Source organism: Biomphalaria glabrata, chromosome 12 (assembly GCF_947242115.1).
Source record: "Biomphalaria glabrata chromosome 12, xgBioGlab47.1, whole genome shotgun sequence".
In the NCBI taxonomy this organism is placed as follows: domain Eukaryota; kingdom Metazoa; phylum Mollusca; class Gastropoda; family Planorbidae; genus Biomphalaria; species Biomphalaria glabrata.
In genome coordinates this window covers 19,966,121-20,083,399 of record NC_074722.1, presented here as the reverse complement: position 1 = coordinate 20,083,399, position 117,279 = coordinate 19,966,121, and the positions used below count along the sequence as shown (strand labels likewise).

General features: G+C 34.4%; 5 protein-coding genes across 10 annotated transcripts; 2 read left to right on the top strand and 3 right to left on the bottom strand.

The window, feature by feature from the left end:
- Positions 1-2,302: 2,302 nt before the first annotated feature.
- On the bottom strand, positions 2,303-15,458 carry LOC106057791 (ribosomal RNA small subunit methyltransferase NEP1-like). The gene is made up of 6 exons (XM_056005607.1): positions 15,262-15,458; positions 8,332-8,484; positions 7,581-7,671; positions 7,365-7,423; positions 5,450-5,599; positions 2,303-2,436 (listed from the first exon to the last, which is right to left on the bottom strand). Exons 1-6 carry the CDS (start codon positions 15,412-15,414, stop codon positions 2,323-2,325), a joined length of 720 nt encoding a protein of 239 aa, XP_055861582.1. The 5' UTR covers positions 15,415-15,458; the 3' UTR covers positions 2,303-2,322.
- A 331-nt stretch (positions 15,459-15,789) lies between these two features.
- LOC106074157 (uncharacterized) lies at positions 15,790-52,223 on the top strand. 4 transcript variants are annotated; one of them, XM_056005604.1, is made up of 30 exons: positions 15,790-15,918; positions 17,277-17,354; positions 18,977-19,182; positions 23,416-23,462; positions 23,590-23,768; positions 27,100-27,216; positions 27,849-27,924; positions 28,159-28,307; positions 29,405-29,505; positions 30,456-30,595; positions 30,967-31,165; positions 31,591-31,683; positions 32,859-32,982; positions 35,709-35,785; positions 35,960-36,164; positions 36,985-37,074; positions 37,222-37,294; positions 38,039-38,112; positions 38,674-38,798; positions 39,456-39,571; positions 39,785-39,897; positions 42,541-42,688; positions 43,243-43,412; positions 45,298-45,383; positions 45,989-46,055; positions 46,159-46,329; positions 47,672-47,854; positions 48,015-48,200; positions 48,655-48,957; positions 50,662-52,223. In XM_056005604.1, exons 2-29 carry the CDS (start codon positions 17,322-17,324, stop codon positions 48,925-48,927), a joined length of 3,621 nt encoding a protein of 1,206 aa, XP_055861579.1. In that variant the 5' UTR covers positions 15,790-15,918; positions 17,277-17,321; the 3' UTR covers positions 48,928-48,957; positions 50,662-52,223. The 4 variants fall into 4 exon arrangements, with proteins under 4 accessions (XP_055861579.1, XP_013090342.2, XP_055861580.1 ...); XM_013234888.2 differs by having other exon boundaries at positions 48,655-52,223; XM_013234886.2 differs by having other exon boundaries at positions 15,812-15,896; positions 48,655-52,223.
- Positions 52,224-52,888: 665 nt separating this feature from the next.
- On the bottom strand, positions 52,889-64,624 carry LOC106074156 (mitochondrial ubiquitin ligase activator of nfkb 1-like). Its single transcript, XM_013234885.2, has 4 exons — positions 64,418-64,624; positions 59,574-59,773; positions 58,702-58,885; positions 52,889-54,012 (listed from the first exon to the last, which is right to left on the bottom strand). Exons 1-4 carry the CDS (start codon positions 64,535-64,537, stop codon positions 53,452-53,454), a joined length of 1,065 nt encoding a protein of 354 aa, XP_013090339.2. The 5' UTR covers positions 64,538-64,624; the 3' UTR covers positions 52,889-53,451.
- A 7,964-nt stretch (positions 64,625-72,588) lies between these two features.
- Positions 72,589-102,358, top strand: LOC106074752 (uncharacterized). Of its 2 annotated transcripts, XM_013235586.2 has the most exons (7): positions 72,589-72,750; positions 87,643-87,754; positions 90,686-90,904; positions 91,128-91,275; positions 97,240-97,388; positions 97,978-98,157; positions 99,378-102,358. In XM_013235586.2, exons 3-7 carry the CDS (start codon positions 90,706-90,708, stop codon positions 99,557-99,559), a joined length of 858 nt encoding a protein of 285 aa, XP_013091040.1. In that variant the 5' UTR covers positions 72,589-72,750; positions 87,643-87,754; positions 90,686-90,705; the 3' UTR covers positions 99,560-102,358. The 2 variants fall into 2 exon arrangements, with proteins under 2 accessions (XP_013091040.1, XP_013091042.1); XM_013235588.2 differs by lacking the exon at positions 87,643-87,754.
- Positions 102,359-102,431: 73 nt separating this feature from the next.
- On the bottom strand, positions 102,432-115,743 carry LOC106074753 (elongin-B-like). 2 transcript variants are annotated; one of them, XM_056005279.1, is made up of 5 exons: positions 115,588-115,743; positions 109,275-109,418; positions 105,079-105,181; positions 103,366-103,497; positions 102,432-103,013 (listed from the first exon to the last, which is right to left on the bottom strand). In XM_056005279.1, the coding sequence occupies exons 1-4, from the start codon at positions 115,588-115,590 to the stop codon at positions 103,382-103,384; spliced, it is 366 nt and encodes a 121-aa protein (XP_055861254.1). In that variant the 5' UTR covers positions 115,591-115,743; the 3' UTR covers positions 102,432-103,013; positions 103,366-103,381. The 2 variants fall into 2 exon arrangements, with proteins under 2 accessions (XP_055861254.1, XP_055861253.1); XM_056005278.1 differs by lacking the exon at positions 102,432-103,013 and having other exon boundaries at positions 103,040-103,497.
- Positions 115,744-117,279: the final 1,536 nt, after the last annotated feature.

Below are 117,279 nucleotides of genomic sequence, written 5' to 3'. Positions count from 1 at the left end.
ATGGGCTGCCTGAATCATTTATGTAAAACCAATGACCAATGCAGAGTTTAAGGTACCGGTAGACCTTAATTATCTTTTCTTTTAAGGAACGTCTGTTTTTATCTAGATAAACGCAAAATACTCATTCATTGAGCAAGACATCTCCTGAACTGCTGTGCAGACCCGCCTGAAATTTCGTACACAGGTTTCTTTTATCTCTAAAAGCGAAAAACCGCAAGCTTTCTATTAAAGCTTAGTAAGCCCTATTTTATTTTCGTTATTTCCCCAAAAGGCCGCAGTCTAAATATAAAAAAATAAAAATGCCGTTTTTTTTTTATTATGGACCCCTCAACTCAAAAAAACATTAAGAAACTGGAACAGACACAAAATAGAGCAGTGAGATTCATAACAAACGAATATTCAAATGTGACTAGAGTAACACTTTTAGTAAAATTCACTAAATTTAGAAAGCCTTCAGATAGAAGACTCAAAAGTAAAGTAGAAATTATACATAAAACACTAATCTTCAATTACAAAATCTAATAAAATACTCAGAAAGACACAAAGATAAAGGCACATTCCTCGTTCCATATGCTAGGACAAATTTGTACAAATGCTCCTTCTTCCCTAGTGCTATTAGAGCATGGAATGGGTTGCCTGAGCCAGGAAAACCAGTGACTTAGCAGAATTTAGGTCACTGGTTAATATACATGAATAAATGCACGACACGTAGGACGTAATAATCTTTTTTGAAGTAACGTCTGTAGGCCTATTATATAAGATAAGATACAAAGCATTTTTAAAATATCACAAATCCCATATAGCAATTTTTTTTTCTTTTTCCCTAAGTCTACTTATTTTTAATATACATCGTGTCGTTTCCGCTTTCTTTGAAACGCGGTCTAAATAAAAAAAAAACTAATCAAAATAGCATTAATAAGATAGATCTGGAGTCTTTTTTATTTGAGAAAGTAATGGTACTTTGAAACACTGTCAAAAATATATAAAAAAAAAAAAAAAAACAATGATAAAAAACAATTAAATCCTAATAGCATTTAAAGATAACTTTTGATCTCTTGTCATTTCGCTACATTCAAATACACGATTACATTAAATAAAACCAAATTAATATGTTCGTAGAGATGAGAACAAAATACCAAAGTAGATGTAGAAAGGGAATGTAGCATTCAATTGGAGCCTTTGGATTTAAAAGTTGAAAAAAAAAAAAAGAAAAGAAGAGGATGTTCAATATAAATAATATCAAGCCTGGAACAGGCGTAGCCGGTGTGTACTGCTAGTTGATAAGGCATTCGTGACCTTTGGCAGTGCTAGTTAGAGCAATGGATCATCCGGGAGAAGAGGGCAGTAGTCACAGGGGCGTCTCCTTGAGCCTATTTTGATTATATGTGAGAAGATTATAGAGAGATTTTAACTGTCTATTTTATAATGCAAATGAGTTCGTGAAGTCTGGCTGGTATATTTTGAATGTATTCTATTTGCTATTTCTTCATATGATCTTGAGTATATGGACTTGTACAGTCAAACATTACATATAGACATAAGTTTGCAATCTTAAAAAGTTTTCTTTGATTGACTTAGAAATAATTCAGCTCTGCAAGGGTCTGTATTTGCAGCTGCGCAGATTAGGAACAATAGTTTTTGTGTCAATTTGTTTATGTGATGGTAAAAATTAACATCATGAAGAAGAGGGTGATTTTTTTATGCTTAAAAATTTTATAGCTTTCTTACCAATGTTTGTCTCAATGAGGTACGCAGTTGTTTGCCTATGATCTTGTTAGCAGCTTTTGTTTTTTTATGCTGTCTCATCAAAAAAAATTTAAAATAATGTGCAGCCTTCAAGAGAGTTACAAAGTACTTTGATGCTCTGTTGACTTTTAACAGTTTTACCAGATCACTATGCATAATCTTTTAATTTTTCATTGTAGACTAGTTACTATTTACTAATGTGTATTACTATTTTAAAATATGATTCATTGATTTAAAGAATTATTTGAAATAGCACTCAGTATAGGCTTAAACCACATGTTTTAATAGTCTGAAGAAATCCTGCAGTTTTTTTCTCTTCTTAATTAAAATTTTATTAGTAAATATTTTTAAGACATTTTTAACTTTGCTGACAGAGATCTAGTCATTCTATACAATGCCTAAGCAAAGTAGGACTCAGTTCATACTTGGTCTGACAATGCTAGGCATTCTATAGAATTCACAATTTCCTGGACTTACTGTAACATTAAAATCCAAATTACTCTCACAGGATATCTAAAAACAAAACAACATTTAAAAAAGTCTAAACTCAAAATAATTAAAAACTACTAAGAGATTTTATTTCACCCCCCAGACTTCTTCAAAGGCAGTACAAACTTTGGAACATGTAATAGCAGCCGACAAAGGATAGTTGCTGATGGAGAAAGTTTTCTCAGTGTAATCTGGAGTCACCTACAAACAAAACAAAATAGTTGATCATGTATTCAAGCAAAAAGTGATTGATGTGTCATTTGAAATAGCAGGTGTGACTTGACTCATCAAGATTTATTGCATTTCATATCATTACACAAATAAAAATATGATATGTGATGTTAACACTGATTTTTGAAAAGAACATTGTATTTGATTCATGAAGACTATTGGAGCACTATTAATGGCTCGAAGATATTTGATATTGTGTAATGTAAACAGATTTTTTTTTAAAAAGAAGATTGTAACTTATACATATGTTAAAGCAACTTGAGCTCACAGTAAGACATATGAGCCAAATGAATATCATGATTACGACCTTGATGATTTATTAGTAATTTGCTTATGACTTTGATGATTTATAAGTAATATGATTATTATGATGATTTATGAGGAATATATTTTTTTGACTTTCATGATTTAGTTGCATTGTCAAAACATTGTCATTATTTTCGTACACAAGCCATTGAGACAACTTTAATATTTATTATTGATATATTTCACTTGCATTGATTTATTTGAAAGGACATTGTCAATATTTTTCAATCGACTATGTAACCTGATGTGATAAACTAAGTACATTAGTATACGCGCATTTTTCATGGCTGCTCATTCTATTGTAAAATTGATTAATATTGGAAGCATGCTATTGATAAATTGAAAATTTACTTTGAAAATTGTGTGTAAAAAAAAAAAGCTTTTGTAAATAATGTTGACAACTATGAGTACTGTCTACACAGACAAATATTTTTTTTTCAAATATTGTAAAGTCAAATGAGACCATATATTAGTCCCATCAAATTTTTTGATGGCATGATAAGACATGTGCAAGAGATTGTAGAACACATTGTACATTTGTATAGATTATTTTTTATCTCAAAAGATTTGACTATACACATAATGGTATTAATACTTAAATTTTGAAAGATATTTGCAAAATCTTTTTTGAGGGAAAGGACGTAATGTCAAAGTCTCAGTTGACATTGCCTGATTTAATGTTCACGTCATGTTAAGAGGTTAAAAGACACGTGGAATTCCTGATGTAGAAAACAGGAAGTAGATAGAATAAAGTTGACTTTGAGTTCAGTCAAGTCAGTCAAGTAGTATATTTTGGTCTGGCACGGATGGCAAAGACTTAAAAAAGTCGAGTAGTAATTTCAGTTATGTAGTAACTTTTGGGCAGTTGATGCAAGTGGTCTTTTGGAGACATGTATTTCTAGTAGTTATTCTGTATTATTCCGCACAGTGTTACCCGCTGAGATGCGGACGTGATTTGTAATCTACTCTGGAGAGTTTAACGTATTGGATATATTTGATTCCGCTGTTATGCAGATAGGATCATTCTTGACTTGTGTAACTAACAAGGAGTGCAGTATTATTATTGTTGTCAAATAAACTTTATATTTGTCTGCTGAAACGGACTTAAGTCAATTTGTGGTATCTGTTTGTCACGTGTCAAGAGTACTCCAGGAAGCACGAACCCAGCATTCTACGCATTTGCGACACAGTAGTAGTGAACAGTCCCTCTATAGTCACAATATATCAATGCCACGTCTCTAAACGTTGCATTTACAGTGAGGTGTCAGAATTTTTTCCAAACAGAGCTGTTGCTATGGTGATTTTATTTCAGGCAAGTTGAAAAATAAAAAAGACAGGATGGCTTTTAACTTTATACAATGCCATGTGAATAGAATAAAATACATTTGTATGACCCTGCACTGGAACAGACCAATATAAATACTCCTTCCACAATTTAGACATTCAAACTTCTTTTACTATTAAGGAACAGAATTAGAGGAACACCCCACTTTCTGTAAATTAGCCCCTCACCAAACACACAATTTTTAGACCATCAGGTTAAATTTAAATTATCTTTGCTTTTCTTAATCTAATGAAACATTTCAAGTGAAACACCCCTTTCCACATTTGTTCAGTTCATCAGTTCTTGACCTAGATTCTCATCAAGGAGACTTTTAAAATAAACTTCTCCATTTACCCTTCACATTCACACGCATACATTTGTTGTTTGTAAATTCTCCCACTCTAAAAAAAAAACATACATATTCTTCCCTGCCTTAGCTAACTCTTCTTTGGTTTGTTAGTTCTAGATATGGACTCTAGATCAAGTCCTGTCTATAGCAGACCCTTATAATTATTCCAACTTCAATGCCCTATCACATGTACCCCATAATGATAAAACTCCTTTTAGCCTCTTAAATTCCCCACCCCCTCTTGTAAACACACAAATTTCTTTGTCCCCTCAGTTTTCTTTATCTATTATGAATTATTTGGTTCCTCTGTACTAGATCTAGATGATTATAAAAAAAAATGTTATAATACTGTTGCTTTGCCTTTTAAAATGAAATATGCACATACAGATTTGCCAATGCATTTACACTGCTATGTGATAGTGATAAACTGTGCTTTGGGAAAAAACTTTAGGCTTATAAAAAATTTTATTTTGATGTTTGTTGCCTAACTAGGAATAGGAAGTGAAACAATAATATGCCATTAAAAACTTCTAGTATAAACAAATATAAGCGTAACACCAAAAGGGGGAAAGTCTGACCTCATTAAATGTGAGGTTATTATTAGAAGGGCGCATCAGAAATAATTCATTTGGTCAGAAAAATGGAGTTTAGTGGCTTCAAATGTATTGAAACAATCTTATAAGAGTCTACTATATATTTACTTGATATAGATCTATGGCTTCCTTCTGTCATGAGAAGCATGCAGTATATAGGTATGTGAGCAGCATCTACTTAAATACATTCTCCTAAGTTACTTTCATAACTTCAATTTGGGAAATGAGTGTAAATTGCAACTGACACACATTTTATACTTGCAGCAACATAGCCCATTCTAAAGCTTATTGATGACACAGTGGGCATTAAAACAATAAAATATTTCAGGGTAGTTAAAGAAAAAAAATTTTTTAGAAAAAGAAATGACTATAAGGGTCTTAAATGTATCACAAAACTCTGTCTCCACTTACACTTCCATGAGCCATAGCACCAATAACAAAAACAGCAGGACCATCTTTAGGGACATAGTCTCGAACATCTATCACTTCTTCTGCACTATATGACATGGCATACTTGGGACAACCAGTGGGAAGGTGATCACTAACTGGATTTTTAATCACCTGAGGAAATATAAAAAATGAATTAATGAAACTAATAACATTGATGAAATGAAGTCCAAGTGTTTTAGATTCACTCAACATGCTCAAGCAAGCTACTTGAGTTACACAGTCAGAGCTAATAGATGCTAACATTATGGTGTGCGAGGTAAGGAGGACTTCAAGTTGCAATTAAAGACAGGACACTGACCCTAATGCCCCTAACGAGAATACATCAAAACTTTATGCTGCTTATTGAATGCAGTCCCAGTTTGATATACATGGTCAAAGTCCACATAACTGTAAGGCATCATATCAGACTAAAGAAGTACTTACAATTATGTTTCAAACATGACTTTTTAATCTCAATATTTAGATAAAAGTTTTTTTTTTAATCTTTGCTGTATGTTTATGTTATAGCACTTGACGAGCGCTCAACCATGACAAGCTGTGACTGTCCACAGTAGTGACTGGTGAAGTTTCAATTAACATCTAAAGAGAACATTACTTAGACATGTCACATCAGATGTAGTCATGTGATCAACCAGAATGGTCGAGTGATGTTCCACCGGTTTCTGGAAGGCCCATTGGGACGGTTCGCTACAGCAGGTTTGGTTCAGCGTGGCTCAGCAGTGTGGTTCAGCATGGTGCATTAAGATGGTCCAGTGTGGAGTTGAGTCAAGACACTCAAGAGTACGAGACGACATCTTAATTTTGATCTAGACGATCAAGTGCGAAACAACGAGCCCAGTGTGAGAAGTCAGTCTGGAACAGTTGAACCCAGTGCAGTCCAAATCAAGGCAGAGAGGTCAGTAGAGTTTGATACAGCGGTAGAGTTAATACAGGGACATGGTTGTAATGATGAATCATTTGTACAATCAGTGTTACGTATTGTCTGTGATTTACTGGACATTAAACTGTTGTTATTTTGGAGCCCAGAGTTGTCAAGTTCTTTAAGTTAGCAGTGTCATGTGCAGCAGTTTGTAGAGTCCGGACAGTGAGAATCATTATAATACTAAATGTTGAGCATAGCACATCTCATATAATATCCAATTACTGATATAAAGCAGTTAAAAATTAACTTGGGCTTTTTTTTTTTTTTTTTTTGCAAGTCAAGAAATTACTATTGCTTCTAAGTAAGTTCTGAAAATATACATGTTGATAAGATATAAAATGAGACAAAGACAAATAGAGTCATAAATGAGATTTTAGTGATGAGTCATTTCAATACAATTAATTGTATTGTATTGTTTTGAATCATTGTATTCTGTGATTATTGTGCTTTTTTATTAATGAAATGTAATGAAACAACAAATATTAGTTTGGCTTTATTTGACAAAATTAAACTACAGTAAACAGTAAATGAAACCAGCACGTCTCACATAACACTGATGAAGTACTATAAACACACACACACTGGACATGAAGCACACACACTGGACATGACCTTCTGACACGCTGGACGCACACAGAAAATAAACAACTCAGTTACACTACACATACTGTGTTTCAAATAACTAAAATTCAAGTTATTGTATTGCAGTGAATTATATAATTATGAACCTACATTCACATAAGTGCTAATAGATAAAATACTACATCACAATGTATAATCAAAACAACAAAAACCAAGAAGTTGAGGGTCCAGTTGTCCAATTAATCAAAATATTAATTCATGTTCTGGTTCATGTCAAACTCTATTCCTATTAAGTAGATCTACATTGACAAAAGGATGTAAAATTGTTTGAAAATATTTATAAAGATGAAACAAACAAAAAATGTATATTACCTTTAACAGTTTCTGTGGGCCATCACTTGCTCGGATACTAAGTTTATCCAGCAACTGAACTATATTATTTTAAAAAAAAGGATATTTGACGTTTTAGACCCAAATGACATTAACAAACTGTGTAAGCCCTAGTATTTTAAAAAAATATAAATGAGACTAAGTGTAATATAGGAATTCTCTTAACTATCACAAAAAAATATCTTCTAAGAAACATACCCATTAAGCCACAAAACCTATCAAAAGTTCTTGGTATCCTGGTTTGAGGGTTGATTTCTATCAAGACATTTCTTTCTGTTTTAACATAAACCTGGAACACAATGTTTCACACAAACATGTACAGTCACAAAAAGATAACATAATTAGAGTCAATTGAATTAGAATATCAGGGCATATATCTAGACTTGCATGCCCACATCTTGTGATTTAAAACTGGCTTACATAAGAGTTAGGGTTAGGACAGTTACTTTTCTTTAAATTGATTGCTTACCCAGTCAACATAAAAAAATGAACCATTTTAGGATAATGAGACCTCTCATTGGCTTGTTAAAGTTCATTATGACTCACAGTTACTAGCTTGGATGGTTGGTGACTAAATTACTAAACATTTTGTTATCATTTTTATTATTTCTAGACAGAAACTAACAAAGTTTAAACCTTATTATTAGGCTAACAAAGTTTATTCAACTTCTGTTACTATTTCTATTTTGCTGTCTTCTTCCTTTACTATTCAAAGCTGTTGCAAAAGTAAAACTAAAATGCCCCTTCCCCCTTTTCAAAATATAAACTATAATTATCAATAACAATTGATTTGTTTTACATTGTAACAAATTTCATTTGTAAAACCAAAATTAATCCAAACAAAATAGTAAAATAATCACAGAAATAAAGCTTTTACAGTACTACTTATTGTAAGCTTTTTTTTGTTCAACAGACTTAATAGTTATAGAGCATAAAAAATGACTCATACTTGTAACAAGTTAGCTCTGTTTAAAGGTGAATCCATAAGCATCAAGAGACACTGGTGAGTAATATCTGGTCGACATGTTGATATATCTTTTTTGATTCGTTTCCCAATATTCTTGTGTCGGTCACAACACAGAAGTTCAAATTTCTGCCCCACCTAAAAGAAGAGCAACACTCATAGAAAACATTTAAGGCTGGAAAAAGAAAGCCAATGACTCCCCTTTCCTTTTTTCCATAAAAAGTGCAGTGCAAAGTTAAAAAAAAAAAAGAAGTATGATTAAAATATTATATATATGTTATTTTAGGAATCATTCAAATCAGATGGAAAGTAAATTCGTTTGATGCTAACATGTCTCAATTATTTTAGCCAGTATTTTTGGTCTCATTTGGAGTTTTTGATCTCCCATTGATTGCCTCTCCAGATGACGGATTGGGGAATGCAATCCCGATATGGTGGGTACCAGGGAAATAAAAAAATACTCAGGATGAACCAAAATCAAACCTGCTGCCTTACAGAAAGTGGAGGGATCCACAAAGGGTAAGACATCTTACCTGAAAGTAAAGGCAGCTATCCAAAGAGCTGAAGGGCAGGCCCCCAGACGGTTGTGCACATGGCTAACAACCCAGTCATTAAAAATTTTTTTTTACGAAAATTAAAACACATGAAAAACTGGAAAGATCATGGAAAATGACTTAAGCCTGGACTTAATGATGTAGAGACAGATCTACAACAGCTAAACATTTAGATAGAGATGAAAAGCACAGGATAGATGTGACTGGAAAGATGTCTTGAAGCAAGCCAGGGTCCTACATGGGCTGTAGTGCCACTGGTAGGAATGGAATATTTTTGGTAAATGTTAAATAGTTTATATGACACTAAAATAATTACATCTAAACAGCCTGCCAAACCTTTGTCCACTGTAAGTAAAAAAAAAAAGCTTCATATTTGAAATATTAAAATACATAAAAATTGTATGGAATGTTCTTTAGAAACTTTTGGACAGAATTTAACAAAACATATTCATTTTCATAAAAATTACTTACTTTGGGCATTTCACATAAATATTATATATTATTATTCTTTCAGTGAAATGACTTTTGGAAAATATATTGATATATATAGTAGTAAAGTATTAGACTTTTAGTAGTATTGTAGTATAATAGTATCTAAAAATCTATAGTCTATAGATCTAATCTAAAATCTAGATTTGTAGATTTCTAAACTAAGATATATATAGAATATATATAGAATAGAATCTATCTGTCTGTCTAGAGAGATGATAGAACTCTATATAACTAGTCCAAGGAGTAAGGTAAGATTATGGTTCAGTGTTTTATGTATAAGTATAATTGGTACTTTACTTTTAAGTCTCCTATCCTATTTATATAGTAGATTCTTATATAAGGCACACCTCATCAAATTCTCCTTCAAGAAACATGTAGCTTTTTTTGTTTATAATTCATTTGTTTTTATGTTTGGAGCTAAAAACGTAGTTTCGGGACAGCGCATGTCCAATTTTAGATACGTTCCGGTATATTTGTTCTGCTTTTCCAAAGCAGATGGCAGTTTTTTAGATTCTCTGTAACCATGTAAGTAAAGCTACTGTTTTAACCTCCCCTGGCAATTCACACCCATATAAGTACGTAGAAGTCATCCTTATTCTCCTTTAACTAAAGAAGATTTTGATAGTTCATTTTCTTTTCTATGTCGAACCTTTCTAAAATAATGCGCTGTCAAAATCAAACTTTCAAATTTGGGCCTATACTATACACTATACTAGACTATAGGCTTTAGGTATCCGAAAAGCATATAAGCTACTCTCTATATATTATAATAATCTTATAAAATACTATTTTTTATAGTCATTATAATTATCTATATATAATATAATTCTCTTCTTCCCTAAACAGGTCAAACAAGAAGTAAAGGAAAGATCACTCTCTTATTTCTGCAGATAGTCACCCCACGAAAGAAAACAGGAGGGAGGGGGGAAACGTTTTCACATCTCACTACGGATGGCTGCGCGCTGGACTGTCAAACCCTTCCCGTTTCCATCCCATGCGGGAGATTTGGACTAGGAAGTAAACTATCGTCAACTCTGAAGGAACATCTAAAACATTTTACAAACACTAAATAGCAGGGCCGGACTTAAGCATTGTGGGGCCCTAGATTTTTTTTATAAATATGTTATGAATTTTGGTAATTCTGCAGGAGTTCAAGGGGCAGCCATCTTTGTTATTGTTTAGACTGTAATCTTGTATCTTGGGTTTTCTCTCCGATTTGAGTTTTTGTTTGTTTTTATTTTTGAAGCTAAATAATATGCTAGATCTAGCTATACTGGTATCATCTAGTCCTAATTATTATCTTATTAATAAGACTCACAATCTAACTGCTAGAACTAGACTAATTACTATAGTATATTAATATGACAAGGTTCTTAAAGGCAATAAAGGTCACTTATAATTTTTGGTAATAAACTGTGCTGATATTTATTGTAGGCCTAGTTAAATTTAGATTCTCTATATCAGAATAATTCAGAATAGATATAGACAATATTTACCAATTAAAAAAAAGACAGAATAATAAGAAACATTTTATTGTATTGGCACCAAGTCAAAATTAAAAGAAAAAATAGCATTGCTTTGAAAACACATAAGTAATGACTGTTAATTCATGTTTTTTTTTAAGACACTATCTTGGGATTTCTTTGGAACATAAACAATAACAAAATAGTACAAAGATGGCTGCCCCTTGAACTCCTGCAGAATTACCGAATTTTTTTAGTGAAACATGTAACAAACACACATAAGAACACATACATAACTAGGTACTTTGATAACAATTTCAAAATGATCTCAATTTAGTTAGATAGAGCTTGAGAAATGCTTTCCAATGATACCAATTTTATATTGCTGAGTTAATTGTGAGGGAAGTTATTAAATTTTTAGTGGCCAAAAATTAGCCTTCTTTAGCCTTTGTAAATAAAAAAAAAATCTGTGGCCGAAACAACTGACAGTTGAACTTAAATTAACTATATTATAAAAAGTCTTAAAGATATGGGGTTGAAACTTCACACTCTTTTACATTAACCAGTATTCTGTTAAAATAAATTAAAAAAATAAGACCAAGCAATAAAATCTTTGAAAAAAAGTTAATTAATATATAAAAAAGCCTTCGACAAAAAATAAAAATATATATATGTGATTTTGTCATCATATGAGCCCAAAAATCACAAATAAAACAAATCAGAGATCTGTATTGTGTTTTATTTTGTTTAATTATAATTCTACTGTATTTAAATAGCTATTTATATGCATCAGATAGATAATTCTTATAAATTATAAATGAAAATAGCACTGCGCAGAAAAATATTTCCTAAAATTTAATGACTATAAGTTTCATAAACTTCATAAAAAAACAATTTTAACCTTTTTTTAGAGCACTGGCAATTAATCATTTTAAAATGCCTTAATTTAAATGCTTTAAAAATTAGATTGTAAATGAAAAATGTCTTGCTTCGGACAATAAAATAAAAAAAGAAGACCTTGCGATTTTTTTAGAAGTTATTAAAAGATTTTTTACTTGAATTTTTGTGCAATAATAGCTCATCATTTTAAAAATGAAATGTACTCATTTATAAACTATTAATTTTTATGTATATTAATAGAAAAAAAAAACACACAGAAAAAAAAAAAATTATTAGTTCGCTGAGCTAAAAATATGAAAAAAAAAAATTGTAATATTTAATATTATTTTTTAAAGTAATTAAACTTTTACTTTAAAATTTGCAGATTACAAAGTCATTATAATAAAGACACATTCCCTCTAGCATCTAGCATTCAAACACTCAAGTTAATCTAAATGAAAAATTCCTATGTGTGCTTCTAAAAATAGCTCGTGATAGACAGAAATTGACCATTTCCAGTAAATCACAGTGTTGGTTGTTACTAAAAATAGATTTTAACCATCAACTTTGAAAATTAATATCTAAAGAGTGCGCCTTTGAAAATTAATATCTAAAGAGTGCGCCAAGCTACAAAGTTCAAACTTAGCACACATATATATATTAACATGCTAAATTCAATAGAATTAGTGAGATTGTTGTAACCATAAACACTTAAATATTTTATTTTAAAAAGAAAATTTTACCCTTCTTTGTCTTTGTTAATTTTAATATCAAATATCTTTAAAGTGCGCCAAGAGAATTTAATGAAATTTGAAATATACACATTTCATAATATGATAAATTATTGTAGCAAACAGCATTGTTGTAACTTTTATAGGAAAAAAGTTGTAAAAATGTCAACTTTAACATAAACTTTTGTTAAGAAAAATTTAACAGATTGGCTTCAAAAGCAAATAAAAATGATCTCTGATATCTTATGTTTACAAAAGTAATCACAATTAGTCCTCAAATCAAATACAATATGTGCTAAAACTTTGATGGAAATGACCACCCCTAAAAAAGGGTAAAATGTGCTGACACACTTTTCAGCCATTTTTTGGGAGAAAAAAAAAAATGGATCTAGGTCAGTTTATCGAAGTACCTAACATAACTTAAATATATACATTTTGTAATATATTATTTTAATAAACAACTAAATTATTCTTATAAGTGTTTGTTTATTTCCCCATATTTACTGTGACTGTGTCAAGTTATTTCCATTTGATGACTAGCGTCATATGACGATATATTTTCTTATTCAGAAAAGGTAAAACTTGTTGGCCACCCCCTATTTACATGTTTAAGTGGGAAAGGAGAGTTTGGGTTATACAATTTATCTGTTTCTAGTGTCTATTTAGAAGCATTATATCTGGGTTTTAAGTGGCTAATGAGGCTAATGCATCAAGGGGCTTAAAAATCGTCTTAGCTCCAGACCCTATCTCGTTCTTCCCCTTGGGAGGAAAAAAGCTAAGTTTTACAGTAGTCTACTTTGACCCCAGATAAAATTACTTTCTCTCAATATAAAAGGGAGCTGTACATGTCGGAAGTGTGACAAAATAGTCAATATTTATGCGGAAGTTGGGTAGTAAACATTCAAATTTATATAAAGAAGATTTAATAATAATACAGCGATGTAGCCGAAATGCAAGACAAAACCAGGGTGGCCGACAACCATCCTTTATGTATTTCTGTATATTTTAAGGACTTTTTCGTATATTTTGCAATTTCGGGAGATTTCCAGGAGCTCCTGGTAAATCGACAGGAGTGCGCGGGAAATCTGTTTTAAGTTATAAAATGGTTTAATTTAATAATTTATACACCTTGAATTAGCGCGGGTTCCATGAAAGTGCGGATCCTTTGGTCACATAGGTTGCAGAGGCCTAAGACCGGCCCTGCTAAATAGCGGCGTGCCGTATGCTATGCGCAGGTCGACTAGTTATTATAATTATACATTATAATTATACTGACTATTAGTAGTATTAGATCTAGATCTATAGTAGCTTCTTATATTTTGGACACCCCATCAAATTCTCCTTCAATGAACGGGTCGCTTTTTTTGTTTGTAATTCATTTGTTTTTATGTTTGGAGCAAAAATCAACGTTTCGGGACTACGCATGTCCAATTTTAGATAAGTTCCGGTAATTTTGTTTCGTTTTTCCAAAGCAGATGGCAGTTTTTTAGATTCTCGGTAACCATGTATGTAAAGCTGTTGTTTTAACCTCCCCCGGCAATTCATACCCATATAAGGGATGAAGGTTATATTATGAGCCTGTTTGATCGTAGGCTGATGGGCATATCAAAATAAGCTTCCAAACATCTTTAGAAAGACATTCCAATCACATTTATACCGTTAGCTGTTAAATAAAATTTAATAAAGGGGTGTACAACGAATAATAATGAATTCAGCTCATTCTCCTTCATTGGACACAGCAAAATCGTAATAAGAAATATTATTGGGATTAATAAATCTATGATTTTTTCAATGAATAAGCTTGACCTAGATCGAGATGTCTATAATATATAATTTATGAATGAAAGAAAAAGTGCGGGCTGCTAATTTGAAGACAGAGACCATGCCCACTGCAGGTGATCACTCCAGATGAGCTGGCAGTGAGGAGAAGTATACACTCAGCTTGTAGTGTCACAGACTATCCAACAGGCAGTGGAGGGAAGGGGGAGAGAGTCATGAAAAGAATTATAAGCATCTATGGGAGGGAGGGGGGTGTTAATGTGTCACAAAACGAACATCCAACTTATGAAAACAAGAAGAGGGTCCTTGGATGGCAATTAAAAGAAAGACAGAGGAAATACATGTAGCCAATGTAGCCTAGTTGAAAATATCTTATTTATTAAATTATAATAATTAAGTTATCGATATATAATCTATATAGATTTATTTCTTTCTGTTTCTACACATAGATTACATAGGTATATAAATAATAAACTATAAACGATATTATATATATATATTCTATATAGATCTATATTCTATAATATTATAGAGTTAGAGAGAGAGAGACAGAGAGAGTATATGAGGAAATAGACTATAAACTATAAATACATATTGCAAAAGTGAATCTACTTCTTTTAATACAATCTAAAAAAAATTAAGTAACACAGAAAAAATTTTTTTAGCAATAACATAGTGGTGTACAATGACGGTGCTCACTGTCTAATTGAGGAGAAAGCCCCAAAACTGCGTTCAATATAGGAGCATGAAGTGACCTACTTTATTTTAAAATAAAATCTTGACTATGAGTGGTAATACAAAGGAATAGAGCTATTTTTATAGTCCTTTAGTTGCAGAATAAGAATCTGCTTTCAGTTTTTTTGTAAGTTAAACCGTCACCAAATAAAAAAATAAAATAAAAATTTGACCTAGTTCCCGTAAGTCGGTGTTCAGTATAAGAATCTACTATAGTATAGTATTAGTAAGTAATACTATATAAGTTATAATAATAATTAATAATATATCCAACTAACTCACCTTAACAGTTTCTAATGATGCCTTTTCTAGTATCACAATAAGTCTTTTTTCGTCTGAATTTTTTAAAACACTCTTAATAATTTTAGGCTTTTTAATTTGCTCGTCTAGGTCATCGTCATCGTTTTGTCTACCTACATCGACATGCTTTTCCATTTTTTTTATGTTTTGATTCAGTAAATAATGTGGTAAACATTTTTAAGATTTAAAAGTATTTATCTACTTCTAAAAAAAAAGAGTTTACAAAAATTTATTTGTACCCCAGACCTATATACATTATATAGTTTTTGCTTTTACAGAGAACATATAAAACATGTTTATATTTAATGTTGTTTAGATACATTACAGAATATTATAAACAATTAAACAAGTATTTTTTCTCTTTTTTAATTGAATGAGTGTTGACTCTTTCTTCCCTAATGCTATAATATTAGAGCACGGAATGAGTAGCCTGAGCCAGCCTGGACCCCTCCCCCAGACATAAAATTATTAGGAAGATAAAAGTCGAATGCATATCTGTATATTTAGTTCTCTTATCTTTTGTTTACCCTTGATACGGACGCTTTGCATGGAACACATTTTTAGATCTAGACTAGAATTGACTACAAGAAATCTAACTAAGGCTTGGATCTCAAAATGTAAACAAATCTAAGTTAATGGGTAATTAATTTTAAAATATTTATATAATCGTATTTTTGTATTAGAAATAGATGTAATTCTAGATGATCTCTATTCTCTAGATATCAGCCAATAAATCATTATGATTATCAGCCTATTATCAGGCAATCAGCAGATATCTGAAATATCTCATTATCTGCTGATCATATCATAATATTAATAATCATATCTACTTAAAATCTACTATAAATCTAGATCTATTCTAGATCTAGAGATTCTAACCGTACCTCTTTTTATGACTTAATTTTCCCAACAATTATGTTCGTTTACTGTTGGCCAAAAAAAAAGATGATCTTTACATCACCATCCCTACATAAATCATAAGATAAAATATTTATATAATCGTATTTTTGTATTAGAAATAGATGTAATTCTAGATGATCTCTATTCTCTAGATATCAGCCATTATGATTATCAGCCTATTATCAGGCAATCAGCAGATATCTGAAATATCTCATTATCTGCTGATCATATCATAATATTAATAATCATATCTACTTAAAATCTACTATAAATCTAGATCTATTCTAGATCTAGAGATTCTAACCGTACCTCTTTTTATGACTTAATTTTCCCAACAATTATGTTCGTTTACTGTTGGCCAAAAAAAAAGATGATCTTTACATCACCATCCCTATATAAATCATAAGATCTGAAAGGCGAACTTTACTATCCTGAGGTTTAGTATTTGCTCTGTTGTGCTGCTACTTTGTCTAAAACCTGCAATTGTCTTCTGATATAATTCTGATATTATATGTTTTCTATCTGATTTAGCTGGTTTAATATAATTTTTAACATGAATTTGCTGGGATGGCTTATGAGGCTGATCTTGTGGTAGTTTTGACAGAGCTGTAAATTGTCTTTCTTTAGAAGAGTGATGATGACTTGTGCCATTCTCCTGATTGCCTGATTAGAGTATTCATCAATATTGGATACTGCAGGGACTTTTAGTAACTTGGAATCTCTTGAGATTTCAAAGTTGTACAAATCTGAACAGTACTTAGTCCATCTTCTCATCACCCTTTTTTTCCCCTTTTTTTCCCCTCAGTCAGACAGCTATTATTTTTGCCTTGCATTGTGGTATCTTTTCCATGCTTTGTTAGTATATGTTAAGTCTTCCAAGTTTAAAATTAATTGTTTTTTTTTTATATAATTTATAGATGAAGATTGAGCAATTATTGTAGTATTAATAGACATAAATATTGGTTATTGTCAAAGTGTAACTAGATTTAACAATGAAATTCATTTATATTGAAATTTTTAGATATAAACAAATACTTGTCTTACAAACTTTTCTTTTATCCCACTCATGTTGTAAATAGATTTGTATCTTTCCAAAGGTTGAAAAATATCAGCAATATAAACAAATTAATCCATCAATCTGTATGATGTCTAATGAAGCTGAAGTTGAAAATCAGGTAATGATGAATGGGTGGTGAATTAACAAATTCACTTCATAAAACATGAATATGATTAAATTAGCTTATAAAATGCTTATGAAAAAAAAAACTTCCACACAGTATATATAATAGGTACTTGAAAGGATTTCTAAAGTTCTAAATAACCTGTTGTTTTTTTTTTCACAAAGTTTTGAGGAATACACTTTTTAGTCAGTTCCATTTAGCACCAATTACTCTGTTCTACTTCACTCATTTGAAGCTTCACTTATTTTGCTTCATTTAATCCTCCTTATTCTCATTATGATTTTAATATTTGCACACAACCAATTTTCCTTTTTTTTTTTTGGGGGGGGGGGGGGGGTCATAAAGTTAGCTCTGTGGGTATTAAAAAAAAACAACTTTTGCATGGTGCAACTTTCATATGCTCAGTGTGGACTGGTCTGATATCTTTTGTGGACATGTGGTGGAGGGAGTATTAGGGAGAAGTTTCTGTGTTGCCTTTAGTTGCTCATTAAACACAATTCATTCAAGTTCGAATTTAAACTTGAGCCCCCTTTTTAGATAGCCAAGCAGTTTCTGCCACTCAGCTACACCGACAGATCAAGGAGAGATAGTATAGACAGCATAGTTGAGTACTTATTTACTCTTAAAGGTTGAAGAGTCAATACAAAGAGATGTTTAAGGTACTTGAAAAGATACAAATTAAATTAGCATCAAGGTATTTTTTTATTTACCTAGTTATTGTACCAGGGTGTGTGTCAAGTGGATATTTCCTGACTTTAAGATCTCTTGAAAAAAGTCTTGCAATGTAGTATAAATAAAGTATTGACATGAATTGTACTTAGAATGTTTATTATGTATGTGTGAATCTTTTACAATGTTGGCTACATCATATATATATATATAGAGAGAGAGATATATAGATATATAATTAGACTAAATATCTTATTTGCTTAATAACAAATTTCAAAATGACAAAAACATTATTTTAAAATAATGTATGCCTATCTTTGGCAATGAAAATATATAGATATAAATATCAAGTAATAGAGTTAAATTACTTTTGTGCTTTTTTCTAATGAAGCAAACATGCATTAAATATGCAAGTGACAACTGGGTTTGCATGGTCATGTGAAATAATTCATTCATCCCTAATTATCAGAAAACATTGGTAAATGATAAACATATTCAGAGAAATTGAAAGCTTTTAGAGTTATCACTTCTAGTAGGCCTATCTGCTTTAAACAAGTGAAGTGAGGGCTCAGGTCTAACATTGATATATAATTTTTGGAATTATAGCTGCTTAACAGTGGGACATTGCTAGTTTATTAGCTTAACCTCATTAGTTCTTTAGATTTATGTATTTGAGTTTCTCTCTGTTCATTATTTTGTTATCTTTATAAAGCTTCTCTAGCATCGTTAAGAAGTCTCATCATACACTAAGTGTCCTAACATTTGCATACAAATATTTACTAATGTTTTGCCTTTTAAAATCAGCTTGTCCATTACTAAATGATACCTTATAGAATGCTTTTTGCTAAATTTAAAAAAATAAATTTCAGTATAATTTGTTATCTAATATGCATAAAAAATGTTGGTTACATATTATGATTAATAAGTTCATTGACTCTAATCCAAAGCCTCCATTAGCTGTTGCCAGAGAAGAACAAGAAGCACTTCCTGGTCCACTAGGAGCTGTTTATGCAAATGGAATTAGAAATTATTTATATAAAACTGGAATTGAGAAGCAGTTTCACACTATTCTGCATACCCTATTTAGCAGAGATGAGCTACCCTATAACCCGTTTCCTGGAATAGCTACTCGACTTAGGCCCTATATGGAAAAGTAAGTATTATAAATGTATGCACAAATAGAAGGAAGCTAAAAATTGTAAGAAGAACTGTTTCAATCAATACATGCCATTTTTTAAATTTAAAACCAATTTTAAGGTTTTTATACTACAGTTATATATATGCGTCTGTCATGCTTTTCATAAAATGTCCGGGCGGGACTGCCAATGTCCTGCTTTCGTAAAAAATTTAATCAATGTCAATCTTTTATTTTAAAATCTTTCTAAATTTAAATAATATTTAAAGTTAATACTTTTTGTTGTTTTATTCTTGATGCTTATTTCATGTTTTCTGCCAAGCAAACATGAGTTAGAAGCATGAGTAGTGATTTTACTATCCTGCCTTCTTCATAGAAACTAACATCAGTACTTTCCTGTTGATTCTTGGTTATTTGGAAATAGTGAAAATCTTTTGAGAGATAAGATAAAGATGATTAGAAGAATCATGATCATCATATTTATTTACTGTCATCGTTCACTTTATCTTCATTTGTCAATTGTTCTTTCTTTCTTCAGTCTTGATTTTGTCCCACTGAATTTTGGTTGCATCATTTTTAACTTTGAGATAACTTTCTATTTAGTCCAATCAAAACTGACTTTACCCATTCTCCTCTTGAGTGAATTGGTAATAACCTAATTAAGTTTTGTTTTAATTTAAGTGGTATAGGACCATCTTCAGTATATTTTTATATATTTCAATCCAAATTTTTACATATGAATGTATTGAATGTATTTAGTTTATTGCTCTTGCTTTTAGCTGTCAACAATTCCTATTTCATTACTGACTTAGGACCTCCCGCGCCGTTCGGCGCATTGGGCGGCAAGCTGTCTCCATAATGATCTGTCACTGGCAATGTCTGAAGCCTCCTCCCACCTGGTGTCCACTGTTCTGAGGTCCTCCATGAAGGTGTGTCGCCGGGTAATATGAGGACGTCCCTGTTTGCGTTTTCCTCGTTTTGGCTTCCATGTTATCGCAACTCTTGGTGTGCGTAATTCATTTTGACGTAGAACATGTCCCGCAAACCTCATGCGACGCTCAGTCACAACCTCACTAAGTGTTCGATTCCCAGTTCAGCATAGGATTTCCTTGTTTGAGATCCGGTCTGTGTAACTGACTCCCAAAATCTGTCTCAGCCATCTCTGTTGAGCCACATTTAGACTTTTCTCAATTTTGACAGATGACTTCCACGTCTCACATGCATATGTAGCAGTTGGAATGACGATTGTGTTGAGAATGTGTATTTTTGTCTCGAGTCCAATGGCTTGGCTAGTCCAAATAGGCTGTAGCCTTTGGAAAATGCTCCCTGCCTTTCCTATTCGGCACGCTACATCATGGTAAGCATCTCCATCATTTGTTATGATGCTGCCAAGGTACGTGAACTTGTCCAGCTCTTCAAGCTTTGACTCGCCAAGGGACACCCTTTGCCTTATATCCCACTCGCATAATTTTAGTCTTATCCACGTTTATGCGGAGGCAAATTTTGGGTGCCTCTCTGTCTAGGCTCTCCGTCATTTCTTAAATGCATTTATTTGTAGCCCCGAGTAGTGCGACATCATCAGCAAAGTCCAAGTCCGTCAATCGGAGTTGTTCATGCCATGGAATACCAAAGGCAGTCTGGTTCATTGCTCTCCTCATTATGTAGTCGATGGCTAGGAGGAAAAGGAAGGGAGATAAGATGCACCCCTGTCTCACACCTGTCTCGATTGTAAAAAACTCTGTTGTTCCCTCTTCTGTTTTAATGCAGCAACTAGACTGACTGTAAAGGTGTCGTAGGATCTGGACGAATTTTTCTGGGATACCGTATTCTCTAACTATTTTCCATAGTGATTCTCGGTGGACACGAAACTGATCGTTAGCTGTTGTTGGTACTCAAGACTTTGTTCTATGATATTTCGTAAAACGAAAATCTGCTCTGTACATGATCTGCCTCTTCGGAAACCTGCTTGTTCTTCTCTGAGCCTTTCCTCTACAGATTGTTGAAGCCGTCTCAACAAAACAGTGCTGAAAACTTTGCCTGGGACAGAGAGGAGAGTAATGCCCCTCCAGTTGTTGCAGTCTGCCAAGTTGCCCTTTTTTGGAAGCTTTACAATCACTCCCTTTTGCCAGTCCTCTGGGACTTTTGAAGTTCGCCAACAGAGATTTAAGAGATCAGTCATTCTGTTAACAATGCACTGTCCCCCATATTTTAGCATTTCTGCTGATATCATGTCTAGTCCTGGTGCTTTGTTATTCTTTAGCACTGCAATGGTCATGGTAACCTCCTCAGCAGTTATTGGGTCTGTCTTGACCTTGAGATCATTGTCTGGAGAGGGGTCCTTGAATATGTAAGTTAGGACTGGCGACAGTTGGTTAAGGGTCTCTTTAAAGTGCTCTACCCATCTTGCATTCTGTTCTTCTTTCGTTAACAAAGTTTTGCCTTGCTTGTCTTTTATTGGTGCCCCATGTCCACTCTTTGCTCCAGTGAGATCTCGGACAATACGATGGAGGGTTTTTGTGTCATTTCTGCTTGCAGCTGCTTGTGCCTCTTGTCCCTTCTGCTCAATCCAGTCCCGTTTATCTTGCCGACAGCTTCTCTTTACGTTCAGATATGCTTCCCTATAGGCTTCTTCCGCTAGGCTGCGATCCTGTGTTTCATTTTTCTGATCTCGTCTACGTTTGGCCTCTTTCCTCTCATCTATCAATTTCCATATCTGTCTTGTATCCACCGTTCCTTGTATGAACCTCGCCTCCTTCCGATAACTTCTTCCGCGCACCCAATAGTGGTATCTTTGAAGTTGGCCCACTCTTCTTCAAGGGTCAATATAAGAGCTGCAATAATATAACTATATAATATAACTGCAAGAGCCTCAAAGCGGTTCGTTAGTTTCAATTGGAACTGTGCTGCAGTATTGCCGTCTTTAAGCTTCTCTACATTAAATGGGCGGGGTCGTGTGGCTCGTTTTTTGGTTGGCGTTTCAATCGCAGCTTACATTTGCCACTGATAAGGTAGTGGTCTGAGCCGATATCAGCTCCTCTGCGGGTCCGCACGTCTAACAGAGATGACCTCCATCGTTTGGAGATGCAAATGTAATCTATCTCGTTGAAGGTTTCTCCATTTGGTGATCGCCATGTTTTTTTGTGTATTTGTTTGTGCTTAAAATATGTGTTTCCAATTGAAAGGCTGTTGGATGCCCAGAGGGAAATCAAGCGCTCGCCATTATCACTGATGTTTTCTGCAGAGCCATATGGTCCCATTACATATTCAAAGCCAGTTCGGTTGGGATTGATTTTTACGTTAAAGTCTCCCATCAGTAGAATTAGGTCGTGAGTAGGTGTTTCATCAAGAGTGGTTTGTAGTTGATTATAGAAATTATCTTTGATGGTATCTTCTGCATCCTCTGTAGAGGCATAAGCTTGGATGGTAGTGACTTTGATTTGCTTTGTTTGGAGTCGAGCTGTAATGATGCGGTCACTGACCGGCTTCCAAGCAATTAGCGCTGAAGATGCTATTTTAGACATGATGATTCCTACACCACCAATGTGTTCCGTATCATGTCCTGAATATATTATTGTCTTGCCATCATCGATTATTTGTCCACTTGATGTCCACCGCATCTTGCAGATACCAAGGATGTCCAGCCGGTAAGAGTCAAACTCTCTTAAAAGTTGGGCCAGTTTACCGCATTGATTCAGGGTTCTTACATTCCACGTGCCTATAAGAGTCAGTTTCCTTGCGTTGAAAGGCTTGCCATGTATCGGGTATTGGACTTCCAGTTGGCTTTGATCCAACACCGTCATCAGGGTTTGGCCGCCCTCGCCGCATGTATAGTTTTCATTATGTGTCGAGTTTGCCGTTTCTGTAGCAATAGTGGTTTTACACGGTGGGGTCGCTAGCCCCACGCCAAACCCTCCTCCTTTCTCACCCGGGCTTGGGACCGGCATATGGCGGAGTTTCATACGTACACATAAATACTTGTTTTTAAACTATCTAATTCAAATTTCTTGGATAAAAAGATTATAGGACAAGGGGATTAAATGATGGGGAATAAAATGGCAGGGGATTAAATGACCAGGGAATGAAGTGATTAGACACACTTTTCACAAACACTTTATGCTGACACTTCTCATTAGAGATACTAAAGAAAAAGAATGACATTGAGTCTAGCTAGTTTAATTGTAAAAAAATGTAAGAAAAAAATATTTCTAAAGTTTTAATTTAACTATTTACATTAACTATTAACATTTACAGATTTCTCAATGATAAAGAAAAAGATGATAAAATAGAATTTACCTTGAGTAAGTCCTTAGAAATAATGTATTATACTTCTAAAGAATTATTTCTAGTTAAGTATATTTTAAATTTGTTTCATTCTCCCCAAATGGATTTTAATTGTAAATACTACTGAATGGTTCCTCTCTATAGCTGTTCCCCTCAAAGAAACTAGACTTTTAGACTTGTTCACTACTCAAGAAGGTGGACCTATCTGGGGTCTTAGAAGTATTCTCAGAGTGGTGGATACCTCAGTCATTAACAGATATAGATGGTTATCTGACAACATAACACCTTCATATAATGATCTCTACCAAAAGGAAGAATATTCAGTAAGTAGAATATTATTGAATTTTTGTCTTTAAATTTAAACCCATTTTTAATTTCTTAACTGCATTAAAGGTGGACTAAGAATCAATTAGGCCTTACAGTTGATATTTTTTTGGACATAAACCTGCTTGACTTTTGTCCTAAATTATGCCATATCTCTTCCTTCTGTGGATTTGATATAGTTTTGACTAATAAAAATGTATAATGTTTTTACATGTTTTGGATGTTTCTTCAGAACTGAAGTTAATATACTTCCTAGTCCAAACCTCCCACAGAATGATGATGAATGACTGTGGGCAGTGTATTAACCCAGGACCATTGAGACAACCAAACGAGTGCAGTGCACATACCACATCATGGGCGTAGCCAGGGGGGGATGGGGTGTCAGAGTTTAGTGACTGATCTTTTGCTTTAATTTTGTTTATTTTAGGTGAAATTTTAATACTAAACCATCACTTGCCCTAGCACAGCCAAGGGGGTTTTGAGTTTAAAACCCCCTACCAAGGGGTTTTGAGTTGGAAACCCCCTACCAGGGGGTTTTGAGTTTGAACCCCCCTACCATGGGGTTTGAGTTTGAACCCCCCTACTAAGGGGTTTTAAGTTTGAAACCCCATACCAGGGTGTTTTGAGTTTAAAATCCCCTACCAGGGGTTTTGAGTTTAAAACCACCTACCAGGGGGTTTTGAGTTTGAAACCCACTACCAATGGGTTTTGAGTTTAAAACCCCCTACCAGGGGGTTTTGCATTTAAATCCCCCTCTTCTATAAAACAAAAAAAAATGCAAACGACAATCCCCAAATTCCAAGAGCACATCTAAGGAAGATTTTTTTATTTTAAACCCCTCTCCAAAATTTATGATAAACCCCTCTTCAATATAAAAAAGCAAATTACACACTCAAAATGCTATGAGCATAGCCAAAGGGTTTTTAGTTTAAACCCCCGCCAGCGGGATTTGAAGCTAAAAAATAAATCTTCAAAATAAAAATAAATAAATTTCGCAATCAAAATGCTTTGGGCGTAGCCAAGCCTATTGGGTGTTTTGAGTTTAAATTTCCCTTCAGAGGGGTTGGATGCTAAAAAATACCTTCAATAAAAAAAAAAATTGCAAATTACACACTAAAATTCTTTGAGCGTAGCCAAGCCAATGGGGGGTTTTGAGTTTCAACCCCTCTCCTCCAGATGGCTTTTTAAAAAGTTTAAAACCCCTCAAGATAGTTTTGAGTTTAAAATCCCACTACAGAGAGTTTTAAGGTTTTATTTCTAAAGCAAACTACATTCACCGAAATTCTATGACCGTAAGTAAATGTGGTTTTGAATAAAAAAAAACAACAACTCCAGATATATTTTAGTTTAAAACCCCCCAACAGATGATTTTGACGATAAAACTTCCCTTTTCGATATAACATCTAAAGCAAAATAGTCAACTAATTCCAAGATCATAGTATAGAGAAATTACACATGTCTACCAGTGGCTGGGCTCCATTACTAAAGGGCAATGAAATTGAAAAGCACTAAATGTGTCTCTACAAAGATGGCTAAGACGGATTTTAGGAGTCAGTTATAGAGATTGGGCCTATACCGAAGTGGGAGTCAACCCATTAGTAAGGTTTTGACAGAGCGTCGCATGAGGTTTGCAGGACATGTTCTCTGACAAAATGAATTACGCATAATAATAGTTGCGATGACATCTTAGTAGGCTACAACTTGGCGCCACACTTTTATGGAGGTCCTCAGAGCAGGTGGGAAGAAGCTTCAGACATTGCCAGTGACAGATTTTTGTGGAAACAGCTTGCCAGCAAATGCGCTGAACGGCGCGGGAGGGTCTAAGTCAGTAAGAATAGCACATTAGGTTTTTGAAATAAAACATTTTGATAGCAAAATAATGCACTGTAGATACCTCAGAATATGCATTTAGTTGGTTTTCAATACCAGAAATAGTGCTTGGCGGCGGGGCTTCACCCCGTGCTGGGGGAGCTCCCCTATCTATTAGGCTAAGTTTTGTAGTTTAGTGACATTTTGTCTCAAAGAAAGTGGAAATGATGTAAGGCAAATTACAAATAATTTAACTTAGGGAAAAGAAAAAAATATTCTTTAAAAAAAATACAGGAAGTCTTGATTTTTGTGTTATTTCTATTTACCATTTATACATACAATGTGGTCTTTTGGGGAAGAAACAAAACAAAAATCAAAATGTGTTTTTTCATGAATTGTGGCATTCAGGTTCTGAATCTGTCCAAACCATGTCTTAGTGAGCACATAAGAGATATAAGGAATATGTTTGCTAGTGTAAGAGATCTCTTGATAGATGGATACATACATAAGTGTTTTTGTATGCTTATAAAATAGATTAAATTATCAATCTCAACCTAAACCTATATATATATATATATTAAAGAAATATATATAATATGTATCTATACAAACTGAATACAATAATTATAAAATAACTAAAATATTTAATCTTATGAATCAGACTATATACTTTTTTTTAAATTTTTATAATTGACCTATCAATGTATTTGCTATAGCTTTTTTTATTCTACAAATTTTGTTCTCCATTTTAGTTTACTTGGTTCATTCAAAAAAATTAATAACTATTTTTCATATTGTTCAGTGTAGAGGAGATTAGGAATTTGGAAACATTTCTTTGGCACATACGTCTCTGAATGCTGAGCTCCTTGTTCAAACTGAGATTAAGATAAGATAATTTAATTGGACCAAACAAATGGAAATTCAATTTGACTACAGTTGTCTACCTCAGCATAACTACTATAACAATAACAATATAGATGCACAAATTAACAACATTCACACAAACATACATACACATACATACACACAACCAGCACTTAATGAATTATTTTTTTGAGTAATTCTCAGTGAGGAAACACCATCACTGAAAGTGGAATAAATGTTTTAAAATCTTTCTTTTCTAGCCCTAATAAAGAGGAGCTGAACACTTCCTCCAGATTTGATATAACTATTGTGTAATGGGTGCAGATTAAGGATTCCTAGCAGGAATATGTACAGAAGAGCAAATATTCAAGCTATTAATATTTGCATTAAACATCAGAAGTGAAGTTCCCTTTTCACACTTTGAGATCCATGGAGCATATTTCTATGGTCAAGAGTTAATAAGAGAGTCATGTGGACAGCACAATGATAAACTCCCTTTTACCTACAGTTAATTAGAATCCTCCAGAAAGCCTGAATGTTTAAAATCTTACCAGGATTTGAACTTGAGACCCTTCAGTCAAAAGTCAAGTGATTTACCACTTGGCTGCCAAGCCCCTTAAAAAAACAACAATTTAACTCTAACATTTATCTCCACAGAATCAAGTAATGATAGCTCTAGTAGGGGCTGCCATCTTTCATGGCTCATTCTATAGACAGGTTCACATTGCTCAGTACAGGTTGGAGTTTTTCATAACAGGAAAACTTATGTCTGAGGTATTAGATGAAATCAATAGAATTTTGTTATTTATTTTTAATACCATTGAAGATTATTGTAAAAGTTATTCCAAAATGCTAATGATTGTATTGCAATTTTTGGTTTCACTTTAAATTGTTACTGATTAAGAAAACAAATAAATAGTAAATAACCTGTTATAAATACTCTATTACTATATACTAAAGACTAAAATACACACAAAAAAGACATAATAAAATCGAACATTTTTCTAGTAAGATAATTGGCAACAAAAAGTCCCCACTTACTTGATAAAAACATTCTTACGAAAGCTAAAAAGATTTCAAACATTAAAAAACAGCCTCTTGGTCATGATTTTGATATTTTACTATCACAGATAAGATATAAGACACAGATCACAAAAAAAACAGAGAAACTCTTTTGTTTGCTTAGCAATAAAATCATTCAATAGAATCCTATTTTCTGATGTAAACTTCAGATGTTATGTTTACATGAAAAATAAATTTTGTCTGCTTATAATGTTTTATGTGTGATTTACAATGGTTAAGTCAAATCTTCTGAAGGATATTAAAGATTATTTCATTATTATTATAATTATTTTATTAAAATAGTTATTATATTTAAAATCTTAATAATTAATTTGTTCTATTAGGCTATTTCCATCTTTGTGAACAGTGTTATCATGGATATTGACAATCTTATTGAAAGTAAACATCATATTCTTATAGGTTAGTAAGGTTTTGTACTAGTAGATAAGTAAGGTGTTTCAATAATTGTGCACTATTTTTTTAATCATCTTATAGCTCCAGACAAAGGCAACTTAGTTCATTGTTAAGTTCAGTAAAACATTTGAATTAGTACATATTATTCTAAAACAGCAAATACAAACATTTTATCCACATTAAACAGCATAAACAGCTGATATTTCAGTGTTATTAAAAATACTTTTCTTTATTAACCAGGTCTAAATATACCAGTGCAAACTAACACAGAAACAGAGAAACTCTGGCTCCTGGAATTTTGGGACCCAGAATTTATTTTAGCTCACAAAGGAGAGTTGTTACAGAAAATCTGTGATGCAGTGCTAGGAAATAAATACATTATAGCTGAGGTAAATCAATAGCTATTTTTTCAGGCTACAAAATTGTTCTTTTCTACTATATATATAACTCGAAGTCCTGATGACTGACTGATAATTAAAATTCTCTCCTTTGCTGTGGACGATAAAATATGAACATTTAATCTGTTTTTACATAACTTGTGCCTAAAACCCTGGAACAACTAAGCCTTTTTCAAGATTGAAACTGCAATGGTTAAATTTACCAAAAAGAAGATTTTTGGCTCATAATTTTGACCCAATATGTTTTTTAAAGCGGACATTTAAATTTCTTAAGTACAAAATTTTACTTCTTTCCATTTTAAGCACTTATTAACATTTTTTGGGCTGTAACTTTCTTACATTTCAGTTTTGTATTGATGTTTATTTCTACACAGATCTCTAGATCTAGATTAGGATTAGAATTACAAATCCATATAATTGTCAGAGTAACTATCTGTATGTTTATCAAATGTGTTTTTACAAAGATCTGTATGAAAGTGTGTGTGTGTGGAGAAAATCAATACAGTTTGAAATGTAAAGACTGTAGCTAATTATAATGTGTTGCACAACTTTGGAATGGTTAACAACATGTAGGTCTCTAATTAAATCAAAAATTATAAATAAAAAAAAATGTTTGCATTAAATTTAAGTGGAGATCATAGTTTTACAAAGAACATGGAACATCTGTAGAATTTGAGGGCTAGTAAATTGTGTTGGAGGTGGGGAAGCATTTTAATGCAGGCAATTTTATTGATTGGTTTAAGAGTTTTCTGGTAGGTAAAAGATATCATTGTGCAAAATTTCAGCTTAATCGGAGATTGGGTGTGGGAGAAATAACGTGCACAAACTTTTTACCATGCTGACAGACAAATAGAGTGAGTTGGTATAATCTTTGCAAAAACAAACACTTTTCAGAGTACTCAAACATAACAAACTCTGTTCAGAATACATAAAGGCAGCCAGCTTTGTTTACAGGATACACAAGCACCAAAAAAACTAGACTACAAAGCAGAAATCACATACATTTTGTTTAAAATATATATATTGTAATAATTGTTTCTTTTGATTATTATTTATAAATAATACACTTTTTATTGACACTGTTTCAGTGTGTGTTTAGAATGGATCCAGTCAAACCAGTGTACATTCAAGGTCAGAAACAATACACATTAACATTTATGAAGATATCTGAGGATCAAAAAGAAGAAGGGTTAGTATCTTTGGCTAATTAAGATAAGAAATAAGCTACTACCTTAATGGAGTCAGAGATACTGTAAACATACTACCTCTATGAATGAGATTTCTTTTTTCCTTAAAAAAAAACTAGACTTAGTACATTCCCTTTTTTTTGAGAACACAATACAAAATTAGTGAAGGGTGGGGGCATTGAATTGGGGCCTTTGAAAAATTTAACCCTTTAGGCCAAAAACTGATGGTCTAAAGAAATGTGTTTGGCATGCATAGTGTTTGCTTTATTATTGAAGGATAAAAAAAGGAAAAACTGCTATATCTAGAATTCATGGTCTGAAAAGTATGTAGTGAAGGGTCAATGCATTGGAGAATGTTAAAAAAAAAAGTTAAAGGATGTCGAAAAAGGGTCAGAAAGTGTGAAAGTGGGGGTGGGGGATGTTCTGGACAAAAAGCAGCATAGAGTCTATGAAATATTTTAATCATGAATTAAGAAGCAGAAGAAAAGTCAGTGATTGTATTTATTTCTAACTTTTTTGTTGGAGGGGGAAGGAAAGTAAAAGTGATACTAGAAAAAGGCTAAAAGTATGTGTGTTGAGAGTGTTATAGAGTGGGTCATTCCAATTTCAACTCAAAAGTCTATATTGGAGAGCATTATGATGTGCAGGGTAGAAAAAAAGAAGGCTACAGAGAGAGAGAGAGTGGAGAGAGAGGCAAGGAAAGGGAGATCAGGCTGTTCTAATTCAATGTAACAGATATTAGAATTCATGTGCTGAAAAGTATGTTATGGGGATTAATAATAATAATAATTGTAGAATAATAAAGCCTAATATTTATTTATTTTGGACATAAACAATTTATCATATTATGTCATATAAGCAAATATATTTTTAACCATATATGAATTTGTAGCTATGCTTTATGAGACATATACATTATTTTAATAATGAATGGTAATTTTTATTAACCCAGGTTATCCAACTTTGCTGAATTCCCCATGGCTTCTCTTCATGAAGGTGTCTTTCTCAATCAGACTCATGCTGAAAGTTATATGTCAATCTTCAGCTCTCAACTAAATATGATAGATTATGCTAATGTCAGGAGAGCCTCTGGTAATGTGAAATTTTATCTTTGTTTTGTTTTACAACCATGTGAGAAATGTAGAAAAAATATTTGCACTTTCTAATTAGCTGCTTGTAAACTCAACTATGACTTAGTCTTGAAAGTGGTTAACAGTAGGAAAACTATATATTTATCAACCTTTAAACTTTTATTAGTGTCAAGTTGCATTACAAATTAAACATTTTCTGGAATCAATACAGTGAAATGTTGCCTAAAAATATTATTCATAAACAATGAATATTAAACTAGCTTTAAACATTGTCTACATCATTAATGATTAATAAATAATGAAAATTGTTATTGAACCTTGATTTGATAAACATTCAAATATAAACATTAATTATTTCTTGTGCTACAACAGCTAAGCCCTCACAAGGTCCAGCAGGAATAACTAACAGAAAAATGTCAGCCATGATAGAAGATGACTTTCACTACATTCATCGCCATGTTCATCAGCGGTTACAACATGAAAAACCCAGGAAAGCTCTTATTGATGGCTTTAGATTAGGAGATGATCCAGGATCAGGAGCATTTGCCTGGCAGATAACAAGTCCAATTAAGTACAGAAAGTTTTTTTCAAATTATCTAGTTCCCTTTAAAAATATCCAGACTGCAGTAAATTTGGATAGATAAAAAGTAGTTAGCTCAACCATTTAGAGCATAACATTTCAATCAGTAACAAACTTACAAGAACATGATAGTTTGAATAAGTATAATTAGGATCATGAATCTACTTTGCATTATAACTTATAGTGTTCCTCCCTCACTACTTTCTTTCACTTTGACCACACTGACCCATAAACTTTAAAAATTATGTTAAATATATGTTGTCTTCTGATTTTTACAATGTTTCTGAGCTGCTGGCCATTTGGAAGCAAGATCATTGTAATTCATCAGATATATATTTCTTAGTTCTCAAAAGCAAACTTATATTGTCTAAAAACATTTTTAAAAAATAAAATTTATTATTAATATGTACTTCCAGATCCAATTTACAGAAGCGTATTGTAACCTTTGACCCATGGGCTCAACTGTTTGACATTGCCTATCATCTTATACTTTTGATCTTAATGGAAAGGTGATTTTTTTTCTCATATGTGCGAATACAAATAATATAGTTTTCTTGACTTATTTCAGAAAGTTATTACAAAATCATATGATTGAAACTGAATGTTAAAACTTTTTTAAAAATTACATGGAAAAAGACTTATAGTAAAAATAGTAGAATAGATGGTTTTTCTATTTGTAATTGTACTAAAACATTTAGAAAGCAAAATAATTTGAACCTAGTAACTTTCCATTTCTTTAGTTTTCTGCTTTTACTGCTGAAGTTTTGTGGATATTAGCAGATGATCTGTTGATAATTTTAGCCCTTAAGACATTCATCTTGTTTTCACTCCATCAATTTTCTTGTATCATTGTTTTTTTTTGTTTTGTTACTACACAGCCAAACCAGTTTCTTTGTTGTTTGGTAATACATTTTATAATTACCAACCATTCTTCTGATTGGTTGCATATGTGACCTTGTTGATTTTGTTCTTCTTTTGGACAAGTCATGTGATTATTTTATTTGTATGCAATAGGTGAAGGGAGAGGGCTGATTAGTGAATTCTCTGACCACATTTCACAAATATAGCATTTTTAAATTGCTTTTTTTCTGAGATCAATTGAGTATGGCTATCTGTTTGCTCACTGCATATGCTTCCTTTGCTTTGTTTTTGTCAGTTTAGTCTTCTTTTTTATATAATAACTTCTAATAGATTCTCATTTTCATCTCTGCTTTTATTGTTCCTCCATTTGTAGCCTTTTTTGTGCATTTACTGAGTCTTTTTATTTCACACATGTTAGGTTCCCATGGAATGTTGTCAAAGATACACTATGTGTACACTATGTGTCATCTGTTTTCATGGTATATTAGGTCTTTGCTTTCAGTCTTTATTTATTGATTTGTATTCTCTTCTTGTGAGCACTCCATACTTTTGTTAATTTTCTTTTGAAATTAAAAAAAAATCTAAATCCAGTAAGAGTAATATAAAAAGAAAGGAAAAATAGTATTATAATTTCATTTTATAAAATAATAAACCATTTTAGTTTTTTTAGAATCAGTAGATTTTTAAAATAATTTTAGAGTTTTATAAAATGTTTATTCATTCTTATAATCTACTATTTAATGGATTACTCTAGATTAATAAATTCCCAATGTATTTACAAAGTTTAAATAAAATTGTTTATATTCTAATCTTGATTTCCTAGAAAAACTACTGATACAGCTCTTCTAATAGAATTATACAAGCTTTGCAATGGAACAGCAGGGAGACTTCATATGTTAGGAGAGAAAAATAAAGCTGTCAGGGCTCTCATAAGAGGATTTATACAGGTCAGTTGTCATAACTTTTGGTGTTGCATTTGTGTCAATGTTTTTGTAGTTATTTTAAATTTTCAGAAGATTATAAACTTATTTAAATATATTTTAATAATGGTTTTAAAAAGTTTAATATACTCACAAATTAATACTATTTTTCATTCATTTTTGTTTTCATTTCTTATCATCTTTTAAACTAATTACTAAAGCTTAGATAAAAGTTAACAAAATTGAACTGAGATAACAGTAGGTGCATTTAGTCATGTGCTGCATTGGGAAGTCATCAGCATTGCTGCTGTAGCTCATTGGTTCTATGTTTTGCTTGTCTGGCTGTGTGTAAGCATTAGTGCCTAGGCTTTGTGTTGTATACTGGGACAGAACCAACATTTACAAATTGTAGGTCTTGGTTATAAATAATAGCAATGTCTTTGATTCCGAAGATTAAGGATGTGTGCAGTGATTCACCTGACTATGCAGACCCAGTTGTGACCTGCATATTTTCCCGCATCTCTTGCAGACTAAGCCTTGTACACTGTTGTTCTATTTAAGTTTTCTTTCCATCTTCTGTGCCTGTCTTCAATAATAGCTTTTCTTTGAGTCTTAAATGTTTGTCTCACAGCCTTTGTGAGAGCTCTCCAGCTGTCTCTTTCAGAGGCCATCAGTTGTCAGCTACTTTCTTTTATGCCACTGATTTGATCTTTATAATGCTTATGGGGGGCACCTCTGTTATGCCAACCTCCTTTAAGCTTGCCAAAGAAGATCACCTTTTGCCCTTATTGGCATAGAAGAAAAGTAGCTGGCAACAGATGACATCTGAAAAAGGACAAAGAAAAGCCCTTGCCAAAGACAGGCACATAAGAGGAAAAGAGAACGTAAATAGACCCCCCAGTGGACAACAGCTTTGTCTGCATTAGATGTTTTAAAATATGAAGGTTGCAACTTAGTTTGCATAGTCATGTAAAACAATGTACTCATCCTTAATTTTTGGAATTGAAGACATGGCCTTTCATAGTTTTGTGAAGATATTTTGTAAAAGAAAAGAAAATAAAAACATCAGGAATTTTAAAAACTTTTTTTACTTTATTTTTTTTGAATTCTGAGACAAGACAAAAAAAATAAAGTTTACTCTCACTGTTAATTATCAATTTAAACTTATCCTTCCATGACCATGAACTTGTTTTTAGATGCAGCTTGAAGGTAATTATGATCAGGTCAAAGTCACTTCTATTGTCAGTGTATGGAAATCTTTTTTGTCTTGTATCTTCTCCTGTTTGATATAAAATGTCACCAGTCATTGATATAATTTCACTCTTCATTGGAACTTGCTAAACTGGTACAAGTTGAAGGAGAAACCATCAATCACTTTGCCAGAGAAGGCTAGAGTAGAACTTTCATAAAACTAAATTACTATTAGTCTTCTAAGCAATCCTGACCAAGTCTTGGCCAACATAACAAAAACTTCACCATGAACAAAACTCTGCCATGTCTTTATTGTTATCCATTTTAGAAAGGATAGTGGTAGATGCTTTGAAAGACTACAAAGATACTGCAAGAAACAGTGGCAGTTTAATTACAAGCTAGCATTTTGTGGAAAACAAAGATGGTTGAGAAGGTTATGGAGAAGAACCAGCACTCATTAATTCAAAGACTATTTGGAATGACAAAAAAAAATATACAAAGATTATGAAACTGCTAATTAGTCTAATGACAAATGTTTTTATGCCTGTGAGTCTAGACTGCAAAAAGTTTATTGGATGGAAAATAACATTGAGATATTTAGCATTTTGACAGAAAATTAACATGAAGACATTATTGATAATGAAAATGTTAATTTGGTTTCTTATGAACCTCTTGAGTGTTTAACAAAGTTTAAAAGTTAGTCATATATTCATGTCACAATATCTCTAGAACTGGGTAAAAGCATGCAGAAAAAGGATGAAAAATCTATTTTACTTTGGGACAATTAAAGATGAATATTAATTTGCATTATTGGGAGCATGGTGGCTGAAGGGTATTATAAAGTGTTTGGCTTCCAAACTGAGGGATCTTGTTTTTATTGTTCTATATATTATGCAAATGCTGTGAATAATCTGACTTTTGTTCCTGAACTAATGCAATTTGGTAAATCATTTATGTAAATTAAAAATAGTAGTTGACCTAAGACTGTTCCTTGAGGTACACCTGAGTTTACTGTTATAGGCGCTGAGCCTTTGATTATTACAGTTTGTTCTCTCCCTATCAGAAAATCCTTAATCCACTGATGCAATGGACCATCAATACCCAAATATTTTAATTTTTTAAGCAAACTATGGTGGTGAACCTTGTCAAAAGCCTTGGAAAAATCTAATAAGATAGCATCTATTTGCTCACCTTTATATTATAAACCCTATAGATCACATGATCTGAAAGGGATAATTTTTAAACTGTGCATTAAAGAAGCTTTATTATTTCTAGTTCATAAATATAATGCATAAAAATGTCTATAAACATTGCACAGAGCAAAATTGAATAAATATCAAATACAAATATGCTTATTTTACTACTTCCTATTTTAAGTACACAATATCTTTTGTCAATTTAAATGTAAGCCTACCTTATTGTGTGTGTAATCAATGAAACTATCAATGTGGATCTACATAATGTGTAAACATTTCCAAAATCTTTCAGAATGTCAAAAAAAGAGTGTTGAGTGATTTTATTTTATAAAATATTAGTATACTTTTCATATTGTCTTCTTCTAGAGATTGGATGGTCATAAAGTCAGACAATTTTTACAAGAATATAAAAATGAAATTGATGAACTGCTTGCTATGAGCTTGTAAGTAAATGCTTATATTTATGTTTAGACATATTTAGATTATCATGCTAGAAAATGTATGGTGCAAAATGTTATTTAGTCAATACAAAATGTTATCAAAGATTTTCCTTACATAAAATCTATATTAAGAGTTAGATAATACAAATAAGATTATCATTTTTCTACTATCTCCAGACATGAGCGTAGCTCTGACCTTAGAGCTGTAGGTAAAACTTTGTCTTCCCAGGTGAATGAGTTGATGAATGTCAGTGACAAAGAACTGAGCTCAGAACCTCATCTTACCTTGACTATGCTGACCTTGCGTGACCAGCAGAGCTTTATTTTAACAAGTCTGATGCGTCTCTCTGAAGATGCTTTACACTGGTGTCCTCTTATAAAGGTAATTCTTATCTATCAAAATTGGTATATTTTGTGGATTATATATATTGCTAAGTTTATAATCTAATTAGTTTAGTATTTGTGTCTATGGCTGTCTGGTTATCCATATGCTTGCTGGACTGTTGTTTAGCAGTCTTATGGTCCCGGGTTCATACACATCCTGCTGCTAATCCCCATTGTCCTGCTGGAGGTTTGGACTTGGAAGTAGATTATCTTTGTCTTTGAAGGAACATCTGAAACATACAAACATTTCAACATAGTTAGAAACATAGACAAGACTTTATAAAGTTTATTGGTATTCATCATCCTTAGTATATTGGAAACTATGGAGTTCTTATACTGTTGGCACTGACCATTAAACTATATTGTTATAACTTAGCCAAATAACCTCCACAAAAGGATTATAAAATAACTTCATCATAATCATCAATAAGAAATTAAATCTAGAGCCAAACTAATAACAGCAAAAGTGTCCTTGTTTTCATTCTCTAACCCTAACCCTGTTCCTCCATTGTGACCCATGGTGTACAATATCGCGCCAAATGACAGTGTGCAATTCAGGGTCATAACAATATTCTTCCAAAATTGTCTTACAAACAAATGTCTTTTTAACAAATTTTTATTGGTCAACTAAATAACTAGCAAGAATAGTCTATAGGCTTACTGTATAATTCGTGGTTTAAAAATTAAACTATTAGTTGTTTAAAATTACAGGCCAAAATATTTATAGGTCTGTATGTTAAATAAAATATTTATAATATTTTTGGATACAATCATTTCACAAGTGTGATCAATTTCAATTGTTAATTTGTTTTATTTAGGCTCAAATTGAAGAGTTGCATACAAAATTTCCAGAAGCCATTTTTAAACCACGTTCTCACACAAGAAATCCCCAAGTTGCTGGTCAAAGAGTATATTGTTACAAATTTTTTATTTTTATTTTTTATTTTTTTATTTCAATATTTATATTGAAGAATCAAGTATCTAAAAAAATCAAGCTTTATTGTTATTAATCTAATTCACAAAATGAACTTTCTTCATTTTTCATTTGATGCTAGGACAGCATAGCCAAAGAAACTATAATGAAACATGGTTTTGAAGATGAGAACATAATGAAACATGAATATTCTAGTAAGTAAATCTGAGAAAAGATTTCCAAACTTATTGTGAAGAAAAATAAATTATTAACTCTTTTTCATTGTTATGATGCTTTCATCGTTTATTAGAAATGATAAGCTCCCATCGCATTGATGCTTCAATTGTCAATGTTTAAAGTTTCATTGTTTTTTTTTTATTTCTTCCCTGAATGCTTTTGATTGCTTACAACATTATCTTGAATAGATTCCAGATTTCTTTTTCTTTTAAATTTTTTTTTTTTACTTAATATGATATGGTTAAAGGTGGTACCTTAATTAAGCAAAGAGATAGAATAGTAAGCCTCAAATGTTCATTTTACATGCTTTTATAAGAATAATTTATTTTATTTTAAACAAATAATTTAATGTTGTATTCACAAAGTTGATTCTAGATCTAAAGATTCTTCACAGTCACTTTTCCTTTTGTCCCATTTTGTAATCAAAATTATAAAAAACTTTAACTATTATAAAAATTAAATAGCATTGCATTTGCCTATGATCTTTACCAATTGTAACCTTTTCTGATAACAAACAAAAAGTTATTAAAGTTTAATCATAACATGGGCTAAGTAAATAACTCAATAAGAACATGGAAAATAATCCTGGAGTAAAAAGTTATAGGGACAGATGTTCTTAGTTTCACTCATAATAAAATGAACTATGGCTAGTAATAATAGAAATATAGTATCAACAGAAAAGATTTGATTTAAAAACTCATTTATTTTGTCATGATGAACAGCCATTGTTGTATCAAAATGTATGGAAAAAGACACAGCTCCTAAAATAATGTCAAAGGAATCTGTTTTAATGAAGGTATTTTTAATATGATATTTTAAAGATATTTTTAACTTTAATGTATTTTGTAAATTACATGACACTAAATATATGACACAGTGAATTTATATGGAACATAACAGGAAACCAAATAGATTAATCAAGAGTCACAAGTGTTTAAAAGCCAATAGGATATTAAGAATCTGGTTGTAATGTTTGTGCTAACTGGATTATACATTAATTAGCATTCTACACAATTGGTGTATTAAAATCATTCAAAAGAGAAGAATAGATTACAGACATCTGGTGCAATAGTTATTTAAAGCAAAAACTACTCTTGATCTTGTGCCTTTTCATTACATTACATTTTAAAAATATGTACCTTTAGTTGAGTACATTTAGTTGAGTACATTGAGTCGAGTATATTTGAGCTCATTAGGTTGTGTACATTTGAATACATTGAGTTGAGTACATTTACATAAATGAAAAAGACATACTTTTATAGGTGTGAATTTTTTTGTTTAATGTTTAATAATTACTTGAAAAGCAGTTACTACTAATCAATGATTGACTTGTAAACAAAATCATATTTCTGCTTAGTATATTGTGGACACTCATTTGGATGAAATGTGGGAGAAATATTTAGAAGAAATATTTGAAGAGAACAAACCTCCTGCAAATCCTTATCCCAGTTTTATTACATTTTGTAGAGCTTGTGCTATGAGGTAAGTTATATGAACAATTGTTGTTTAAATAAGAACTCTAAAGATAAAATAGATGGCTGAGGAGAAAACAAAGTCTTTACAATATTAAGTTTCTTGAAATGTTTTTTTAAATTTTTAATTTCATTTTGTTGTTTGTTTGTTCAAAAAATATTTGTCTGTTGTCACAATTGACTGGTTAAAGATGTTATCATTTGACCAGCACAATGTACAGTTTCCTTTTTGTAAATGTCAACAATTTATTATGTTTTTTAACATTATAAACTAGCCTTTAGTTGAGATTCAAATAGAAACATTTAAGTGCTGTAACATTACTCCATTTCCTCCTCCTAATAAGTTATAATACACAATAGTCTCCCCTTAATTCATTGCATCCTTTTCAAAGGAAACATTTTATAACTTTTTGACCTGCATATGTTAAAAACTGTGGCCATGTTACAAACTGTGGCCATGCTACAAACTGCATGTTACAAACTGTGGCCATGTTACAAACTGTGGCCATATTATAAACTGATGTGAATTTAATAAGGGTTAGGAATAAAATGTCATTTACATGAATGATAGTATAACCTGATACTGTCTATCTGTCTGGATTTCATTAGTTTTTTTTAGTTTTATTTAGTATAGTGTTATAATTTGAATATACATTCATGTGACCAGGATGGACTTATGTTTTGAGCAAGAATCAGTTTTGCTTGACCGCCTATTAACAAAGACTGCACAATTAATTGACCAAGAAAATTTTATTTATCAACTTCCTGGTTGTGATGGATGTGGTAAGTCTTTTTGGTTTCCTATACTTTCTTTTCTCTCTTCCTTCTCTTGCTCTCTCTCTCTCTCTTGTTTTCCCTCTAATTTCTCTATTTTGTTTTCCTTTATAGGATCTCTCTATGATTTTCTTTTATTTTTAATGTTTTTCTTTTTATTCCTGATAGTTTAGCTAATTTTATTTTGTAAATTTTTAACTACCAAGGGTATGTTTTAATCAGGACCAGCTACTGCCATAGCTTTATTAGATCCAGGTGGTTATCTCCCTGTAATTCAATGCATCCAAGAAAATCTGATAAACAAGTCTTATTTACAGCGCAAAGGACCTTATAAGGTAAATTTGAGAACCCAAATAAATAAGGATGATTTAAATATAATGCTTTTTACTTTGATTTTTACTGCCTAACTCTGCAGTCTGAGCATACCTGGCTACAGATAGGGAAAATATTTCTCTTCTAAGTAACTTAATTAGTTATCTTTGTTAAGATATTTAAATCTTGGGATGTGGATTTTACTGTTTTCTACTGTAAATACATACACAATAGCCATAAACAAGACCTTTCTTTGTTCCTTTATTTTTGTGGACTTAGCAGCTACTGTTTATTTTTGTATAGTAAATGTTCAATGCTGATTGTAAGGCTTCTGTTATTAAATTACATAACAACATGATTTCATTGATCATGTGCACAAATATGGCTTTGAAACTCTGATTTCCTTCAAGCTTGAATAAGATGATCTAAATCAATAGGGTTTGCACTTATTCTGAGTTACTTCTGTGATTGTTCATCCATTGGCTATTTCTTAGTGTTTTCAAGCCAGAAACTCCAATACTCACAGCTTAATACTGTTAAATCTTTTTAAAAATTCACAGAATGTTTCTGTGCAAATATAAAAACTTTGTAATAATTCTACATCGAGGTTGGAAAATAGAAAATAGAAGCTGTCATTAATATGGCATTGAAAATTCTATGTGAATTCGTTTTTAAATTACAACTAAATTTTTATAAATGAGTTTTAAAAGGTAAAACATTTGTCTATGCATAGGCTATACATTTGGTATAGTAGTTAAAGTTTATGTATAAATCTCTATATTGTTCAAAGTTTATTTTTCTACATAAGTTTTTAACAGTTTAATACTTTTTTTTTCATATCAGTCTAAATTTCTTTCTATCAAGAAAAGTCTTGTACATATCTAAAGATGCATTCATTATAGCTAGAATTTATAACATGTTTTTACATTTGACTTATTAAAATAAAATGGGGACCGATCATTTCTTCCCCGGTCACTTCATCCCCGGTCATTTCATCTCCAATTAAATATTTTTTACTTAGTTATTGGGTAATTGTGCTGTAAGGGCTTTGCTTTTGTATATAAAATGCTTATTTAGATGCTTTTTGATATGTTATTATAGTGTATAACCCCTACTCTCTTCATACTTGTTGAGAAATGAAATTATATATGTAAATAAGTAGATATATTGTAATACGGAGTTTGTATTTAGTTATATTGTTTCTGTTGTATTGTTTCTGTTATATTGTTTCTGTTGTATGGATGTCAATATTATCTTGCGCCTATTGCTTGATGTAATGATCAAAGGCCAAGGTGTGGTGAAAGTTGGGAAAAATCTTTTAAGAGATAGACGTATGATTTGAATAATTATGATCATGCTGCTCTGCGCTCATAATTTATCATCAAAGGCCAAAGTGTGGTGGAAGTAGTGGAAAATATTGTAAGAGATGAGAACGATTAGACTACTTCTGATCTTGCTGCTGATAACTTATCTCATGACGGCCATCTTTCACTTTATTTGTCAATCGTCCTTTCTTAAAGACTACAGCACCGCTAAGATCATCCGATGGTTCTACACTATTTACCAGCAAGGCGGACATACTAAATCGCTGGACAAAACACTACAGTATGCTGTTTGGTGATAAAAGGCACATATGGGAGGAATCGCTGGCAAATGTCCCTCAGAAAACTATAAGAGAGGAGCTCGACGACCGACCGACATCTGAAGAAATTGAAACTGCAATATCTAAGCTCAAAAAACACAAGGCACCTGGCTCTGATGGACTTCCCGCTGAAATATTTAAAATGGGTGGTGTCGCCCTTACCAAGAGGCTAACAGACTTGTTCGCTCTATGCTGGGAGAAGTGCGTGGTCCCACCTGAACTTCCGAATTCCGTAATCATATCCCTATACAAAAAGGGTGACAAGTCAAACTAGAACCCTTCTATATGGCTATGAGACATGGACACTATATAAAAAACAACTAAGACTTCTTGAGCGCTTTCACCATGCGCTCCATCATGGACATACGGTGGCAGGACCGTGAACACCGGTATGGACAGTGTAGAGGGACTCCTTATGGTCCGTTAGCTACGCTGGGCAGGGCACGTATCCCGTATGGGAGACGAACGTATGCCAAAGGCAGTCTTTTTTGGTGAGCTAAAAGGTGGTCGACGTAACAGAGGCGCCCCACAGAAACGCTTCAAAGACCAGCTTAGGCGTCAACTTTCCTTAGCTGACATAGAAGAGAGCACCTGGCTGAGAGACAGCTGGAGGTCACTCACGAAGGACACAGGATACACATTTGAGACCAAAAGAAAATCTGCTGCCGAAGACAAACGCAGACGATGAAAAGAAATTTAAATCGACCACCTGCAGACAATGGTTATACTTGCCCTGGATGTGGCAAAATATGCAGGTCACAGCTGGGGCAGCGCAGCCACGGGAAATATTGTATTCCTCATTAATCTTCGGACTCGAAGACAAGCCTTATTAGGTAGACAAGCCAAAATGTATTTAATGTGGCTAAAGATGCTATATCAAGACCAAAAATTCTTCTTGTTATAAGTGTATAAATATAAATGTTTTCAATTAAATTGTTCATCCTTTAAGTATAAGTATTTTGTTGTTTGTATATATTGTTTATTTAAATTAGTATTTCTTTACATACAAACATTTATTGTTTAGATTGGTATCTGCCTGGGACTGACAGGGCCTTCAGCTCTCTATGGCAAAATGTCCCCCTACTTGACACAGCTTGACCTAGATGAGCACTATTATATTCAGGGTCCTAGTGGCTGTGAGACAGATGCAGCACAGCTCTTTGCTGTTATGGGTAAAATGTCACATTTTATTTCAATCCTATTTTAACTTTTGTTCCTATTTCTATCCTTTGTTCTCAAATTCTATCAAAGTGGTATAATTTTCAATACAAAAGTATGCTGTGGTGTCATTACTTACAATTGGTGTTAAGAATGTTTAAAAGTATGTTTGAATTATTTGCTTTTCATTAATTAAAAAAAAACTAATGTACACAAGAAACATCATTGAACTAAAAGATCATTTCATGTAGCTTACAATTTTTCTTTACCATATTATAAACCTTAAAAAAAAGATAAAAGTAGCAAATGTTTATAATTATTTTATTTTCACTTATCAATTACATTTTTAAAATTTCAAAGTATGAAAATAGTTACTTTTCACATCACCCTTACAGGCTTCAAAATTGATTTAAAATAAATAAAAGTATTTTTATTCTCAGCTAATCATATAATTAAATATATTTCAAATTTAATTTTTTTTAGAATAATATCCTAAACTTATAGCCTACATGTAATGGAGATTTAATTTAAAAAATGTTTACTTATCAGACATATTTTTATTTAATAGTTCAAAAACATATTTGGGAAATTGTTACTGACAACAAAGTTCCTATCCTTGGTGTTTTTCTTGGCAAAGACAGAACTCGCTGGTCTTGGGAACAAGTTATAAATAAAAAAATGGGTTTTTTCAATGAGGTTGAGATGGTAGTGTTGAGGAAGGAGCCTGTCTATCTTAAGGTTAGTTGATTCAAAGCTCTGGAAAAATTTGATGTTATTATAAGTAGATTTCTCAATATCATTATTGAGTGTTCAAAAATATAAGCACTTTTAAATGTTATAAAATAAAAATGTAATGAAAAAAAATCATATAAAGATTTATTCATTGAGATCAGTATAAATGTATGATTATATCAATAGAAATGTATCATTAGATCAATAGAGATGTATCATTAGATCAATAGAAATGTAATATTAGATCAATAGAAATGTATGATTAGATCAATAGAAATGTATGATTAGATCAATAGAAATGTATGATTAGATCAATAGAAATGTATAATTAGATCAATAGAAAAGTATAATTAGATCAATAGAAATGTATGATTAGATCAATAGAAATGTATAATTAGATCAATAGAAATATATGATTAGATCAATAGAAATGTATGAGTCTACTGATAGCCTACCACTTTGTGACTCCAACATGTATTTTATGTGTTAGAGCAGAGGTTCTCAAACTTTTTTGACCCGAGGACCCCTTTATATAGTCAAAACTGCCACTGACCCCAAAGTGAAAAAGCTACTTAAATGCATAGTATATATGTAACAAATTAAAAAAAAAACAACAATTTGTTGAAGGAGTTTTATTAAGATGAAACTTTTTGTTTAAACTGTCAAATGAATGTGAGGTGTATGAGATTTTATGAGTGTATTTATGCCAGTCTCACTGAACACACATTGTGAGTTGGTTTCTTTTATTTGTGATGAGTTTTATTACAGCAATTAATCCACATTGTACCAAATAAGAAGATGGGAAAGCAGTCAACAACTTCTTTACAATGGCCCATAATGCAAGATAAAACTTTGGGTATGTTTTTGAAACCAGAAGTTGTGGTCTCTATGTTTACACATTGGTTTTAGTTTCTCATTTGTGGATATTTCAAGAAGCTACTCCTGCATTTGTATACATTCATCTGTAATTGGTCTATTGCAACTGGGATCTCTTGGACAGCCACATATCAGAAAGAGGAGCACTAGAGCTAGCATCTACCATATTAATAGACTGAACAGCCTGATTGTCTTCATGAATGATGCCTGGACCGTTCTTGTAAATCTCAACAACAGCAAGGTAACATTTCTCCAACAGATCACAGGCCACATTGAATTAGAAAGCAATGAAAAAGCAGACATATTGGCATAATATGGGAAAACAACTAAACAATCTGAATTCCCTCTCTACCCAGAAGAAATGAGTTGAAGAAATGGATCAGGTCTCACACAAGATAAAAGATGCCTATTAAAAGCTGCCCTCACATGACCAACATTAAATATTTTGTCTCAGAACACAACACATGTTCCGGAAGATAAAAATATAGATTAATGAGATTTGTACTTGTGGAGCTTCACCAAAGAATAATGACCATGTCCTTCAAAGCTGCATACAACACATCCCCCCCCAATAGAACAAAAATAATAATCTATGATTGGGATCTGAGTTTGTTCACGCTCAAAAGGGCTCAATACCCAGTCAGTTTAGGGGAAGTTGATTATTATTCAGATTATCTGATGGGATAAGCTGTCTTTTAGTGAAGAGGTTATTTTAATTTTCTACAATTTTCAACTTTCTGCCAACCCCCATCAGTCACCTCACAAACTAATGGGGTTCTGTGGACCCCAGTTTGAGAACCACTGTGTTAGAGAATACAATCAAAAACGAAGTTAATATGTGGGCAACATCCATATTGAACACAATATTTTTTTCTGCTTTTAGATATAGTTTATTTTTACAGCATTCTTTTTCATTTTAGATGAAGAAACTATTTTTTTAGTGTCTTAATTTTAAAGTCTAAAATAAAATTAATAATATAATTATAGTTTAAAGCTTTATATTATTTTTTTATAGTGTTATTTTATGATGGATGGTTGGAGATATGTACCTGTCGTAAAACAGTTTCTTTTACATTACATGCAAGGAGAGGGAGACCTTGAGTAAGTTATGAAAGAAAATAAAATTTATTGGATACTCTTTTGTTTTATTAAATGTATCAAAATTTTAATGTAATACTTATTTCATCATCATCAACCTTCTTTGCATTCCTAATGGAACATAGGGCCTCATTAAAAACAAGCCACTGTCCACGGTCTCTTGCTAGTTTTTTTAATGGCTTCTCATCTCTTTCCTGTCCTCTCAGCTTCATCTAGTAACTATCTTGATTCGCCATAATCTTTTTGGTCTTCCTCTAGGTCTTGTGCCCTGGGGGTTCCTCTCAAAGGCCTGTCTAGAACTGTTGTTGGTATCTTTTCTAAGGGTGTGATCAATCCATCTCCACTTTCTCTATAAGGTCTGCACCTTTATATTTTTCTGTCCACCCATCTGGTATAGTTTGGCGTTTTATATTTTGTCGTAATACTTATTTAGTAAATAATAATTGTAACTTTTTTAAAGTGTACAAATAAAATATAAAATGCACTAACACTAATAGTTTTTGTTGCAATTCAAATTCTACTCTGTTTCCAATGTTTAAAAGTTACTTTGATATGATGTTCAAATAACATTAAATTAGAAGCAAGTAATTAAGTTTGTTACTTTTCAGAAATCAACTGTTTTATCAGGATGACCCCATTCAATTTTATACAACTGTCTTCTCTACTCCAGAAAGAGTAAGTAACTCCAACAAAATTATTTTTCCTATATATTTTATTTTATCAATATATTTAAGACACTGTTTTGATGTGTATGTTTGTATAAGATGCTTCATTCCAGGCTGCCTTTCATTATCAAAATGGTGGGCCAATCAGGGGAGGAAATCCATTAAGCTCATCTAACATGAAATCAGTGATAATGTTTTTGGATGAAAAATTGATGAAACTTCGGGATATGTCGGATTTTATGGAAGTTCATAGACTTTTGCTATACAGATCTCTTATATCTGATGTAAGTTTTTAAAAATTGTATTGTCTGGTTTCATGCACATAGGCCTCTGATTTGTGGGAACTTTCCACAGGACTCAAAAAAAAAAACATTTTTTAGAAAAAAAAAATGCAAAACATGGATCCAATCTGAAACATGGCAGAACTTCATGGCTCTAGTTGGATCCAATCTGAAACATGGCAGAACTTCATGGCTCTAGTTGGATCCAATCTGAAACATGGCAGAACTTCATGGCTCTAGTTGGATCCAATCTGAAACATGGCAGAACTTCATGGCTCTAGTTGGATCCAATCTGAAACATGGCAGAACTTCATGGCTCTAGTTGGATCCAATCTGAAACATGGCAGAACTTCATGGCTCTAGTTGGATCCAATCTGAAACATGGCAGAACTTCATGGCTCTAGTTGGATCCAATCTGAAACATGGCAGAACTTCATGGCTCTATGTCTACTAGACTAGCTCTAGTTGGATCCAATCTGAAACATGGCAGAACTTCATGGCTCTAGTTGGATCCAATCTGAAACATGGCAGAACTTCATGGCTCTATGTCTACTAGACTAGCTCTAGTTGGATCCAATCTGAAACATGGCAGAACTTCATGGCTCTAGTTGGATCCAATCTGAAACATGGCAGAACTTCATGGCTCTATGTCTACTAGACTAGCTCTAGTTGGATCCAATCTGAAACATGGCAGAACTTCATGGCTCTATGTCTACTAGACTAGCTCTAGTTGGATCCAATCTGAAACATGGCAGAACTTCATGGCTCTATGTCTACTAGACTAGCTCTAGTTGGATCCAATCTGAAACATGGCAGAACTTCATGGCTCTATGTCTACTAGACTAGCTCTAGTTGGATCCAATCTGAAACATGGCAGAACTTCATGGCTCTATGTCTACTAGACTAGCTCTATAAGTCTTTACTATGATTAAAGGTTTATTCATGAATCTACTTGTTAGAAGACCATTGTTTCTTCCTTTTGGTAAAATGTTATTTCTAGTTTGGTGGTCATGAATCATCCATGAAGTAGGCCTATATTTATGCTATCAGCGCTATATGAATTTGGCTTGTTTGTTAATTTAGATATAGATACAGAAAGTTTTATAATTCATTGCATATTTTTCAGTCTTAATCTTTTTGTTTGTTCTATTTCATTTGAGGCCACCTCTATTCACGTTATCTAGGGCTTCCAATTACCTAAATGCTTTAGTATCTTTTTTTTTTACACATTCATATTTTTATAATAACTTCATGACATTTTGTCCTGCCCATATTAATCATTCTTTTTCTTTCTTTGTTTTGTTCTTTTATAAATATATTTATTTATAAGGTTGTTTTTTTTTAGAATACTGACCACATAGCAGAAGCTTGGCACATGTTTCACAGCATAGCTGGTCAAGCAGACTATGCTGCCACTTTGGCACAATCCTTAGCAGAATTGGTGGAATTTGAAATGGAATTTTCAAAGTTTCTTTTAGTGGAGAGGTCAGATGCTGAAGGATCTCATCAAGATAGTAAAACTGAAGATGTAAGTGACATTCTTAAATATAGAATCTCTCATTTTATTCTTTGTTCTCTTATTTCTTAAAGTAGCATTTTAAATGCCTATGCATTATTTCTTTAAAGTCATTTATTTTAGTAACAAAATTCTATTATTTATAAATATTTTTGATCTTCTCTACAAAAAGGGTCCATTAAATTTTGGAGCTTTAAATGCCATGTTGAGAGCTCTCATAGAAAAAGCTGATATTGTTGCTGGCTGGAAGGTCTCAATGGCAGCTTCGAGTATGCCAGAATTCATCAAATCTAAGATCAACAGTGTTACAGAGACAGACTCTAGAACAGGGAACATTTATCCAATCATCAATGAAACTGTGAGTTTAAAAAAATCAACTTTTAGAAAATTTTTAGTAACCTAATAGTGAAATGGAAAAAAACTAAACAAAATACAACAGTATCTTAGGATTCTTTGGTTAAAAACGTTTGAGGTATTACCTACCACAGGGACATTTTCATAGTTGTAGTGTATCCAGTGTTTAGAAGGTTTAGATAAAAATGATAAATATGTATTATCAACTTGAAATTACTATAATGTTTATGTGTAATACTGTTATGATAGTCAATCTAGCTATCTGTAAATTGTGCCGATGTGCTTAAACTCAAAACTACAACTCTAAGTTAAATTTAAAATATTGAAATGATCTATGATAAAATTTGCTTTGATAAAACAAAGAAAAAAGGAAAACTGAGCTTGAAAAAAATGATTTCACTGTGTTAAAGTCATTAGTGGGCTATGTTTTCTGGTTATGATCAATATCTCCTCAACAGACAGTAGAAGTGATGGAAGAACTTCAGAATATGCTTCTCAGCATTAAAACAAGCTCCAGCTGTGATGTTCACAACATGAGTGACAATGCTTTAATTACATTTCTAGAGATTGAGAAAAATGAGCATCAACGCCCTGTAAGTGTTGAATCACAACTTCTCAATGACCATCAGTTGTTTCTACACAGGCCACGAGCAGGGCAGAATATTTTAGAGGATGATCTTTTGTATCGACCTAGGCCACAGCAAATGTTTAAACCCAAAGTAGAATTTTAGCACATTTTTCTGAAATAAAAATGAACTATTGTAAGTATATATACATAAGTTTATAAACATCAACACATACAGTTTGAGCCATGGATAATTAACTTAAGATTTTATTTGTTAACAAATATTTTTCTGCTATAATTTCAACAATTATTAATTAAATCAATTTAACACATTTTTTAAAATACCTTTACTAAGTGAGGTAGAATGGCTTAAAGTTTGAATCTATGAATTTGAAATTCTTTTATCTCATCTTAGACAAATAAATTACATTGGACTGCAATTACTGATTATATCATTAAAATTAGGCCGCAAAGATTACGATTGCTTAAAAAATATCCTCATTTAATGTTAGCAAAAAGGCCTAGTCATGTTTATCACGCTCACATCTGCAGTATTTTAAGTTTTAATATCACTGCCTGGTGTCGCAATCTGAACATTAATAAAAAAAATATTTATTTAAAAAAAACAAAGCTTATATGAAGTGAAGTTGTATCAATAAGTTTGGAGCAGTCATGTAATTACATTTGTAATAGATCTAGACCAACAACAATAAATCTGTATGATTAATAATATTTTTACCAATTGTTTTTGTTTAGCGCTATTTCATGCTTTTAGCTTTGCCAATACGCTGTGATCCTATCACTTATCTGGACCAGTTGGGAAAAAGAAAGGGATTGGAGATCTGGGTGGATTTTACCATAATTGGTTTTTAAAAGCATTAACAAAAAAAAAAAAGGGTGAACGACCTGAATTCAGTCATGGCTCATGCCTCCTCTGGCCGATGTGTTCACCACTCTGCTAGTGAGCTACTTATGACTAGAGAAGATTGTAGAGTTAGATATTGTTTCAATTTATGTAGAGTTATAGATTGTTTCAATTTAGAGCGGAAACCTATAAATCCTAAATGTTGCTAGCAAAAAGCAAACCCCATTTGAGCAACTGTTTGAGAAAAACATTCATAAGAAAGCTAAGATTTTAGAAATAAAAAATTCCCTTTGGGTCAAGATTTTGTGATTTTACCATCACAAAAGATACAAGACACTGATAGCATAGACAAACAGACACAAAAACTCTTTTGTTCCCCTGCATGCAATCAAATCATTAAATACAATTCAACTATCTGATATAAACTTTCACATGTAAATTTTGAGTGAGTCTGGTGTGAATGTAAATTTTGGTTTTCTATAGTTATAATGTTTTGTTTGATGTAATGCACAAATCCTCATGGATCATAAATATTATTACCGTATTATATGTTATCTAGGTGAGGTAGAATGGCTTGAGGCTTGAATCTATGTCTAGGAAACTCTTTTATCTCATCTATTTAATTATTATTCAAAGACTTATAATACTTATTAGTGTTATATATATATATATATTTTAATTTTATGTTTGAATCTAACATAGGTAAGTTATTTTGAACAAGATATAAACATTAATTAGAAATTAGAAAACCATGAGATGTAAAATAGATCATAAATATATATAAGAGAAATATGGCAAATGTTAACAAGTTTAAATCTAAAAGTTATATATATATAATTATATATAATTGAAATTTGTCCAAACAAATGGAAATTCCATTTGACTGTATTATCCACCTCAGCATTACTACTATACCAATATATGAACAACATTCACACACACAGACACACACAACCAGTGATGAAGGATGACCTTCCAACACTCTGACTGAAAGTGGGATAAAGTTTTTAAATCTTTTTGTTTTTTCCCTAAAAGAAAGGAGATGACCACTTCGTCCAGATCTGATGTAACAGTGGTTTAATGGTACAGATTATCTTTAAGAATTATGTGTTTTCGAAAGGCATCTTTAGTGAACAAAGTCTTCAAGAGATGGTAGCTGTGTTTGAATGATATACGATTCTTTTTTAATTAGTTTATTTACTGTGTTTGAGTTATATACAATGCTTTTTAATTACTTTATTTAGTCTATATGTCTTTGTGCCAGTGAAGTATTACCATGCTAGCAGGTGAATGTTACTGTACAGAAAAGTTTAATTATTGTTTTGTTGATTACAATTTTTTTTTTAGCTTTCTGAGATAGAAGAGTCATTGATGAATTTTTGTGTAAAGATTTTGACAGTGTTCACTCCAGCTTGATGTTGATGGTTGCACCTAGGTATTTCTATTCTTACACTTGCTCTATGGTTTGGTTGTTGATCTGAATTTCTTCATGATGGCCTTTATGTTTCCTAAAATCTACAATCATTTCTTTAGTTTTCTAAACATTTAAAATTAGAAAGTTGTTTATACACTATTGGTAAAGAGTTAATTGTAGAATGGTACAAATTGTCGTCACCTGCAATAAGGCTGATGATGACTGTGTCATCAACAAATTTGTGGATGTGGATATCAACTGATGTCTCCAGTCATTGGTGTAAATGGTATTCAGTACTGCTGAAAGAATGCACCCCTGCAGTGCTCACATCTCTAGTGCCTGACACATGCCTGTTCACTTTTGCATATTGTAGGCATTTAATCAGAAAGTTTAGAACCCAAGTTTGCATGTATTTGCTAACATTCACGTCAATGGCAAATGTTTACAAGTTTAAAACTGAAAGTGCAAAAGCTTTTTTTTTTTTTTTTTTTTTTTCAATTTCAACCAAATCCTCTGTTAAAAAAAAAGTAATTAAAGAGCTTGACTGCTGCAATAAGAGTTTGAAATATGATTCCTCCAGACCATTTTACAGTGGAGTTAAATAAAATTTTATTTCCAGTGGATTAATTATTTGTTTCATAACAATAATAATCTTGATTACTCTTGAGGAAGTTTTTCTTTCAATTAAACAATATTACACATAATACATTCTCTTAGAGCTAATTCATTATACAAGAGCATACAAATTATAAGTTCAATCCAATTTTACTTAAAAAAAATTACATGCAAAATTTGTGTACATATAAGCATAAGATTATATTTAATTATTTAATTCTTAAGTGAGGGAAAGAATTTTTGTGTCTTGTTTTCAGTAATCAGTGTCTTGTAATGTTAACATCGTGATCCAGAGGATGCTATAATATATGTGATCCAGAGGATGTTATTATGTAATCCAGAGGGTGTTATTATGTTTTAAACTTTATAACTTTTTAAATTATGTAATTAGCAATGTGAAAGACATTTTTTTGAATGTTGGTTCATAACTAGCAACAAGTTGTAATCAAGATTGATATTTTGATTTCAATATGTTGCTTGCTTTGCAAAGTGACACAATTTTTTCATTGTAACTTTCAGTTCAAATACAAATTGGATGAAACAGTTATTAATAAAATATTAGACATTTTGTTGCTCTCTAAAATCTTTGATTTTCATCTCTTTGTTGATAATTCAATAATCTGAAGTAGAGACTTAAAAAGCCTGACACCTAAGTCCCTATTAACATAACTTCTAATGGGTACCTGGCATTCTCTTGGGAAGTAGAGATGGTTGCTGGCAACAATTCTCAATCAAATTATTGGCTACTGAAATTGAAAGAGGGGGGGGGGGGGAGAGAGAAAGACCCTATGTAACTTTATTTAACACTTTTTGTTATATTTTGATGTGACACAGTCATTTTCTAAAAAAACATATTTAGTTTTTTCTAAGTTTCTTTATGCTATGGTACAATCACTTTTGGGAGGGGGTATCAGGTACGTTTTTGTGTTGGCAATTTTTTCAAAATGTTGCTTGAGTCTGAATGAATTCAAAATTAAGGTCTTAAGCCTCCATAAAGGAAGGCTGACATGCTAACTACTGACCTATTCAAGTACTTATGAAAAGCATTATCGATATAAAACAAAATTAATTAATTAATACTGGTGTATAACTAACTGGTTCATTATTAATCGATTCATTGTCATCAACAATGAATAATTATGCAAAATTTCAACTTGATCTGAGAATAGGAAGTAGTGAAAATAACTAAGAGATTCCACCCAAACAGATCGACTGAGTTAATTTAAAGCTTTGTAAAAAAAAAAATTTTTAATTCTCAAGATCAAGAAATAGCTAACAAATGTATAAGATACAACTATAGGGAATAAAGAGAAAGTTAAGCTTATTAAATACATTTCATAATTAATATTCTTCTCTATTTTCAAATATAAAATAAAAGGTTAAGAGTTTGACTAACTGAAAAAAAAAAAAAAAGAAAAAAGGTTAATATGTAAACAGACAGAATCTCAAAATATTATTTAAACGTCGAATTGAAATTTTTAATGATATGGCACTTGTGTAAATAAATGAATCATACATGCATTCATCAAATATGATTTGTATCCTGACAAAATTACTAAAAACATTTTACCATATTTAAAAAAAACATCTAAGTATTTTGAAACAGTATTTTGAAAAGTTAAATATTTCTAGTACTTCAACATCAAATCCATAATTTTAATGATACGCATTTCAATAACATTTCATTAAAAATGATGGCATACTACATTCTATATTCATTTCAATAGTCACATTTCAGAAATTCAGTGCCCATACAGACACAAATTCTTCAATATAAACTATACTACAAGACACTATTAAGGCCTATACACAGCTACAAATCTTTCAATATCAGCTCTACATACAGGGCACTTTTTAGGGTATGGCAGAAGTTCTGCACAAGTAGCACACATAGCTATATGTCCACAATTCAAAGTAATCACTTGACGTGGATTGGACAAACAAACAACACATGTCTCATCTGCTCTGGAATCTTCATTATGGCTGCCTTGAGTACTTTGGGATGACTGCAACACTCTTTGGATCTCTTCAAATTCCTGTCGCCTTTTTTTTTCTTCAAGAATTTTTTTCACATGGCGCCATATTAAATAACCTAACATACTTCCACCTATAACAAAACAAAGAACTGATAACATTTTAAATGTAGAAGACTGAGACTCTAATGTGCGCACCAGTTCAGGTTTTCTCATTTTTGTCAAAATAAATGTTCTGTTAGGATCATCTGCGGCTGCCATTTTGAGTGCTCCACGTTCAAGAAAAACTTTGCCCACTCCTATAACTGAAGTACCTGTCAGTAACATAGATTCTGTTTCTTGAATACCTTTAGTTACTTCACCAAAAAGTCTGTCTAAACTATTCTGAAAAATACAAATTCTTTATTTACTTGACAAGAAAAAAAAATTTTGAATCAAAATGTAAATTGAATTATCAATCTACTTAAGTATAGTAACAAACAAACCAAAACAACCAACATGAAAACAAAAACTTGCAATCACTTTGAGAAACTAAAAAACAAAACACTAAACACATTATTATTGCTACAGAGTACATTTTGGTGATGCTGGTTTAGCACCTGTCATTTTGGCACTGACTATTTTGTCTGCATACTTGAATAAACACATTTACATTATGATAATTTATCGGGTGCAACCACAATATGGCTCACCTGGAGTTACAACAAAAACATGTGACAATATTTAAATCATACATACATACAAAACAAAAACATTTATCTGTCTTTAAAAAACAAATTGCATATAATATTCATGTTAAGTATATTGAGTCAACATTCAATACCAAAACATCCTGTTTTGTTATACAGAAAATACACTAAATGAAATTAATAAGTAATGATTTTTATTTATACAAAAAAAAAAAGGTTTAAAGGAGCAAAGAACAAATTGAATATTAGCTATCAATGATTACAAAAAAAGGCAAGGTGAAGCTCACATATCCCATGAGACATTCATGACTGAAGACCAACTGAAGGCTATTCCTAGAGAAAATTTTAGCAGGCACAAAAAGGAATTTGAATCAACCAGAAAAAGATATATACTAGCTACAAACCCACTCTTCAGAGTAGGGTGCCACTCTATAGGTTCAGATGCCAAAACCAGTAGAGATAAAATTCTAAATCTAAAGTAAAACAAGCAAAATAAAAAAAAAACTTTTCTAAAAAACAAAGCTTGTATATAGTGTATCAATTAGTTTGGATCAGTCATGTAATTAAAATTGTCATAGATCTAGACCAACAAAGATAAATCTGTGTGATTAGAAATATTTTTTTACCAATAGTTTTTGTTGCTATTTAACGCTATTTAAAGCTTTTAGCTTTCTCAATACAGTAAGGGTAAGGGGGACAAAGAATGGAGTATCTGGATGATTGCTTTTTAAATGTATTAAAAAAAAAAAAGGGAACGACCTGAATTCAAACTTGTGGGCTAAAGCCTTCTCAGGCTTCTCAAGCCAAAGCGCTAACCAGTCTACTAGCGAAGAGTCTATGAACATGGAAAATTGTATAGTTATCTATTGTTTCTATCTCATGTTTGTGTTCACTGAGCCTGAGGCAGCAGCTTAATATAAAGGGAACTAATTCAACTTATACCACCACTTCAGTCAAGTACTATTTCTTTTCCTTGTTTGAGATACCAAACAAAGTAATCTATTAAAATTAGTTAATTAACTAATTGTTTTTTTTTATTGATTATAAAGTTGTCAGATAAAAGAAATAATTGTGAACAATTTCAGCTTGATCCGAGATTGGGTGTCGGAGAAATAATATGTGCAAACTTTTGGCCAGACAGACAGAGTGATATGAGCTTTGTTAAAATCCAAAAATTTGTCACCCTGATTATAAGGAGGTGGGGGGAATACGGTTTGTTAAGATGGGGGTAATTCTATATAATTGGTCTCTAGATAAAAGTCTAGATCTATGACTGAAAATAATAAAAAGAATTCATGTGTTAAGAGTGGACTTAACTGTTCTGTCAAACAAGCAAAACTTAAATGTTTGAACCATCCATCAGGGATTCTATAATTCACAGGCAAAATTGTGTAGTGCGAGGGTGAGAAGGCATTAAAATGCTGGCCATCTAAAGATGCAATGGATGAACTAAAGAAGGGTGAGCAGTATTTAAAATTGTGCATTGAGGGATGCAAAAAAAAAAATTGGGGCACCCAAAAGTTTAAGGTTTGAAATGCATGCTTTTTATTGGAGAATGCAAAAAAAAAATGATGAGATGTCACTGTAATGCTGGTTGTTCCACTGAATAATAATAAACAAATATTCAGGACAAATAAACAAGAAATGCATTATTGATTTGTGCTTTTGGAATTTAAGGGCCAAAGAAGTGTGTGGTGTGTGTGTAGGGCCAGCCATTCCATTGGGGGAGGGACATTTCATAAAAAACAATGTGAGTAGTGCATGTTGTTATAGTGCTAGCAGACGGCTACAACTGATTAGTTCAAATAATTGTTTGTATATTGTCTATATTAGGGGGTTGAAGGCTGTTTGATTGCATGATTAAAGAGAACCAGAAAATTGTGTTGGGGATGGAGGAAAGTTGTAATGGAGACCATGTGAAAAATTGTTCCAAGCAAAATAAACATAAATACTATTTCAGCCAGTCAAATATATTTATAGGTGAGTTTGTTATTGTTTTATTTATTTATTTTTTTAAAGAAATTTTTTTCCAATAATATGAAAGAACTGATAATTTGGGCTTTATTCCCACCCACAATTTTGGTACAGATTGAGTTAGCTGAATAGCAGCAGTTTATCAATAAGTAAGATTGCATCAATACGTACAAGTCAATGTTTAGTAAATGACATTTTCAATGTCATTCTATGCTTTGTTTTCAACAAACAAATAATCTTGAACACAATTGAAATGTTTTCACAACACATCATCAGAGGAAAGGTAACGCAGAATAATAGAAAGATAAATAAAAATGATTTATAACATCAAAACTAAAAAGTGAGTAATGTGTTGTTTTGTTAGTTTGTATGTTTTATTTTTGTTTCCCAGCTGTGAACAAAATAAAGAAAATAAAGGATGTTTTTCTAACATACTATTATAACTTTGCTATGCGCACCGCCATCCAAGATAGTGCAGAAAGAAGGTGCGCACTATCAGTGACCAGACAAGTCGGATGTTGACATAAGAGACCAACGATTTTTCCGCCCAAGTAGAGAGCCAATATGGAGATGCTGTGCTCAAGGCAGATGCCCTTTGTGTTTGTCATGTCTCTATGTAAATAAACGTCTATGTCCTCGTTGAGTTGCCTCACTTAAGTTATTACAATTGGTCTCAGAAGTGGGATTTTAGGCAACTCAACGAGAGGAGGTAGGATTTACAATGGCAGCTTTGAAACAATTAGACCAACTCTCGGTTAGAGAGCTTAGGAAGGAACTTCGTAACCGATATGAGATAATTGGTGGTACTTACAGCTCATCTCCGGCAAGCCTTAATTGATGAAGACAAAGATCCGGAGACCTACCTATTTGAAACTGAACCGGAGATTTATGAGCTTATTGGCAAGATAAATGAAGGTATTGATGCAATGTGTGAACAAATTAACAGTATGGGGAAAAAGGTAGATAAAATGGTGTCTCGAGTAGACTCGTTGGTAAAGGAGCAGTTGCCTGTAGACTCGTTGGTAAAGAAGTTGCCTGGTCAAGACTGTGGCTGCACAAAAAGTGGTGACGGAGACGCTGGGAATTGGAGCGCCGTCTGTGTCTGTGTTGTGGGCAAGTCTTGTGGTTGTGACTTTCAAGACGAGAAACGTGACAACGATTGCTCTGATGATCTCAACGAGATGTACCGAATCGAACGGAAAGAGACAAATGAAGAAACTGAAGACTGTTACGTGCCTGAAACGTTTGTTCCTGTTGTACCTGTTACCAGTACCTTAACTGAAGTCTGTTATGTGCCTGAAGCGTTTTTTCCTATTGTACCTGTTACCAGTACCTCAATGAGCCGGACGGAGCAAGACAACGTTGGGTCTGCGTTCAAACCTGTTGCTATGGACCTTAAAGACCTCTGCCTATCTGTCGGTGCTCACGAGGGAAATTCGAAGCTTGACAACTGCATCCAGAAGTTTAGCATGAACTGTACGTGCGGCGCATCACACATAGAATTTAGATGCCAAGAAAACCACCAACAGGGCATATGTACTTCTACCATCATCATCGACATTGGCATAGATGAATGTCAATCAAACCACACTAAATCTGAGCTGTCAAGAGGAAGACATCTTCCACTTGAACCTGAAGAGACCTATCTTCTGGACGTAAGACTGTTGTCTGAGGATGAATGCGGTGCATTGGACTTTGCTTGCAACGTGGCTGCAAGCGAACCTGCAGCTCCCTTGAGAGGCGTCTGTCGGGAAGGTCTGCTGAGACAGCGTGTCCGATCAACGGCTGTGCTGAAGAAAACAGTGCTCGACCCTATCTCTTTGTGTGGCAAACGGCCACGTCATTATCGCACCAACAGCCTGGTCAACTGGAGAAAGAGAAAGTGGCACTGGAGGAAAACAATGCGGATGGCCTCGTGGGGAACACGCTCCCTGCCGCCTGTGGCTCCCACTGATCGACCTCCACCTGAACTGTCAAACCTCAGCTGCAGTGTTTCTTTTCGGGACGAAAAGTGCTAAGACGGAGGCAATGTTATAACTTTGCCATGCGCACCGCCATCCAAGATAGTGCAGAAAGAAGGTGCGCACTATCAGTGACCAGACAAGTCGGATGTTGACATAAGAGACCAACGATTTTTCCGCCCAAGTAGAGAGCCAATATGGAGATGCTGTGCTCAAGGCAGATGCCCTTTGTGTTTGTCATGTCTCTATGTAAATAAACGTCTATGTCCTCGTTGAGTTGCCTCACTTAAGTTATTACAATACTTAGGCTTAAACAGATTTTGTTTTTGTATGCTTAGTTAAATAATTTTTTGCTGACAGTTTGATGTAAATATAAAAACTTGGCATCCTTCTCATTTTTTCTTCATCAAAACTAAAATGTAAATGAGAGTATAAAACTTGTCACTTGCCTGCATAAATGTGTTTTTGTTTGGCTCAAAATGATCGTATGTTGTTTCTAGTTCATTATAAATACTTGGTGACTGGAGAGGATCTAAAACCTCTACTTGAAATTTAGGCTCCTTTGATCTTACATTAGCAATAGCAAATGGAACTATCTCAGTTGAATCTTTGATGGCTTTTTTCATGTCACTCCTAGAATAGAAATTTTTTTTTCTTATTTTTAAATAGCACAAATCTATCTCTAGAAGAACAAAAGTTTAAAACAATATCGTAATGACTCAATAGTAAGATGCATAGAAGTAGGGTATAATTAGGTATTTCCTTAGTGACGCGACAGTACATTAAAAAGAATGTAAATAGGTTAGAGAAAATAAAGGAGGACTGCTTTTAGTAATTTTGATGACATGGACTGTGTTTTTAGTGTTCTAAAAGGCCTGTTTAACTTATTTTATACTATTTGTTCTGTTGGAGAGTTGTATTTAAGAACTCGCAAATATCATTTCAAGTAAACAGTTTGTTCAACAACATCTTCAAACAGATGCAGCTTTGACAACAAGTAACTCATCATCTACACTTCGCTTCTAAACAACACCTTAACTCAACTAGATCAACAATCAAACACTATTTAGTTCAAACAGATAAGTATGAAATGGCTGATGATAGTTTTGGTCCGCCAGGGTATTTGATTTCTATGGAGGGTATCCCCCTCTCTGCCACCTGGAGAGGTGCTCAATAGGAGAACCACAATTTTAAGAAAAAATGCTACAGAGAAATGTTGAGTATAGATACCAGGAAAAGAAGACAAACATCAGCTCAAAGTTATCCTTTTTTAACTAAAACAAGTTATTGGTTTAAAATAATCTAGAAATAACATATTTACCAAAAGCCATTGACTCTTTTAGACTGGTGTTCAATTATCTCAGTATGTAAAATGACACCATCATTTTTGCTATAACGACCTTGCAGGACACGACCCAAGTCTTTAACCACACCTTCCACAACCGCATATTGTAAATTGTGATCCTTCTGTTGGTTTAAGTGATCATATAGTTCAGCATCTGGATTCCATATTGTAGTTTGCTGTAAGACAAAATTTATAACTTGAATGTCTAAAAAGAAAAGTTTTCATATTATGACAAACTTTCAAATTTGTAAAAAGCATACAGGTCACAAGTTTTTCATTTACACTTTCTAACATTTCTCTAATTTTTTTGTTAGCTCTCTCAGTAATTCACAAAGTTTATATCAACCAGGGGGGCACCTGATAGAGCATTTTTAATATTCGTCAGGAGCCGGAAAATAAACTAAGATATTTAGCAGTAGTAAGATATCCATGCATACATATCAAGTAAATAGCTATACACTGAACATTTCAAAAAACTTAAAAACATTCTTATGTTATATTTTTATTTTACTTTTTTTTCACCTTATTGTTTTAAACTCTTATTATTACTCATTGATGAATTAAAGTTGATCAGCATTTATTAACAGATACAAAAAACTAATCAGTGTAATTTGTTTGTCGATGTCCAATATAATATATACATGTAAATTGTACTAATTTTTAAGCTCTTAAAGGGTTGTATATTGGGTAGATGTATGTGTCCATGTATTTCAGACATTCAACTTGTCATCAGGATCATGTTTTATAGGCCACAAAGTGCTTCCTGTCCTGGAGTCTAGGACCTGATACATAGTGGCTAAGTATAAATTGTAAGTAATTACTGTAATAACGAGGAGTTACTTGATACTCCCAAATTATTAAGAATATCGTTATGAAATCAAGATACTCAGTGCAGTAGTATGATTCAAAGTTAACATGTTATGAAAAGTAATTTAACAGTAAATAAATATGGTATCCATGTAGAGGTGTGGCTTGTAGTCCAGCCCCATAGTTGAGTAAACAAGTTTTTTATGCATTTAAAAAGTAATCACAGTAACATTTACAAATACCCCCTTATTCCCCCCCCCCCCTTCCCAACTGGTCAAGTAATGATAAGATCATAGCGCATTGAGAGAGCTAAAACAATGAAATTGTGCTACACAAAAACAATTGGTAAAAATATTTCTAATCGCGCAGATTTATTGTTGGTCTTAATCAGTGGTCTTCAACGCCCTCGGGGGGGGGGGGGGGGGGGGGGCAATTTTGTAAAATTGGGAGTGATGGGAGGCAAAGGGGTGGTAGGGGAGCAATGAGCACAATGGTGGGTTGTAGGTGTGGACGCTAGGGGTAAAAGGGAGACTAGAGATGAAAGAAGAAGCTAGAGGTGCACTGAAACAAATCAATTAAAAAATTTATCCAAAATTAACGCTGGCTAACTGATATATATACAAATTATAGTAAGTTTGCTTCTAATTTAAGAACAGAAACAACTTAGTTCGGGAATCCCCTTTTACTATGTTTAAATTCTTACTATGTTACTGAAATCGGATGGTATATCTGTTGTCTTTAGTTCTTGTGCGCATAAAAGTTTATCACTTGATAAACAAACTAGGTAGTATGCTTTTTAGATTATAGTTTATATATGTGAATGTAAATGTTAATTTTTAAAAAAAGCTAAAGCATTATTATTATTATTATGAATAATTTAACCTTTTTTTAACAACGAAAACATTGAAAAAGTTGGTCTTGAAGAAAACTCGCCAGTGGGGAAACATCAATCTGTTGTACAATTTTATTGAATTGCCACCAGATAAAAAGTATTCCAATGTTCTACTTTGAATGGCAACATTTTCCAATGAGGTTATGAAACCAAGTCAGCTTCATGAAGATATGTCCAAAAAGTAATTTAAGAATATTTATGAACAATCAAAAAACTTTCTACCATTCAAACAATATATATATCAAAATATATTTTAGTGGCATCTTAGAAAATTCTTTATTAAATTTGTTTTTTTTTTACCAAAAAATAAAAATCAGTAACAAAACAAAAAAAAAACAACTTTAAAAGCCTTATGATGTTGTAAATTACAGGTAACATCTTATTAAATTTTGAGCCCACAATTTCATTCCTATTTGAAAAATTGTAAATTTGTATGTGTAATCATTGCAAGTTATTTGACATAATTTTTGTATAATAGTTATTATTAAATTAACGATCTGTTATTGACAGCATGAAAATTTATGTATAAATGACATTTTATTCAAATATGCCTTATCACACTCCTTTTTAGTATTTTTCTTAGAGGAGGGCTCTGGCGGATTTTTTTAAAGGAAAAATACTTTAGTTGTTCTCCGTGTTTCAGAACCATACAGTAGGACTGCCTTGACATTAGAGTTTAAGATTCTTATTTTAGTCTTGTTAGAGATGTGGGGAGATCTACATGTTAGGCTGGTTATTGCTCTAAGTATAGACTATATTAAAGTCCCTATAGACTAGATTTAGCACGTCTTCGGTGGTAAAAAATAACCATTTCTACACTGCCTTCAGAAAAATAGTGCGAGGTGAAATGCTGACCAGCTCATTAACACAACCAGCCTGTTATGCGATCAGAATGGCTAGACACGCTACTTTTTCCCCCCACATTGTTTAGCAAGAAATAAGCAAAATTATATATTTTATAAAACTATTTGGTAAAAATTTTAGGAGCATGGACAAAATTTTAGAATTCTGGCAAATTTTAGGACAATTATAGGAGACTTTTCATTTTCTAGGAGATTTTAGAGGCGGTACAAGCCCTGCTAGGACTTGTCGTCACTTGTTACATAGCCTCTAGAAAGGATTGTCCAAAGAAAAGCTAGCTGGATAACATAAAATAATGGACAGGCCTCTCTCTGATATCTCTTCATATCCTGCTAAGAACAGCCGGGAAAAGTGGAGGGATTGAGTTAAAAATGCGAACTGTCACAGCATTCCTATGAAGTCAAGGGAATTGAAATAATTGATCATTGATGATATTTAAATCTCTAGAGATTTAGATCTAATCTAGACTAGTGATTTAGGTACGTGATTTACTCCCTTGGCCCTTAGCCGGCATAATGGCATAGTCACATAGAGTATGATAGAAATTTAATCTAGTTGTCACCTTTGACTTAGATCTAGATCTTATTAGTATTATTAACATAATTAGTTACTACATTCTATCTAATTAGTAGTAGTGGTGTCTAGATTCTAGATCTAGATTACTATACTGACTATAGTCTATACTCTAGGCTAGCTCAAGTCAAGCCCAAGCATTCTTAGATTCTAGTCATTCTCTAGAGATTAATCTAAATCTAGTAAGACTCAAGACTGTCACTAACACTAGACTTCACTAGACTCTAGACTGTGACTAGACTGACTAGACCTATGACTATGTCTATGTCTAGTCATTTAATCATTTATTATGATTTATTATTAATTTATATTTTATATAGAATAGAGTAAGTAGAGTTAGAGTTAGAGTATAGATCTAAATCTAGTATGCTAGAGTCTAGATTTACTAGATCCATAAGTCTTATAATATTGTTACGAATCTCACTATCCAGGCTCTCTGCAAACTGCACCATACACCACCAACTTAAAGAACTTGACAACTCAGGGCTCCAAAGTAACGTAACAGTTTAATAGTTGAATAAATAAAAGCCAATACTGTACAATTGGCAACACGTACACTGTACAAATATCTCTCCGATAACAACGTTCCGCCGTATCAACTCTTGCACTGGCCTCTCCGTCTCGTTCCGGGCTTGCACTGGGTTCAACAGTTCAGGACTGACTTCACACACTAGGCTCGTTGTGTCGGACTCGATCACAGACCAAGATCAAGACGCTGTTCGTCTCAACTGTACTTGATAGTACTCTGCACAGAACCGTCGTAATGCTCCGTACAGAACCACGCCGCTGAACTGTGCTGTAGTCGACCGTGTTCTGAACTCTTGTCGTGAACCTCCTTTCTGAACCGTCTTGACTGCGACACCTCCGCTCTTATATATACGGTCCCTACTGGCCTTCTCGAACCGGACAGAACGCCGCTCGACATTTCTAGGTGGTCAGATGACTACAACTCTCGTGACGCTCCTGAGCTCTGTTCACGACGGCGATCCTTCCCGAACTGTCCTGTTGACCCTCGACTCGGCTGACCATCGTAGCTCCTCACTGTTGACCGCTCGTCTAGCGCTGGCCTGGGGCGATTTGCGTCGGCTGACTACACACATACCACTACCCCCATCTGTGCCACCACCAGGTTTATAACAATATGATAAGATTGAATTGCCGCTAGCTAGGGCATAGATTATACTAATTATAGATCTCTAGGTCTAGATTCTAGATCTTTAATCTAGTATCTACTAATCTGGTATCTAGATTAATCATTAACTAGATCTAGATTCTTTATACTTACTCTAGATCTACCTCTTATAAATAATAATAATAGTATTGATACTAGATTTAGATAGATCTAGAATCTAGATTCTAGACTCTTCTAGAGATCTATCTCTAGACTCTAGATGAGTAGATCTACATCTAGATTCTAATAACTAATTCAAAATTCTAAAAATAATGTAATAATGTTTAAATCTACATCTAATGATCTATGACTATGACGTCTATGATCTAGTCTCTAGTGACGATAGTGACAGTCTGATAGACTCTTTGACTCTACTCTAGATCGGAGTCTAGGTCTCTAGTTAAGTTTCTAGCAAGAGACGAAGAGTCTACTCTAGTCCTAGGCTAGACCTTTTTTTTTTACCTAGAAACTATATAGATTATATTATTATATTAATCATCTAATAATGAGACTTACCTTCACTAACCTTGCTGTTTCTGAACGATTTCTGTAATATTTATACAGGACAAAAGCTAAAATATTTGCTAATGCACCTCCAACACTAACCACTTTATCAACTACATCTATGACTACCATTTTATTTATGTGTATGGTAATAGATCTATCGGTTTTAGAAAAGAGACGAAATAAAACATTTTGATTGGGGGGGAGGGGGGGGGGTGCTATATAATATTATAATCTATATAGGCTATAAACTATAAATAGAGATAGATCTACACGTTATAAGCACAGACATATATAATATTAATATAATAATAGAGGCTTATGATACTGTGTCTGTGGTTATAAGACATTTTTAAGTTCATTTAATGATAATGGAACGAATTTGACCTAGAAAAATCTAGATAGATCAAATGTACACTAGTACTAGCAGGATCTCTACTACTACTAGGTAGCTCTAGTCGGTTTTGTCACTAAAATAGGGGTTTGTTGCTGAACATAAAAATTATATATGTGTCAGACGCGAATAGCCCAATTTTCAGTAAAAGAAATTATAAAAGTCATTTCTCTATAGAAAAAGTTACGAAGGCTATATAAAATACAACCACAGACCTATATATACTACAATATAAATATAGGTTTTTGATTTCTAGTTACGATTTATTTAGGTAGGTGCTGTTTTACTATTACATACCAAGTATTCTGTGGCATTTTACGTCTCGTGAGACGATCTTTTCCCTTTGCAACTTCTTGTGTGACTAAAGAGGCCAATCCTTGATACACAGCTGCGATCACAGGTTGGGCATATAAAATCACCAGGCGCCATTGCATTTTCACACTTCTTTCTGCTTCTGTTGTGTATGACATCTGCAATCTGTGACCCTTCCTTTATGCTCTCTCTCCATGTGGATCTGTCCAGTGCCACCTCTTCCCAGTTGCCAGTGTCGATTTTGAAGAGCTTCATGTCGCGTTTGCATACATCCGTATAACGTAAAAGTGGGCGACCAGCGGCTCTCCTGCCTTCAGTTAGATCGCCATACATGATGTCCTGTGGAAGTCGACCTACTGGCATTCTACGAACGTGGCCAAGCCAGCCAAGGCGTCTGCTGCTGATAACAGAGCGGATGTCCTGGCATCCTGCTCTATGTAGCACTTCCTCATTTGTTATCTTATCTTGCCACCTTATTTTAAAGATCCGCCTTAGGCATCGGAGGTGGAAGACATTCAGCTTTTTTTCCTGCCATGAGTAGGTTGACCATGTTTCACTTCCGTACAGCAAGGTGCTCAACACACAGGTCCGGTAGACTAGGGCTTTAGTACTGATTGTCAGCAATATGTTGTCCCAGACTCTTTTCTGCAACCGTGACATGGTGGCCATTGCCTTGGCTATCCTGTTGTTTATGTCTTTATCCAGTAGAGTGTTGTTGGATATGATGGAGCCAAGGTAACAAAAGTGATCAATAATTTCTACTGGTTGGCCATTAATGCTTACTTGAGGTGCAGTGTTTGTGTTTTGGACAAGTATCTTAGTCTTGCTTTGACTGATGTTTAAGCCGAACTTCTGGCAAGCAGCAAATAGTTTGTCAACCATGGACTGTAGCTGAATATCAGAATCAGCCACAATAGCTGCATCATCAGCATACAGGAGTTCCCTGACGAGTAGCTTCCTAACCTTGGTTTTTGCCCACAGCCTTGATACATTAAATAGTTTTCCAGAGGATCTTGTATGGAGAAACACACCTTCGTTTATGTCGCTGTACGCATAATGCAGTAGACAGGAGAAGAATATGCCAAACAGAGTAGGTGCGAGCACACATCCCTGCTTGACACCACTGCAAACCTCAAAAGGTGCTGATTGGGCTCCATTGAATTTGACAGTACATTTAGTTTCCTCATGAAAACACTCAATTAACTTCAGTAGTTTGGGAGGGCAGCCTATTTTCCTCAGGAGTTTGAAAAGGCCACTTCTGCTGACCATGTCAAAAGCTTTAGTCAGATCGACAAAAACAATGTAAAGGGGTCTGTCTCTCTCTCTAAATTTCTCCTGCAGTAGTCGTAGAGAAGATATCATGTCTATAGTGGACCTACCACTCCTGAATCCACACTGAGACTCTGGGTAGACTCTAGAAGCTATCACTTGCAGCCTGGATAGTGCCACTCTAGCAAAGATCTAGCCCACTATACTGAGGAGAGAGATACCCCTATAGTTGTTGCAATCACTCCGATCCCCTTTGTTCTTGTATATTGTGACTATAGTTGCGTCACGCATGTCCTGTGGGACATGACCTGTTTCCCAACAGCGGCAGAGGAGAATATAGAGTTCAGGGAGCAGGAGTGATTCGTTGACTTTCACTACTTCCACTGGGATACCATCACTCCCAGGAGATTTTCTATTTTTTAAGCAGTTAATTGCTTTTTTGAGGTCACTAAGGCTCGGAAGCTCATCTAGGCATTCCAGTACTGGAAGATCTGGTAGAGAAGCCAGGGCGACATCGTCTACTGTATTCTGTGTGGCATAGACTTCGAGGTAGTGTTCTGTCCATCGTTCTAGCTGCTTGGTTTGATCTGTAATTTTTTCTCCTGATTTGGATAGAAGGGGGCAGGCTTAGACACTGCTGGACCCAGGGCCGCTTTAATGACATCAAGAGTGGAGACTGTCTTGGATTCTGTTGCAGGTATCCCTCCAAAAGTTGTTAGCACATTTTCTAGCCATTTGTTTTGCCTCTTTATTAACACTTTTGAAGGCCTCCAAAGATTTTGGATTAGGCTTTGTCTTGTGAGCGAGGTTTGCAGATCGTTTTTTCTCGATGCAAGGTTCCATATGTGCTAGATTCGCCTCAAACCAGTCTACATTTTTGTGTTTTTGAGGCCCAAAGGCGGTGATTGCCTAACCCTAGATTACGTCTCTTAATTTCTCCCATCTGATCGAGATGTCTTCTTCATCACTTAACGAGGGGATTGAACTGTTCAGGAGCTCGCCAAAGAGTGCACACTTCTCTGGGTCACCTACATGGTTGACGTTAATTCGCCTAGTTCTGGGTTGAGTGGAAGTGTAAGCCTTCTTGAGAAGTAGTTTGATTTTGCTTAGCACTAGTGAATGGTCTAAGTTGCAGTCCGCACTCTGGTATGAACGGGTGTGGATGACACTTTTCAGATCCATCCTTCGGGTGATGCAGAGGTCAAGCTGGTGCCACCTTTTTGAGCGTGGGTGCTGCCAAGAGACTTTATGGCGTTCCTTGCCAGAGAAGAATGTATTTGTTACACACAGTTCATGAGAGCTACAGAACTCGAGTAGCCTTTGGCCATTGTCATTTATTTTGCCAACACCATGAGGTCCCAAGCATTTTGGCCATGCATCATTTCCATCACCAACACGGGCATTAAAGTCTCCATTTATATAGAGGTGCTCGGATTTTGGAATACTTTTAATTACGTCCTCTAGAGCTTGAAAGAATCTGTCTTTGTCCTCTTCTGGTGCAGCAAGGGTTGGTGAGTAAGCACAGATTATATTAACTTTGCCTTGCGGTGATGCAAATTTCATGTGTGCTACTCTTTCATTGCCAATGGGAAAGATTGCAATGCAGGGGACGAGACTGTTTCTTATTGCAAAGCCGACGCCATGTATTCTAGGGCTTTGTTCTGGTTTTCCTTGCCAATAGAATGTATAGTTGCTTTCTGTAAGAGATCCACTGTCTGCCAGTCTGGTTTCTTGCAGGCAGGCCACATCAATGTTTAGTCTGCTGAGTTCTCTGTCGATGATAGCTGTTTGTCGCATGTCGGTGACGAGTTCAGGGCCAGTATTGAAGCCAGGACACATTGTCCGTATGTTCCAGCTTTCTAAACGCATTAATGTTGAGGGTTTTCTTTTCATTTTATTTGCAGGTGCTGGTGAGCAGCTTGCTTTTTGATTTTGTCTTAGCACCAAGCACCCAGTGGTGCGGCAAGCTGTGGCGGGATAGCACTTTATTGTCCGAGGGCTGCTCGGCTTAAGGCAGGCAGTAGCTATCCAGTGAGGCTAAAAAGTCCCTCCTACCGTCAAGAGTGGTCCCTGGCGTTCCAGCTTACGCCAATCAGCTAGGAACTTATCACCGGTAACTACCACTCTCCGTGTTTTTTCAAAGACATTACTGTCAGAGATGGAGTGACCTCTCCATTGCTGGGGGAAAGCCTGGGCGGTAAATTTGCGAGTGCTGGGCTGCCCACACGTCAGCACCCGCCTCTCTTCCATACTGACCGGGTCCAAAGGGATGGCGAGCCATCACAATTTGGGGACAGGTGGCTGCAGGAGTTTGCCAGAGAGCAGTAGTCTTACTACTGTCCCCCCGCCTACGGGGCTCCAGGACCGGATTTTCTGTTAGGGTTTACTCCCTTAGCCTTAGACCTTACAGGGACACACACACACAAGGCAGTGCGGCTATTGACCTATAGCTAGGGGTTTGGTTTGTGGGCAACAGGGCGTGTCCGCACGCCGACGGGCCATGCCTGCCTCACATCTTGGGGCCAAACCTCCTCCGAGACCCTTGCAGTTTAGCCTGAGGCTTCGAAGCCTCAGTTACCATCTGCCACCACGAGGAGGTACTGCATAGGACTTGCTGTGGAGAGGCTATGTACTGGCAAGAGAGACTTACAAAATTGCTCCCCTTTCACAGATGCTAGCCAGCGGTGGCAACAAGTTAAGCTACCACACTAGACGCTTCACACAGCCATTGGACAGACATACCAAGTATTAGAGTTTAGAAAAACCCAGGTTTGTTTCTTGTGCAACGCTATTAGCTAACACGGCGCCTTCGACATACACCGCATATCACCTCTCCATTAGTATATTTAGATCTATAATCTAATTCTAGTCTAGATCTATGTATAAAAATCGAATAGATCTAGTAATAAAATGTTGTAAAATGTTTTAAGTGTTTCGGATGTTCCTTCAGAGTTGAAGATAGTTTACTTCCTAGTACAAACCTCCCGCAGGACGACGGGGGATGGGAGCGGGCAGGGTTTGAACCCGGGACCATCGATAAAATCAAAAGACAGTCCAGCGTGCAAACCGCACGACCAGTTTTATGGAAGAGTTGTTTGAAGTTTGTAAATTCTTAAATTCAGGCTAAAAATATCGAAGCCTACATTTTTACACTCATTTCTAAACAATTAGAAGAGATGGACTGACTCATAGTGTAGCTTGTGTACATCTGCAAAAACACAAACTCTCTTTGTAATCTTATCAGTTAGACTTTCAAAACTATTTTTTTTAAACTTAGTGATTATTTTTACTGTATAATTCTATTATTATTCTATTATTATTCCTTTTTAGAATTAGGATATAAGCAAAAATTTGCCATATAACTTTGTCTAACAGAACAAAATGAAACTTACGTCTATTTATACAGTTATTTTAAGTTACCTAGTAATATAAAATATATTGAACTAACACGTGCATTCATCATAATGCAACCATGTGATTTTTCGCTTATGAACATAGCATTATTTAGGACCAATATTTTACAAAGCCTGCTTGGAGAAATCAGGAGATCCCCCATTAGGAGAAAAACGACCCCTTTACACAAGAAAAAATTAAGAAACTAGAATAGACACAAAATAGACAGTGACATTCATAACAAAATAATATTCAAAATTGATTAGAGTAACACCTTTTTAAGTAATCATTTAAAGTTTAAAATCACTACAATTTTTTTCAACAATTATTTTGTGTATGAAATTGTGTATCGGAAAATGCCGGGTACTTGAAATAAGCTAGTCCCCCCCCCAAAAAAAAACCCACAGATCTTGGGTAAAATACTCATCAAATAAAGTACTGTAAATGTGTAGTTTTACGCGCTAGTTTCAGGTGTTAGCCTCTATCGGGTTTGATCACAACTACCCGTATTTTTGTGCAGAATTTTTTTCTCTATCAGGCACACTTAAAATTACAGCATAATAATGTCAGTTTAATTTAAAGAGAGAACTGAAAAATGCAAAGATATAAGGAAAAAAGCCACTTCCGACCCAATACTTTTTAATCAAAGACACGAAACGGACAAGTCCAACAAACCCTATTACATGTATATTACAGTATATCTGTCTTAGGCAAATACGGAATAGGTGAGTGCAACAGTAACGGACTAACACATACTATAGGACATCTGCCATGATGATGAACACGTTATCTTCATCTTTTTTTTTTTTACCAGACATAGAAGTTTATTTTTCAAGAGGACATGACAAACACATAGGACATCTGCCTTGAACACAGCGTCTTCATTTCGGCTCTAGACTTGGTGGAAATCGCTCTCCTTCCTTATGTTATACAAACATCCTTCCTAGTCTGGTTTCTAGAAGTGCGCACTTTCTGCACTAGCCTGGATGGCGATGCGCATGGCAGAGTTATAACAATATAAAATGAATATACTTTATTTTGTATGTTCATGTGTTAATTAAAGTAGATCTATCATCTTTGAATTAGATCTTGAGTTAGAGATGGCCTAGATCTAGACTAATCTAAAGTTAAATATTGGCTTGGATGGAGTTCTTTCTGCGCGTGCGTGGAGGCTTCGCTCTGCGCATGCGTGACCTTTTTTTTTTTGTTAGATGTACGGAATCATGAATGGAACTATTAAAATGTATTTCAATACGACTTAGCAGCTATAGCGAACGAATGTATGGAAAATGCTTTAGGAAAACAAATGTGAATGTTAATTTGATTAAAATATTAAATGAATGGACTTTAATTAGTATGTTCATGTGTTAAATTATAAAACTATCTTTGCGAAGAGAAGTTCTATCATCTTAGAGTTTTAGACCTAGGAATAGAGAGATGTGTAACATTTCAGATAATGTAGGCCTACATCTAATGAAAGAATTACGTCAGTAATTCTAAATTCGCAAATATAAGGAACGAATTTATGTAAAACAGCTTTTGAAACACAAATTTGAAGGTTAATTTTATTACATAATGAACTCAATAGACTAGATCTATAGATCCTTTCAAAGAATTTGCTTTTTTTTTTTAATATTGAAGAGGTATTTTTTAGCATCAAACCCCTCTGAAGGGAAATTTAAACTCAAAACATCCAATAAGCTTGGCTTTGCTAATAGCATTTTGATTTCGAAATTTGTTTGTTTTTTATTTTAAAGATTTATTTTTTAGCTTCAAACCCCGCTGGCGGGGGGTTTAAACTAAAACCCCCTTTGGCTATGCTCATGGCATTTTGAGTGCGTAATTTGCTTTTTTTTTTTTGTATTGAAGAGGTATTTTTAGCTTCAAATCGAGCTGAAGAGTGGTTTAAACTCAAAACCCATTTGGCTACGCTCATACAATTTTGAGTGTGTTATAATTTGCTTTTTTATATTGAAGAGGGCTTTATCGTAAATTTTGAAGGGGTTTAAAATAAAAAAAATCTTTCTTAGATATCGATGTGCTCTTGGAATTTTGGTATAGGCCCTACATGTCGTTTGCATTTTTTTGGTTTGTTTTATAGAAGAGGGGGATTTAAATGCAACCCCCCCTGGTAGGGGGTTTCAAACTAAAAAACCCTGGTAGGGGGTTTTAAACTTAAAAGCCCCTGGTAGGTGTTTTTTTTCAAACTCAAAACCCCCTGATAAGGGGTTTTAAACTCAAAACCCCTTGGTATGGGTTTCAAACTAAATAGTACATAGGCTATAGGGGATTTTAAACTCAAAACCCGGGGCCCCTAGTAGGGGATTTCCAACTCAAAACCCCCTGGTAGGGTATTTTAAACTCAAAATCACCATAAATTGGCTGTGCTAGGGCAATTAGTGATGGTTTAGTATTAAAATTTCACCTAAAATAAACAAAATTAAAGCAAAAGATCAGCCACTTAACTAGCTCCTAGCGGGGGGGGGGATTTCATTTCGTAAGGGGGGGTGAACCCCCAAATCCCCCCCCTCTGGCTACGCCCATGACACACACACATACATATATTCAATTTTTTTCGCGAGGGAGGGGGAGAAAAAATCCCCCCCCCCCCGCCCCCGAAAAAAAAAATCCTGGCTACGCCCATGGATCTAGATCTAGTTCTAGATCTAAATATGTTGAATAGTTCTATTTATAAATCAAACATTTATTTGATTTATCCCACTTAAATGTCTTAAAGTTGCACATTTTTGACATTTAAACTTTACCCTCAACATAATTATTATTGTTCAATATAAACAGCACTAAAAACTCAACAATGTCAAGGCTATTTTTTTTCTAAGGTTTTAAGTTGCTCTCATGGTTGCTCTATTCAACTATTGGTTCGAACTACAGCTGGTCACGGTGTCACCAACAGCTTAGCATGTGATAAGGCTGAACTGAAGGATCTAAGTTTTGTTATATTATAATCTAGATCTATGTAATTCTTTTTTTTCCCCTATCTTTCTTGTCTTAGAATACTTCGTATATTAGATAGATCTATATCTATCTAGTGACAGTCTAGATTACTCTAGATCTAGAAACTAGTTAACTAGTATCATCTAGCTACTTACTACACTATAATTATATTATATAATAATTAGATCTATAATATTAGTACTATCATCTCTAGTAGATCTAAATCTAGAATCTAGACCTAGATTTGAATTGATCTACTCTAGTCAGTCTAGTTAAGGCTAGTACTTAGATCTAGATCTATAGATTAGTATAGATTGAGATCTAGTCTCTAGATTAGTCTAGATAACTAAGACTAATCATTGACTAATGTCTAATGTAAAAATGTAGCTAATGATCAAGTCTTAGACTACTAGAGTCTATCTAGATTAGACAGGCATTGATTAGATACTTTAGTTTAGACTTTACTAGATGATCACTACTAATAGTAAATTTAGATCAGTGGTTCCCAAACTTTTTTTTATCTCGTAGACCCCTTGGCATGTTTTCTGCTTTTCGGTAGACCCCCTGCCAGTGGCGTAGCAAGGTACCCGTGGGCCCGGGTTCAAGAACATCTTGGTGGGCCCGGGTTCAAGAACATTTTGGTGGGCCCCCTCCAGCCAATAAGACAAATTTGGTGTGTGACAAAAATGAGTAATCTAAATGCAAAGACATTCCAATGTAAAGATCGTACCTTTTTAAAAAAAATAAGTTATTCGAATGGACGGTTTTAAGGTCATACGATGAGAATGTGTGGGCATTGGCATCGTATTGGTTTCAAAATCAACCACCGCAAGAAAACAAAGAAACTAACAAACTTCGAATGGATGGTTTTGAGGTCATACGATGAGAATGTATGGGCATTGGCATTGTATTGGTTTCAAAATCAACCACCGCTGGAATCCGCTATCGGAATAATTTAAATAGGCACTCGCTGAACCTCCAAGAAAACATTTAACATCCATATTTCACTAAGTATGGGGATCCAACCCAGGACTTGTGTGACAGTCTCGAGCTGCTAAATGGGAGATGGCATAAACACGGTTTGGTGTTGGACCGAATTGATGTTGGAAATCAAGTGCCAGTGCTTCTTGTGACTGAATTAGAGACAGTATTATAAGTGCACATTCTTAAAAGAACGGGATAAAACGATATTATTCATTAATTTCTATTAGTTTTAAGACACATTAGGAAGTAATATGTAAGCATGTAGTTTAAATATTGGACTATTAGTGTTAAGTTAAATTTTAATTTAGGTGATGGCCAGATGTATACGACGTAACCACTGCTTGCTACATAAGTAAATATCACACCAGTACTGCGAGGACTATAGGACGTAACGACTGCTTGCTACACAAGTAAATATAACACCAGTACTGCTAGGACTATAGGACGTAACCACTGCCTGCTACACAAGTAAATATCACACCAGTACTGCGAGGACTATAGGACGTAACCACTGCTTGCTACACAAGTAAATATAACACCAGTACTGCTAGGACTATAGGACGTAACCACTGCCTGCTACACAAGTAAATATCACACCAGTACTGCGAGGACTATAGGACGTAACCACTGCTTGATACACAAGTAAATATAACACCAGTACTGCTAGGACTATAGGACGTAACCACTGCCTGCTACACAAGTAAATATCACACCAGTACTGCGAGGACTATAGGACGTAACCACTGCTTGCTACACAAGTAAATATAACACCAGTACTGCTAGGACTATAGGACGTAACCACTGCCTGCTACACAAGTAAATATCACACCAGTACTGCGAGGACTATAGGACGTAACCACTGCTTGCTACACAAGTAAATATAACACCAGTACTGCTAGGACTATAGGACGTAACCACTGCCTGCTACACAAGTAAATATCACACCAGTACTGCGAGGACTATAGGACGTAACCACTGCTTGATACACAAGTAAATATAACACCAGTACTGCTAGGACTATAGGACGTAACCACTGCCTGCTACACAAGTAAATATCACACCAGTACTGCGAGGACTATAGGACGTAACCACTGCTTGATACACAAGTAAATATAACACCAGTACTGCTAGGACTATAGGACGTAACCACTGCTTGCTACACAAGTAAATATAACACCAGTACTGCTAGGACTATAGGACGTAACCACTGCCTGCTACACAAGTAAATATCACACCAGTACTGCGAGGACTATAGGACGTAACCACTGCTTGCTACACAAGTAAATATAACACCAGTACTGCTAGGACTATAGGACATAACCACTGCCTGCTACACAAGTAAATATCACACCAGTACTGCGAGGACTATAGGACGTAACCACTGCTTGCTACACAAGTAAATATCACACTAGTAACCCGGGTTCAAGAACATCTTGATGGGCTCCTCTCCAGCCAATAAGACAAATTTAGTGTGTGACAAAAAAATGAGAAAAACTAAATGTCAAGACATTCCAATGTAAAGATCATACCTTTTTCTTTAAAAAAGTAATTATGTCATAACATTTGATTCAGTTAGGACTGCATATAAGTAATAATGTCTTAGAAGTCAATGTTTTTACAACTTCTTAACAGAGTTTAACGACTTAAAAGTGTTTCAAATGAACAAACAAATGTTCTTTTTAAGTTCTAATGTGGGCCCCAACTGGCCTTGAGCCATGGGCCCAAGCGTAATGAGCTCCTTCGCGCCATGGTTGCTACGCGACAGCTGTGGGCCCCTCTTGCTTGTGGGCCCGGGTTCATTGAACCCCTTCGCGCCATGGATGCTACGCCACTGCCCCTTGCTTAACTTATATATTGCATTTTTGCAAATTCATCAACTCAATTTTTTAAAACTAATGTCTAACAGTAGTGAGTGTAAGAATGAAAAATAGAGATTTATCTTTTTTTATTCATAAAATTCAAATTTAAACCAATTAAAATAACAATTAATATTTTTTACTGGAATCACCAAAACACACTGGAAATGTTGTCTTTTTTGCACGTCTATTATCCGTTGCTATGGATATTATGTTTCATATAGGAATTTGTTGTTCTATGATGTAATCATCCAACATTAAAAATTAATTGATCTTTCATGTGTGGCTCAAATATTGGATATGCAGAACTGTTTTCACTAACAGCAGAAGGGGCCTAAACCAGTAACTTTGAGCAGGAAGGGCTCATTAGCCTTGACTTGCTGCCCAACTAGCAGAAGGAAAACTGAATTCAAACCTCTGCTGCGTGCAACTTTACACAAACACTGGAAACGTTTCGTGGGTCAACCCTGTTAAAAATAAGGAGCCGGCGACCCTTAACCAGTTTGAAGCACACAGCATTACATTCTTTCAGAGCCTGTGATACAGCTGATCTAAAACACTGAATGTATGTCGTTTACAAAGAATTACATAAGAAGCCTTCAATTTTATAACTCATGCCACCAATATGCCATTGAACTGTATTGTTGCTTAAAGAAATTGCTTTAATAATATCAGATGTAGGTTTGTGTAAAACAGTTTTTAAAACTTCAACGGCTGATAAAATCAACCGGTTTTTGCTATAAGTAAAGAGATATTGTAAGTCGCCTACAAACCATCATCTTCTCTATCTGATGTCGAAGAGGGATTTTGTGGTTCTGTTCTGAACTTTATCTTTGAGTGTTCGAAAGTTTTTCAAACCTTTATCTATTTTGTCAGGGTGGCATCGTCTCAAACGATCCTCCAGTGTAATTGGTTTCATATCGTCATAAAACCGCTTATTTGACAAGGAAAGAATGAATCCCAATTTTAAACAATCAACGCTGTACAGTCTTTCTTTTTGTTAAACATTAGTTACACGTAGACAAAATTAAGCTAGTGAAATAAGTATTGAAATTAAATGCTACAATTTTTCGTTTGAATAGCATGATACATATTTAAAGGATTAACTTAGGTACAAATCATAGATTAGTTTAATAAATAATTACATTAGTGGGATCTGAAAATTAAAGTCACAACCTGATTAAATGTAATTTATTATCGTAGACCCCCGTGGACATCTCATGGACCCCCAATTTATTTTTTCACTTTCGTAGACCCCTTGGAAGTCTTCGTAGACCCCTGGGGGTCTATATAGACCACTTTGGGAATCACTGATCTAGAGTCTAGTTAATAATTATAAAATTAATATCTTATAAATAATTCATTAGACTTACTATTATTAGTATTATAGTAGATTTATATTTATATGGCCTATGCCCTAGAGCCTAGAGTATAGAATAGAATAGATCTAGAGTCTAGACCAGTGTTTCTCAAACTTTTTTGTCTGGCGGCACAGTAAAAAATCTACAAAAATTTCGCGGCACACCACGAAGAGCAACAGTTGTTCTAAAAAGAAAAAAAAAAAAAAAGATTTTACCCGTTTTGAAGTATTACATTTAATGTGAAGGTTGCGCCTGATTTTTTTGAGAGCGAATGTGATCTAATCCAATTGTTGGAAAGTAATGCCACAATGCTGACTGGAGGTGTGTCAAAGTGTCCAGAATTTCGGGGGTGATTTCTTTAGTTGAAGCACATTCATTGTAAGTAGGAAAGCAGTCCTTTCGAGATCTTACTTTGCCACAAAGACAATTTTTCACCAAATGACTCCAGTTTTGAGGATGCAGTGATGATGGTTTCCGATGGTCCTTGAAGACTTAAATTCAATGAATTTAATTTGTCAAATAAATCAGACAGAAATGTCACATTAACCCACCAGATCTCGTCATGAATAGAAAATCCAAAGTCTTTTTTTTTTCAGCCTCCAAGAATGAAATCAGCTCAGCCTTGAGTTGGACGACATGCTTTAACACTTTTCCCCTGAAGAGCCAACGAACGTTGGTGTGATACAGCAGACATTTATAGTCTGTATACATTACTTCACAAAGCTCTGAGAAAAGTCGGGATGCGAGCGGTCGAGATTTGATGAAGTTTACAACTTCAATCACTTGATCCAGAACAGACATCAAATCTTTCGGTAAAGATTTGAAGGCAAGAGCTTCTTTGTGAATCATGCAGTGAACAACTAATACATTAGGATTTTCTTGACGCACAAGAGTGACGAATCCCTTTCTATTTCCCTGCATGGAAGAACAGCCATCGGTGCAGACGCTGACAGTTTTTCCACTGTAGTTTGAATAGCAAAATGTTTTCGTTCACCACTTTGAAAATATCTTCGCCTTTGGTCGTAGTTGACACATTTTTCATCCTTTATGAACCGAATAAAAGGTAGCAGCTGGGCTTTGCCGCTAACGTCAGTGGATTCATCAACTTGAAGAGACCACAGCAGAGTCATTCATCGTCAGTCACGTCGAAGTGTTCTCAGATTTGATCTTGTAAATCTGACGATAAGTCTTCAATTCTGCGCGAGATAGTATCATTTGACAAAGGAACTTTTTTTAACTTTTTTGGCGGCATCGGGTCCAAGGATAGTTTCAACAACTATTGCTAAAGCTGGTGCAATGACTGATTCAGCCTCGATGTGTGCTTTCTTGCGTTTCGCTAATAACTGAGCAACCTTATAACTTGCAATCAATCCTTTTCTGGCAGCTTTAGGTCTTCGTAAGTTTCTTAGCTTGTTTATTTTGTTGAGCATTGATGTTTTCAAAGTATTTCTTCTGTTGCGCTTTTACAGCTGGATATTTTGTTTCCAAGTGTCTCTCCAATTGGCTTGGAACAAGCGCCTCATTCGATAGAGTTGCATTGCAGATCAGACAGAATGGCAATGGAGAATCTTCAGGTCCCGAAGATATGAAACCATATCGGATGTAATCTTCTTTGTACCTTCGTTTGGTTCCTTGCTTTTCATTGAACACTTTCGCAGTTTCATTCTTGCTAACGTATTTCTCCATGGATAACAACGAATAACGCTTAGTGATAATTTGTTACTGTTAGCATACACCTAACCAATTTTACACGAAACACATCGCTTATTATTATCGTTACCAATTCAAGAACTGATTTGCGTCTTCTAAGGCGGCCAACTTTTAGTCATTATAATAATATATGCATAGTGAACAATTCCATAACCCGAATAGCTAACACCCCTTTCCGTCAATCGTCCCGAGACATGACGTTAAACTGCGCTCCTCTTTCCTTAGCACTTTTGGAGCTCAAAAGGGCCCTACTTCTTTTCTATCATTGTGTCTGCCTCCTCTTTTCCTAAGTCTGCCTTCATTGATCATCACACTGTCTCCTTAACTTTAAATTCTCACTACGTCCTAGACCAGTCCGTTTGCCGTGGACTGCGACGGGTAAGGGGGGATAAAGAGATCCTGGTGTTTGAGTGGTGGCTATCTGAGGATAAACCACAACAACACAATACTTTGGCTCCAAGTTCCCCTAGACCTGAGACCCAGATGGCCCGCTCTGGGTCAACCGGCTGGTCATGCCGAGCTACCAGCATAGGTCGTCGACCTATGCTGGAGGGCGGTGGCTGGAGGGTCAATCAGGGAGCTGCTGTATTGGACACATGTCCGATGTAGCAGCTGACTGAGTATAGCACCTGTGTAGCCCTGGCGGGCTCATTCTGGACATCCGAATGGCCCGTCCCCTTGTTGGACTCGATGGCGGGTGGGGAGCACAGGTGCCGAATTAACCAAAATATATATGGACCAAAAAACACACACAAAACTACTTGCCCCAGACCTATGTCTGGGCAAGAAACGACGAATTGACGATAAAAAAGAGGAGGTCGCAAAAAGCTGTGCCACCTGGCCATCATTTCTGGTGGTTAGATGCACAGAGGAGGGAAAAAGCCTGACCAAGTTGAGCCCTTTTATTATCTATAAGGGACTCAAGTCAGTAGTGGGAGAGCCCAAGAGTGTGTCTAAGCTACACAAAACAATGGAACTCCTTGTAGAAGTAGACAGCAAGACACACTCTGATGGGCTTTTAAGATGCAGAAGACTCTGTGATCTCCAAGTGGAAGTCATGCCACACAAGAGTCTGAACACCAGCAGAGGTGTAATCAGCTCTAGGGACCTACTGGAATGCTCCGAGAAGGAAATAGTGGAGGGCATTGAAGGAGTCACCCATGCCCGGCGCATTACCAGGCGCAGGGAGGGTGAGGAGGTCAAAACCGCCACTATTATCCTCACATTCGGAACTAGGACACCGCCAGAGTATGTGAAGGCAGGATACCTACGAGTTCCAGTGAGGCCCTACATACCTAACCCCATGAGGTGCTTCAAGTGCCAGGGTTATGGACACGGCGCGGCAGTCTGTAAGAGGAACACTGTGTGTGCCAGATGTGCTGGAGAGGGTCATGAGGACAAGGGCTGCACAGCCCAGTTCAAATGCCCAAACTGTCAAGCTGGCCACTCAGCCTACTCCAAGGACTGCCCTGTGTGGAAACAGGAGGTTGCCGTGCAGGAGTACAAGGCAAGAAACGGATGTACCTTTAGCCAGGCGAAATCGGCTATACTGGCCCTACCCAAGGGCCAATTCGGCTTGACAAAGACCTACGCCCAGGCTGTTGCTAAGAAAGGAAGATCCATAGCCACACAGACGGACACATTGACCCCACCACCCCCTCCTCCTCCCCCAACTCAGAAGAAAACACCGCCAAAGAACACACCTCTGAAGAAACAAGAAAGCCCTGTTGTCATGCTAAAGAACAGGTTCTCTGTGCTCGCTGATGAGAGCATGGAGACTGAGCAGCATGTCAAAACCAATACTCCGGGAGAACCCGGAGACATCATGTCTGACACAGGTTCTCCTCAGAGAACCCAGCCAGACACCCCAACCTCTACTGAGTTAGAGGTTGACCAACTCCCTAAGGGGAGAAATCAAAGCGGAGAGGATGCCCGAGGTGAGAGAGGAGGAAATAACCTCCGCTCTAACCAGAGGGATCTCCCCTCTCCAGAGAGAAAGACTTCCCCCAAAAGGGGGTTGTCCTCCTCTCCATCCAAACCCAAGAATAAAAATACCAAGGTCACTGGAATAAAGGGAAACCCCCCCCGGGGGCCTCCCAAGGCCAAATAGCTCCAAGTAGGTCATCTAGAATAAGCCATGGATTCCAGAATTGTACAGTGGAATTGTAGAGGCCTCAAGGCCAATTACGAGGAAATGCAGCTACTGATGGACTCTGAGACTCCTGTAGCTGTCTGCTTACAGGAAACATTTCTAAAAGATTGCATCAGCTTCCGAAGCTACCGTGCTTACACCAAGAATGTTGAGGATGCAGAGAGAGCATCAGGTGGAGTCTGTATCCTTGTGAAGGATAGCATCCCCCATGAGAGGGTAGAACTACAGACCACACTACAGGCCGTAGCAGCTAGGATAACCCTTCACAAGGTTATCACTTGCTGCAGCCTGTATCTACCACCAGGCGCTCCATTAAACCGAACAGACATGGAGGACCTATTGAAACAACTCCCCCGGCCTTATTTAATCCTTGGGGATTTCAATGCCCATAACACCATGTGGGGATCCAACAATACCGACACAAGAGGTCGTATGCTGGAGGATATCTTCCTCCAACATGATTTATGCATACTTAATGATGCATCACCGACCTACTTGCACCCAGGAACTGGATCATTCACATGCATTGACCTCACCGTATGCGTCCCCGGACTTCTGGACGATTTTAAATGGTCAGTTAGCAATGATCTACGGGGAAGTGATCACTTCCCAATCATCATTACTAACAACCTCCCTTCATTGGGACGACCTCAGCGGTGGAAACTGAATAAGGCCGATTGGGAACAATTCCAAAAAAGATGCTCTGAGGATATCACAGAAAATATCCTCCATGAACAGAACCCAGCTGATACCTTTGCTAGCAAGCTACTAAGTATAGCCAGGAAAGTTGTACCCCTAACCTCTGCAAATCCAAAACGGCCTAGCAAACCATGGTTTGATACAGCTTGCAAAAGTGCTATTGGTGATAGGAAAAAACGACTGGCTGCATTTATAAAGAATCCTTCCCAGGAAAACCTAAAGCTATTCAGGATAGCTAGAGCAAAGGCTAGACAAACCATACGGTCAGCCAAAAGGAATTCCTGGAGAAGTTTTGTCGGCAGTCTGGATGCCAAAACTTCTGCTAGAGCGGTTTGGAAGGCAGTAAGGCGAATCAAAGGGAAAGAATCAAATGCAATAGGGCATTTGAAAAATCAAGGACGAACTGTCACGTCCCCCAGAGAAATAGCTGACTGCCTTGCATCCTCAATAGCAGAAAAATCATCCACTGCACACTACACGCCAGAGTTCCAAAAAGTCAAAACCAGGGAGGAAAGACACCCCATTGATTTCAGGTCAGAGAACAATGAAGACTACAACAAACCGTTCTCGCTTGAGGAACTGAGGGAATCGCTGGACAAGTCACATGACACAGCGCCTGGAGAAGACGAAATCCATTACCAGTTCCTCAAGCACCTTCCCGAACTCTCATTGGCAGTCCTGCTAGGGGTCTATAACTGTGTGTGGCAAACAGGCGCTTTCCCAAACAGCTGGAGGAAAGCCACAGTTATACCGATACCTAAACCGGGAAGAGACGGCTCTGACCCAGCTAACTATCGACCAATAGCACTAACAAGCTGCATCTGCAAAACCATGGAAAGAATGATTAACAGTAGGCTGGTCTGGTACCTGGAAAGGAATAAAGTGATCTCAAACTACCAGTGCGGATTCCGGCAGGGGCGGACAACAACTGACCACCTGGTAAGGCTGGAAGCTTATATTAGAAATGCATTACTCAGAAGAGAACATCTAGTAGCTGTATTCTTCGATATAGAAAAGGCCTATGACACAACCTGGAAACATGGCATTCTACGTGACCTGGCGCTTATGGGGCTTAAGGGACACCTCCCCCGTTTTGTGGAGGAATTCCTGAAAGATCGAAAATTTCAGGTTCGAGTGGGCAACTCCGCTTCTGACACTCATGACCAGGAAATGGGTGTACCCCAGGGCAGCATTCTGTCAGTCACCCTGTTCAACATTAAAATAAATAGCATCATAAATGCGCTGTCCCCTGGCATAGAGTGCTCTTTGTATGTTGATGACTTTGTCATTCTTACTTATGGGAAAAACATGAACACCTTAGAAAGGAAATTACAGTTATGTTTAAACAAAATTCAGGGTTGGGCAAACTATAATGGTTTCAAATTCTCAGACTCCAAAACAGTTAGTATGCATTTCTGTAATCTAAGGGGACTCCACCCAGACCCTGAACTATTTATACACAAAAAGAAGATCCCTGTCGTGAAAACTACAAAATTTTTAGGCCTCACCTTAGATTCCAAATTTAATTTTCTCCCCCACATTAAGGAACTTAGGAAGAAATGCCAAAAGTCATTAAACATACTAAGAGTACTCAGCCATACGGACTGGGGAGCTGACAGAGATACCTTGCTGCTGCTCTATCGGAGTCTAATTCGATCCAAGCTAGACTACGGATCCATAATATATGGAGCAGCAAGGAAGTCGTACCTAAAAATACTGGAACCAATACAAAATGCTGCCCTGCGTCTCTGTCTCGGCGCGTTTCGTACATCACCTATCCCAAGTCTCCATGTGGAGGCTGGAGAACTCCCCATGGATATAAGAATGAAAAAGCTTGCAATGCAGTATATAGTCAAGCTAAAATCCAACCCCACGAACCCTGCTTTTGACTCCATATTTAACCCCACAGAGGTAGAATTATACAATCGAAGGCCTAACGTCATACAGCCGCTGGGCCTTCGAATGAGAGAACCCATCCAAAATTTAACCCCACCCATTGACCAAATCTCTAAAATAGAAACCCCTCAGAATCCTCCTTGGCTAATGAATAAACCCAAATTAAATTTATCCCTCCTTAATTTCAAAAAAGAAAATACAGACCCAAGCATACTACAAGTCCACTTTAGGGAACTGCAGGAGAGCTACGGAGATTGTGGCACCATCTACACAGACGGATCCAAAATGGAGGGAAAGGTCGCGTGTGCCTGCTCCTTTCGGAACAAAACAATCTCCCGTAGACTCCCCGATGGCTGCTCCATCTTTACGGCCGAATTGCACGCAATATTGCTTGCACTTATGGCCGTAAAAGCATCAGAAAGGAGGAAATTTATAATCTGCTCCGACTCCAAATCTGCATTGCAAGCTTTGGGGCGGATGAAGACTGACATCCCATTGGTACATAAGAGCCTGAAGCTGTTGGACCTAATAACAGCCGACCGTAGGGATGTCACCTTCATCTGGGTCCCCTCCCATGTTGGCATTGAGGGAAACGAAGCCGCAGACAGAGAAGCAAAGAGAGCCCTAAATCATGCGGTGTCAGGAACCCAAATCCCCTACTCGGACCTGAGACAAAGTATTGCCTCTGCCACCTATCGAGAGTGGCAGAACCGATGGGAGGCTGAGACTCACAGTAAACTCAGGCAGATTGTGGCGGATGTCAGGTGGCGGCCCACATCTAAGGGTCTGACAAGGCGTGGTAGCACAACCATGTCCAGACTTAGGATTGGCCACACCTACATCACGCACTCTTTTGTACTGAAGAGAGAGGAGCCCCCACTTTGCGAGTACTGTGACTCTCGCCTCACCGTGGAACATATCCTCGTTGATTGCCCCAGATACCAGGATGTCAGGGCGAAACATTTTAGAGCCACTAATCTAAAAACACTATTTAATAATGTCGACCCTGGGAAGGTACTGGGCTTTATTCGGGAAGTGGGGCTATCTACGAAGATGTGATTTCTGAATTTGTGAACATACACTATTTACATTAGATTTTTACCAAATATTTAAATTTTTACTACCTTTACTATTTTAACTGTGAATAGACCTTAATTTTAATTATATTACTGTATAGAATCTGGCCCTTGCTGTTTAGAGAGAGAGTAGTCCTTAAGGGACTGCAGGCACGACATGGCCTAAATTGTGCCGATGTGCCTCAAATCAACAAATAAATAAATAACCCTTTCCGTCATAATGGAGCGATCCACTACTATGACTGGTCGTTTTAAGAGGAGATGTCATCGCAAGGTAAAATACAAATTTAATAGTAGGCAGACCTGTGTAACGCTGCAGGTGTGGTGTTTTGAAAACTCCCGCGGCACACCTGCAAATCTTCGGTGGCACACTAGTGTGCCGCGGCACACAGTTTGAGAAACACTGGTCTAGACTATATAGATCTAGTTTTAATAGTTTTGTGATATATAAATAAATCATATTCAACCTACCCAACTGCAATAAACTATAGTGTAACCTAACAAGAGACTTTTAGTACTACTGGATTATTCTGACTCTAGCTAGTTACTAGTTAGTTGTTAGAATTAGATAGATATAGATCTTCTAGATTGCTAGATCTAGTTAGATATAGCAGAATCATTACCTGGTCCTGATCTAGAATCTAAATTCCTAGATTTGAACCTAGAAATCCAGAATCAAGACAATCAAGTAGATCTAGTTAGGCCTACTAGTGTAGTAAGTAGGATCAATAGATCAGAATCAGATGTAACATGTAATTAAGTAAATCTATTCTAATTAGATCTAGAGAGAGTGACTAGCATCTAGAGTAAAGTTAAAGCTGTCTTATTTAACACCCCCATTGTCTCCAATACCTAGGCTTCACCCTATAGTATAAGGCCTATTTTTATTGTCTCTATATTTTTGTGGTTATGGCACCTTTGTAGTATGGTTTCCACTTTATTTTTCAATTAGTGAACACATTTAGTTTTGGGGCTGTTGCTACTTTAGAATTCCATGATGGATCTGCTGAGCAAGACCTGAGACATCAATGTGCTCTAGTGTGAGGGTGGTGCTGAAGCTACTTTAGAATTCCATGATGGATCTGCTGAGCAAGACCTGAGACATCAATGTGCTCTAGTGTGAGGGTGGTGCTGAAGCTACTTTAGAATTCCATGATGGATCTGCTGAGCAAGACCTGAGACATTAATGTGCTCTAGTGTGAGGGTGGTGCCGAAGCTACTTTAGAATTCCATGATGGATCTGCTGAGCAAGACCTGAGACATCAATGTGCTCTAGTGTGAGGGTGGTGCTGAAGCTACTTTAGAATTCCATGATGGATCTGCTGAGCAGGACCTGAGACATCAATGTGCTCTAGTGTGAGGGTGGTGCTGAAGCTACTTTAGAATTCCATGATGGATCTGCTGAGCAAGACCTGAGACATCAATGTGCTCTAGTGTGAGGGTGGTGCTGAAGCTACTTTAGAATTCCATGATGGATCTGCTGAGCAAGACCTGAGACATTAATGTGCTCTAGTGTGAGGGTGGTGCTGAAGCTACTTTAGAATTCCATGATGGATCTGCTGAGCAAGACCTGAGACATCAATGTGCTCTAGTGTGAGGGTGGTGCTGAAGCTAATTTAGAATTCCATGATGGATCTGCTGAGCAAGACCTGAGACATCAATGTGCTCTAGTGTGAGGGTGGTGCTGAAGCTACTTTAGAATTCTGCTGAGCAAGACCTGAATAATTGGCTTCAGGATTTTAAAGGAGAACACATTTATCAAACAACCTTCACTATCCCTTAGACCAGGGGTTCTCAACCTGTGGGTCGGGACCCCCTTGGGGGTCGATTGACAATTTGCCAGGGGTGGCCTAAGACCGTCGATAAATGGATTGTTTTTGTCAATTCTTCTATTGCTGTGTAAGAGTGGGTGGGTGGGGGTCGCGGAAGAGTGGGGGTTTGTAAAATGGGGTCGCCGAGCTTAAAAGGTTGAGAACCGCAGCCTTTGACCTATGTGCAACTTTGCTCTATGTTTTATTCTTCCGCTTCCTGAAATCTCACCATATCGAGCACAGTCACTTTGTGGGTGTTCATGTAATTTCTTACTAGCTGTTATTAAATTTTTAAAACAAATATAAATTTAATCAGTAAATTCTTTATAGATCTAGCTAAAAGAAAAAAAAAATGGACAAAGAATTTATCTATACATGTTTATTAAATATTATTTTGACAAACAGGACATGTATACATATTTAAAAAAAAAAAATAATAATTACCTCCCTTCCCATTAAATTTTTTTAAAAAATTTAAGTATGCTCTCCCCTGTCCGTTAAATCTAGTCAAGATTTAAATATGTAGAGATTGAGTCTATATTAAAGTAGTGATTAGTCTAGATCTATAATATAGATCTAAATTAGTCTCTACTTTTTTTAGTAACTATTTTATACATCTTCTAGATCTAGTCTAAATTACTTTCTTGTTTTTACTATTTAATTTCTATTTTCTCTCATCTTCTAGACTCTGGACTAGGGTCTAGATCTAGACAATTAAATTAGACAAAGTAAGATTTAGATTAGAATGTTGGGAAGCTGGACTGAAACATTTTTTGGTGAACTAATGTTTGGTATGCATGACTTAAATTGAGCTAGGCTAATTTCCACAAGATGACAAAGAAATATGAGATGATTACTTTTTAGTATCCTTAACCTTAAAACCCACATTACAATGCTAATATTTAAATAATGGCTTCATTTTGCATACATGCTTTTTAAAGCATTATATTTAAGAAAATCAGTATTGAAACGGTTTATGTGATTGACCCCAAAACTTCTTCAGTTGGTCTTTAAAGCATTGACAGTGCTAAATTTTTTAAAATACCATGACTAGGTGGGTAGATTAAATAGTCCTTTCTTTTCTCATCCCAATTGTAGTTCATCTAATCATTGAACAGAAAATGCTTGAAATTTAAAAATTAGATGATAAAAACATTAATTTCAATGTGGTTTATAAAGGTGTTCAATATCCTAGTTGGGTGGATTTGTTTGTTTGTGTGGAGGAATTAATTGTTGAGAGATTCTTTGGTATACCTACCCCCCTCTCTTAGACATCAGATTTTATTTGAAATATGTGTAGTGAAACATTACAACATATCTATTTTTACTGACAAATGGATGATGAGTTTATAGATGTTTTTTTTTCTAGGTCTAACCATTACAGAGCTATAAATATTCAAACAAAAATGGCTGTGACTTGAGTAACGTGTTCGATAAGGCAGCTTTACTCTACACTCCACACAACTAGTCTACTTCATAAGGCTAGTATAAATTTATAAAATACTAGTCTAGTCTAGGTAAAAATTAGATTTCTGCTTGTTATTCTTCAACCATGGAAGGATTTCCATCATTAACATAGATTATATCTATATAGAAGATCAGTTATTATCTTATATCTAGAGTAGATATTTACTATTATGCTATATCTATCTAGACTCTATTATAATGTCTAGATATTTATAATGACTAATAAAATGATACTAAACTATACCTTTATATAGACTAATAAGCCTATCTAGAACTTACAACTGTACAGACTACACTTCAGTGAAATGTCTAAGGTACACAAATGGACTCGAAAATACGCGAGTACGGTTTATGATGTCACTTTATCATTTGAAAATACGCATTTTCCCCTCTAAAACAGAAAAACAATTTAATTTTTTAAAAAAAGTATTTCTTGCTAATCATATATATAGATCAGTGCGTCAATGCCCGGAAATAGACTATTATTATTAGATCTACCATGAGATAGATCTAGTATCGCTTTTTTTTTTTTTACTGAGCGTGCTATTTTGGTTAGATAGAGCTTGAGAAATGCTTTCCAATGATACCAATTGTATATTGCTGAGTTAATTATGAGGGAAGTTATTAAATTTTTAGTGGCCAAAAATTAGCCTTCTTTAGCCTTTGTAAAGCAAAAAAAAAATGTGACCGAAACAACTGACAGTTGAACTTTAATTAACTGTATTATTAAACGTCTTAAAGATATGGGGTTGAAACTTCACACTCTTTTTCATTAACCTGTATTCTGTTAAAACAAATTTAAAAAATAAGACCAAGCAATAAAATCTTTGAAAAAAAGTGAATTAATATATAAAAAAAAGCCTTCGACAAAAAATAAAAATATATGTGATTTTGTCATCATATGAGCCCAAAAATCACAAATAAAACAAATCAGAGATCTGTAGTGTGTTTTATTTTGTTTAATTATAATTCTACTGTATTTAAATAGCTATTTATATGCATCAGATAGATAATTTTATAAATTATAAATGAAAATAGCACTGCGCAGAAAACTTTTTGCTAAAATTTAATGACTTTAAGTTTAATAATCTTCATAAAAAACAGTTTAAAACTTTTTGTAGAGCAACAGCAATTAATCATTTTAAAATGCCTGAATTTAAATGCTTAAAAAATTAGATTGTAAATGAAAAATTTCTTGTATCAGACAATAAAATACAAAAGAAACCTTGCGATTTATTTAGAAGTTATTAAAAGATTTTTTACTTAAATTTTTGTGCAGTAATAGCTCATCATTTTAAAAATATAATGTACTCATTTATTAACTATTAATTTACATGTATACTAATAGAAAAAAACAACACACGGGGAAAAAAAAAATTAATAGTTCGCAGAGCTAAAAATATGAAAAAAAATAATAATTTAATATTATTATTTTAAAATATTTATTTTTACTTTAAAATTTGCACATTACAAAGTCATTATAAATAATAAAGACTTATTCCCTCTCCATAATCTAGCATTTAAACATTATAAAAGTTAATCTAAATGAAAAATTCCTATGTGTGCTTCTAAAAATAGGACGTGATAGATAGAAATTGACCATTTCCAGTCTCAGTGTTGGTTGTTACTAAAAATAGATTTTAATTATCAACTTTGAAAATTAATATCTAAAGAGTGCGCTAAGCTACAAAGTTCAAACTTAGCACACAGATATATATTAACATGCTGAATTCAATAGAATTAGTGAGATTGTTGTAACTATAAACACTTTTATTTTATTTAAAAAAGAAAATTTTAACCTTCTTTGTCTTTGTTAATTTTAATATCAAATATCTTTAAAGTGCGCCAAGAGAATTTAATGAAATTTGAAATATACACATTTCATAATATGATACATTATTGTAGAGAACAGCATTGTTGTAACTTTATAGGAAAAAAGTTGTAAAAATGTCAACTTTCACATACACTTTTGTTAAGAAAAATTTAACAGATTGGCTTCAAAAGCAAATAAAAATGATCTCTGATATCTTATGTTTACAAAAGTAATCACAATTAGTCCTGAAATCAAATACAATATATGCTAAAACTTTGATGGAAATGACCACCCCTAAAAAAAGGGTAAAATGTGCTGACACACATAAATCATTTGCAAGACAGAAAGACATATTTTTTGATAAGCATCTTCATGAACTGTGGTGTGCATATATATAAAAGCTGTTGTAATGAAGCTCCTCAGAGCTCCTCCAAATTTTTGAATTTTTATTTTGTATTCGTGACATAATGCCAACATTGAAAGAGTATTTTGGCTGATAAATGCACATTGGTCTAAATAAATAAATAAACTGCACCTTGATTCAGCGAGAGACTTTCTTATCATAAAGTACACTTTTAAGAAAATATCCTGCATGAGGTTAATGTTAGTGTGAATTTTTATGAACTACTGTGAATAGTGCTATGTAATAAAGTTAAATTACTGCCTAAGATTTTTTATGCATATGTTTAATAAAATAAGTATTTTAAAGTTTACTTTGTTTTTTTTTGTACTCCTTTGGGTTTGTAGATTCTGGTAACTCTAAGTCTAACAATGTAAGTTTGTTTCTTTTGTTTTAAATGTTTTGGATGTTGCTTCAGAGTAGATCATCTACTTCCTGGTCCAAATCTCCCGCAGGACGAGGGGGATGGCAGTGGACATGCGCATACCGCTTGATAAAGCAGCCATCTAAGTTTTAAATATCTATACATTACTGTTTAACAATAGTCTTTAGATTATAGATCTTTAATCTGTACTTGTGTTTCACATCATTTGTATAAATCATAACTTTAATATGCAATTTTTTTTTCCCCAATAATTATATTATTTATAATCTTTTAAATAATCTATTTTATTATACAGAAATATAATTTATAGATTATGTCATGATAATAATATTAAAATATTTTTACAGCAAATATCAAGTTGAAAACAATGTCAGACATTTTAAATGTTCCCCGACTTCGTATTCTGACTTACATGTGTCCAGATATTCCTATAGAAACTTTTACATTGCTCAGAAACTGCTTGGAAGATGCTACTGGACTTGAAGCAGATCTCATTGTAGAGGATAGATTCACAGGTCCTGTAGTTGATAGAACTGACCCATTCAATGCCAATCTGGCTGATCTAGGTACTATATAACTTGTAATACATAATTTTGTTTACTTGCAAGAGACTTAGTTTCACTTACTTATTATTATTATTACTTACTTTGTTTTACAAATGAAAATTGTTTTGTTAGATCATAGGTTTTAAATAAGATATTATAAATAATATAAAACAACAAATTAACCCCCCTTACTTTTTGTAGTTTATTCAGTGTGTTTCTCTTCTAATTTACTACCATTAATTAGTGTTTTTGCATAGTTCGGATTATCTACGACTGAAAGATGAGAAACATCCTAACATACAGTTGTGCCCAGCTGCTCCTGTGTACTATCATCCTCGTGCACCAGATAAAGCTGTTTATTTCTCAGAGATAATAATTCATTCTAACAACAAGTAAGTGATTAGAAAAATAATACTTCACTTTATCATCTAATGTAAAAATGTATTGAAATTGTAATCAAATAGCACCTTTTGAAAACCAACCCTTTCTACTTGATTAACTTTGCCATTATAAACACATGATAGGTTACTAATTGATTCTAATGTCATTGATTGTTATAATAGAACTACTCTAAATTGTAGAATACATCTCAATAATAATCAGATAAAATATATTGAACATTTATTTTTCATAACTTACCACAGACTGAAAAAAAAATTTGCTTAACTCTTTCTCTCCTAATTGACGATGCCAACGTTGATTTGACTGCCATTAAACAAAATTGTTTTTTTTTAATTTATAAACTTTAAATTGTGTTGTGTAAAAAGAGCATGCATTCTCCTATAATTCAATACCAAATATAACATTTTCTGATAACAAACAAAACAAGCTATTGAAGTTGAATCATAACAGGATAGTGAAATGCAAATAAGAAAAACGAATAATACTATTGGAATGAAAAAAATAATTACGGAGAGAAAGAGTTAAACAACTTGTAGCAAAAGTCAATAACAGCCTAGACCCTCACCAATTTGCATATAAAGCAGCTAGGGGAACTGAGGATGCAATTCTATTGCTTTTGGACCAGCTTTATAAGCATCTTGGTAGACTCATAACATATGCATGAGTTTTTTTCGTAGATTTCTCCTCGGCTTTCAATACCATACAGCCACATCTAATGATAAACAAACTGAGTAACTTAAATGTCAGCCCTTACGTACAAGTAGGGGTTCTAAACCTTTTAACCCAATGTCCCCAGCATGTTAAAGTCAACAACACCAAATCGTCAACTCGAGTACTATGTACGGGTGCTCCACAAGGTTGTGTACTTTCTCCTGTACTGTACACTCTTTAAACTAATGACATAAGAAGCATCTATGACTCAGTTTAACTCATTAAATTTGCTGATGATGACTGATGATACTGCCATAGTCGGCCTTATTTCAGTAGACGAAACTCAGTATCGAAGCTCAATAGAAGAGTTTGTCAGTGCACAACTTTCTAGAACTGAATGTCACAAAAACTAAAGAACTTGAATGTCACAAAAACTAAAGAACTTATAATAGAATTCAGAAAAAATAAACAAATGATACACGAACTGCAGATAAACACTACATCGATATAACAAGTGAAGTCATATAAATATCTAGGCGTCTTCATTGATAACAAGCTCTCATGGGAAGACCACATAGGAACTCTGACAAAGAAAACAGCCCAGCAACTATTTTTCCTATACAAACTCAATAGCTTTAAACTAAATAAGAAGATCCTAGATAATTTTTACCGTGGACTATGCAAAATCTGCTAAAATACTGAATAACTTGTTGGTAAGGCAGCGCTTCATTTAAACTGTTGTGCCACCTAGAAAACATTATAAAAAGGGCATCAAAAATCACATGCACATTACCATATTTAAATGAACTTTCTGAACAAAAATGTCTAAGAAAAATCGGAAAAATCTTGGAAGACAACATTCACCCGCTCCATCATAACTACGTCAAGTCGTCACGAAGTGCGCGACAACTGTCAATCAAGACCAGAACAGAGCGGTACAAAAACTCGTCTTAGTCTTATTTTGCATATATCTTCAAATCTAATTGTTGTAAATTTGTAAGACCTTGTTGCCAATGTGTGTGATTGTATCTGTTAGCCCTATGTGGGTTTCTGTGTTTTTTCTACCTGTAGGAAATTAAAAAAAAAATAATAACCAAAGAAGAGTTGGGATATATATATATTTAAAAAAGAAAAACATTTAGAATGCGTTTTTTAAAAAGACATATCTCCTTTATACAACTTATATTGCAATTATTTTTCTCTTAATAATTAATGAATGTTAGATTAAAAAAATGGAACTTTTTTTTTACCCTGTCCCATCCCGCCCCCCCCCCCATCCCTTTGAGAAAAATCCTGATTAAGTGGATGTATTAATCTACTAAAATTTATAACATTCTAGTGAAGGTGGGATGATAGGGCATTAGATCTAGATTTAGAAGACAATACTTATTAAACTCTTTGAATGAATGTGGAAATACCTGAAGACATGTCGAAGGGTTTAGTTTGCACAAAAGTACGAGTTGAACTGGTATTGTAAAAAGCTTAGAAACAGAACATGTGATGGAACAGCATTTTTTTCTCTGCTTTTAGACAGATTTTTTATTACGCTTTTGTGATTAAATTTCTCAAAATGTGGGGCGGGGCATGAGGTTCTCAGTATGGCGCCCTGAAAAAAATTTGTGTGTGTGGGGGGGGGGGGGGGGGGGCGGATCCAGTTATTTTCTTTTTCAAAGAGCAAAAAAGCTACAGTTTCATTGTAATTATGTTTGATTATTAACCAAGTAAAATTGTAAAATGACATTATTATCAATGTTAAACAAATTAAAATATTTTAAATACTTTTCGTCTTCTAATAAGGACATTTTTCAAATGTGTAGCATTTTCGTAAGAGATGTCTGCAACAATATTGACACAAAAGTTTTTGAAGAAGGCATTTTAAAACATCTTTGCTAATGGGATTCCATTGAACTTTCTTATGTAAGAATAATAGAAATTCTCCTGACTGTTTTATATCGTTATGTTGACAACTTTTAAGTGACAAAAAAAAAAGTTAAAATGGTCAGCTTCAAGACATCTTTCTTAACACGAAGATGCGCTTACGACGGTCATACCTATTACAGACATACAAGCGCTATATGTAATTCTAATGTTGAATTTGAAAGTTGTCACTTAGGCCTAATAGTTTTGCAAGTGCAAATTTTTTTTTCTACAATTCTTTTATTTAACTTGTACCTTTTTGGAAACCTGGACATGGATCTCAGAAATGGCTTGAATGATGTTCCTAGAAATTTGACAGTTGATGTATATTTTTTCAAAGTATAAAAAGAAATTATTTTAAATAAGGCTAGAGAACTAGAAAATCTTTATCTTGAACGGACTATATGTCTTCGGATATTTCCGCATGTAGGCATTATATCATACAAATGAATGTTCAAAATGTAAAAAATGTTTTTTTTTGTAAAAATCTAAAATTTATTAGTTATTAAAAGTAAAATAATCAATCTATAAGTTGTATAAAAGAGATATTGTGTTTAAAAAGTGTAGTTTTTTTTTAAATGTTTTTCTTGTTTATTACTAATAGCACTGCCAATTACTGCCATTGATAATGAGGCTAATATAGCACATGTTGATCTGTAATGAGTGTGATCATTGTAATATCATCTTTGTGTAAAGTAAGACGTTGTCGTGGATGACAATGTACAACAGTAATGGGGATATTCGACCATTCTGACATAAGAATCTTTTCAAAAAGTTTTTGATTAATATCATAGTAGATGCCTCTCATAAAAATGGTTAAAATTTTTAAAGGTAAAAACATTATTCAAAAGTTTCAGTTGATGTCATGCTTAACAAAACAGGTCTTCTACAAGATGTTTTGCTTAACATGAATATAATATTATGATAAATACACCTAATAAAGAATACTTACGCTATTTGTGCCTCGATTGTCAGTCACACTTCAGTATCAGTCATTGCCCCCATGTTACTTTATTTAATTTAACCTACCTTTTAATAGATGCCAGGAACCCCGCTGGGGGAGCTAACAGTGCTCCCTCCAGGTCACTGCTCCATAAAGTAATGTTGGCTTAACAATGGTGTTAATGAGACTGACCTTGGTGGTGGTGCTTATTTCCCTAGATCCCCAGGTGTTCTTCAGCTGATAAAAGGCTGCTTGAGCTTTACTAATGCAGGTTCTGACATCTAGATCTGTTCCTCATGTTTGTCTAGGATACTGCCGTGATAGGTGAAGCTTTCAACCTCTTCCAGCGCCTTGCCATGGACTGTAATGGGTGTGTTTTTGGACGCCTTTATCTTGAACACTTTTCTCTTCCCTCTTTTTTATGATAAGACCCATTCTAGTTGAATTGTCTACAACGACACTTTTCTTTTCCTGCATCTACTGTTGTGTGTGAGAAAGAAGAGCCAGGTCATGTGAAAAGTCGAGGCCATCTAGCTGTTTCCACATTGTCCACTGAACACTGCTGCTGATCTATAGCTGTCTTCATGACCCAATCAATGGCTTGTAGAAACAAGTCATTTCAAGAGGTTGGCAAAATAGAAACTTGCCTCTAAAATTGTCATCATTTATATACCTAACCTTACTTCTAAAATATTGGGTATCCTTGTCAGTAAAGCTCTGATCAAAATGATCTTATAGTTATTTCAGTTTCATAGATTCGGCTTATAGAATTTTGTTACAAAGGATGCAATGGGACTTTTCTATTCCGCCTTAACTATTGAATTAAAACCATTTCATAAAGAATGGGCTTTATATATTTTCTTTTCTTAATGTTCTTCTGTTCAAGGTCTGTTTTCATGGATTGTTCAATAACATGAGCTATGAAACAATGGCATATTATTAATTATAAACGAAATTGCTTTTCAATCACGTCATGATGTAAATGAGTTATGCATTAATTTAAACTTAAGATATTTATTCTACCACTCTTAAAATTTTGAAATCTTTTTGATTCAATTGTCTGCAACAACTATCCTGGAATATAAAAAAAGTAATTGCCAATAAAAAAACTTTGTACAATTTCAAGTTTTACTTGTAAGAAATAAAAATAAAAATTCACAGATCGTCATTTGACCTCCAAAATGGTGACAATCCACTGTTTGAGAGCCACTGGTGTACCAGGTCTACACACATTTATCTTTTCTTTTTACTATTGTCTCTTCTCAATATTTTTTTTTTACATAAAAAAGGATAGAATCCAGTTTGACTTCTAAAAGTCCTCTTTATTCAGTAAAAAGTTGATGTATTGAACTTAGTGTGGGTTAAGATTTTTTATGCTTGTTAAAAGATTTGACGATATTAAATTCAGTTAGAAGCTTTATAACATTCATACTAGAAACTTTTAATAATATATTTTAATCAGTTTTGATAAATAGTGCTGTGTAGAACAAAAGTTCAATGGGTTAACTTTTTTTTTCAATTTTTTTGCAGCTTTAATTCAAAGTACCAGGTGGCCGAGCCTTGCTCGGTTAAATAATTTCTTAAGGAAGGTTATATACCCGACGTCATTTTGGGAATATTTTTGTAATTACCAAAATGAACGATCGGATAAAGACAACTAATCTGAAGAGTTGCTTTAGTGTTCTGTTTGTTCTAAATGTAATTGTAGGCCTACATGGCGATTAAATATAAAGTCTCTTAAGTCTTTGCAGTGTAACTTCTCAGATGGTTACATTCAGACATTTAATTATGCAATTAGTATATTCATTATGGCTTTAGTACGAATCATCAAGTGACGCGAATCTCTACATTATAGGGTAAAACTTTGTGACAATGTAAAAATGGCGCATTTTTTCTTAATTGACTTAAATCATTGCATTAGTTTTCTATAGAAACGTTTCCGTGGGGCACCTCTTTTACGCCGAACACCTCGCCTTTGGAATATGTTCGTCCCCCATACAGGATACGTGCCCTGCCCAGCCTGACTGTCGGACTATAAGAAGCTTATACCGGCTTTTGCCATCCATCCATCTCAGTGGTGCTACAGCCCATGGAGGGATATGGCCTGCTTCAACACGTAGATGATATAAGCAGCGTTTTTCCCGTTAAGGTCATGGAAAATTTTCCTTCATAAAACATTTTGTAGCCAAAATAAATTTTTCTATAATTTCAAACCAATATATGGTCGACCTCGAGCTTTTCCGATGAGGCCAATGAGTTGAGAATTTTTTTCTCACTAATATGCACATACCTTGAAATTTTAAAGAAAATCGTTAGAGCCGTTTTCGAAATAAAATTTATATATAAATATATATACATACATACATACAAGAATTGCTCACTTAAGAGTATAGGATAACCATAAAGATGACATTGTGACTTTTTTTTTTTTTGATGGCTCTAGAGAGAAATACAAATCAATCCAGGAATTGAAAGGCTGTTCTTGGGCTTACAATCATTCAAATTCTCTGAGTGGAAACATTATTGTATTGGATTATTTAAAAAAACATCTGAAAACTGATGCTTCATATTTTGGCACTATTATAGAGTCTGGTGAGTTTTAGTTTCAAGATTTCATCTAAATGCTTTAAGCTTTACGTATCTCTGCTCTGTGTGATGTTCTACAAATACACTAGCTTAAATACTTCATTATTTAAAACTATCTACCGTATGGATCGCAAAGTCTGAAAGGGGAACTATACTTTACTTTTTACAATATCTGTTTAAATAGTGAACTGCCCATTATGTCCAGTATCAGTACACAATTCTGACTCTTACATGGCTAGACAAATAGTTGGTGTAATATAAATTGGCTTAGTCATGTCAAGGGTTCAATTCTTTTAATGAATTACATGTACCATCATTCACACACACACATTTTTGAATTGAATACAAAGTTAAGCATTAATAAGTTCTTTTTTTTTTAAAAAAAAAAAAAAAGAACATAAAAATGTATTAAAAAAACAACAACACATTTTCATATTGAATCAATTTATTTGTCCTTATTTTAGGGTACTTTATTATTATACTTTTTACAATGAATGCAAAAAAAAGGAAAAACAAAATATTATATGATATAATTACCTTCTTTGTAATTCATTCTAATATATATATATTTGTTGTTATTATTTGTTATCAATAGGATCACATCTGAACTCTATCAAAATGGTCAGAGATTTTAGTATAACTGCAGCGGCTGTAGATTCAGTAGTACTTGCTGGTTATCTCAAGGATCATGAAGATCATGCAGATGTTTTTACCTCAATTGAAACTTTAGGACCTCTGCCCATCTACCCTTGTGTCTTCAATAGCCAATTGCCAGGTAATTAGAAACATAATCATTAGTTTTTTTCATTGCATTTCAAGAATAATGATCTAAATGCTAGAGATTTGTTGATTAATTCAGTAGCAAAAAAAAAAAGAATACTGATGGTTGAACTAGTATTTTTAAGTACATGTATTGATTTTTCAGTTCAAATATTTTATTCTTAATTGAATTTAAAAAATAATAAAACATTCTGTGCTTTTTTTAAGGCAGTATTATGATTGATAAGCAATGTCATTATTTTTATTGATAATTAATATAAACCTGGTATCCTAATCAATCATTTGGTTCCTTGCATTGCTTGTTGTTTAACTTACTGAAATTATTTTCCATTTTCAGACAGGAAGTATCTGTTTTGCTCATTTGTATTTCATTACCCTGTTATGATTAGCTTCAACAACATTTTTGTTTGTTATCAGACAATGTTATATTAGGTATAGAAATAAAGGAAAATGCACACCCTAAATGGGTGTTTATAAAACTAAAATGAAATTTTATTTTAGTTAATGCAATTTAAAAATTAAAACTTACCAACTGTGTACAAGTCTCTTTAGAACTAGATCTAGGTAATAATTTTTGATACAAATTGAACTAAAAATATTTTATATTATATTATATTTATTTATATTTTCACAAAACTTAATGTATAACATACATACAACATATAAATTGATTGTCTTGAACTGAATATCCTATGTCACAACCATGCGGAACATTAATATAGAAAGATACAGCCTTAAGCCCCCACTCTTTAAATCGTTTTTGGTAAAAATGCATTGAAAATGACAAAAAATCTGTATTATTATTCAAGACGAAATTAAAAGCAATTAAAAACATTTTGGTAAGAAAGAAAAAAAAGACTTTTTAAGCATCCACAATAATATGATGGCATCATTGATTAGGAGAGAAAGATGAATTGTTTCTCTACAAAACAAAGTGGTAGTGTCTCAAGTATGCAAATATAGTTATACTATGTGGCAAAACACAATAGTGCATTCTAGATCTAAATGTGCACACAACATGACATGGCCTAATTGTGCCGATGTGCCAAAAACTCAAACTCTAAATGTGCAAACAGTTTTTAACAATACATTTAAGTCTTGAGTAAGCTTGTATAGTAATGATGGAAAATTGCAAAGGTTTTATATAGTACCCTGTGCATCTCTAGATTTATTTTCACTTGATATGTTTCTCACATACTATTTCTATTTCTTCAGAAAGTATTAAGCAGACCATCACAAATGCTCTCCTCTCTATGGACAAATCTGTGGACTGGTCAGATAGGTTAAGGTCTGTAGGGATTCTCAAATTTGTTCCTGTTGATGATGACCTGTATTATATAGAAAAGAACATTCAAGCTGGTGTTTCTGGAATGAGTATTCAAGCTACTTTCTATTAAATATTTATATGTTGTTTGTTTTTTTTGCATGAGAAAAAAATGCCTTATCAGAAGACCAAATTTTATCTATATATTTATTTTTTAAACTTTATTAAATATACCCGGCATTAATATTTGTACTAATCTTTTTAAAGTATATTTCTCCAGAATACTTTTTTTTGTGTCATTTATATATTGGATCAATTATTTCAATAAGAATGTAACTTCATTTGCAATGTATGCATTCTAAGAGTTTAACATTAGTCCATCCATTTTATGAGAATAATACTTTTATTTTTGTTGGCATTAACAGATCATTTAGTGGAGAGCCAAATATCTTAGACAAACTCCTTGACTGAAACTGATCTACAGAAATTAGGTTGCATCATGATAGAATTGGATTGGCTGATGGAAACTTGTATATTATACTGTATTCTCTCTGTGGCATTTTACGTCTCGTGAGACGATCTTTTCCCTTTGCAACTTCTTGCGTGACTAAAGAGGCCAATCCTTGATACACAGCTGCGATCACAGGTTGGGCATATAAAATCACCAGGCGCCGTTGCATTTTCACCCTTCTTTCTGCTTCTGTTGTGTATGACATCTGCAATCTGTGACCCTTCCTTTATGCTCTCTCTCCATGTGGATCTGTCCAGTGCCACCTCTTCCCAGTTGCCAGTGTCGATTTTGAAGAGCTTCATGTCGCGTTTGCATACATCCGTATAACGTAAAAGTGGGCGACCAGCGGCTCTCCTGCCTTCAATTAGATCGCCATACAGGATGTCCTGTGGAAGTCGACCTACTGGCATTCTACGAACGTGGCCAAGCCAGCCAAGGCGTCTGCTGCTGATAACAGAGCGGATGTCCTGGCATCCTGCTCTATGTAGCACTTCCTCATTTGTTATCTTATCTTGCCACCTTATTTTAAAGATCCGCCTTAGGCATCGGAGGTGGAAGACATTCAGCTTTTTTTCCTGCCATGAGTAGGTTGACCATGTTTCACTTCCGTACAGCAAGGTGCTCAACACACAGGTCCGGTAGACTAGGGCTTTAGTACTGCTAGTCAGCAATATGTTGTCCCAGACTCTTTTCTGCAACCGTGACATGGTGGCCATTGCCTTGGCTATCCTGTTGTTTATGTCTTTATCCAGTAGAGTGTTGTTGGATATGATGGAGCCAAGGTAACAAAAGTGATCAACAATTTCTAGTGGTTGGCCATTAATGCTTACTTGAGGTGCAGTGTTTGTGTTTTGGACAAGTATCTTAGTCTTGCTTTGACTGATGTTTAAGCCGAACTTCTGGCAAGCAGCAGATAGTTTGTCAACCATGGACTGTAGCTGAATATCAGAATCAGCCACAATAGCTGCATCATCAGCATACAGGAGTTCCCTGACGAGTAGCTTCCTAACCTTGGTTTTTGCCCGCAGCCTTGATACATTAAATAGTTTTCCAGAGGATCTTGTATGGAGAAACACACCTTCGTTTATGTCGCTGTACGCATAATGCAGTAGACAGGAGAAGAATATGCCAAACAGAGTAGGTGCGAGCACACATCCCTGCTTGACACCACTGCAAACCTCAAAAGGTGCTGATTGGGCTCCATTGAATTTGACAGTACATTTAGTTTCCTCGTGAAAACATTCAATTAACTTCAGTAGTTTGGGAGGGCAACCTATTTTCCTCAGGAGTTTGAAAAGGCCACTTCTGCTGACCATGTCAAAAGCTTTAGTCAGATCGACAAAAACAATGTAAAGGGGTCTGTCTCTCTCTCTAAATTTCTCCTGCAGTAGTCGTAGAGAAGATATCATGTCTATAGTGGACCTACCACTCCTGAATCCACACTGAGACTCTGGGTAGACTCTAGAAGCTATCACTTGCAGCCTGGATAGTGCCACTCTAGCAAAGATCTTGCCCACTATACTGAGGAGAGAGATACCCCTATAGTTGTTGCAATCACTCCGATCCCCTTTGTTCTTGTATATTGTGACTATAGTTGCGTCACGCATGTCCTGTGGGACATGACCTGTTTCCCAACAGCGGCAGAGGAGAATATAGAGTTCAGGGAGCAGGAGTGATTCGTTGACTTTCACTACTTCCACTGGGATACCATCACTCCCAGGAGATTTTCTATTTTTTAAGCAGTTAATGGCTTTTTTGAGGTCACTAAGGCTCGGAAGCTCATCTAGGCATTCCAGTACTGGAAGATCTGGTAGAGAAGCCAGGGCGACATCGTCTACTGTATTCTGTGTGGCATAGACTTCGAGGTAGTGTTCTGTCCATCGTTCTAGCTGCTTGGTTTGATCTGTAATTTTTTCTCCTGATTTGGATAGAAGGGGGGCAGGCTTAGACACTGCTGGACCCAGGGCCGCTTTAATGACATCAAATAGAGCTTTGCTATTTCCTGAGTGGAGACTGTCTTGGATTCTGTTGCAGGTATCCCTCCAGAAGTTGTTAGCACATTTTCTAGCCATTTGTTTTGCCTCTTTATTAGCACTTTTGAAGGCCTCCAGAGATTTTGGATTAGGCTTTGTCTTGTGAGCGAGGTGTGCAGATCGTTTTTTCTCGATGCAAGGTTCCATATGTGCTAGATTCGCCTCAATCTGTATACTGTATAAAATGTGCATAAACAAGAACTTAAGCAAAATATGTCATCTTATCTTGACTCTACTAGTATGTGACTTAGAAACTGTTCAGGTGCTTAGCCAACTAAATCAGATATTTCAACTAGTGTATTGAACTTCTACACTATAGATTCTGTTGACACATGGACATGTATTAACATGTTTAGAAGTTCTAATAAAAACTCATTAAGCATTACAAGTCTTGTTTGTATGCAAATTTTGTATTTCACACAATTATATATTCACTTAATACAATAAGCAAATTCTGATCAAACTGATAAGAAATTTTATTGAAATAAATTAATGCTTGTCACAAGTCTTCAATAATATATTGACAGACATCGTTTTATTTTTTGACAAATGTAAAATTTACAAATAGAATCTTTTTGACACTATCAAACCAGAATGATTTCAATGTTTTTTTTCTCAAATAAATTTGTATAAAATGAAATTTGAAAAGACAAACAACAAAATACAACCCCAGTATGCTTAACAACAGAAAAGGTAACAACCTGAATATTCACCCAGTGCCTTAATATTAGTACTTGTGACAGAATAGGTATCAGTATTTATTTAATATCTATACCAGAGATCACACAAAAGCTTTGTCAATTATGTCAGTCTATGAAATGACACAAAATATTCAAAAATATTCAACCGCTCAAAGGAAATGTCTTTAAAAAAAATTAAATTATCCTACAAAATAATTGATGCATATCCATTCAACACACACCATACAAACATGTCTGGAAAAAAAATTACAAAAAAAATCAAAATTTTCAACGATTTTGATTTAAAATGAAAAAGTTTTCAATTTTGAAATGCTTTAGGCACACTACTCAGGAAAACACAAACTGAAAAAATGAAAAAAAAAATAAAATTTAATAACCAGAAACTAATAGTTTATTTTATTGCAGATAATACTATTAGTACGGTATAAAAAGCATGTTTAGCTAAATTAGAAAAGAACATTTCTAACCAATAAAATGCCCACTTCAGAATGGTATTCTATATTTGTCTACAATGCAGAAAATTGTAAAGCAATTTTAAAACAAATAATTTAAGAAATTGGGCTTTTTTATGGAAAAAAGGTTGTGGACATCTTCCTTGCACAAGAGCATAGGAACTGTCATCACATGTTTTGGTTGACCTATATTATTTGCCTTAATAGATGACAATCTGCTGGTTGTGGCTAATATGACATACTGGGTTGAGCATGACTTTAGGCAGTATTAGTTTCTGATTGATGAGCCTGATTGGCATCTTGTGGTTTCATCACATCTGGTAACTCTGGGGGACTTGACAAGGGATGAATATCTAGCTGTTCCCATTCACCTTCTGTTATAAATAGAGAGAACACAATGATAGCACATCTACTATCATATTTAAAACCATTACAGCTGTCATGGAAAAACATTGATACACTAGAACAGTTAATTTTTTTTAAATATAAGTGAACCTAGCTGTTACAGATTGAGTATATTATTACTAACTTAACTATTACTAACTATATATATATATATATATACACACATATACTGCATATATTGTATCAATCCCTATGATTAGTAATAAGTCTCATCTCAATTAGCATTTAAATAATCCTTACCAATGAAATTGGAAATGAGACAAATAGAAATTCAGATACATCATAGATCACAAAATGTTAAACTATCACATAAAACTAATCTCTAAAGCTCGTTAGAGAGTAGAATAAATAGGACCAGCTCTCACCTAAATTTCAAGAAAAAAAATTATGTCTATGTCTATTACAAGCTGTTTTTTGCCTTATAACCAGACACAACAGAATGAGGCAACACATGGTACAGTATTGGCATATGGAGTTTGTTTTCTCATGGATTTGCCCTCCAGCCTCGCATAGGATGGGGGAACCCATTGCATTGGCTGAAGGGTCTGTTACACATGGATCAATGGATGTAATTAATGATCATCTTGTTGATGGGGACTTCCAGACACAAGGGTCAGTGAATAGCCAATCCTTCCTACTGGCCTAGCTGGTCAATAAGATTGATGGACTTTCAAGGTTATATGTGAAGTCACTCTTACAGTTCAAATAAGTAGATGTTAGATAAGACAGGGCCCGGAGGGGATTAGCCTACATGTTTGGTTAGCGATTACTCAAATATAGACTAGATCTAGAGCATCTTCAGCCGATACAATGAGAGGAAACAACCATTAATTTGCTGCCCGAAAAAAATAATGCCAGGTGAAATGTTGGCTTGAGCTGTCTTCAATCACAAGGCACAGAAATGGGTGAAAGCTCATTAACACAGCCAGCCCCTCATGCAATCAGAATGACTAGATATGCTGCTTTTTTTCCTTATATAGTTAAGCAGAAAATAAAATTATATATTTTTTTAAAATTAGGTAAAAATTTTTGGAAAGTGGACAAAATTTTAGGAGACTTTTCATTTTTCAGGCTACTTTAGGAGCACTATAAGCCCTTGGATGTGCATAGCTTTTTTTTTTTAAAGAACTTTTAAATGAAGAGGTCTGTAGCTACAGTGTAGAAGCACCTACTTGGGAAAATTTGTACTTTTGAAGCTTTTTAAAATCTAAAGGTATTAAAAGTATATATTTGTTAAATTAGACATATTTCTTTTAAGTTGTCTATTTATTTATTACTATTCGATCTTATAATTTTTAAAAATATTTGTAAATGTTTATTTTTATAGATTTTTTTTATTCAGAGTACCGGTATATTAAAGAGTTTTTCAAACTGGAAATCGGAGCTATTGTGTTTTTATTTTATAATACTATTCAATAGAATAAAGGCAACATTTTTTAAAAACCTACATGCAGTTTAGAACATGTACACATTAAATTTGCCCCTTTGGTTAAAAATAAATCAATCACCACTTGAACTAAAAACCCATATTACTGTTTCAAAAAGTTTACCTTCTGTTCTAAAGATCAAACCAATGGTTGCAGGAGATTGGGCTCTGGCCACTGTACTTGTATATCCATAATCTGATAAGGCTTTGTGGTCATCTGACATAACCTGACCGATACAAACAGAAATGTCAAGAACAAACTAATATTTATGACTATAAGTACAGTACAATTATCTTTAACTCATTGACTGCAGTGTTTTTTCATAAAATAAATGCTTTTTTTTGTTAGAAAGTTTTTTTCCTAACATGACTATAACAAAAAAATGTGTAATTTAAGTACCAATGATGCTATACTAACATTTTTGGTATCAAATTAAAGGTAAATGAATGGAGAATATGAAAAAGTAAACAACTGTCCATTTAAATATAAGATACAAATTATATTCTAAATAAATGACATTATTACAAAAAAAAAAAAAAAAGGCTGCCAGCTTTAGTACTTCTGAGACCTAAATCTAGATGTTCATCTTTGCATTACTGTTGAACTGCTGATGAATCACATATATTATTTTTCCCGGCTTTCTAGTCAGCCAAAAAAGGAAAGTTATTGCATTTTCATGACTACTACTAATAACAATAGATACCAGTACTAAATGTATCAATCAAATGTACTCAAATATTATGAATGGCATTTCCATGGAGGCCATCACCGCTCATATGGGAAAATGGTGGGACAGAATGGACAGGTAGCAGCCCTTCTTCCATCCTCTTACTTTTTTTTAATACATTAGTCTTAGATCTAGCTAGATCTAGATGTAGAGGTAAAAGCTTAGATCTAGTCAATCTTGATCTACATTCCAGACCTAGCTACCTTAGGACTCTACTATATCTGACTCTAACTAGTAGTCTGCTTCATGATTCATCCTTTGCTAAATCTAGACCTACTGGATCTATCTAAATCTTCAGTAGCACTATTCTAGAAATATGATCAATTTTCTTCTATAGTAAACATTGTGGGTGTGTCTTGGACTAGCCTAGCAATGACCTTAATTTTTGCAGATAAACAATACTAAAAAAAAAAGGATCTTAAATGGGCAAAAAATGCCCACAGTGGATGATAATTGGATGAATGTCTACTATTTCTGTTCTTTTTATTTGTTCTAGGCTTAGACCTAGATATTTATCTATATCTTAGATCTAGATATTTATCTATATCTTAGATCTAGATATTTATCTATATCTAGAGACAAGAGCTTAGGTCTAGTCAATCTCGATCTACACTCTACACCTAGCCTTATGACAATACTAGTTCTAGATCTAAATACTAAATATATATATATACAAATCTACTTCATCCTAAGCTAAATCTATACTATATCTACTGGTTCTAATCTCGATCAAAATCTTCATTATGACTATTTATTTGTGATACATTTTAGAATAATTATTAAGTTTCTTCAGTAAAAAAAAATGTACATGTTTCGGATGTTCCTTCAGAGTTGAAGATAGTTTACTTCCTAGTCCGAACCTCCCGCAGGACGACGGGGGACGGGAGCAGGCAGGATTTGAACCCTCGACCATCGATAAATCCAAACGACAGTCCAGCGCACAAACAGGCAGCCATCCATTCTGGGTGTGTCTTAGACTACTGTAGCCATGGCGATATTTTTTTTACAGATCAACAATCGTAAAAAAAAAAAAAAATCAAATAAATGTCTAAATAAGGCCAAGAGTTTGTTATTTCTATGCAAACATAGGATGAAGAACTCTTTTATAGAGAGAAAATAGTTCAAGTATTGTTTGTTAAAAACTTAGATAAAAAAATGAAATAAAACTAAGGTTGGGTACAAGTGTCTTTCCCAGAGGCATTCCCTGCTATCATACAGTCCGTCTCTGTGAAAGATGCGCCGCAGCCAATGAGTTAAACTCCCAAAAAAAAAAAAAAAAAGTACTGATTATAAAATGTTTGGTAATGTGGCTCTATCTAAAGCTTCATTGTAGAGTAATCGGAAACCCTATTAATGATACAAGAAAACAAAACAATAAAAAAGGATTTTAGAAATGCTAAACCACAGGATGTCTGATCTCTTAAATCTCTTTTAGCGAACTTCTTAAGTCTCTTAGGACTGGCAAAAAGGAGAGATTGTAAAGCTTCCTACATAGGGCAACTTGGCAGATTGCATCAACTGGAGGGGCATTACCCTCTTCTCTGTCAAGGGCAAAGTTTTCACCGTTTTTCAGCTTCAACTGTCTGTAGATGAGAGGCTCAGAAAAGAGCAAGCAGGCTTCCAAAGAGGCAGATCATGTGCGGAGCAGTGGACACCAGGTGGGAAGGGGCTTCAGACATTGCCAGAGGAACAGCTTGCCACCAAATACTACAAAAGGCGCGGGAGGATTAAGTCTAAGTAAGTTATATTCAAACATTATGTTACACAAACTAACATTTAAATGGCATTCATAGTTTAGGATAATGTAGACTATTTACAACACTGATTTACCTTTTTAATATTGATTTGTATAGGCATACAATATGTATACCTTAATTTGAGAACAAAAGGCCTAGCTACTATAAAAGTAGTTACTGTATCTCTAACAACACATATTAATAATAATAATAATAATTTTATTTATAAAGTGCTGTTAACAAACAAAATGTAGGCTCAAGGCGCTGTAATAACATTACAAACACAAACACGACAGCTAAAATGACAATCTAAAAAAGTTTTAAACAGATAGGTCTTAATGTTCTTAAAAGTGGTGTAGCATGTTGTCTGTCTGAGATCAATGGGGAGTGAGTTCCAAACCTTTGGTCCGTGCACTAAAAAAAAACGACAGAAGCTTTTGAGGGAGAAACGTGGCACCACTAAAAGAGTTGAGTCCATTGAGCGCATGGCTCTCTGGGGGACATATGGAGTTATCAGTTCGCTAAGGTACAAGGGCATCTTATTGTTGTATATACACTGATGACAAAGTTAAATATGGTCGAATCTGGCTTAATCTGTGCAGCTGCAGATAAAGACCCTTGCAGAGCTGACTTATGTGTGGGTCAAAAGATAGTGTTGAGTCGAAGAAAACTCCAAGATTCTGCACTACATGGACATAAGGAACCTGGCAGTTAGTGATAAAAAGAGAATCTGTGTTTTCGACTTTGAGATGTTTCAGTGCCAATCTTAATTATTTCTGTTTTGTCTTCGTTCATCTTGAGTTTATTCTCAACCATCCAATCACTCATCCTTGCAATGGTACCACTGATTTTCTCTGCCAGATGCGACACCTCTTAGGGTATAACTGTGAGCCATCGGCAAAGAAATGGTATAAGATGCCGGTTGGCCGTATGACACCTCTGAGTGGATATGTATACATAGTGAACAGTACTGAGCGTAGAACTGATCACAGATATTACACAGAATGTAAATGAAATGTGAAAATGCCTTACGATGAATATAAAGTAATGTTGTGCATAATTATTAATTTCAAATCTAGCTTTATAGATGGTTTCCATTTATAGGTATCAAATATGCAAGTTTCATTTCAGCGGAGCTTCAACAGCTTTTGTGCCTATTTCAAGCAAGACGAAGATTTTAAAGTATTTTAAAACAGTTCACCTTTAGAAAAATAAAATTAGTTGTTGCATTTCTATCAAGAACGAAAGCAATGGTAAAATTTTGAAATCTAAATGTGAAAGACAGCCACTAAAAACATTGATTTCTCAAAACATTATTGTCAATGTCCAGAAACAGTAAAAAAAAAATTAATTAATTAATGTTACCATACTGCTATTTATCACTGAAAATGTTGTTTTTCGAGTCGAAAATTCAGTTTGAGTTTTTTTGGCACATCGGCACACTTTAGGCTATGTTGTGCCCGTAATCCCTAAAAGGTTACTCTCCCTTCATACCACAAGAGCTAAATTCAGTTCAACTGCTAATAGTTTATTGATTGTTTTATACATGTAACGAAGCATCTCCATCATGACTATAGATAGCCTATCGCACAATATCTTTTTCTCCTTACAAGATGGATGTTATTTGAAATATTTGCCTTATTTTCCGTTTTTTTTTTTTTTTTTTTTTATCATTTATAATCCTAGAACACATGCAGATCAATTCCATTCATAAATGTTTTAAATTCAATAAATAACTGCAAGCACAATCAAAATGATTTCAGTAGATCTAATTATTAACAGAAATATTTCATGTGAATTCTATTGATTCTAACTTAAAAATAATCACATATAGCAGCAAAAAAACTAAAACTTACTGTGTCGTCCTTGTATAACCTCATTTGTTCTGGTGCAACTTTTAAAATGCCTTCTATTATTCTTTTCACTTCACCCATGGTTGTACTTTCTTTACAATCTGTGAAAATTGTTGTCTTCTTACGTCGGATCATAATGAAGACATCCTGTAGAAACAAAATAAATTAAATTAATCTAAAGTATTTGTTATTTTTTAAATATAATTTTGTGGCTATTACTATTAATTAAGCTAAGCTAATTAAGCTACGGTCTGCAGGCTTTTTCAGTTCACAGACCAAAGGTTTGGAACTCACTCCCCATTGATCTCAGACAGACAACATGCTACACCACTTTTAAGAAGAAGATTAAGACCTATCTGTTTAAAACTTGTTTAGATTAACTGTCATTTTAGCTGTCGTGTTTGTAATGTTATTACAGCGCCTTGAGCCTACATTTTGTTTGTTAACAGCGCTTTATAAATAAAATTATTATTAATTGGTTATCTCTCTAATTCAGTATGCAATATTTTTCTTCTGAAATTAATCCAGGTAATCACCATTCTACTGTTTAATATCCACTATTTAAATCTTAGTTGGATCTGTTTTGCACAAAGGCTAAACATCAGCCATTTTTGTAACCAAAATTGGATTCACAATTAAGAATTTAAATGTTTTTTTTTTAAATTCTCATTCTGTGAATGTAGATATAGCTCAAGATGGTAGTTGAAATCATTGATCAATTTTTATCTTATTAAATTATTTTCTTTGTGATCATTCATTGAATTTAAAAAATCTGAACAAAGATTAGATTTAACTGAGTGTTTTTATGACATTTTCTTGACTTTATTCTAAAGATAAATCTAACGGTTAGTGGGAAAAAAGATATTTTTTTTCTCTTACTATGTCCAAAATATTTTAATCAGAAAAATTAGAAATTTTTCAAATAACAAGGAAAAAAATATAGGTCTCCTACATCTTTATTTTTTTAACCATACACTTAGAAAATTCACTCAGCTTTCCAATGATACCAAATTTATTATGATTAAACGATTCAACGACCCTTTAACCCTTTGAACCCTCACAGTGTTCTGCCCTTACCTTTCTATTCCCCTAGGCTCCTTGGGAAATTACGCTTAACATAAGCATGATTAAAAAAACTAATGGTATTAAAACTTAAATGAACTATTTTATTTTTAGAGAAATTTATTAGAATCTTTATCTCTTTTATACATTTTCTTGGTATGCCAGTCTTCTCAGCATGTAGACCCCTCATTCCTTCTATCAATCTGGTGCTGGTATAGATGAAAATCTAGATAGTGTTTCTATTTACAGTATCTAGAACTAGATGATCTTTGAGTCAATCTCCATTTCCCCATCATTAGTATCATTTTCTAGATCTAGTTCATTTCTTAGAATCATTGAGTTCCCTGCTTCATAAAAAGTTTATAAATATTTATTTGGATTAGACTATGAGTACCTGAATCAATAAGGTGTCTTTTCATTTTGTAATTAAATTTTTACCATTTAAAAATACAAAACTGATGGGTTCGAGATTATTGTTATTTACCATAAGTCAAATAGTCCTATGTGACTTACTTTTTTTCCTTGGATTTTTAATTATGGAATTAGGTTTAAGGTAAGGTGTGCAAGACCGATATATCGGACTGAGTTTTTACAGTTTTTACGTGCAGACCGATAAATCAGGCTGGCAGGTTCAAAAGGTTAAACCTTAGCACACTTTTTTTCATGTACTAATATTTCACAAAGGTCGGGATGACCTTTTATCAATAATACCCGTTTTTAACATTAGTAAAACTAAAATTACTGTACACTAATACATGTAAAATTGAATGAATCATTTCTTTATACCAATATTATTGATTATTAACATAAAATATAATAAAGATCTGTATGCTTGGGAGTTCTTTTGGACAGTGGATGTCGAGGCACAAGAAGCTAAAATAGAATCTGTAAATCTAGGTATCTAAAATATTCTTTCAAATAAATATACTTAAATAGATCTAAATCTTAAATCTGAAGATTCTTTTTCTAATCAACACTATTATTCTATAACCAGATATATCTAGATCAATTTAAAAGCTTATTATTGTGTTGAAAACTTGACAACCACAAGCATTTTTCTTTTTAAAAATTTAGTTTTTCGTAATTTACTAAATGATATTTTAAAATTTTAATTTGCCACTTATCAATTAAAATTCCTCATTTAAAACTGTACTTCTTCTTCTTCTTCATCGTTCTCATTGTTATGTTGGAGTGTTCATATGACTAGACCAATACATGAGATGAACTGCGCAGTGGTTTCCAAATCAGGGAGCTCTCCATATAGTTTTCTTTCTATTGGGGTGATTTGGGGCCAATGTCTTATACGGGCCTCTTGGTAGAGAGAGCAGTTTTGGAGGACGTGGTCGGCATTTTCTGGTGATACTCCACATGGGCAGATTTCACTGGTTCCAATTTTGAGCTTCCGGTAAATGTGTTGTCGCATTCTGTTGTGTCCGGTCCTGAGTCGAAAGATTAGACATTGGTCTTGTCGGGATAGCTTATAGTAAGCGTCATCTTTCTTGTGATTTGGGTGAGAGCTCGTCCATTTCTCATTTATTTTATCTACAATTAATTTCTTCATTTCTTCTGGATAGAGTGCAGAGTTTACTTGTGAGTTTGTTCTCCCACTCTTGGCAGTGTGTCAGCCTTCTCATTTCCTGCTAGTTGTATGTGAGCTGGTATCCATTGAATAACAGTTTTTTTGCTGTTGTTGTTGAGCTTTGTAAGTGCTGTTCTGAGGTTTTTGATATAAGGGGAATCAGAGTTTTGCAAGCTTTGGAGGGTTGTTTTCGCGTCTGTTAGAAAGACAATCTGACTGTGAGGGGAACTTGGATGATTTGCTAGCATGGTAGCAGCTAGTGCTAGTGCTTCCCTTTCTGCTCTGTGACTGTCAGAGAGCTCCCCAGATGCAATGGATTTTTCTAGTTTTCCTCCATCTGGCCATTCGATAAGTATTCCAGCTCCTCCATTTGTGGTGGCTTTATGGGATGAGCCATTCGTGTAAACTCTGATCCACTGATTGCTAGGGTAATTGGTATGTAGAAAACAGTTCACTATTTCCTTGAGCTCTGTTGGTCTGTAATCAGATTTTCTTTTTATGTTTTCAATATGGTCCCTTATAGTAGGAAGAGGGCTTTCGTCCCAGGGTGGAGATTCATTATAGTGTATTGAGGATTCCACAGTAATTTTTTCAAGTTGGTGTTTCTTTTTTAGGTTTAGAGATTCCTGTATGAAATTGGTCCTTTTGAGATGGTTTTTTGTGCCAGTTTTGTGGATTTTTGTTCTGAGTGGGTGCCTCTCCAAGGTTTCCAATTTAGTGAATTGGGAAAGGATTTTTATTTCTCTTCTTTCATCCAGAGAAATCAGGGCAGTGGTTTCCTCCATAGCTCTTATGGGTGTTGTTTTGATTGCTCCTGTCATTATCCTTAGACCAATATTTTGAACCTTGTCTATTTTTCTTAGGTTGGTTTGGGCTGCTGAGCCCCATGCTGTGGCACCATATTCTAGTACAGGTCTTACATAACTGGTATAGGTCTTTTTCAGGATGTTGTGATTAGCTCCCCAATCTGTGCCAGCTAATGTTTTCAAGAGGGATAGTCTCTGGATGCCTTTACTCTTGTGTTTTATCTATTTGGCTTTTCCAGGTTAGTCTGTACAATTTGATATACTTTTTTATATTATATATGTATTCACAATAGTTTTTGAAATATTCACATAAAAAAAAATTTGCTTCACTTTTATTTTTATTTCTTTATATTAAGTCTCAAGTCTAAGTATATTCTATATAAATAAAGTCCATACTGGACAAACTTAAAATCACAATAACTTTTGAACCAATAATGCTAGCATCATAAATTTGCTGTTGTTGGAAAACATTTTTCATCATCTTTCATTCTATTACACATATGTTGGTATAGGATCAATTAAATTTTTTTGGTGCAACTACCTAATCTAGCTAGATCTAGTTTTCTTTTCTATACTATTTCTAGTTTAAGTAGTTATCTAGATGATCTAGACCAGTGGTCTTCAACCTTATTCAGCCAGCGCCCCCCCCTCTAAGAAAAACACTTACAAAGAAATCATGAGAAGACAAATATGAACAACATGTCATCAATTCATTCATTTTTTATCCCAAATGGAAGACGGCCGCATGCCAAAGGCGATCTAAGAGTAGGACAGAATTACAGTGGTGCCTCTGTAAGCGCTATATAGACCATTTAGGTGCCATTTCACCCTCAACTGGCATAGAGGAAAGTACCTGGAAGCATTCTCTGGCAGCAGATGGCCTCTGAGAAAGGCAGTTGGAGAGATCTCACAAATTCTGTGGGACAAACATTTGAGACTCAAAGAAAAGCCATCATTGACAAGCGCCAAAAGAAGGAAAGAAAATTTAAATAGACCGCAAGCAGCTAAGGGCTTTGTCTGCTCAAAATTCTTGATAATATGCAAGTCACAACTAGGTATGAGTAGTTATGTGAACCTCTGCACTCAGCCTTAATCTTCGGAATCGAAGGCATTGCCAATATTATCATTATACAAAAATTATGTCAAATAGTTTGCAGTGATTACAAACAAAAATTAATCTCATTGCCATGATTTTCTTTCAAATCCTAAGAATAGTCCCCTTTTAAATTGTTGAATATTAGGACCTAATGTTTTAGGTTTAATTGTAAATTAAGTTTATTTTTTTTTTATAAACGTTATTATTGCTGAATTCACTACAAAATGAAATTAAGCTAATGGGAACCATGTGTCTCCTGCAGTCTGACAATATTAGAAATTTCAAGCTTTAAACTAGTCCAAGCAAGGTGAAGATCTCATCTAGTGACTACATCCAGTCAGTCTATTTCTTTGCTTATTCATTAAGTTTGTTACACACTAAAACTAGATTAACCATGTATGTTGATGGAAAAGCTAAAACATAATTCCAATTTTAACCAAAGTTTGGGAATTTTACTGAAACATTCAAATGCAGCCACATCTTTTTCGTGCCTCCTATGTTAACATTCTTTTCACTGAAGACATAATTTTAAAAATCTTTTTTTCCATGCAACTCAATTTGAACATCGGTAACAGATGTTTGATAATTGTCATTTTAAAAAAATTATTTATTTACATCCTAAAAGCGAATTGTAATTTCTTCATAGAGCATTTGTTGTTTGAATTGCAGATATCGGTGTCTTAAGGTAGTATTTCATTTGTTAACAAACAAGTTACGTGAGATTGTAAAACTCTTTAAAATAGATTTAATATCTCAATAAAAGTAAAAAATGATATAATCAATGAAAGTCCCAGGATGGCTCCCTGGTCGTGCGGTTTGCACGCTGGACTGTCGTTCAGATTTATCGATGGTCCCGGGTTCAAACCCTGCCCGCTCCCATCCCCCGTCGTCCTGCAGGAGGTTTGAACTAGGAAGTAATTATCTTCAACTCTGAAGGAACATCCGAAATATGTAAAACATTTTACAAACAAGTCCATCTCTTTAGTAGCAGTGAAAGGTTGGTTTCATTCATTTGCGTTAGATGCCTACCATAAAAAAAATATTTGTCAGCCTGCTTAAAGTTTTCGCAAACCATTGAATTTTCCTGTTTCTCAAAAAAAAATAATTCAAAACTGTATTTAAGAGCTTAACAAAACGAGCAATAAAAAACTTCTTTCGAAATCCAGCGAACAACAACAGCAACTAACATCTTCTTCATCATTTTTTTTTACTTATTCACTAAAACTCTTTGCAATATTCCATTACATGTCAGCGAGTTTTCATACCACTTTGTCAATGTTTTTTGCTGAAGACCACTGATCTAGAATTTAGAGTCTAGACTCTAGACTGACTAGACCTGACTGACTGCATTAGTTAGTGACATTACTAAATTACTCTTTCTAGGTCAGTACTAGATTGTAACTAGATCTAGTTACTAGTAGTACTCTAGTTTAGACATATATGATATAGATATAGATCTAAATAGCTCAAGTGTTCATCTAATCAATAAGATCTAGATTCTAGATCTACATCTATATCTAGCTAGATCTAGATTAGATAAGATCTAAATTCTAAGTGAAAATCGAAAATAGGTCATATATGAGAAAATCTATGGTCATGGTAACGCCTATATCATTTTCTCAAAATATTTCATAATACTAAAGAAAATTTCAAAATTTTGGTGAGTTATTCTAGATTCTATTTTGATATAAATTAATAATTAAAAAGCAATTACCAAATCTAGACCTAGAATACTTTACAATTTTAATATGACAAAAAGCCTTGGTTACTTACCATTTTGTTTGTTTCTGTTTATCTCGTTATTGGCCTATTCCAAAAACGGACCGGAAATTGACCTACACACACACAAAGGCACAGACCTAAATCTATAAACTAGACTCTATAGACTTTAGTTAGCACTGAGCTATAAAAAGAAGGCATGGACATTGCCAGGATTTTTTTCGCGGTGGTGGTGGTTTGGGCGTGTAGTCGAAATGAAATCCTCCCGCAAGGAGGGAGGATTTTGTGACTGATTTTTTGCTTTAATTTTATTTTAGATGAGATTTTAATGTTAAATCGTCACTTGCCGCAGTGCAGCCAAGGGGGGTTTTGAGTTTAAAATCCCCCTGCCAGGGGGTTTGAGATTAACATCCCCCCCCGTCTATAAAACAAAAAAATAATGCAATGACAGTAACCAAATTCCATGAGCGTAACCAAGGGAAATTTGAGTTAAAAACCCCTCCAAATATTTGTTTACGATAAAACCCCCTCTTCAATATAAGACCAAAACATACAACAGTCATCATTACGTTTAAGCCCCTCCAGAGAATTTTTTAGTCTAACCCCCCCCCCCCGGCCCAAGCGGGGTTTGAAGCTTATAACCACATTTTCAATGTGAAAATAAAACAAACTATAGTCACAAAATTCTTTAGGCGTAGCCAAATGGAGATTTTTTTAAAGTTTATAACACCACAACAGATAGTTTTGACGTTACAACTTCCCTTTTAGATAAAAAAAAATCTAAAGCAAACTACATTCACCGAATTCCATGAGCGTTGCCTAAGGGGTTATAAATTTCTACCAGCCGCTGGGCTCCATTAATAAAATACAGTGAATAGCAGATTTGTTTTTTGAACACACATTTTTTTTAATAGCAGGATATGCACTATAGATACATCAGAGAAAGTTGTTTTTATTTTTTTTAAATACGATTTACGGTTAGGTTGGAGTCTTGGGGGTGGGGGTACCGTCTTAATTAATAGGTATACATTTTTTTAAAAATTATTTATTTTATTTTTTTCAAATGTTCTATAAATATACTTTACTTTGTGACACATTTTTCTGTTAATAATATTGTGAATTTGTGAAATTCATGGATTATTGTGAGTGATGGATTTTTCATTTTTTAGGGGTAAATGTGTTTGACCAATTTTTAAAAATGTTAAATAATTGTCTGCTGCTTCTGATTTTTAGCGGCCCCCGAAAGGGTAAAAGACAACATTAGTTTTGTGTGGCCTGTCTGTCCGTCCGTCTGTCCGTATGTCCCGTTTAGATCTCAGAAACTAGAAGAGAAAATGATTTTTACCGCGCAGTTTTCACACATCCTCATTAGGTTATACACTTAACAACAATCTAGGCCTAAATTACAATAAATATAGACCAGATCTACATAGATCTTTTTTGATCTTTTGATTTTTCTATATTTATAATACGAGTTCAAGTCTAGATATAGTAGATTCTATATCAAGATTCTATATCTAGATCTAGACATAGATATAGACTTTGCGACTCGGTACCCACTGCGATATTACAGGGGTGCCATAGCATTGTGTGAAGCCATGATGTCAGTGTCTATATTGCTGGCAAGGGAGGGGTGTCTAAAATCCCTCCACTAACTCCAGGAGGAATTCTTTCTACGGTAAAATAAATGTCTTTCGAAAGAATGAAGTTACACACACACGCGCACCTTGATACACAGCTGCGATC

What these genes read in the sequence shown, in the direction of transcription:
- LOC106074157 (XM_056005604.1), top strand. Translation starts at nt 17,322, where the DNA reads ATGATGTCTAATGAAGCTGAAGTTGAAAATCAG. An exon ending in TGTAGAGCTTGTGCTATGAG is followed by an intron (nt 38,799 to 39,455) that starts GTAAGTTATATG and finishes TCATGTGACCAG; the next exon opens with GATGGACTTATGTTTTGAGC. An exon ending in AGGAGCCTGTCTATCTTAAG is followed by an intron (nt 43,413 to 45,297) that starts GTTAGTTGATTC and finishes ATTTTTTTATAG; the next exon opens with TGTTATTTTATGATGGATGG.
- LOC106074752 (XM_013235588.2), top strand. Translation starts at nt 90,706, where the DNA reads ATGTCAGACATTTTAAATGTTCCCCGACTTCGTATTCTGACTTACATG. An exon ending in ATAATTCATTCTAACAACAA is followed by an intron (nt 91,276 to 97,239) that starts GTAAGTGATTAG and finishes TGATGGCTCTAG; the next exon opens with AGAGAAATACAAATCAATCC. An exon ending in CTTCAATAGCCAATTGCCAG is followed by an intron (nt 98,158 to 99,377) that starts GTAATTAGAAAC and finishes CTATTTCTTCAG; the next exon opens with AAAGTATTAAGCAGACCATC.
- LOC106057791 (XM_056005607.1), bottom strand. Translation starts at nt 15,414, where the DNA reads ATGGAAAAGCATGTCGATGTAGGTAGACAAAACGATGACGATGACCTA. An exon ending in CATCATTAGAAACTGTTAAG is followed by an intron (nt 8,485 to 15,261) that starts GTGAGTTAGTTG and finishes CTCTTCTTTTAG; the next exon opens with GTGGGGCAGAAATTTGAACT. An exon ending in ACAGAGCTAACTTGTTACAA is followed by an intron (nt 7,672 to 8,331) that starts GTATGAGTCATT and finishes ATTGTGTTCCAG; the next exon opens with GTTTATGTTAAAACAGAAAG.
- LOC106074753 (XM_056005279.1), bottom strand. An exon ending in GGTTATACAAGGACGACACA is followed by an intron (nt 105,182 to 109,274) that starts GTAAGTTTTAGT and finishes TGTATCGGTCAG; the next exon opens with GTTATGTCAGATGACCACAA. An exon ending in TTTGATCTTTAGAACAGAAG is followed by an intron (nt 103,498 to 105,078) that starts GTAAACTTTTTG and finishes TATTTATAACAG; the next exon opens with AAGGTGAATGGGAACAGCTA.
- LOC106074156 (XM_013234885.2), bottom strand. Translation starts at nt 64,537, where the DNA reads ATGGTAGTCATAGATGTAGTTGATAAAGTGGTTAGTGTTGGAGGTGCA. An exon ending in AAACAGCAAGGTTAGTGAAG is followed by an intron (nt 59,774 to 64,417) that starts GTAAGTCTCATT and finishes TTTGTCTTACAG; the next exon opens with CAAACTACAATATGGAATCC. An exon ending in ACAAAAACACATTTATGCAG is followed by an intron (nt 54,013 to 58,701) that starts GCAAGTGACAAG and finishes TGTATTTTTCAG; the next exon opens with AATAGTTTAGACAGACTTTT.